Source organism: Thalia democratica, chromosome 2 (assembly GCF_965202585.1).
Source record: "Thalia democratica chromosome 2, ktThaDemo2.hap1.1, whole genome shotgun sequence".
Classification (NCBI taxonomy): domain Eukaryota; kingdom Metazoa; phylum Chordata; class Thaliacea; order Salpida; family Salpidae; genus Thalia; species Thalia democratica.
Genome location: NC_139166.1, coordinates 5,173,085 through 5,285,679, shown reverse-complemented (window position 1 = coordinate 5,285,679; position 112,595 = coordinate 5,173,085). Strand labels below are relative to the sequence as shown.

The window sequence follows — 112,595 nt, the reverse complement described above, 5'->3', positions numbered from 1 at the left end:
TTTGAAAGTTTTAATTTAAACAAAACACGTGAAAAATAAAAAGCGTTTCAGATTTATTTTTGTGTTTTTTCCAATTTTATATACATTTAGAATATTTATTCTGACGCAAAATCGAAATGACCTTTAGGCTATAATTTTGCGTAAAAAATGAAAAGTTTAAACTTCCACAAGTAAATGATGCAGACCTTTTCGTTATAAAACATTTTATCTAATAAAGCAAATCAATCTTATGAAAAGTTTTTAATTTTTAAATTGTTTAGCAAAAAATTAATAAAAGTTTTAAAATTTGTTGACCATTATTCTTTAAAAAACTCGTATTATAAAGTTTTTTTGATGTATGGCAAAACTTATTTTTTATATTTGTTTGTTCTGATAACTTATTTTAATAAAAAATGATTAATGAGAAATACTTAAAAAGCTTAACTTCTAAAAACATATCAATCATCATAATACTTTATAGTTTTTTATTGTGTTTTTAATAACGGAATTTATTTTGATTATTTTTTTCATCTAATTTATTGTAATTTATGTTTAGCCATTTTTTTTAATTTAGTTTTAAACGTTATTTTGTTTGTTTTGTCGAGACGTCTTGTTATATTTTCTGTTTTTAAATTTTTCTTTTTAATATCTAAAATTTCTACTAAAAAAGTTTATACAAAGAAAAGTATCTGTTTTCAACATTAAAACTAACCAAAAGTCTATTTTAACTTCAAATCTTTGTACAATACAAAAAAAACCTTTGAAATTTTTACAACGCTATTTAAATTTCGGTCTGCGTTTTATTTTCATCACCCAAAATTTAATTTATCAATTTATTGCAAAATAGTTTTCAATCTATGTGTTTAACTTGACATTTTTATTCAGTAGTAAATTTAAGCTTAAGTTATTTTTAAATAATGTTTGATTGAAAAGCAAATTTTTATTTTGTATTTAATTTGTTAATCTAAGACAATTAATTAAATAATTTATTTTTCAAAATAGTTTTTAGTTTAACTACGTTCTATTTATATAACTACGAAACAGTTAATTGCGAAATTCTCCTGCAAAAAAATTCAAAAGGCCATTAGTATTTTGATTTGATAGAAACTTAAAAAAACATTTATTTTAAGAACTATAAGATTGAAAATTAACACATTAAAATAAATCTACCAAACGGTGTTCTAATTTTCAAGGAAATGTATTTCTTGGTAATTTTTTTAACTTTTGTTATTTTGGTGAAGAATTAAATTTCGAAATTTAAAACTTCACCGATATTTATAAACTGCAGTTTTTTGATTTAGTAAATAAAATATTTGTAAAGTTAAAGTCTAGACCAAAATAAAATGTTACAATACAAATGTGGTTTAAAACGTAAACTTTATAAACAATATTTAATTTCGAGATAATATTTTGTTATGAATTATCCAGGAATTGCGTTATATATAATTTTATTAACCACAATAGTGAAAAAAACTTGACTTAATAGTCTGTACATTTATTTTTGACAACCTAACATATTAGTTTAGTCTAACAAAAAAGTTTTACAAAAGTATCTAACTAGAATAAGTAAGAATTATTCTAAACACATTTGAATAGATAAATACAAGAACGAAAAATTGCTTGAAAAAAGCTTTTCACTCAATTTAAATTATGTTTAAAGCTATGCTATAGTTTTGTTGCAGTTTGAATAAAAACTTTTTATACAAGTAATTATTCCTCGTATTGTAAACTTTTTATAAAAGCTTTATTTCAAATACTTACTTGAATTATTGTGGTTTTGTAAAACAAATAAATTAAATTACTTTTTATACTAATTTGATTGTGTGATTTATTAACTTGTAAAACGTTACGTGTTTACGTATACAACACACTTTTTCTTTACAATATAGTATTTTTAAAGTATTTTTTGAAAACGTAGATTTTGTTTATGTTTTTATTTAAAACGAGAAGTTAATTTTATTGAAATTATATAAACTAAAATGCACTAAAAGTTCGTCTAATAAATAAAACTGTGATGGTGAAGTTTAGAATACAATAAAGTCAATTAAAATATCTTTTTTTACTCGTACAATTATGTTTCAAAATTTTGTACACCAAATGAATGCAAATCCAAAGACAAAAACATCTAGATTATTATTGAGTTAAAATATTTGTATTTAAAGACTTTACAAACTAGTTTAAATAAACAGAAAAAATTCTACATATAGCTTTGACATTTAAAAGTTCTTTTTCAAACTTGAACTTCTTAAATATTTTTTTTAATTAAAAAATGTAAAGTAATTTTGATCTGTAAAAGTTTTATTGTCAATAAATGAGTGTAAAGTATTCATACATTAACAGTTTTTAGTACATTATACAGTAATTTTAATTGTATTCTATGTTGACTCAAATTAAATGCTACATGAAAAATCTACTCAATTCTAAAGTATTTTGAACAAATTAAAATTAATAGTTTTTTGAAACATTAAACTTTATATGTAGTTATTTTTTAAATAAATTTCACAGACAAAACTTTTACAATATTTGAAATTGTTATTTTAATGCTTTAAACATTTTTCTCCAAAAAATATTGAGATTAAAAAATGCACGTTTTTTAAAACACGTAGGTCTAAAGCTTTACTACTAAATAAAAAATTAAACTGAAGATGTTCTACAAATTTTTATTAGAAAATAATGATCAAACAATTTTGGAGTCAGGTTTTAAATAAGTTAGTAAATTTCATTATGTTCAAGCATCACAATTCTAAATATTGTATAAAATAATTTTAAATCAACCCTTAGAATTACTTAAAAATTTGAATAAAGTGATCCAATTAAAATACATTTTGAAATATATGTTTTAATATATATACAATGTCAATAATAACGTTTAAGCACAGTTTAAGATAAAGGTTTGTTTGTATCTTAACTTGCTTTGATTCTTTAAGTTTTATTAATGAAAATCATAATTTTGTGGTTTTGTAGCTCCGAGGAAACACAATCTAACCACAGTGTGTTTTTAGTTTTAGTGAGCAAAAATCCCGTGTTATGCAAAATAAACAAACTTTGAACAAGGTAATATAATACTAGATAGTTTTAAATCAGACTACTAATATTTGTATCGCAATAAGCTATTATATTTGTAAAGCTAGATATTGTAGAGCATGTTTTAGGTAAATCTTTCTTAAGTCATATTACGAAAAGTTGTATTAATTTTCTTTTTACCTTTTTAAACAAGAACTCTAGAAAATACACTTTTTACATATTAATTTGTATGTTCAATTTTTATATTTTTCAGTAAGTAGTAGTGATTATTTTTTAAGGCTTACAACAGACTTTTGAATTTGAATATATTTTACAATATTAAGGTTAGTTTTCTACAACGATGTGGTCCACTATAAAACTTTCCTACAGTTTATGAAAAAAGATATAAATAATTGTCACTAATGTTTTGCGTCAGAATTTTTTCCAGTTTGTTGGCTTGCAAAAGTCTTTGTAATCCGTGCAATTTCGTAAAAATAAATAAGCAAAAAAAATCTATCTATAAAAACTTTTAATTAAGAAATCATTGAATACTAACTATTGCGTACTGAAAATCTTAATAAAAGCATACTTAATGCTAGTTGTCACGATAAAACTTAAACTTGTTTGCTTTTATGATGAAAATAAAATAAGTATTGGACTAAATGTTTTTATTCGTCGGTAATTAAGTGGGAACGGGTCAAAATTTCACAAAACTGCACGAGAGGACTAAATTGCGCGAGAGCGAAATTTCACGAAGACAAAACTGCACGAGTAAAAAAAAAAATAAAAGAAAGCTAAAAAAAATTCATAAAAAAACAAAAACAAAGAAAAGTTCCTGACCGAGGGTAAGGATTAGGGCTAACAGTGATAATAAAAAAAAAACATATATAATAAAAATTATTATAATAAAAATAATTAATTAAAAAAGAAAAAAAAGCTACCGACCGAGGGTAAAGATAAGGTGTATCAGAGATAGTAAAAAATAAATAAATAAATAAAAAATAAGTTACCGACTGAGAGTAAGGGCTAGGGGTAACAGTGATATTAAAAGAAAATTAAATTAAAAAAAAAACTAAAAAATAAAATAAAAAATACAACTCGTGCAAAAATGTCTCCGTGCAAAATTTTCTGCTCTAAAAAATTGTCTTCGTGCAAGTGTGATCCTTCGTGCAATTTTATCCCCTTGTGCAAAAGTGTCTTCGTGCAAAAGTATGTTCGTGCAGTTTCGTCCCTCGTGTAAATTTGATAGCTTTTCAATTAAAATAGCTGCTTGCTTTAATTTTTAAATTAAGTTATATATATAGTTCAAACTTATTAAATAGTTCTAGTACAGACAAACAATAATCATAATTAAGTTCCTACTTTAGTTTGGGTAAATACTTTCTATATATGTAATTTATTTCATATTACCATATTCTGACCAGTTTAAATTGAAAATTTTATTTTATCAAAAACTTAAGCGTCACATTTAATTTGTTTTTTAAGTTAGTAATAAAGCTATAAAACAACTTTTTTTTGATTGTGAAATAATTTTTTTTTGTGTTTTAAATATTTTTTCACTCGGATAATAATTATTCAAAACTCTAAATCTAATAAACAGAACATTTTTTAAACAGGTTGGTTTAGAGACTACTCAAAATTTTAAAGTTGGTTTAAATTTTTGTTTACGTTTATGTGGTCAAAAATGACTGTTTAATTAAATTAATGGTTGGTTTATATCATAGTTTTAATAACTTATTCATAACTAATAGTGCTTTTTGTTATCATAACTTTATTAAACCAAACGGTTTTAAGTAATTAAATACTGTACTAACATAACATCGTTAAAAGTATTTCTGACTTTAGAAACTATAATAAAAAGTGTTATTTAAATAAACTAGTACTATAATAAAGGTTTAGTTAAAGCTTATAATTGTTTATTATTTTAAGTTTAACAATTATTTAAAGTTTCATTTAAGCTTTTTTTTTATCTTAGTTTTTATTGTTCAGAATTGGCTAAAGCTAAAATTCAAATTTAGTTTTGTTAGATATTAAAAATCAACAGTACTTTATTACGCTAAATTAGTAAAGTCTGCGATATTTCATGTAAAAGTTTTGTCAAACTTATTCATAACAACTTTTTTTTTAGATTGAGAAATTTTAGAAAATGGTAAAAACGATTTCAAAATTAACTAATGCAATTATTAATAACTTCTTAAAACATTAATAATGATTTGAAAAAGAAAAAAAAGATTTTACAAAAATATAAACTTAAAGTGAAATTTTTCTTAAAACTCAAATATAAAACTTACACATTAGTTTTAATCAACTGAAAATCAACGCATTTCAAAAAGCTAGATAATATCTCAGTGACGTCATTACAAAAACCACAAACGCTAACTTCAAACTGTCTAATATATTTTTGCAGAGATTTAGCAACTTAGGGGTCACAGTCCTTTGAACTTTTTATTTTTTATAGCGCTTGCAAATAGCGTTTACATTCAAAATTATTTAAACTGTATAAACATTTTTGTATGGCACATAGTTTAGGCTGCAGTTTTACATAATTTGCGAGATAATTGTCTTACAAAAAAAAACTTTTGAGAGCTACCCTTTGTGAAAAAAGTGTGCTTTAATTATGGTCATTGAATAAATTTTTTTATAAACCAAAAATTTGATAAAACAAGCAAAAACAGAGCCGTAGTAAAAAGCAAGTTAAAATCTAAATGTATGTGATTCAAATATTAGCATGGTGACTTATTTAAAATTTTAGCTGTTTGTAAACCAAATTGAAAAAATTCTCAAAAAACAAATACCATTCTAAACTCAAATTTTGACTTTTAAATGATAAAGTTCATGATTACATATTAAGTTTTAAATAAATTAAGTTAAATATCTAATAAAATCTAAAAAAAAGAAGTTTGATTAGAACAAAAACCAGTTAATTTTTTGAATGAATTGTTTTTATATTTATATTAATAACACAAATAAACACTACACTTTAAAGTATTAGTATTACATACCTAACTAAAAGTTTTTTCTATAAAAATCATTTTAAGTTTTTAGTATGTAGAAATATTTATTTACCTTTATCTTTATTATACTAAAAAAACAAGCAAGTTTTCATGTTTTTCTTTACATAAAGATTTAATAAAGAGTACAATTATAGTACTTACAAAACTTAAAAAGGCTAATTTCAAATTATTTTATACACATTTGGAGCATTTTATTAACATTTAGCTTTAAAGTTTTTTATTTTTGCTGCTTATGTTGTCTTAATTAAACTACATAGATGCGTAAGTCGCATATACTTTTATATTTTAATTTTGTCCGTGAAAACTGTTTGAAATAAAACATACGTCAGCGGCTTTAAAATATAAATTTAAATAAAAAAACAGAATTAATAAACAATCTTGCGGAACAAACTTGCTATAAAGAAGTATCTTTCAGCCGCATTTTACTTGAAAATAAAAACTATTAATAATTTCTGTAATGGTAAAAAATAACGAAATGAGAACTGGTGTTAACTTACTGTTAGGCTTCACATTTGTAAATATTTGTTTAGTTTGCAGCCTTTGACTGTTTTTTTAAGTACACTTTTGGTTTATTTTAAAATATAAAGGTCTAAGCTTGACTTCAAGTTTTAGTTTTGGATGAGCTTGAATAGCAAAAAAAATCAGTTGTAACAGGATATCAAGTTGCACTTAGTTACTGTTTAGATTTGATGGAAGGTCTTAAGCTTAAATAAATGTTCATTCAAGCGGTTAAGAGAAAGCTCGCAAGTTCAAGTTTTATACTGATGCAAGTTTAATACAATTAAGAAAAGGAGAAAATAAAATGCAGACAAGAAGTTACTGATGTAATGTTGCAAAAAGTTAAGAACAATGCTATATAAACCAGCCAGAGAAAGTAGTAGGAGATTTTAGCCACAGCCTGCTGCAGTAAACATGTTATTCATGTAAATAGACATTTATATTGCTTTCTTGTGCTATTTAAATTGTTTTATTAGTAATGTTACTTTTTAGAAGTATTTCTTATTTACATTTTAAGTAGTTAAATCTTATTTTGCTTTGTACATTTTTAAAGTATATTCCTGTTAATTGATTTGTTTGTAAAATTTTGACCACATTTAAAGTAGTTTCTAGAGTATGGTCTTTTATATATATTTTCAAGTGTTCGCAATTGTTCTTAAATACAACATGATCATTCATTGTCATGCCTAGTATTGTATAGAGTAGCCCCAATTATTATAAGTATCATTTTTTAGTATAGGTTAAGTTCATGATTTAAAATACCTACACCCATAGGTTACAATAGAAAAATATTTGACCAAATAAAATTTATCAATCAAAAAAAATAACTAGTAATATTAAAAAAATTAATTATTAAAAAATAATAATAATAGTTAAATTCAAAAAATTGTTGACAAAGGGTAAGGGTTAAGGGTACTAGTGATAGTAAAAAAATGAAAATGAATTAAAGTTGATAAAAATTATTAAATTTTTTCAATCTGTGAATAATTGTCTTCGTGCAAAATTGTCCCTTCGTTCGAAGTTGACGCCGTGCAATCTCAGCGCATAAATTTCCTTTCATGTAAAAGTTACCCTACGTGCTAATAAGACTTCTTACACGAAAGGACACTTGTGCACGAAGGGTCTTAAAATACAAAATATGTTATTTTTTGGACTTATTCTATTATTGTCATGTCGAACTTAACTTGTAATTAAATTTATAATGTTCTAACGTTGTTCAAATTTCAACTATGCCGGCTAACGTAACTTGAATTTTTTTTTAATTACCTTTTTGCTTAAATATAAAAAACTTAAGCTGGGTATTTTTTGATTTAAGTAGCCTATAGAATATATTTAGAACCAAGTAATCAAAAAATTAGCCTGACACATTTTTATAAAAAAAAAACGTTTTTTTTTCACTCAATAAATGTGTTTTACTGAAAAGTATTTTTAAGATTTTGCGCAAAAAATATTTGATCCTTAGTTCCAATGTTTTCAAACTTTAGTTTAATTTTAAACAATCAAATGACATTAATATTTTTTTTAGTTATAATGATATAAAACATATTTTTTAGTCTATAGTTTTGTAATAAATTGAATAATTAGTTATAGTTTCGGCCCTATTATGTTTATAATTGATTATCAAAAGTAATCTTATATTTATACAAAAAAACAGCGACGAATGAAATTGAAACCAATACTAAAAGTTAAAGCTGTTTTGTTGGCTATCTTTTAGTGACGTCATACTTATGAAACCACAAAAGTAAACATCAATTTGTTTAACATATTCAGAAGCGCTTTTTAAAAGCAGAGTAAGCATTTAAGTGTTTCCAAGTTTTCTTAATTTTAAAGCGCTAGGAACAAGCGTTCAAAAACTTATTATAAAACACCATAAAAAGAAACTTTTTAATGGTAAATTTTTTTCTTAACTTTAAAGCGCTTGCAAAACGCGTACAAAAAAAACATTGTTTGTGTGGTGTATTGTTTTTTTTTTTTTTTAATTTTCAATAATGATTTTGGTTGCTTTTGTAAGTTCCCAAAAATACGTAATATTTTAGCTTTTTTTTTAAGTAAACAGTAACAAGTTTTCGTTCTTTATAGCGAACTTGCTATAAATGATGCTGTCATTATAACTGAAAAGCTTTATCATAGCTTCACTTAAAATTTTATCATTTTATTATTTGTTTAAACGTTAAGTTCTGTTATTCAAACAGTTAATTTTTTTTTATTAACCAGTAAATTGATATACTTGATTTATTTAACACGTTTAAAAATTTTCAAGTAAATTCTTACATGTTATTTAAATTAATAAAAGTAATATAATAGAATAAACGTGTGATTATAAAAATTTATATCTAAAACCTGAATTAAAAAATTAACAAAATATTTATTCTTTATAAGGATTTTGATTGTAGAAAATTTTGAAAGAGAATAACAAATTTTTAAAGACTTTTTTATCAAAACTAAAGAAGAGCTAGAAGTTAAAAAGATCATTTAGTTCACTTTTACTTAAAAAACTGCAGATTAATCAACTTTGTTTTGAAAATAAAAACCTTTAAAAACATAACCAATAAAGTCATCAGAGTTTTACTAACAAAATATTTAAACTAGCTGTATTGTAAAAATGTATGGTTTATTTCAGTTTTAGTTTTAAAAATGTTTGTTTCGCTGTTTTTTAAGGATTTAGGTTTAGCTTAAGACTATTATTAAAATTTAGCTAAAAGTAATTCAAATATATGTTTATAAAAAAAAATTATAAACATATAATATTTTTAATGACAATCAAGGCTTAAAGTTTGAAAGTGAACAACAAAATTTACAACAAATAGATATAAGGTTTTAATTATTTGATAAAGTGAAAAAAAACTGTCAGTTAATACAGACTAACCAACTACAACAGTAGGTTTTAGCGGTTCTTTAATGTTAGATACACTACTTGTCACAGTTATTATACAAACTTAATCCTATTTTCAAAGTAGAGAGTCACAAACTAAGTTTGTTTGAGTATAGCTGTTTTAAATATCCTGCCTGTAGTACTTTTTACAAGAATGTATTCTAAGTATTTATTTATACTGACAAAAATTACATTGTTCTCCAACGGTTTTGTTTTAAAACTAGAAAAATTGTGAATAGAAAAGTTGTTTGTTGCATCATAAGTATTTGTTTATGTGGAAAGTTATCGAAGTAAAGTGTAAGCGTAAATGATCTTAAAAATAAAAATTTAAGTAAGGGTTCTTTCTAAATTTTTAATTTGAGTTATTGTTTTGATAATTTAATAAAAAAATATATACATAATTTATTGTAAAACGTACATTTTTATAAAACATACATATTTTATAAAACCAGCTAAAATTAATGTTAACAGGCAATTAGTAAGAAACTTGATGGTCTATAGATCTTTTTCCTCTCCAGTTAATTAACCGTAGTTGTGAGTGTTCTTTTTACTTTTTATATTTTTCAGCACTTAACTACATACATGATAATAAGACGCAAAACTATCACACAATAATCTATTACAGCTAAGCTCAAAAACAATTTGTAACTGCTCAACCTCATTACTAACATGTATCTCCTTTAATTAAAAAAGTAGTGAGTTTGAGCTGAATTGCCATCATAGTAAATACAAGCAATTTTTACAGCTGAATAGTAACTAAAATAACTTCAATTTATAAAGTCAATAAAACTTAATTAATTTTAAAAGATGACCGAAAGGTCTTTTTGTATACCCAGGTCCTTGAACCAAAGAAATTTAGAGTTTTTTTTTTCTTTTTGTTTAACAAACTATGATAGATATATATTTGCGATTCTTAGTTTAACAAAAGTAGTTCTAAACTTGTTAAAAAAAGGAGATAAATATACAAGATTAATTGTTCAAGATCTTTATTTGCAAAACTAAGTTCCACCCTTTAAGAGCTCTTTACTTATAATTTAATTCTTATACAAATAGAAATGACTCATTAAAATACTATTACTTAATAAACTACTACTATTACTAAGTACTGTCTAAGTTTTTAAAAAATTTGTGATTAAATATAATTATATCTGTAATCAAAAGTTTTCTTTGCACTAGTTTACTAAAAAGCTATTAAGTAAAACCCATAGTCTTATTAACCTAATTAATGTTAAGTAAATTCAGGTTTTTTAATGAATTTTAAAAATAGATTTTATACAAGTTTAATAAAGAAAACAAACTTATTTAAACTTAAGATTAGTGAAATGTATTTAAATTTTGCAAACTACTTAATTTTCATTTTTCATGCGAAGTCTTAAAAGTATAAAGCTAAGACAGCTAATAAAATAAATAAAATAAACTTAATTCTTTTTTTACAACATTAGTTAAATTTGTTTACGGTTTAGTATTTAGCTACAGAACAGAACAGATTATAAATTAAATTTATTCTAATTTTAAGTATATACATCAAGTTAAGTTGTTTTAAAGTTTTTCAAGCTTTTAATGTTGCTTTTAGTTTTTTTTCTAAATATGTCCAAAATGTTTTTTTTGTAAGTAATGCTTCAAATATTATACCAAGAAGATCTTAATTATAACAAAATGTATAACAGTTAAAAATTTATAAACTCTCACCAAATTACAGTTTTGATGATTCTAAGTTAAAATTGAAACAGGCCGCTAGTTTAAACATAACAATTTATTTTTTGACGTGATGTTTAAAAAAAAATTGTTTCATTTAAATTTATTCCGTGAAAACTATGAAATGTTATTTGAGGTTTTAAAAAATTTAGTATTGTAGTTTATTTTTCTAAATTAACTTAAGTTTTAAATTCAAAGTTTACTACTTTGATTAGTTTAAACAAATATGTATAAAACTAATATATCTAACAGTAGTATTCTTACCAGTATAAACTCATCAGCCAGATGATTTGTTATTGAAATACTTTTTTTTTTAATTTCTAATAAAAAACAAAAAATAACATCAGTCTAGAACAGCGGTTTTTGAACTTTTTTCATGTTTTACCCCTTTTTTAAAGGTTATTACCAAAATTACCTTCAAGAAACAAAATAGTGTTTAATTATAAGTAAAAATTAGATTTTTTGAACTATGAGCTTATAGGAATCGTAAAATTGTAAAAGATTATTTAACTTGAAAAAATACAGTTAATATTAACGTATAAACTAGAAAGTTGGTTAATAAAAATCAATTTACATTCTTGTAATAAAGAAAATTTACCTCCTTAAATAAGAGAATTTACCCCTAACTAAATTCACCTAAGGTTAAGAATCTTTAGATTCTAGAACAACATTTCACTCACTTCAGTCTATAGTTTTAATTTAAAATTACAAGTTCTAGTTTTACTTGCTTAACTTATGAGTTTTTCTTAAATAAAATAACTTAAATATCTTGTTATGCAAAATTCTTTATTCACTTTTGTCTTTACTAAACTTTATCCAAAATAAAAAACTTTAGATTTTGTTTGTACATAAACTATTAGTAGGTATTAACGTTTTTTGTAACTTCAAATATTTTTAATGATTAAAGTTACAAGTTTATTTTTGATTAAAATGAAGATAAACAAATTATTTTCTAACTGTTATTTTCAAACTCAGCTTTTTTTTGTAAACAATACTATTAATTTTTAAATCTAAAAACGTTTTCAGGACATAAAACAACAAACAAAAGATTTATAACAGTGACGAAAAATATACAGACTATTAGCTTTAAACAATACTTAAATAAAATAAAATTTAAAGTTCATCTAAAATGCAATTTATTTTTGAATAGCATAACTCGAACTTTTTAATGCAGAAGGATTTTTTACTTGTAATTAAATTTAAACGAAAACATGCGTATCTTATATTTTTCATCTAACTAAACAAAGCTTTGTAAAAGTACATACAATTTTAGTTTAAACCAAAAAAGCTTTATTTAAAAAGAACTTAAGACTTGATTTTCCAGAATGGTAATGTTGCTTTACAAACATCAGTTAAATTTTTACTTGTGTGTGTTGCATTTTAACTTATTAATATTTGAAAATTATAGACACCCGAAAAAGTTTGAAAAATAGTTAAATCAAAAAATTATTTTGAAACCCAAGTGATATAGAAAATTGTAATTAAAGTATACTATTTACAGAAAAAGGTTAGCTAAAAATATTGGTTATAAAGAATAAAATCATTAGTACCTGAAGTTATGATGAAAATATATATGACTAAAAGTAGATATAATTTATAGAACAGTCGTTTCTTCGGTTGTTAAATATTTAGTAATTTTAACATACCTAGCAAAGAAATTATGTACATATTCAATTTGTTAATATTTTATATACTGTTTTTTACTTAACCAATAACCATATTAACACTTTTCTAACAAAGTCTTACGGGGAAAGCTAATATTATAAAACTTAAGTTGTCGAAAAAGTAAGGTACCATTTAAAAAAATACGAATATTTTTCACTTTAATTTAAGCTTATACTTACAGTGGGCAACGTACGGCCCGCGACGTATTTTTAGCTTAAAAACAGTTGGTGAAAATTAAATAGATTTAAAATAAAAGAGCTACAATTATGATTTTAAGTACGCAGTAGTAGTTCTTCAACGTTTATATTATTACAATAATTCTTTTGAAAAGTTTTACTTTTATTAAATATTTTCAAAGTCAAACCTGCAAAAACGTTATTTTGCAGTTTCTGGCCACGAAGGTCTTTTTCTTGTAAAAATTGCCCGCTAAGTCCTAACATTTGCATTACTTTTTGTACTTATGTTCATTTTAATTAAACTGATTGCCAACTTGTTACGTTTACATTCAGCAATTTGTCACTATTAATAGTAAGTAAAGATCCATACTTTTTTTGGTTAACAAAAAAAATGTTTTTTGATAAGTTTGTAGCAAACTTACTCCATCGTATAAAGACTTTAAACAATTAAAAAACCAACAAAAATAATTGATTCTGACCGTTTTTAAAAGTTAATAAAGCAATTTAAAGGTTTATTTTAAGGATTTAGAAACTTATGAATTTTATATATTCCATATAATTTTTGTTAAGATGGAAACTTATTATTTGTCATCTTAGTGATTTCTGTTTGTTATTGATAATTATGTTTTTCTACACAAGAGTTTTTCAAACTGGTATTAATAGTCAATTACAAAATAACTTTGCTATTTTATGCCAGTTGAATTTTGACTTCTTTCTTTTTAAAATACACATTAACGATTTTTGAAAAAATATTGACAGCGGAATAACTTTTATTGTTTAAAATCTCAATAATATTCTTCTCAAACTTAACTTAAAGTTTTAGAATATTAAATACTTATTTGCCCAGGTCAAGACCTTTAACTTTGAATGTAATAATCAATTATTATATATAAAACTTTGTAAAAATGAATGTATGTAAAAGTATATAAACATTTATAGAACTATATAAGTTAAAAACTTAAATACAAATAAAACAAAATATTGTGAAATGTTTTATTATTTACAAGCTCAGTGAAATTTGCTCATAAAAATCAGATTTATAAATTATCAATAAAAACTTATTGATTTTATTTAATGTGTAAAATTTACTTTAAAAGACATTTGTATAAAAAACTAAGCATTTAAAAAAGGCTACACTTAATATTTTTGCTTGAAACTTTTAAATGCATTTAACAAATTGTTACTAATTCATCTTACTGGATGGATATTCAAAAATAAAAAGTACATCGCCAATAATAAAATATAATTGTAGACATCAAAATAAAATAAAGTTACCGCGTTTTTAAAATTAAACGAGAAATAAATCAACATGTAAAAAGAGATTTAAATTTATATTTCTAAAAACAAAAAAAATATTCAAATTTAATTTTAAAAACGGCCGTTTAATCTAAAACACGTTAAAAATCTAAAGTTATTCAAAAACATCAAAAATTATCAAAAGCCGTTTTTCACATTAAACCGACAAAATTAGACAATTAATTTAAGTTTATCAAAACAATATTTGTAATAAAAAGTGTCTAAATGCAAAAAGTAAAACCTTTTTAATTGAAACCTACAAAGTCATTTTTCAACCGTAAAACTTCGTCCGAATGTCGAACACGAACCCACCTTGGCTCGACCGAAGCCCCTTCGTCACACTTTCAACATTATGACGTCATCAATTGTGGCGTCACCACTATGACGTAACAATCAGTTCATCCACTTTCTGCAGTTTGTCGCTTCACACATGCAAGGTATCTTGTTGGCATCTTCCTCGAAATCAAACTTGTAATCGTAGTTCAACTGGAAAATTAATTATTATTAAATATTTAAAAAAATTATATTTTGCAATTAGCTTAAATAGTTGTATTCTACCAAAAGCTTTTTTTTTGAAGTATAGGTCAAAATCAGTTTGCAAATGAAGAAAGAATTTTTTGGTAAAACTTTGATAATTTTAACAATTGAAACATTATATATTTTTTAAATAACATAAAAAAAAAACAAGAAAACAATCAACCCACTTCTTCGCCTTTTAGAATCTGTCTGCAGGAAATAATCATAATTTTCTTAACATCTTCGAAATCAACTACTTCGGCCACACAATTCGGATTACAAGAATGGTTTATGTATCTGAAAAAATTTAAGGTATAAAGTAAATTGAACTTGTTATGAGTTTCATGTTTATAGTTTATACATGTGAAAAAATTAGTGATCAAAAATTAAATACTTTTTAAGATGAAAATTGCATAAAAAGTTTAAAAATCTGCAAAATATTTACAAATTTTGTAAAACAAATTATTATTTTTCAATTATAGTATATAAATTTTTTAAAAAACAACAAACAAATCAAATCTTACCTGGCGGGACCACCGGCCATGGTGGCGTCAACGATGAGATCGTTATCCAAGCGGAACATGTACACCCCCCTGTTTCCCTTGTCGTACATCTTCTCTCGCTTCTCCGCCACCTCAGACCTGATCACCTCTCCGATGTACTCCATCACCATCACCCCGGACTCGATGTCACGCGCCGCGAACAATCCCAACCCCTGTGAGGAATTGTTTGCTTGTTGCTAATTTATCTTGGTTTTATTATGTTCTCTGAATTTAATCCCAACCCCTGTTGGAGAGCGAATTTGCTTTATTTAAATATTTTGTGATGAAAAAGTTAGAATTTTACTTATCTTGGTTTTTTGTCATGTTCTTCAAACTTTATCCTTAAGAAAATAATTGGAAATTGTTTAATTTTTGTTTATATATTGGATGGAGAAATTTAAGTTGTTAGTTATTGTTTATTTAGCTGTTAGGATTTTTTAAATCCTAAAAAAATACATTTTATGCTATTTTAATGTTCATTTATCATCAAAATCATTTGTTCACATTGTTTATAGATCTAATTTTAACAGTTTTATTATATTTGAATAAATAAAAAATATAATTTTTTTTGCTCTAGTTTCATTTTCTGAACTCTATGCCTTTTTAAGCTGTTAAATTAATAAACATGTTATTAAATTTAACTAATAATACCAGACCTGAATTCTGGATCTGGCGAGTACCACTGTGGATTTCCATTCCTGCTTCATTTTTTTGTACTGACTGAACTTGCATTGGAAGAAATGTTTGTGATATTGCGCTCCGCTCTGCTGGCTACTCCATTCACACGCCTCGCTTATCAGGTTCGAAATCAGAGTGCGTTGCCTGAATAATAATTTACAGATAAATACAAATAATGAGTGTTTATATCATCTTTATACAAAAGAATACACAGATAAGTATATATATGAGTATTTATACCATTATACAATATAAAAACCCTTGCTTATCAGATTTGATATTAATGTGCGCTACCTATTTAAATTAATAATTATACATACATAGTTAAATTAATTTAATCATACATACATTGAGTATTCATAGTATTATATCAAATCAAATGCCTCGCTTATCAGATTTTATACTACAATTCTTTGCCTGTTAAAATTAATAGTTATTTAAATTATATATATAAGTATTTTTTATTAAAGAGTCAATAAATTAAACGTATTTTGAAATTTAAGTACCAAGCATTTGTTACAATATCATTATTAAAATATGTAAACTTATAAAGATTAAACTACACTCCTCGCTTATAAGGTTTGATATAAGTCTTCTTTGTCTAAAAAAATGAATAATTATAAAACTACAGTGTTTGAAAACAATTCTTATAGAAAATCATGAAACTAGACAAGATCTATACAAGTATATATAAATCAGTAACATTTACTTAATTTAAACAATCGTATTTCAAACTTACATTGTGAGTATAAATAACACATTACATGTCGAATAAACAAATTAACATTTCAACGTTTGTTAACATTGCATAAGTTTGTACAATAACATAAATAGAATCAGTGGGCAATTATAAATTGTTAAATTAAGCTGCGTTGTCTGTTGACATACAAACAAATTATTCTAAATTACATGAAACGTAACTGTATACAACATATAAACATGCATGTACAACCTATGATGAAATTAGTAGTTTTAAAATTAGTAACTACTAAAAAAAGATATAAAATTATTATTAATACAATTCTACCAGATTAATTATTATAACTTGATGATATTAACACAAAAGTAAGTTTTAGTTGTTTGTGCAAAGTAATATTTCTTTCAATTAAAGTTTTGCCTTACACATTGATAATAACTTATTAATCTAGAATAAAAATATACAAATTGTAGTTAGAATTTAAGGTTGCAGTTGTTTTTTAGTAAATAAATTAAATATAAGATATTTATTCGGAAAAAATGAATACTTAACATAACACATAAGTTAACATGATATACACTTATACTCAACACTGTGAATAAGACTTGGCAATTTTTAATATAACTTGATGAATACCAATTGATTTAAATTTGCTACTACTTATAGTATTAAAATAAAACAACCCTCTAAAACTTAACAATACCACAATAGTTTACTTTTAATATAAATATTATAACTCAAGCTTGACAAGGGAATTAACTGAACATTAAAAGGTTTGAAAACATAGTTTTTAATCAAATTAGATGGAAATTATTTACAATTAAAACCTTTTTTTTTGTAACGTTTAAGATAAACAATTAAAATAAGTTAATTTTTTACTGTAGTTACTCTTGTAAAGTCTGAAAAACCTATAAAAACAGCACTACAAATAAAATTAAATTTATAATAAGTATTGCAAATAAGGTAACACTTTTAATTAGAACTTATGAACTATGTTAAAGTAGCTTATTTTGAGCTCAAAATTTATTTATAGTTGTTTGGTAGCAAAATGTTAAAGATTGTTTATTATTACTATTAGTTATACATAGTTATTCTCTTATAAATATGAGTATACCATATGAATTTCATATTATGTTCATAAGCGCTACTATGGTGGATTTTAATGAAATTTTATTTGTAATAATTTTGTTATATAACGCTCAGATTTATACATAAGATCCTTAGATCCGTTATAAGTTGCATATAAAATCTTAATTTTTTTAAACAAATTTACACTTGATTATTGTAAATCTAAACGAAGGTAAACTTAATTTGTATTTGATTTGTTTGTTACCCTTAAAAAAATAAGAATGTTTAGAAATTTCGTACCTAACTCACAAATGCAAAGATAACTTGAAAATAATAACTTAAGTTAGTACTTGTTATCTGACGAAAATAAAGGAAACAATTCTTATACAATCCCTACAAAATTACAACCTTTGTATAATTTTATGACATATGCTATTGTTTTCGTAGTTAAGTACAATAAATTGAAACCTACAAAATACTTTACAAGACTAAAAAGATTCCTGATTACTGATTAAAAACTTCCTAAAAACATAAACTTACCCTCAAAACCTAACTAAAATTAAACAAATTTTTTTTTATGTATTTACATATGTATATACCTAACCTCAAACATAAGTGCAATTATTATTTGATAGCAACTAAAAAAACTTAAAATCAACTAATAAGAAACAATTCAAATGTTTAACTTTATTGTTCTTTATAATAATAGTTTTTAAATAAACTAACTGTAATTAAATACCAACTTATCTTAAAAAAATATCTAAACCACTACAATCTATATCAATTTTATCAACATAATAATAAATAACAAAGAAATAACTTAAGAATAATACAATCTTAAACACCCGATTCTATAAAAAGACAGCTAAATACTAATCTCAAATAAATCAAACCTTGTATTTTTCTCACTGAACTGACTGACTGGCTGTACTGATTCATTGTGAAGGTAATTAAAATAAATAAATATATCTAGTTCTACAAATAAAACCACTTAATAAACCAAACCTTGTATTTTTCTCACTGAACTGACTGACGGGCTGTACTGACTCGTTGTGGAGGTAAGCCATCAAGTTAAACTTTTTCGTGTTCTTTCTCGCCTCCTCTATCAAGTACTCCTCCTCATCCGAGGAGAGATCTTCGTCCAACTGATGGGTGATCTTCAACTTGTTGGTGGTCGGGTGCGGTCGCAAGTAGAACTTGCACAACCCGTAGTAATTTCTATCAATATATAATACTGATGTTTCTACAACATGACACTGAACGCAGTAATTTCTACGTTGTAAAAAAATTCTAAACTTCAAATTTAATAAGCTAATTTCTGCAGGGTTGCCAAATGCTTTTGGTAAACTTTCCCCAGGTTTTTAAAAGTACACACTTTTGGGTCTTATATTATTCTAAAGTTAAGTTAAACGTAAGAAACTGTGTTAAAAAGTATGAAAACAGTAAAAAAATACTGTAAATTTTCTTTAAATGTGTATTCTAATTTAAAATTACTTTGATGATGACAAAATTTTTAACTATATGATAGATTTTTTTGTCAAATCGAAATTTTACTACTTGACATTTTAAAACTGTTAAAAATTCCAGGTTTGTTAGAGATTTATGTTCAAAATTCCAGCTTTTTCCAGGTTTTTTGGCAACCCTGTTTCTGTCAAAAAACGAAAGTGCATAGATCTGACTTCATATACTCTAAATAACAAACTTGCTGTTTCTATTTTGTAGGGCTGTCTAATAATCTATGTAGTACTGATGATAACTAACTGATTTATATTAATGTAAAATGAAAATTTTATTTAAATAACAAAATTAACTACTACTGCTTGCTCTATTCTACTAATAATATTTTTATAACAAAGTAAAAAATACTGGTGTTTTAATACTAAACATAACAATGAGCACAGTAAGTGCTATGCGTTACATATATAACATGTATACTGTTTTAATATTTTTACTCAAAATAAAAATGATTGAATAAAAACTAATGCTTCTATTAATAAACATAGCTGAACTAAACATAAAACTTTTTTTTTTCAAATACTGTGTTAAACAAAATATGTTTTTTAAGTATTATTTTAAAAAGCTTCATAAAATAACTGTAACTGACTTTTTTTTTCAAAAATTACATAGCAGCACAAATTTAACAAACATTTCTAAAAATATAAACGAACTAGTCACTATAACCTGTCAAAATCAAGAAAGAAAATATAAGAACAAAAAGTAAACTGAAAAATAAAACTAGCAACAAAAACTGTAATAAAAAAACTAAAATTGCAATCAAAATTTACAAGATGCACTAATTTATGTTAAGACATCGTTTTGTAATTTTGTTTTTATAATTTTTTAAATATTAACTTTCTTTAATAGTTATTGTATTTTTAAAAGTTTTTCTGTGCCCTAATAATTTTAACTTTTAATCTTACACTTAAATATTTCAAAATAAATATATTGTTTAGCATAACTTTTTTCTAAGTGAAGTTTTTAATTTAAATTTTTTTATAGAAAACTATAAACATTTAAGTTCTTGTCAGCTATCATTACTTGTTATTAGATATTAAAAATATAAATTATTTACAATAACAAAGTTTAAATTGCCTGTACAGCAAAATAAACTCATTATTAAACGTTATTTTTCAAATTTCTTATGCATCTAAGTTCTAAAAATTTAACTATTAGACTAAAACTATTTAGCCATTTACTTTACATGACCAAAAAATATTATAATTAATTTAAATTTAACTGAAAATACATGCTTTTAAAACCAAAAGTATTATTTTGTTTATTATTTGAAATAAAAAGTTAGTGCAAAATGTAAATAACAATAACAATCAGAAAAACATCTTTTCAAGGTTTATTAAAAACTTTAAAATAAAATATTAAACGAAAAAAATCAAAACAAATGCTTTGCTAAAATTAATACTGACATTAAATTTATGTATAAAAATTTAACTAAATCTATAGTAAAAAAGTAAAGCTTAAAAAACGCTAAATTCAGATTAAAGTTTTATACTTCATTAAACGTATAAAAATTTTTGAAATAATATAAAAACGAACAAAAAATATTATCGTGCAAATGAAATCAAATGCCTATGTGACCAGACAATGAGTTAAAATTAATTTAAACTTGTTCTATTTATTCACTATTTTTAACAAACGTAAGAAAAACTTATGATCAAGTATCATGCAAACAAAAATTATCATAAAATCAAAAATAAGCAAGCGATAACAAATGATCTAATTGATATAACTTTTTCCAACTTCAGCAAATAAAATATGAAATTTAAAACTAATTTTTAAAAAATTCTTTTTATATAACAAGCACTACACTAAACTTAAGATACTCCAAACGCTTATAAAAATTAATTAAAACAACAATTTTACATGACAACAAAAATACATTCACTGCAATGTTTCAGCAGTTTTTTGGTGTCCTAATACCCATATCTAACACAACCAAGGACAATATATGGTGTATTAAAACGCTAGTAAAGCACATACAATCACACGCATGTTATTCTTACTTTTTTCTGTTTTTGATGTACTGTTCGGCCCTGGCGCAACCGCTGGGGTTAATTGCGAGGGGAAGTTCTAGTATGGGGGATCTACCGAACTTCAGTTTGTAGTTCGTGCACAGCTCGATGTTGGGAAGCTGAAATAAATGTTTTAATGTTAGGTGTAAGTTTTTGATGTATCTTTTATTTGTATCTTTCATTTACATTAACAATAATTTAGGTTGTCAAAACAAATGAATGCAAAGTCATTATTCTTTTGAGAGGCTTTTAAACAGTGTAAGTTTAAAAATAAAAGCAGAGTAAACTATTTTATATCATAGAGAAAAAATGCAGTTTTAGATTAAGTCATGAACTAGTGTTTTTATAAAAAACTAAAAACTCTACATAAATGTCAACTAAAAGCTTTTTTTTTAACTACATCTGTATATTTTTTTAAAAATATTAAATTGGTCTTAATAAAACAAACTAACAGATTCGAGAATTCTGCAAACGACTGGCGAGTGAAGGCCGAAAATCATTTCACCGGTGATGAACTGAGGAAATAATTTCAACATGTCCATTTGGCACCTCTGTTCAGCCAACTTCTCAAGCATCAGTTTCCACTCAGTATTTATATCGGTGAACTGGCGAACGCACTGTATAAAGTAAATAAATATTTTAAATTTTGTTTTTCAAAGAAGTTTTGAAAAAAGACAAGTTAAACAAAATATTATGATTGTTTAATTATCTTTATAATTTTTTTTGTTACAAATCTCACTAAATTAAAACACATTGATGTGGTAAAATCTAACAAAACTATCATATACGAGTAAATTTTTTTCATAAAACAAACCTCATCTTTTTCTTTCTCGCCCTCCTGGGTTCGGCCCCTGCTTGCAACCGGTTTGTATTTAGTTACGAACAAGGGAAAACCACCCTGATTTTGGTGGGAAATCTCACATTCGTACCTGCATCTGCGTTTCGGGTTCTGAAAAGAGAAATATTATTCTTGATATACACTTGATATATACAAAATTAAATTATTAATTTTAACATAAATATTAAAAGTAAACATTTACTGATTTGTTTTTTTCTATTCTGCATATTTTGTAAATAAATGAGTTCATAGGCATATTACGTAGAATTGTTTGCTAAAGCTACCCACAAGTGTAATTAATTTTCTTTTGAAAAAGATATAATAATATTTAAAACACTAGACTATTTAGAAACTTCTTATTAGTACTGTAGAAGCTTTAAAACTAGATTAAATAGTGTGTTTAAAATTTTAAAAAACAACAAACATTAAGTGCCCAGTAAATTCTGGTCGCTTTGTACCCGATGGGCATTATAGCGGTGGATGTGTGGAAATTTTCCATCTTTTTCGTGGAAAGTTGACCGATTTCGGTGAAAATCAACGAACCTACTCTTAACACGTACTTGTGGTCACCTGTTAATAAAAAAGTATTATTTAAAGTTTATATTTATTAGGATACTTTTGAAAATTTAGTCTATAAAAAAGCTTTTATCAGACACAAGTATACGATTTTTAAGTAATTTAAAATTTCAGCAAGTATAAGCTTTTCTTTGAAATTAAATATCTTTGTTATTATTAAAAGTTATTTAGGACCTTTTAAGATTACTTATTTTTGTAAAATACAAAACTTTGTAAACTTATAAAAACTTCCACCTTTAGAACATTTTCTCTAATTTATGATTATTAAAAAGAAAAAAACTTCCAAATAAATACTGTATATCTATAAAAGTACATTTCTAAAAATAAAAAAGTTTCACCTTTAGCGAATTTTCCCTGCTGCATTATTGTTGATATCTGCCGGGTTTCCTTCCTCTGAATGTAGACTTTTCTGAAAACGGCCAGATTCGTCAGTATTTCGCAGGTTTGGCCGCTATTCGGCGCTGTTTGCGGGATTGGGGTGACGTGCTGGGGACACAATATCGTCTTGTTCTGTTTTAAAAGAGGGGAGTACAATAAAAAATAATTTACACAAAAATAAGTAAACAGAACTACATATACTCAAACATACATTAAATAAACACAGAAACCAATAGTAAATAAGTTGAACCAGAAGTAAAGAAAAATAAAAAGTTTAAAGTTATTAGTTAGGAATCAATAGCTTGTTATTTTACATACCACCCTTGTAAATAACACTCATGTAAACTTCATTTAAATAAAAAACTAACAATAAAGAACTGGCATCCTGCTTTCAGTGCGCAACCGCAGTGGTACACGTTGGGGCACCTGTTTCTATGGCAACGCACAGTGGCGCCCACTAGCTGGCAGTAAGAACAAACTTGCTGCTTGCCGTGCTCCATTGCTTCTTCCACTTTCAGCAGTGCTCCACACTGAGAGAAAAAATAAATGATAAAGTTAAGTAGAAAGGCTGTATCAGGAATTTTATAAGTGTTTCAAATTTCAGGACTTATGCATTTTTGAGAAAAAAAAAACATTTTTTTTATTCAAGGATATTTTTTAACTGTTCTTGTTATGCTAACAAAAGTAATAACCAATTTGTTCTTAGTAGTAACCAATTTGAGATCATGTGTATCAATCAAACACTTTTTCAGCTTGAATTTTATTTATAAAAAATACTAATAAGACTTTATCTATAAAAAGTTTTAATAAAATTTTGAAATTAATAATCGTGGCGAAGATGTTTATGTTATTAAGCTAAAACTAAAAACGAACCTGTATTTCGTAGACTTCGTGGGACCACAACGCGCAGTTGAGATGAACCCATTTATCGACGTCAAGGTTGAGTAACCTTCCGACCCCATTAGTTTCACCGTCACCTACCTGGTTGCAACTCACACAAACCCGTTTGTCCACTATGTGGGGTGGTAGCTGTGATAGTAAAGAGAATATAATTTTGTAGCCGGAATAACTAACTAATAGATCGTTTGGATGTTTAGAGGCTTGGATGTTTATGTTTTTTAGAGTCTAGCAAGTATATAAAGTTTTTAAATAGAATATACAGTAAGTTATTTTAATGTTTATTATATTGAAGCCAGTATATTCTGTTAATGTATATACATTTCTTTGTAATAATACTATCAAGAATTTAAATATCATACAAATTAACTGATAAACAACATACCTTGAGTGTAGAGGAGTATTTAGATAGAAGGTAGTCGGCGTCAACAGTTTTATTTATACTCTTATTGCTGTTGAAAGTATTGAGGGTCCATCTCTTCCATTTTGTTCCTTTGTAACGTTTGCAAGGCTGCGCTTTACCGTCCTCACCTATGAATGTGTGTATTTGTGTTATTTAAATTTATATTTATATGTTATATATATAAAGTATGACGCGTAACAAGTAGTTCTTAAGCTTTAAATAAATACTATTATGGCAGAAACAATAGTTAAAATGCTTGTATGACTCAACTTTTTTTTTTGATTATTACTCAATTTTCTTAAAAATCTAATTGCATAAACATTTATATTTATTCACAAATAATTAATCCATCTCAACATGTTTTAATTGAGACGGAATGCTCATTGTTATTAAATACTGTATTTTGATAATATGTAAACTATGCATAATAATTAACCATTATTACCACCAAGTTGGTTGTTGGAGTGACTCCACTTTCTCCTACCTCTTCCCCTTCTCTCTTTAACTGATGACGTCATATCGTCTGATATGGAGGGTGTTGATAACGCTGTGTGTAATAAAATAAGTTAATACATGTATAAGTGTAACAAACTAAGTTATGAGAAAAAATTTTGTACTAACAAGAGATGTAAGTTTGAAAAACAATTTAAGTTTTAGTTACTCTTTTATATTTATGTTGTTTATAGTTAGTGTATTAATTTATTAATTTCAGGGTGTTATCTTGGTAAAACTGTAACTAGATGAGCTAAATTGGTAAAAATTCTAAAAAATGGTCTAAAAAAGAAAAGGTAGGTTTTGAAATTAGAGGAGGTAGAATAAGGTGATTTTTTTTTTCAAAATTTTGATTAGTTATCTACTCAGTTTATTTTATTTATATAAAATTAAAAAATATTCATCATTTAAACAAACCGGCGACATTTTTACTTCTGTCATCATCAGCTTGCTGCTGAAGTTCCGACAACTCAATTTTCTTGTCCTTGGCGCTGGTGACAAATTTCCTGCTGTGGCGATTGTGCTGTTTGATTGTCATGTAGTCGTCCAAGTGACACTTCTTGCAGCAGTAAATTATGTCGTCATAATCGCACTGCCTTTCCTGTGATTTGATTCGGTTAATTTTGGCGGGAAAAAATATTAAAGTGAAAAATAATCGAAACAATTAGAGGGAAATTTCTAGTTTAAAAAATTAATTTGTATCAAAAGTCGCACTGTAAACAACTAAGTTTGTAAGACTGCTTAAAAAAGTTTAATAACTATTCTACATATATTTTATGTAAAGTACACTAAGTTTAACTTATGAACAAAGTAGTTGAAAAATTTAATTAAATGTTTATTAATAAACTGTTGAAACTGCTACTATATAAATTAGCTTGCATAAAGAATTTACAAAAAAAAAAAGTGAATAAATTTAATTTCATTAACAAAAAACAACAGTTTTTTGTTGTTTAGTAAATTAGGTGTAAAATATGTTTTAAATTCACTACTACTAACAGTAAAAAGAGGTTTTCTGACACCGTTACCCTTGAAATACAAACCACAATGGTGACATGTTCTTTTTGTTATTGAATTGTGGATTGTACACGGCTCCTCTTTCATTACTGCCTCGTTCTATAATAAAAAAAATTAATAAAATCTTTTATTATAATTATATTTAAAATACACGATTTTAATTAGACACTTATGAAAAGCTATTTCAAAGAGTTACTGTAAAAACTACAGCCATGTTTTTTTATTTTTACACAAAATAATAATACATTTATCTTACCTGGAAAAGACCAGGATTTTTGCTGGGATCTATTTTCATGTTCTTCTGCTGAAAATAAAGTTTATTTTTAATAATTAAAACTTATATACTGTAAAATAACAACAAATAACGATTCAGATAATTGAACACAGCTCACACAACTCCTTAACTTAAATTTTTATAAAAAACTTTAAGAAACTTCAAACAGTTTATATAAACAACTGTGAATTTACAGCAAGATTTTTTGTTAAAAACAGTTAAAATTAGAATATAAACAAGTACTTTATAAATAATTACAACTACTAAAAAAATTAACCTTAAGAGCAAGAGCTTTTTTGTCGTCTTCTTTTTCGTGTTTGTACATCGGAATGGGAATATTTATCATTTTTGAAAGTTGTGATATCGTTTTACGGAGGTTCTGTTAAAAATAAAACTCTAATTTGTGAAAAAATTAACTAAAAACATAATTTTAAAGAAAAATGGCAAGATAGAATTAAGATACTTAAGAAATAATCTTTAATTTTGTTGTTTTAACTCAAATGCTTGAAAATTTATTTTAATATAATAGTTCAATTTAAACATTTAAATCAGTATAAAAACAAACTTTGGTGTTCATGTCTTTTAGTGTTAATGTTATCGTGAAATCATCTACATCGTGAACTGGATTACCTGATAGTTATACAACTTATAAAAAAATATACTTAAAAATGAGTAAAACCACCGATAAAATAAACAAAACTAAATGTTTATAAACAAGAGTTACTTAAAATAAGTAATAAAGTTGTCAATTAACTTTTATTGACTTAAAATTAAGACTGAGAAAGACCAAAAATTGCACACAATGATATACTTTAAGTAATGTTGCATCTTTGGGAACAGTAAAAACATGATTTAAGTATAAACAAACCGAATATAGGGGATCTGGTGGATCTAGAATTGGTGTTTGCGTTTGGTTCTTGTTTGATTGAACCATAAGGAAAATGAGAAGGTGCCATTGGATCCACTATCGTTGAAGACATAAATAATCTGGAAATAAATATTTGTTTAAACAAAATAAATTTTAATTGATTCTATATGCCATTGGATCAACTATTGTTTAAAACACAAATAATTCTAAGGAAAGTATTTATTTTAAATACAAATAGTTTATTCTGATTTATGCTAAAAACTATGAAAAAACAATTCAAGGTTTTCAAGTTATAAGCTATATTGTACTACTTACCAGTCTAATTCTAATGAATTTAAATTTTAGTTGGTTTGTCAATAAAAAAACTTCTAAAAACTCGTTAAAAGTATTATTGTGGGTAAAACTTAGTTAAACAACTTTACAATATTATTTCTTCTTCACCTGTCACAGATACTGATATCTTCCTGGGTCCTGCTCTTGCCCCCCTGAACATTGAAACTTTCTTCTTCTTCGGGCTCCGGGGAGGAACATCTCCCGGCAACCAGGTCTGCTTCCGTCATCTCCGTGGATACGGGCGACGGTTGCTTGGCAACGGAAGGTTCCTTGGCAACCGATGATGATGTTACCACGGGTGATGCAGGTTTTGTTGTGGGGACAGCCACGGTTGTTGTTGGCGGTTGTTGTGGTTTAGGAGGTTTTTGTTGGGGCAACTTTGACGAAGATGCTTGCCTGTAATAGATAATAGAATTTTAATATATATAAGTAGTTTTCAGCTCAAAATTTGTATTAAAGTTTGTTACAGGTACATTTTAAACTTGAAAAGTTTTAAAAACTATTAAAATACAACTTTATAAACATCAACCAATTAACTCGTATGCTTTTAAAACACATTAAAGCAAACTTGTCAAGATCCAGCATTTCAACGTGGGGAGGGGTGGGGAAGGAATCGGGAACTTTTACTTGCTTGTTAGCAGAAGAAGTGGTAATAACAGAAGAGGATGAAGTAGTTTGAATTTTAGAAGCAGTTGCCGAAGTTGTACACGTTGTAGTGTTGCTTGTTCCTTTTAGTAAATAAATTATTTATTTAATTTAATTGAAACTTAAATACTCAATGTTAAAATTACAATTTTAAAAGGTTTTATGCTGTTTCTTTAACATATTTCCTAAAGTTTTAGTTATGTTAGAAGCAGTTACCGAAGTTGTACACGTTGTTGTGTTGCTTGTTCCTTTAAAAAAGTGTGGCTATACTTGTTTTGTATTGTAATTTGTAGGTTATAACATTGAAATCATAAAGTAGTGTTGCTAATATATCTCAGCAATATTATTATTCAATATGAAAACAATAAAAAAAACTTTTAAAACATGTCGTAATTTCTTTTTTTGCATTGTCTTAGGAATATAAATCTAGTGACTTATTAATTATTTATACTTAATACAAAATTTAACGTAAATTTATTTCAAATGATGCTAATTCATTTTACCTTGTTGCTGTGTTGTTGTTTTTTGTTCCTCTTTTTCAATTTTTTCTTGTTTTGGGGAGGGAGGTAGAACGTAAGGGGGCGTAGGTGGCCTCAAAAATTTCTGAGGGTTCTGAAAATATTAACAGCATAAATATGTACTACGGGATTTTTTTTACACATTTCATACTTTGTAAATAAAGTATTTGATAAAAATTTAGTTAAACCTGTTAGGTTTTAAACTTAAGGCTTATAATATTGTTCAACACCCAAAGAGAAAAATTTGTGGTCTATACTCCTTTACAGCAGAACTACTTTAAGTTTACTAAAATGATTTACACAAACTTTACAAAAGAAGAGGTCGTAGTAGTCGGGAAGGTGTCCGAAGAAAGCGGATCCGATTTCACCTTCCAAATAAGAAGTGGGTCTCGTGACTCCAAGGTGCTTTGGTGGGCACATATTGTAACAAGTACGAACAATAGGCTCCACTAGTTTCAGCTAAAATAAACACTAAATTAATTATACAAACATAATTAACATATTGTAACAAGTTCGAACAATTGGCTCAACATATCAACTAAAATAAAATATTCAATTTTTTTAACATACTATAACATGTCCTCAAACAGATTCAGCTAACTTCAACTAAAACAATATGTATGATAAATAACTAATAAAGTGCTTTAAATAAAAAAATAATTATTAGAACCTGTTAAAATTAGTCCGATCAGCTTTAGCTTAATTTAAGTTAGCATAAAGACTCTAAAATTACTAACAGGTTTTCTTTCAAGTTTTGACATAGCGATGCCCAGCAAACTCTCTTTAGCCTGACTCAACTGGATGGCTGGTGTTCCGAGCATGTTGAACTGCTCTTGCTGATCCATCTTCTGTTTCTTCTTCTTACCAGACTTTTTCGTGTCTTTGGAGCTCTTGTAACTCCGTTTCTTCTTATCAACCTGTTTTATTGTTTTTGTTTTGTTATTGATGTTAGTGAAATTGTTGTAATTCTAACAAACTTTTACGTTAAAGAGAAGTTAGTTAAATATTTATTAGTTGATTGTATTACTTTTTTTAACTTAATTTCAAATTTCAGCTATCAAAACATTTGGAAACAGACGTAAAGTATGTAAAAACATTTTTTCATATAATAATTCATTATTTTAAATTTTTGTCCCCTTAAAAACTTAGTTAATAAATAGTACATTACCAGACTATATTATATACATTTTGAAAGATTTGTCTATTAAACATATTTAACTTTTTAACGTCTTCAAACTTAGTTTAAAGTTAAATAAGCCAAAGCAATATTCTATAAGTGTTAGCTATTCATTAACATATTACATTTTGTTAATTAAACTACAATAAGTAAAATTTTAAAACTGAGATGAATAAATTAACGAGAATTATAAACATACAGCTTTATTTTCTAAAAGTTAGTATAAGTCTACAAGTGTAAGTTGCATATGCATTATTTCAGCACAATGAATTCTAAGATTAATTATGTGTTTAATAAAGTACACCACCAAATTCTTAGTCTTATTTCATGCCAAGTTCATTACGATGTACAAAGTAATAAAAAATAATGTGCATAAGCGTTAAAAAAATAAATTGAGATGAAGACAGCAATTTTGCGAAAGTCATAAACAAACTTCAAAACGTTATAGGAACTCCTAAAATGTTTTGCCAGTTAATAAACAAATATTTATAGAAAGAAATACAGAAAAAATGTTTCGAAGCACAATTGTTAATTGTAGTGAGCTAATTTATTGTAATTAGTGTTTCAAATAATCTAAACAAAATTATATACAATGAATTCGTTAAACAAAGATAAACAATAATAAAAAAAAATTATAACTTTTTGAAAACATAAAGCTGTGAAACTTGGTAAAAAAGTCCTATCTCAGTTTGCACAGTTTCTGATATTATCAAAGTATATCATACAATTAAATAAACAATTAATAACAGACAAACAAGCATATAAAGCTACTAGCACCCATATATATGAACTATGTGACAACCAAGCAAATTATTACGAAATATATTCATGAGAGTGTCACATGTTTTTCATGACAAATTAAATGAATATTTATCATCGTGTTAGTTTTTGCAAGCATCTACTACATTGTGGGGTGCAAATTTACATTTTCTCAACACTTACAACAGCGCCTCCGAGTGGCGAACCCTGAATGTGTCTCAACAACTCCTGGTTTTGGGGATTCCCTTGCTGCATGCTGCCTAGCAACTGCTGCTGGGTGACCACCTGGTTACCCGTTTCCATGGCAACCTGCTGCTGATTGGTTGGCAGGGGTTTGCTAGCGACAACTTGCGGTTGAAGTTGGACCTGCTGTATTTGCACTACTTGTTGTTGCGGTTGGGGGGCTTTTTGTTGGACCTGAACCTGCACAATCTGTTGCTGGGCAACCTGGGGTTGTTGTGGTTGCTGGTTGTTAGGCTGTTGGACCTGGACTTGCTGCAAATGCGAGTGGAGGTTGTTGCTAGGTAATACTTTTCAAACGGGGTTTTTGTGGGGTATAAGCCCCCCTTATTTAAAAAAAAAACGGATTCTATTAAGCTAAAAAAATACTAAAATTGCAGTTAATAAACCTTATGCAGTAACCTTTTAAACAGCAAACGCAAAAAAAAAACTCAACAAAATAAAACCACAAAAACATCAAAAAAGCAGTAAGTTCAAATAAAACCCTCGTACAAACCCTCTGCTGCTGTTGGTGGAAGTTGTTGTGGTACATGAACACTTGCTGCTGCTTGTGCTGGTAGTGGTTGAAGTAGGAGGGCAGTTGGGTTTTGTTCGATCGGATGTAGTCGTGGTTCTGACGCCGGATGGAGTCGATCGCGCTGTCGTATGTCGGGAACGACTGGTTTGTCTGAAATTTATTATTTTATTAAAACCAAAAGTTTACTAGTGTTGTATAATATTTAGTAAACCTATAATACATTTTATAAAAATTTTAGTAGTTTTGTATGTCTAGTTTGTCTGAAAAAAAACATAAAAATTTACATTGGACACTAAAAAATATTCATTTTGTAAATGGTTAGTTTGTCTATGGTTACTTATTATATCAGTTGCAAAATGTTGGAACGGTATTTAAGAAAAGGACTGTAAGCAAATCGTTTGCGACGGAGAGTAAAGAAAATTAATTGACACATGTCTTAGATAAACAGATGAAGTAATTGATAATTTGAAAGCTCGCACTATAAAGTATTTTATACCTGTTCTAAATATCTAAAATTATACTTAAATTTAACGTTAGACAACTCCTTTTTTAACTTTAAAATAATTACTACATATTCTTAAACATGAATTAAAAACCAGGTTTTTTCTTTAATAAAAATTTCATTATAACAAACTTCTGTACAAACTGCAAGTCGACATATACTTTTTATTTACTAACAAGTAACAAGGTTACACTAACAACACTATCACAACATAAAATATGTGTTTACATACCATTATTGTATTTGTACAAAATAAAATTTATTGTTTGGTTAACAAAAAAACAGCACGTTTTAACCTTGAAATAGTTTAATAAATTAATTACAAAATAAAAATCATTTAGTTTTCAATAAATCATTAGTACGAGTATACAGTTAAAGCCATCATCTTACAAACTAAATTATAGTTACAAAGTTTAAAATAAGAATAGTTAAGTTCACTTTAATAAACTTGAAATAAATATGTTTTAGCTTAATAAAAAAACCTGAAAGATATTAAATACGACTATATTGTAGCTACACTAACAATCTTTATTTTTCAAAAAGTTATGTTGTTACAAAAATATTTTCAATAAATAACCTATAAGTACATAAGGTCAATGTAGTTTATTATCACAAAACAATAAAATATCATATTTCAACAAAACCCACACAAATAACAAAAACACGTTTCAATACAAAAGTAATGAGAATTGACGAACTGCGTATAATATGTCAGCGTGGCAGTATACTTGTAAGAAAATCACTTTCGCTTCATGAGTTGAAACTTCATCAATTTACCGCGCATTTTCGTTTTCGCGCGAAAACAATGTGACCTTTTGTCGAGTTGTGATTATTTTAATTACTTTTTACAAAAAAAAATATTGAAGCTTTGTATTAGGTGATTTCGCTACTAAGCTGTATAGTTTTTGTCTAAAATGGTCAAAATGATTGATACAAAAGTGTATTTTTGGTTTTTATGAAAACGTGCCCTTTTATCAATGTTTTTGTTACAATATTTAACTTAATTATTATTCCTAGCCATTTGTAGTTCAGTTTTTAAAAACAAAAACTTTAGCTCCTACGCTAGTTGTCGTAATATATGCAGAAAAAGATTATTACCTTTACAAAACTAAAAACGTTAACTTACTGTTTTAATTTTGCAGTTGAATGGAATTACAGTAAAAAAACTTATCAATAAAAGTTTATAAACTTTCAGCAATATTATTCATCCTGTATGTTTTCTATCAAATTAAAACCAAGTACTTAAGCTATATAACAAAATGAAGCTTTAAAAATATAAAAATATAAGTGTAAAAGTCACAAGTATTTATTTATATTATACTTATTATACTTAGCTACAGTATATACTTTGTGATTAGTAAAATTTAATTATTTTGACATTGTTATATTTAATTAGATTTTTTTATCTGCTTTTTTAATACTAAACGATACAATGTAATAAACTATTAACAATTTATAGGGTTATCTAACCAAACAGAATATTTTTAAATATTTAACATACTCATAAATACTGAAAATACTAGATATAATCGAATACGGAATGTTGATAGGTTGGACAGTATAAATAAAAGCTTGATTTAATAATTTAAACCTGCATTTGCAACTTATAAATACCTTGATATCGCCAGACATAAGTGAAAACTGAGTGCTATTATACTGAATATAATAAAATTATATATTAAAAATAATGCGTACCTGCATTTGGCCGGATATGAGAGGTGAGGGGTTGTTATTATCGGGGTCGGTGTTAACCAGTAATTCGTGTTCATTTTCGTTCAGCAATATCGGGACGTGTTGTTGGGCCAACAGCGAATTATTTTGCTGAAACACCGGTTCTGCGATATATATTACTTTGAATATATCTGCTAAACGTAGGTACAAAATTTACATGGTTAACTCTGAACTGTATTTGAGTTATTAGTTACCTAACTAAATTATTAGTACTAAAGTAAGTTTTATTTTACATTTCTATTAAGTTTTTAAAAATTAAAGTATACATGCTTTTTAAAGTAAAACATTTTAGGTAAACTATAACTAGACATAGACTAACTTTATATATTATACTTGTTATAAATTCATTATCAAACAGAAAGTGTGTATTTTCCATTGTATTAAAACAATCATTTTTTGGACTACAGTCATTCAACCAAATACCAACCCATTTTAGGCGTTCTAATGACGTTCGGAGCAACAACATTTCTGTTTTGTATGACATTCTGCTGAACTCTCTGCCCCTGGTACAACTGCTGCTGCTGCTGTTGTTGATTGTTGAACCTCTGAAACTGTTGTTTTTGTTGGTACTTCTGCTGGTACACTTGTTGTTGTTGTTGAGGTTGCCTCCCGTACAAGTCGTTTTGATCCACTCTTTCGATCTTGATGTTGGGCATTCCGACCACTGTTTTGATCTTGTTCTTTTCCTGTGAAAATAATATAGTTTGTTTTAAAAAAGGTCAATATCAGTCAGACTATGGGTTACCTAGAAAAAGTGATTAGGCTTTGCCTTACGTTGATAAAAAGAATATAGCAATAAACATGAAACATATTTTCAATTCAGGTGGGTCACAAACAACTGAGATTTTTTATGTAGCATACTTTATGCTGAGATTAAATGTATATGTAAACTCAAAGATATGTTATTTACTCTATAAAAAACATATAAATTAAAAAAGTTATAGACTTAACTACAGCAAACAGATTACAAAAGAAAAACCTACAAAAACTTAGATTATTTTTCTTTATGTAAATAAACAAAACGAACAGCGAAGTTATCTTTTTCTTGTTGTTGCCTCTGTTGCAGCAAAATCATTTGCTGAAGTTTTTGTTCTTGCATCATTTGCTGATTGTGAATCATTTTCTGTTGTTCTAATTGTTGCTGGTTCTGAATATTCTTCTGCATAATTCCACCATCTATCACTTGTTTGCCGCTGTTTTTATATATGAATAATTACAATAAATTATATCCCAATATCAAACATATACTATTTAAACGAAAAAGTGATCAATATAAAATACAACAGCAATGACATAAAAATTTAATAATTTTTGACTCGGATAATAAAAATAATACTTTTTTATTGATAGATTTTTTTTATTCTAAACAAATCAAACAACCGTTTGGGAGCAGTAGTAAGTCAAATAAATGAAATTTCATAATGAACATACACAAACAATAAAAAACAAAATTATTGTAAATTTAAAGAACTTTTTGGTTAAAACTTGTTTATATACACAATGTTTAAATAATACTATTGTAAAAAACAAACTTATTATTAGAAGTTTGAACAACTTGTTGGTTAGGAGGTTGTTGCATTACAATGTGGCCTGCAAAAAAAAGAGATAAGAGTTTGTAAATTTGTAACTATCCTTATACTTAAGTAACACAGCATCGTAACTAAAATAACTGATCATTTATTTATCAATACTTAATTAAATATAACTATTACTCATTATAGCTTCACATATAGTAACTAGTTTAAAGATAAAACATTAAGTTTTATAAATATTTCAACATAGAACTTTTAGTCTATACAATTATTCTATGACTTAACTTGAGATTAAAAAGTCTAATTTTTAATATTGTAGTTAAACAGTGTTTTTTATTTACAATTTGAAGTCATACCAGGCATGCTAGCTTGTTGGGTCGAATTAACACCCTCAGTATTGTTGGTTGGCATGGCAACAGACGTTGCTTGGTCACCGGATACACCTACCACTGGCGTGCTAGTGTTGCCAACCTGTTTGTTTGTTACTTTTAATAAATCTTCTTGAAAAAATAAGTTAAATTAATGTGAACAAAAAATTTGTAAATTAACATTGATCTGTGCTACAAGCTTACGATAACTTTTCCAAATTTTATTTATGAATATACTATATTTTAAAAGAGTTTTAAGTTTTGAAAAAATAATTAATCAAAATTTTCAATAGAAACTAAAATATAGTATGATAGTAAATTGAAATTACTATTGAAACTCTATAGATAAAACTAACTTTAGTGCAGAGAATTCTGTGATTTTGAAGCCATTCTTTGTAGGGCTTGTCTCCGCTGAAGCCTGTAAAAAATATTGAGTTTATTAAAATATGACTAATATTAAAAATTTTATTAAATCATTATTTGAAATACGTAAAATTTGTAGTCAATATATCTAGTAACTATAAGTTTGTTTTTTTATAAAGTAGTATGTTGCTTAGGATGCAAGCGTAGTTTTTTAAAAATATCATATAACTAATTTGTTTGTATAACACTTTGTCAAGGAGTCTTGCAAAATATAACTCCGTGTATAATGATTTTTGATAAATTTAACTTTTATACAAACAACAATAACTACCTGTTTTATTGTTATCATTGTTGACAACAGGAGTTGTATTGAATTGATTTTGTTGAAAATTATATTATAGAAATTTTATACAAAATAATAAATACCTGTTTTATTATTATCATTGTTTACTACAGGAGTTGTATTGAATTGATTTTGTTGAACAACTGGAACTGATTTATCGCCATCCCCAGTTATTGCCTGTTTATTTAAATTAAAAGTCAAATAAAAAAACATACTAAACGTTTTATTCTAAAAGAAACTTTAAGAAGTACTCTGCTTATTGCAATTTATAGTTTAAAACCATCATCATACATTTGTATAGCCGTTTTTCAACTATAAACTATTTAAGTAAGATAAATACTGACTTCGAAACCAGCCTATTACAAATCATAATTTACTTTGATATTTTTTAAATTAACTTCTGTACCGGTTTCACTAGCAAACACAACATTCAATATGAACAAGTTAGGCAACATCATTGAAGCTTTTTAGTGATTTAAATACCAGATTTTTCAGTCTGGCCTATATCTTTACTTCACAACTAATTGTCTCAATCTTAAAATTGTGTTGTTTAATATGCATCAAGTTAATAAAAACGTTTATAAGTTTTTTTAAAGGTATTTTTGAGTGCTTTAAATTTGAATTCTAAAACTGCTGTGAAAACGGTTAGTATTTAAATAATAACCTTGGGAATTGATGTTTGCATGGTTTATAATAACAAACTATATAAAAAGTTACTGATTTACTATGTTTAATTTTATTACCAATCAAGATTTACTTGTTGGTATTTTAATTTCCTTTCAGAGCTTGGTTTACTAACAAACATATCAAAAAAAAAAAAACAAGTTAAACAAAGTTATTGAACTGTTAAGACGATTTTACTGCCAGCATTATCAGTCTGGTTCGAAAATAGTATCTTTCTAAAATACATTGAAAAGTAATTTAATGTAATTACTTTGTTTAATATGCATCAAACTTGAACAAAGTGTTTGTGGGTTTTTGTTAATGTAAATTTTCAGAGTGTAATCTAATTTTCAATTTTTAAAACTGCTCTAACGATTGTACGTGTTCCGAAAACAAGCTAGTTTTAATAGTAAAAGCAATTATAATAAATACAACAATAAACAATTTCATAACATCTCGAGAAAGCATAGTATTATCCATTTAATAAACTTATTAAAACATTTTGTAACGTTATAAACGAGTTTTAAGTGAGTATTGTTGGTTATACTTAAATAAATGAAAATAGTTCAGTTATATTCTTAAGAACACATAAATAGAACAACATTTTTCAAATAATCATAACACCAATGGTTATTGTGTATAAAACACATTTTTTGTTACTTTTTCACAATATTTAAATGTAATAAATTTTAACACAAAATTTCTACAAGTTTATAAAACTAGTTCAATGATTTTTTTACCAACATTATCAGTCTGGTATAATTTAGAAAGTAGCCATTTCTGACTATGACGACTTTTAACTAAAGATTTAATATCTTTCAAATATAAACCTAGAGTTTGTGAGTTTTACAAACAAAAAATATTTAAGCTAAATAGAGAATTAACTCAAATTTTCAGATTTCAACAACATTTTTTATAATCTTTGTAGAAGTTTATGGAAAATAAAATTAAATGGTGAGTAATTTAATGTCAACTTACATAAATAAAAGAATATTTAAATATATACTTTGTAGAAATACGATTCATAACTATGCTTAAAATAGCCGTGTAAAAAAATAAAAACTTTACAGCTGACAAATACTATGATAGTTATACAAAATTTAAAACAAGATAATTCAAAATTTGGACTACCATGCACCCACTATAATAAACATTTTAGAATTTAAACAGTATTTCATCATTTAGAAACTGTTAAATCTACAAAGTTTTAATAAACCAACACAATATTAGCAAAGTTGTAATTAATGTATTTTATTTTTGTTACCAGCATTCACAGTCTGGTTTTAAATTTGTTTCATACTTGGTGTAAAAACAAGGATTCTAACTATTGGTGTAACTATCAAATTTATTAACATCAAATGTGAATCAAGCGTTTGTTGGTTTTGTAGATTACTAGATGTAAACTTTTCGAAAAAAGTTTGAATTTTTAGAGCTTATGTATGTGAGTTTGTATTTTACCAAAAATAATTATACGTAAAATTTGACAGTCTGGTTAAAATTGTTCAAAATGGTAACTAGAACGAGGGCTGGGTTTTGTGAATTACTTGAAGCTTTTTACTTACTTGCATTAACTTCTACTTAAACAAAATGAATCAGAGATTACTTAGAATAAATAGTTTTATAAAACCCACTAAAACATAACATTGCAATAAACAAATCAAGTAAACTACAGTTTTCTAACTTACAATATATTTTATTATCTTGACTTATACAAATAAAGTAGCAATGGCTTAAAAAATAATCAAACATTTAGTTAAGTTTTATAAATGCAAGACTTAAATATTTGTATATAAATTTAAATCATAAGTGATTAAAACCGTTAGTAGTTTCAAAATACATTTAGTGGTTGTAAGACTAATAATACAATACAGTGAAATTAAATTTGTTTTTACCTGAATAATAACGATGAGAAGCTTAAAGATATAATGATGGTTAAAAAACACAATTAAAAATTAAAAATCTAAAGATTTTCATTTCATCCCTATTTATTTATTATTTTATAAAACAACTCAATAAATATTTAAAATATATAACAAACTTATATACATCATATTATTAATACCTGATTAATACTGGTGAGAATTTAAAAAACAGAAATGTATAAATAAAAAAATATAACAAATAAAAACTTTTTAATTACCTGATTAATACCGGTGAGAAGTTTAAAAATACAAATATATAATCAAAACTAATATAAAAAAATAAAATTATTCATACCTGGTTAATGCCGGTGAGAAGTTTAACTTTGACCTGATGCAACGGGTCCTGCTGGGAATCCTGAGACTTGTCCTGAGAATCGTTCTGTATCTTGTAGTTTCTGTTCGCACTTGCTTTCTTCTTACCGCCTGATCCAGCGCTGTGGGCTTGCACTAATCCCTGGTTCAATTTCTCTTGCCTGAAAAGCATATACATAATCAAAAAATACTGTATGGTTTAATATATATATATATATATATATATATATATATATAAAATAAGGTTAATGTTTAAACGTAAACACTTTCAACTGAGCCCACTTGAAGGGCTTTTAAATAATTTATTCAAATGGCGATTTTAAAAATTCTGGAACATATGTTTCACAAAGCTTTAATTTTTCATAAAGCTTTGATCATCAGCCAGTTAAATTCAAAATACAAAGCACTGTACTAAACAAAGATACAAAAGTTATGCAAAAAAACATAAAACAGTATGACGTAATATTGTACATTACAAATATTCAGTACAAAAAAAGAAGGTAGATCGATTTTTGTACTGAATATTTGTAATGTACAATATTACGTCATACTGTTTTTTGTTTTTTTGCATAACTTTTGTATCTTTGTTTAGTACAGTGCTTTGTATTTTGAATTTAACTGGCTGATGATCAAAGCTTTATGAAAAATTAAAGCTTTGTGAAACATATGTTCCAGAATTTTTAAAATCGCCATTTGAATAAATTATAACTATAACTAATTATAACTAATTATTTGAATAACTGAACTAAAGTTGAAAATTTATTGTTCAAATTATCTTGCACTAACTATAGGTGTTTAAAGTAGTTTTATTTCGGTTGTTTTATGTTACTTGTAAAAATATACTGATGCTGTAATGTTAAATGTTTTTATACAAGCAGTTGAAGCATCAATATCACAAACGTTGTCTCACAATTTATTTATCACCTTAAGAATACAAGTGTTGTGAATCCAGTAATTACAAACTGGTTTAAATTTGATCAGTAGGGAAATCATATGTAAAAATAAAAATTTTGGTTTATATATATACAAAGGTGAAACTAACATTTGTGGGTTTTTTAGTGTGAAGTTAGAATTTCTTGTTGTAAACAACAATAATTTATTACTTAATAACAATCGAATTGTACTAAATGAAACGTTGTCTCATTAGTTTTTTATCACTGTAACAATATAAGTTTTGAGTACCCAGTATTTGCAAACTGGTTTAAATTATGTACAATAGCAAGTATATACTATTTAATAATAGCTTTAGTTTGTATAGACAAAAGTAAAACTAACATTTTTGGGTTTTTCAGTATAAAGTTAAAACTTCTTGTTGTAGACAACAATAATTTATTACTTATTAACAATCGAACTAAAGTTTAGTAATTAGTTTAGTTGAATTCAAGGGCTAATTGTTCTTATTTTTTCAAGTCCTATTTTAATTCACTTCATTTCATCTTCTACGTGTCATTACCAGTATTTACATACTGGTTTAAAATTAGAATGTAGGTCTTTTAAAGTATCTCACGATCAGCTTAGTTTTATATATACTAAATAAAAACTAGCATTTGTGGGTTTTAACCATCTGATTTTTATTTGAGTTTTATGTAAATTATTCCTAGCTAATCTTAATTTACAAGTTCAAACCTAACAATTTTATATTCAGCCTGCAATGCTTCAAAACGTATTTAGATAATGTCAAACAAACAATTATTTTCCTAAGCAACTTTAACAAATTATTAATTTAATTATTAGCATTTATTAAAATTGTTATGTTCGTTACCAGCATTTACACTCTGGTTTAAAATTAAGAAAGATAAAGGATAAAATCGTCGATCAGCTTAACTTTTTACATACTAAAACTCAGTTATCATTTGTGGCTATTAATCTACTTTAGTAAAAGAAATTTCAGCAAATCTTATTTACCAAATGCAAATCTAAAATTTTTGTATTAGTTTTTTAATAATTCTCAATGTATTCACGAATCTTTTAATAAAACAATAATTTTTTTAAACACAGCAAAAAACTATTCATTTAATTTAATTTACTCCACCAACCTAGCTCTTTCCTGCTCTCTTTTTTCCTGATCCAAAAGTTCTTGCAACAGAAGAGGTTGCTCCTTAACCAGCAAAGATCTCTGCTGCACGACCGGTGCTTTCTGCTGTGGCGTTGTGTGACGCAACAATGCTGAAAATAAAAAGTATGACGTAATATAACAAATAAGATCATTGCTACTATAAAGTTTTTTATTTTTCTTAATTTAAAAAATCCACCGACCATATTAACCCTAAACAGAATTGCTGCATCTTTAAGTAAGTTAAAATTTTTAATTTTGAAGAACAAAACTTTCAATTTGATAATTAAAAATTAAAATATCGAACCAGGGCTGTTAGGAATTGTAGGGGTTTTGTTGAGAGCCACCCTGATTTGGGGTTGAACTTGTTGCGGGTTCTGGGGTCTCATGGCAACCTGTTGCTGCTGCGTTGTCATGACGACCTGCTGTTGTGCGGCAACCTGCGCGTTGAAGGGGAACGAAGTGATCTGATTGGCTTGTTCTGTAACTTCTATTTTTGGGGATTTGTCGTCACTAGTAGTCGCTGTTGTGGTGGTGGGAGTTACTTTCTCTTGATTGTTTTGTTGTTGGTTTTTGTTGCTCGTAACTACCACTGGTCCGCTTACTGTGAAAGGATATTTAATTAACATAAATGTATATATACTTCTATTTTCTTCTGTTATTGCATTAAAAAACTGCCAAAAAAACACAGAAATACAGATACACCTAATTTTGGTTGTTACAAACATTTTCAAGATGGGTTTTTCAAACTTAAATAATTAACAAGCTGTAAATATTCATTTTAGTAACTAATAGTTTTTTATAATTTGTACCAGCCTAACAAAAGTTCGAAGTATTAATATAATCTTGCTTTTATATAAACTTAATTTTTTTATACACCAACCCAATACAGAAGCGTTCGAAGTGTAAATTTAATCTTTTTTTATATAAACTTAATTTTTTATACACAAACCTAGCACAGAAGCGTTTGAAGTGTTGTTTTTATCTTGCTGCTCGTCAACTTTGTCGACATTAGGTTCCAATTTGATGAACTTTTCCTGAATCTGGGCGATGTTGGGCGACGGCGAGGCCACGGTGACCTTGCTGAATATCGGAGTGCCCCCGGATAAAACCGCCGGGCCCTGGGACGACAACACTTGCTTGTTGGGAGTCTGTTGTCATGGTTATTTAGTTGGTAGGAAAAAATATTTTACATTAAGCTTTTTTTGATACTAAAGTTGGAATTCTAATTATAGTTAAATTTTATCTACTCTAATTCTTACTTAATTACAATATAAAAGTAAAGTTATTATTAATCTAAGGCAGTAATTCATAATCATATGAATTATAAGCATTTCAACAATCAATTAAAAAGCGAAATTCAAAATTATTTATCATTATTTTTAAAATCAATTAAAATATTAATGATTTAAAGTTGTGTTCAAATTTTTATCAATGTTCTGTTGTTTAATTGTTGCATTTTATTGCATGAGATTGACAATTTGTCTCTGAGAAGTCTTAGAAACTTACATTAACTTAGACATTTTCAAAGTATGAAAAGTTTTGGTATTCATAATATAATGATTTAATACACAAAAAAAAACAGACACAGTTCACACCTTTACTACAACAACTAATTTTCAGAAAGCTAATTGAAATTAAGAAAAGAGTAAAAAAAATCAAACTTTAAACCAAACACTGACTACCAGTATTTAAAACTAAGTATAATTAAATTTGAAATTGATATGAAAACATTACAATGATAAACTACTTGAAAATGATGTTGCTGTCTGTTGTTGTTGTTGAACAAATTTCTTCTCATGTCGTCTTTTGACGAGTGTCTTAACTCGATAAATCTACCATGTGTCTATTCAACATGCAACTAATTATACAATAAGCACAACACAAAATTTAAGATAATATTGTGAAAAACTTATTTGAAAACAGTTTATTGACGATTTGAATTATTTACTATAAGTGATTTTTTTAAGCTATTGGCTAGATTTTTTCTGAAGTGATTTATGGAGTTTACAAAATTATCATACTTGAGTAATTATTTTAAATAAAAAGCTGTAAATTAAATTAAACCTAATCATAAACATTTTCTACTAAAACATATTAAAATTACAAAGCTAGGTTTGTAACTAAGCTTAAATTTGTTGTTATAAATATAAACAAAATTACTAATACTCAGATGAAATGATTACAATTAAACCAGCTTGTTTCAAAGCTTTTATTTTTGGTGCATCAAATATCGCATTTGAATTTTCACAAAAGCAAAGCTGACATCAATTGTATATTTCTGATTTATTTTTACCTGTTCTTGTTTTACTGATGGAAAAGATTGTTGCTTGCTTGTAACTATATTCTGTTGCACACCTGTGTTAAATTGATAAGCATATAAGGCATCTTATCAAGTAAAAATGTCAACAAACCAAAGAACATTCATTCTAAAAACTTGTTGATAATTTAGTTGGGGTGAAAACTAATTATTTTCAAAAACTAAATTACCTTTGACTTAATTGTTGCTGAGCACTAAATTCTTAAATGATACTTTTTAATAAAACTATCAAACTATTAATACAATTTTTTAGTCAATTTATATTGCTATACGTGTATCAAACTTAACCAAGCTAAAAAATTTAATTTTTTTTTTCATACCTTGTTGCTGCTGCTGGTTATTTTGAAGCCTGGGTCGCATCTGAAACTTCTGCTGGAACTGACCCTGAACCTGCTGGTTGACAACCTGTTGTTGTGGTTGGACCATCTGCTGGTTTTGCGGGTATGAAGGGGGCGGCGGTCTCGTCGGGGTGCGGACCACTTGCTGGGTTGTCATGACGTTCGGTTGGGGCCTGGTTGCCACGTTGGAAACCCAGACTTGCTGTCCGTCCGGTCTGGATAAAAATATAGTTTATTTTATTAAAATCAAATATTTATAAGCTAATATTTGTCATGTTGAAAACATTGTATAAACTTGTTTTAAAATTATAAAGTATGAAACTTAGCTAAAAAGTTTTACAATACGTATGTTAGCTTTATAAGTGTCTACAATTAATAATAAAAACAAACATATTGTTAAATAACAATAAGTTAATAACAATTATAAAAATAACAATAATTATAATAACAATAAAAATAAAAACAAAACCTTTTAACCATCATTTGTCGGTTGTTTGGTGTAAGTACAGGAGATGGTGAACTGTGAGCTGAATAATCTGAAAAAAAAAAAATTAACAATATCACATAAAAAGTTACATTTATACTAAACATTCAACAAAAAACATCTATGAGTATTTTACCACAACCATAGTCTAATTTATTATTAATAAATAATATTTATTGTTTACAAAATAACCAGCTTAGACTTGTTAAAATATACTTAATACAACAGTAAACACATCTTAGTTTGAATTATATATATCAACATTTTAAAAAATTAATAATAAAATAATTTAATTTTCTAACCAGCAACATGTTGAGGAGTGGTCGGGTGCCTCATAAAATCCTGCTGTTGAGGGTTCATTCCGCTGGAGGGCGACATGACGCTGGTTGCCATGGGAGACTTGATGCTGCCGTGGGGGGACCACTGCTGGTCGGCGTGGAACCTCTGAACCGGTTGCTGGAGAGGGGATTTTTGTTGGGGCGAAATTTGGTGGAACTGATCGGCGGGCTGCATCATTACTTGCGGGCGAACTGTTTCGGTGCGGGGGAAATACTTTAGTAATTATTTAGTTTGATTTTAACGGTTTTATATTTGAATTTACATAACTTTTAGTATAAAAAAATTACTTGTTACATAACTAACAATTTAGTAACGGGGCTAAGATGAACAATGTGGGCGAACTGTTTTGGTGTGGGGGATTTTTATTTACGTGGTTTGCACAGTTTTAAAGATATAAGTAAAAAAAATAAATATCGCTGATTTAAAATAGGACTGATTATTCTTTTAAGTAGCAAAAGAGTTAGTGAGTAAAAACTTTAACTTCTGATTATATAACAATAACTGAAAAGAGCTTATTTGTGTAAGGTATCATTGAAAGCTACCTTTAAGTGATTGTGCTTCTTAAGTGTAGTTTTAAGTTATCAAAGTAGCAAACTTTCAGTTTAATTATTAACTATCAGTATAAAATAACTTTTAAGCCCAAAATCATCTTAAATTAAGGTTAGTAAAGCTGATATTCTTTATTTTTTAATGAGAACTTAAACTACGACTGTTTCTTAAAATTGTTTTTTCAAACTTAACTGTTGAACTTGTATGTTGATATTAAAGCGTAGGAATTGAAACTTATTTTAATGATACATTTACTAATATTTTTATGAAACCAACATTTTATACTTTAAAGCATATCCTACAATTTCAACATTATAAAAATCAATAAACCGTTCATAGCCATATGGGTTGGACCGGAAGTCATTCTGGGGCGAAATTTGGTGAAATGCTGAATTTGCTGGACACTAGGGCTTATTTGGTGGACATTTGGGCTCATTTGGTGCATATTTGGGCTCATTTGGTGGACATTGGGACTAATTTGGTGTCTTTTTATCATTCCCTGTTGCATCATAGCTGATTGTACGTCGTTTCTGTAAAAATTATAATCAAATTTTAACTATGTGGTCACTTTTCAGTAATGGCAGCTTAATTTTGCAAAGCTTTTTACTGAAGTGTGTTAAAGAAAAAAATTAGTTTGATTATGATCAAACTCTTTCAAGTTAAGCTGGGGAAAATTTGAAAACTAGATTATGAAAAACACAAGTATGAGAAAAAATTAGTTCAAAACAAAGTTAAGGTAATCCCATAATTTTAGCTAAAATTTTTTATCAAAGTATTACAAGTGTGATTAGATAAATAATAATAAAACAAAAACTTTATATTACCTGGCGGGTAGGTTTGGTTTGACGAAGGTGTTGTAGTTTTGCTGGTCGATTTGCATTTGCTGATTGTTGGAATTCATTTTGTTCATTCTCGCTGTGTTGTCACCTGCGGCCCTCTGTATGAATTAAAGTATAAATTAAATATTTATTTTAATAAGCTTTTATAGTATAAAATATATTTTTTTTTTATATTGAAAGTGTATCAAAAAATAATTAATATGTATTGAATTAAAGTAAAAATTTAATATTTATTTTATAAAGTTACATTAATAAAAATAAGGTTTGGTGTAGAACTAGTTAAAATACATCAAACAAGTAAATTATATTTCTAGGAACTTCAAACTAAAACTGTAATGTAGGAAAAAAGTGTTAGTCATAGATATAATTCTAAAAGCAAAAAGATGAAAATAAATACTGTACTTTATTAACAGCTAATTGATGCAGTTAAAGTTCGAAACGCTAAACTTGCTTACAACTAATAAATAACATTCGGTAGTAATTTAATTTGAGACCACGTGTTACGTGGTGCAAAATAGGAGGTGAAGTAATGAAATGGTAGTTATGGGATAATCATCAGGTACAAATACTGCAAATGTAACTAAGCGTTTGTGGGAGTTAAAGTTGTTCGCAAACAACTCAGGGCATATTATTCTTCTTCTAGATAATTATACGCAATACTATTTAAAAATATTCATTTTACTATATAACGTTATACCACAATGTAGTGGTTAAAAACTAATTATTTATGTGAAGATTTTGAACTTACAATTGCTCAAGGATCTCAGCTTATTAATACTTTAAATTGTAACCTAACGTTTGCGGTTTATTATTTGTTGGCAAACTAACGAGTTCACAATTATTTTTATTTTTCATAATTGAAACACTTAATACAAATTAATGAGTTGAACAAACTTCAATAAGAGATTAGTCAAGGTATGCAATAAAACTGTTAAATGTATGAAATCTTAATTGCTTGATTTAAAATTCTGTAGTTGGTGTGTCAAGAATTAATTTTAAAAATAAACAAACTTATTAACTGATTGAATTTTAATATAAGCCGACTATAAGTTAAATTATACAACGCCGTATTAATCAAAGTAATTTAATTTAAACTATAAGCACTATCAATAAACATTTATACAATTTATTAATACTTTCTATAATTTAGTTGGTTTTATAATATTATAAGCTACGTCAACTCAGAAAGCAAATAGTAAAAACTTAGTAAATTGATTTTAAAATGTTTAACCTTATTTATAATATATGGAATTTCAATAAGTTAAAATTTTTCAAGGATTGTATTCACAATACAATGTGCATATTACATAACTAGTTGAAGTAAAAAACTACTAAAATAAAAGCAATTTAATAAATATTTCCAGAGATACTATACTACAGCTTCTTGACTAAAAAAATATAATAATTTAATTAACGCAAATAATTCTTAAAGACTTATTTTGATCAACAAAAACCATTTTTCAATAATTTAAGTAAAACATTTTGTCACAATTTAATAATTACAATCTGTTAATCATGACGAAATATATAAAACTTTACTTGAATTTCAAGTTATGCGTTAAGAATTATATTGCTAAGGGGTCTTACTAGTATAAAGTTATTTATTTTTAAAGATAACAAGATTAAGTTTTACCTTTGAGATAGTTCTGCAACTTTTAACTAAAACTTTTTATTTTTAGTTGTATCAATTATCTATAACTTTTCAGGGAAAACAACTTGAGCATAATATTTAAACTTTTTTCATGTTGATTGTATAATTTTACAAGATAACACTTCCAATTATTTTTTCCAGTGAATAACTTTCAAGTGAGATTTCAAACTTTTAGTGTTGATTAATTTTATTTGTGCTTTAATATAGATATGCCACTATTTAATGGCTTCAAATAACTGTTTTCATATTTTGTAGATGTTGTAATTATAAAAATTGCAGTCATTTATATCAAAAAATGTAAAACAGTGTTTGTGGGAATTTGAATCGTTTGCAAACTAGTAAACTCAGAGTTTAATTTTGTATGTAAGAAACCATTGAGTTTATTTTTTGTTTAAATTAAAGAAATTATAAATTCAAATTATTATTTTTGAAATAAAGAATAGATAGAAAAAATATTTATTTAAACATAAAGTAAAAACCAAATATATATTTTTTTCAATTCATTAATATTTTAATTATTGTGATTAAAAATAACTAACGAGATAAGAAGTTCTTTCTTGTTCGGGCAGTAAACTCCACAACTTGAATATTTTCTTGTATCTTGTTTGTCTGTCAGATATTTCTTTCTTGATGTTCGGATGTTTTAAATTTGAAAACAATATGTACGGAACCGTTGCCATGTTTTCTGTTAATTATTTCATAACTTTAATATTATTTTTTAAATTTCTATAACATCAACTAATTTGTAACAGTTGTATTTATTTTAGTTAAAATCAACAATGAAATTGATTATAATAAAAATAATTAATAAAAAGAACTAGTCTTATATCATGTAACATTTTTTCAGATTTTATTTAACTTGTTTAAATTAAATTATAAATAATTAATTACAGTATCATAAAAATCAACTTAACTTTTTTACTTATACATTGACTTACTAATGTAGTCAAAATTATTTTTTAAATATCAGCTTAAAAGAAAACCAAATGCAAAATTAAAATCAAATATGATTTTTGTTTCTCGTGACCTTCCATTTTGGTACTAGTACGTTATGCTTTCGAGTTTATCAAATGCTTTCTAATATATTAGAAAATGGACACACTACTTTTTTGTGGCTTCAAATTTGTATTAGTCTTTATACTTTTCAAAAGAGTACAACCATTTTGGCTTCATATATACTTGATTGTAACTTAATGTTTGTGGAAAAATGAATCGTTTGAAAACTAGTCAATTCAAAAGGTTATGTGTTTTTATCTTACAATTGTACTAGCTGGTTGTAATACAATTATTTTAATGTAAATTGTACATTAGTAGAACTTACACTAGTTGTACTATACTTATAATGTGCAAATGTATTTATAGATGAACAAGTTAGCATAATACTAAATAAATAAAAACAGATAGTATAGTAGGTTAACTTTTATACAAACCACTAATTACTTTAATCAAAAAATTTATTTAAAACGTAATTTTTCAACCTAATTTTTCTTCCTGTTCGAGCCTGGCGCAAATTTTATCATCGAAGCAGATATCGTCACCTTTGCTGACTGAAGGCCAAAAATTTTGCTGTTGTTGCAAACTTTGTTGAATGTTTTGTTGTTGTTGGATGTTTTGATGTTGTTGTAGCAGCTGCAAGTTTGCCGTTGTGGCGGGCAAGGTGTTTTGACTGCAGAAAAAAAACTAATAAACTTAAATTATTGTTAACGCAATAATATAATTTTGAAGCAACTTATTAGTTTAACGTGTAAATAGCAAACCATTCTTTTTTTGTTAAGATAGACAACAACAACAATAGCTAAAGCTTTATAAAATCAAATTATTATTTTACTTAAGCTTACTTGTAAAATGTTTCTTTTCTAACTCTGTTACCTTAAGCTAAACAAAATAAAGTTGTATAATGTTAGTTCAAAAATATATACTAACGTTGGTTGCTGCTGAACAACAATGGGCTTGGCCTGCTGCTGAATTTGCTGCTGAACGAAGAACTGCTGCTGATGCATTTGCTGTTGTGGCACCTGAGGACTCTGCTGTAATTGAGGATTCTGCTGCATCTGCTGAGGAGTTTGCTGCATTTGCTGAGGAGTTTGCTGCATTTGCTGTGGAGTTTGCTGCATTTGCTGCGGAGTCTGCTGCAATTGCTGCGGAGTCTGCGGCATTTGCTGTGGAGTTTGCGGCAATTGTTGCGGAGTTTGCGGCATTTGTTGCGGAGTCTGCGGCATTTGCTGTGGAGTTTGCGGCAATTGCTGCGGAGTTTGCGGCATTTGTTGCTGGTTGTTGTTGTCGATCTTGTCATCTTGTGCCGAAGTTGACGGCTTGTCCTGACCAGAAGTCGAAGGTTCTTCCGATAAAAGATGGAGGTGTTTGTCGTCCAAACCAGCCAAATCGGTCAGCATTTGTGCCTCGGCTGAATTTACAACTTTTTTGTTTAAAATGTCTCAAGATGTTTTTAACAGTAGCTTGATTTATTGATAATAATAAAAAATACTTTGTATTGTTAAAGTCAGGATTTATGAAATGAATAAATTTTCAATTTAATTTTATTTTGACTAATTATTCTTTCAATTTTCAGGAAACTGTTTAGTAAAACTGTTTAATAAATTCCGTTTCAAAAACTTAAGTTTTTTTTAACCGTAAACAATACTATTATATTTTACTAAATACGAACCTTCACCAGAAAGAACATCCAACCCAGGAAAATTGATGTCAACTCCATCAACGAGATTTTCAAACCCTTTGGTCAGCACATCTGCATAAATATCTTGCACTAACAAGCGTACAAAAATATCAGGTTATTATGGGTGATGATAAACGATTATTAAAAATGTTAGTACATGCTTGTATTTTAAGTATACAAGCATGCAAAGTTTAATGGTCAAGTTTAAAGTTTGAAATCATGAATTAATTTAATTATAATTTTAAATTTGACTTATTTTTCATGATGTAGTTAGCAATAAATTGAGTTTACACTTTTAAGGTTTCAAAAAATTTTAAAATCTTACCAAGTAGTGCTTAGTCCTTTTTAATATTTTAAACAAATCGTTTAACTAAAAACCTTTTTAAGTTAAACTTGTACAAACTTATGTGATCAAACAAAATTAACACATGCATATTTATATTATATGAATGTATGAAAATAATAAACACACCATCTTTGTTGTCTTTGAAAGCGTCATGAAAAAGATCATTGATATCCTCATCTTTCAAACCGAACCCGGGAACTGAAAGAACTTTCAAAAGATCCAACTCGTCATTTGCTATCTCTTGCTCCTAAGAATTTTCATTAATAATTAATTAATTTTGTATATATTTTGAACGGTTTGGCAGAAAGTGCTAGTATATCTATAAGACAAATTTTATTATTACTGCCCGATATCAAGTGCATGATGCTTTTAAACTGCAAACTTTAATGCTTTAAATATAATCATGAATATTGCTTTTAAAACTTGATACTTTTAATAAAGTTGATTAAACCAGCAACTAGTATTTTCATATAACTTTTTTTTACTTCACATATTATTTATTGTTCAAATAATACCTGATTACTATCAATATTTTGGTTGTTTTCCTTGTTACTTTTAACTTGTTCGTTGTAAAGATCTTTCAAATGATCTGTCAGCTCAATACATGAATCTTCGTTCGATAGTTTTTCATCGTGTTCTTCACAACTGGTTGAAAAAATAATTTAATAAATTTCAAGTTAAGATAGTAAATTCGTAATAAAATTGATTTGTTAGCTATTTTTGTTCTTTAAAATTTTTAACACAATTATAATTTATCGCAAGTATTACCAATGAAAGTTTAATTATAAAAAATAAATATTCTCTCTAGCTGTAATTACATTTAAAATGTTTAACCAGAAGGTACTTTTAAATACACTCTTCAGCTATAAACTTTTTAAATTTTATAACTAAACCATTACTAACATCAACCCTTCAAAAGCGGGAACTCTGAGATTTTCTTCAAAAAATTCGCTTTTTATTTTGTTCCTTTTTGAACTTTCCAGCAAGTCGGGTCCGAAAAATCCCTCCTACATAAACAATAAATACTTAATTTTAGTTAATTCAATTACTACTTAAATCAGTCCTTTAAAAACGCGAGTGCAGTTTTTTAATTGAACGAAGTTACAATTGAACAAAAGTAAAATAAAAAATACATTTTTGTAATTTAAATAAAGGTTATTCATTATCTGAGTAATTTTTTATTCATTATCAGCAAGTAATTTTTTTTCAGTTGCAAGTAATATTACCGCAAATAAAGTAAAACTATTCAAAAACTGTAATAACAGTGGAAATAAAAACAACCCTGAATGTACAAAACGTATATTTAAGTAAACTACAAGTAGTTGTGTTAGAATAAATAATATATAAACTAATTTCAACAAACCTGAATATAGGAAGGGTAGAGTTCGGTCAGCCTAACCCTTCGTTTTCTTTTGGGTTTCAAGTTGTTAGCAACCGGTTGCTGGGTGATCGTGGTTGCCAGTAGCGACTGCTTTCCCTCCCCGACAACCGGGAATATTTTCATCTTCAGCGGTGGTCGAGATTCGCTTTCACCTGAAATATTGAGAAGATTTTTTTTTAATAAATCAATTGATTAACATTATATAGTAATAGTTAAAAAAAATTGTTATATTTCTGCTTTAACTACTACATTATTATTATTTTGTACCTTTTTAGGTTGTAAAAAGGGCAAAAAAAAGGTTCTTTTTACAAAAAAAGATAAATTGTATAACACTGAGTATTCAAATTTAAATAACGAGTTTTAAACTTTATAGAATCTAAAAACTGTGCTAGCTTTTGATAGCTGAAGTTAAATGAAAACAAAAAGAAACATAATGTTTTATCAAGACATATTAAAACTGTTTAACATTGGTACCTTCTTTATTTTCGTTGTTATCAGTAGCATCATGAGCGATTGTAATTCCTCCCTCAGTTTCTAATTTCAACGAGTTTGAATCTTCTGTAATTTTTAAATTTATTAAAAACGTTGTTCCTGATACAGAATTAATGACTATAGCTATTGTTTAAACTATATATATATATTGCAAGTCTGTTATTAATTTAACAGAGGTAATGCAATATTAAGTTTCAAAATAGTAAAAAAACTTTAACTTAACTATTCAACATTTAACAACATATAGCCAATTCAAAAACATTATTCAAAAATTAAGGAAAAAAAGTAATTATTGAAATAAAAAAATACATAAATATATAACAAATCAAACCAACCATCATTGCCATCTTGATCGTTCAACCTAGTAGGAGTCGAAATGTTGAATTTTTTATTTATTCTCGGAGTGTATGAAGATACACTTCCTCCGTTACCCCTTCCCCCGCGAGCTCTGACTACAAATCCTCCGATACCTAGAAAAAATAATAATTTATATTAAATTAACAAGAAAATATGCGTAGAAGGTGAATTAGTATTAAAATATAACTAAACTTATTTGGATACAGCATGTTTGCTGTAGTTATTTCATTGTGTTTTGTAGTTAAAAACACGAAAAATTATATGTATAAGGTATGTTTTCGTATGATTAACACTATTAAAAAACTCAAATACATCTTATTGTGTTTGAAATAAACAGTAAAGTATATATGTTAGGTTAAGCAGTATCAAAAAGATACAAAATCTTCCAACACGTAGAACAGAGTGACCTTTGTAAAAAATTGTTAGGTCTAACTTTTATTTGTATGTTACGAAATTTCTTACAAACTTAATATAGAAACAACAATTTTAATTGCAACCAGCCGCTTTACATACATCTTTTAACAACTACTGAAAATTCTAACCAGGTCTGTAAGGTTTTCTTTTCTTTTTAGCAACTTTAACATCCTCATCAATAACAGACGGACTTCTGCTACCAGATTGTAAATCATCCAAACTGTTTGATGTTTTCATTTCTAATCCCGCTATACTTGGACTCGGTACTGGAAGGTCCTATATGAGAAGAGAATGTTTTTTTTATATTAAGTTTTTTTAACATCTAATTAACTGCATAACATAATGTTCTATGTGTGAAGAAATATCAAAAATAAAACTAATTTAATATCTTGAATATATATTTATTAAACTAGTTGCTAAAGATGAATTTTAAAAGATAAAAAAGCAGTAAAGGTTGAAAGAATTTGACAACAGTATAGCTCTTCATAACATACAAAAGAACTAATTTTCCTAAATAATTTTGATAGTTTATTTATTAAATCAATTTGACAAACCTTAACAAGACCAGTCAAAAGTGGACTGTCTTTAGACAAAATGGCTAATTTTTCGTCCATGTTTACAGAAGAGTCCAGTTGATTTTGAAGGGCCGCTTTCTGTGCTTTCGTTAGTGGACGTCTGTTGAAAGGTATTCAAGTTTTTAAAAACATTTGTGTACAAAATTTCTGTTTTTGAACTTCAAAATACAATATGTTATTCTTCAACATTAGAATTTCTTAATGTTCTAATTTAAAATATTTAAATAGCAGAGCTATAAAACCATGTAAAAAGTATACAAACTTTCTCTGCCCGGGAGTTTTAGTTTTCTTGGGCAAGGCCATCTTGGTATGCATCAAAGTTTGGATGTATTGAAGACCAGTGTTTGTCATTGAAAATCCGTCTTTGGTGTACTCCTATTGTGAAAATACATAGTTAATTTAAAAAACAAATATCATATATGAAAAAACACCAACTATATTTGCAATTATTATGTTTTGACACTTTGTTTAAAAAAATATTGAGCCTAAGTATCACTAAATCTTGATAAAATAAAATTACATACCTTAACAGTTTAAACAGTTTATTTCTCTTACTTTCTCAGCAATAAAATTTTATACAATTTTTTATCCAACGATATATCTTCTCGATATATCAAAATTATCTATAGTTCAATTATATTTTCAAATTCTAGTTGTTTATTTGTTTTTTTTAATTTTTTCGATAAAAATCAACCACATACCTTAACGGATTCGGGTTCAACCTTGGGTTTATCTTCGACCTGATTGTGGGTCACAGCGACCTTGACGTCGATGCTGCTGTTGAGGTGGGGCGGCAGCTGGTCCTTGGGGCGGCACAGCATGCACGCGTAGCCCCTCTCGAGCGCCTTGTCCACTTCCGCTTCGTGGGTCAGGTGGTCGCATAACGCGTGTAACCATCTGGAAAGTGAAAAAATTGAGCTTAATTGTTTAGTTACCATCTAGAATAAAATGAGTTTTTGAAAAAAGATAAATTTAAGGTTTCGTTTTTCAAAAAGTTGTTGTATATTCTAATTTCAACTTTAAATTTTATCAAACTTCATAATGCGTGTAACCATCTAGAAATAAATTTAAGTATTTTAATAAAAGTATATTAAAATACTTCATGATAAGAAAATGCTTATCCTCTTTAAGTACATCAGATTTACAAAGGGAAAAGTTTAGGTTGTTTTGATTTAATGTTTGAAAAAACAAATTACAACAAAATTTAATTAAACTTAAATAGAAGGTCCGGCAAATAACTACCTTAATTATCAAGGCAAAATCATCTGGTTAAGAATAATTTAAACATGATTCATAGATTTAATTCTAATTTATCTCGATAAGCATGGGTAACAGTGTAATATGATAACTCAATTTTAATTTTATTACTTTAACAGTTATAGCAGCATTTTAGCAGAATTCAAATTTTTTCAACGCATAACACCATCAATTGCATTTTCTACCTAAAACTTTACAAAACAAAACACTGACTTTTCACAACTCGAGCACTGTATGATGAGTTCGTCTTCCCTGTAAGGTCGCAAGCAGAACCCGCAGTTCTTCTTGGAGTAACATTTACCACACGAAGTGTAATTATCCATCCAATCTCGAGAAGTACGAGTTCCGCAAGTGTGGCAGTGAACGCATTTGTTACATTTCCAACCTCCCTATTATTATGTTTATATATTATATTTGTATATGTATTATATATATTATATATATATATTATAAATATTTATATAATAAAGTATTTATAATCATAATTTTACTTATCACTAAAAAGCTTTCTGTTTATCATAGAATCAATGGTTAATTAATTTAATTAATAATACCAATAAAAGAAAACTGAAAAACATAATTTGCTCTATATTTTATAAACTTGCATATATTTAAATAAAGTTACTGTTTCAGAAACTATTAAAAAACTTTTTAATAAATGAAACTTTTCAAGATTTTTTAATCAATTATAACTCATCAATCAAAAAATAAACAAAAACAAATAAAATTACCTTGGGAACTTGTTTCAGTGGTGGATTCAGGCAGTAAATATGATAGGAAATATCGCAATCATCACAAAGTAATAAAGATACTTCATCACCGTTACTACCACATGCTTCGCATACCTTTAAAAACTATAATGAAAAAACAAGAAAAACTGTTCAAAACAAATAAACTTTAAAATTAAATTTCAAAAATTGTCTTTTGTTATATTATGTAAAATGTCATTAAGTCATTATACTATGCTTTAATGACAACTTAAAAATAATTAAACTTGTTTTAATAGATTTTTTCATGTACCTTACAAACTATTCAAATAAGAATACATAATTTAAAATTGTAAAAAAAACTAACAGTGCAATCAAGGCATCTCCAACCGGTCTTCAAAATGTGCTTAGAAATGGTCAGGTTTGCGCAGTAGGGGTGGTAACACTGTCCGCACTGGAAACACGGCACAAGACGACCCTCTTCGCCCTTTCCGAAACTTCCACATACAACGCACATGTCCTGATGATAAATAAAAAATCAATATTATAATATATATTAATCTTTCCAAAACTTCCGCATACCACGCACATGTCCTGAAGAGAAAAAATAATATTTACCAAAAACATTCAAAACATACAACACGCATGTCCTGATGAGAAAAAATTATTTTTTAATTAAATTTTTTTTTAATTTTTCCGAAACTTCCGCATACCACGCACATGTCCTGAAGAAAAAAGTTATTTTTATTTGAAAATTTCTTAATTTTTATTTGAAAAATTCTTAATTTTCCAAAACTTCCGCATACCACACACATGTCCTGATGAGAAAAAGTTATTTATTTAAACTTTTTTTTTTCTAAAACTACCGCATACAACACACATGTCCTAATAAATATCATACAATTACAAAAAGATTTAAAACATACAACACACATGTCCTGAATAGAAAAAGTTAAGTTTTACTTGAAAAATTTCTTAATTTTTCAAAAACTTCCACATACCACACACATATCCTATTAAAAAGTCACATTTACAAAATATTCAAAAAATACAACACATACGTCCTGGTAATAAATATTTATAACTAAAAAAAATAATTTTACTCTTCCTCTTCCGAACATATCACATGTCTAGAGAACTTTAAAGTTAGTTTTTATTAAACAACGTTTTAAAGGAGATTGTTGTAACATTAAAGCTGAAATTTGACACCTCTTCAAGATGTCTATAAATATCTAAATGCAAAATAAACCCTTTATTTAGTCTTTTCATCAAAAATAACTGTAGAATGAACTAAAACTAACTTGTTCGATAACGAATTCATCGTTTTTACTACACAAAACAACTGTGTTATGTTGAGTTTGAGGTCCATATTCTTCTTCATCTATGCCTTGCTCAAATGGAACTGCTTCGTATCCTCCTAAAATATAAATAATTTTATAAAACATAAAACAGTAGAAATAAATTTTTCTATTTATGTTGTGCAATTACTTAGGTGCTTAAATAGAACAATTTTGTTTATTATCATAATATGGAATTAGATATTGTCATTAAATGAAAATACAAGATTTTAATTCTACTAAACTTAAATAACAAACAAATGACAACATTTAATTTTTGTTTTGAATTAAACTGTTATAGAAAGTATCTAAAGAAATAACCTATAAATAAAAGTATTTTATTAGAACAAATACGACCAGAATTAACTGCTTTAAGTGAAAATTTATATAGTGAATTAGTAAAAAGATTTTTAAACAACTAGTTTATCAAAACACAATAACAAACCCTAAAACCGCAAAAACAGAAACTTATAAGAGAACAAAGTGAATAATAATAAAAGTTGACCTGATAGCATGACTAATGGTAAAGAACTAAGTTTCGCCTATTTAGAATATAATAAACAAACAAAAAAAAAGCAAATGCAAGAAAAATCAATAAAACGAAGATTTGAAAACCACATAAACCAGTATTACTACTTCAAAACTAAAGTATTTAAAATAAAATTTACAAAAAAATTAACTAAATTAAATTCTCAAAGCATTGAATTTATGAATGGAATTTCCAAGAAGGCAAATAAAAAACCACAAAATTTTACAACTGATTACTTTAAACGGTACCTTTCAAAATGAAAAATTCTCAAAATAAAAAGAAACAATAAAAGAAAACAAATAAAAACGAAGAATATTTGAAAATAATTCCAAGAAAAACACTTAACTTGACCGCAACTTTTTAAACATTTCTTGTAATTTCACTTATATTGTCTTCATAAATGTTTACTATCAAAAAGTAATGACTTATAAAAGATTTAACTACAAAAAATAACAAATTTTCTCAAATGATAACAACAAAAAACAGAAATAAACACAATATAAAAACTAATAACATTCAACAAAAACTCACAAAAATAAAAAACTTTTCAAAAAAACAAAAACGAAACTACCAACATTCAAGCGTGTAGTAAATGGAAAGCAAACAACTGAAACTTATTATTTTCGAACCTTTAATTTTGCTGTTCTTGTGGCGCCTTCTACCGGATAAACTTGACGAGAAATTCGAAGCCATTCTGCCACGTTTCGATCCTCCACGTTTTCTAAATTAAAATGTTTATAAAATATTTTTTACTTAAACATTTATTTTGAATATATAAATAACATGAATTGAAATGTTTATTGAAATATTAAATGTTGCTAAAACATAATACCAACAACGAAATAACTATTGTTAGTTTTTATTATGCTTTTGCTGTAAACAATAATATGGTAAAGTTTATTTTAAAACTAACTTAAAACTTGATTTCAATATTTATTTATACATGATAGTTAGTTTAAATGGTGCAACTTTGATTCTGAAGCTTTGAAACTATACACATAATACAGTCAAACAAAAATATATGTACTTATAAATATTTTATTTTAAACTTGGTATTTTCAACATAAGCATCGCCATCAAATCCACACTCGTTAAAAACATTATAGTTAACTTTTTCTTTTTTACAGTTTATTCGTTCGGATCTTCTACTTTCTGATATGCTACAAACAAGAAGTACAAAAACATATTTATAACTTAGTTATAAGATTATAGATATACTTCTAACTAGAAACATTTTTAGTGAAGTTTTAATTTGAATGATACTATTAATAAAATCTTTTTTCTTATTTATTTATTGCCAACTCATAAATACTAATTTCCTTCAACATAATAATGTCTTAATATTTTTTTTGAAACTGTTTATAAAAACATTACTACAAATAGTATCAATTTATAAACTATAACAACTAAATGTGAGAAAAAAATTATACTTTTCTATGATGTCATCAACAAACATTTTCCTTTAAGACTTAATTATAATGATCTTAAATTTTTAATGATTTTCAACAAAAAACCCAAAATTATCCCTTTCCCCCCTTACAATACTTGTTGTATATTTCTTCAACTAAATAAAGAGAAAACATTAACAAACTATATAGTAATAAATTTTACAAACCCTTTAACCCCCCTTCCCTTTGTTTATTCTTTAACATTTTTATCAATAGCTGAAACAAAATTGACAAAAGTTAATCCATCAAAAGTATTGTTGATAAACTCACTGTCTAAAGTATAAACAACTTATACAATTGTTACTTAAATAATAAATAAATTTTTAATAAAATTTTCCAAGCTCACCCTTTTCCTCCCCTCCCCCTTCTGCCTCTCCCCCCTCCGAAATTCCTCTTCCTTCCCCTCACACCCCCTGAACTGCTCCCCCTGGTGGACTGGTTGTAGAAGTAGGAGGGCTTGCCTCTCCTCACCCCACTTTCGTTGGAGGGGTTTTCCCTTTTGAAGGGTTCTTCTTGCTGCAGGGGCGTCGTCAGCGTGGAGTTGGGAGTCGAAGTTCCGGATGATACCAGGGGTGCTGTGTGAAATTCAATTTGTTTATTTTTTTTGTTTTAATATCAACTCTTACAAGTTTGTCTTTGGTAATCATTTATATGTTTGAAATTTGTGTTTTCTAATCTACTCTTGAAAACATTTATCTCGAAAGAATGAAAAGTTAAAGCTTAAGTCTAAACTGACAGTCTATAAATAGAAGTTTAACCAAGTGTTAAATAAAGTTCGGGTGTATCACTAACAAAATCTAGTCCAGTTTGAATTATTACTAGTTATTTCGAGTATATGTTGGAGAAAATCAATTAAATATTTTATTCAAAGACAAACTTTGGTCAACTCTGGTGAGATTTATTGAGCATTTAGCGTCTGCAACTTGTTCAGGTTTTATTGAATTTGTCGAAGAATTTGAAATTTCACCAGCGAATACACTCTCCTGTTAAAATAAATAAATGTTTTCTAAAATTTTATATTTTAAATTCTCTAATATTTTAGATAGTAACTATATCTACCTACTGAAAAAATACCTGAGACAATGACATGGTATTTGTTAAAATAATAGTTATTTACAAAGTTTCCAAATGGAACTAGAAAGATCTAGCAATACTTTTATGTTCAACTGCAACAATAAGCCAAAGAATCTTTTTTTGATTTAAGATTCTTTTTCAACAATACTTTAAAAAAACTTGAAATCATATTATTAAAAAACAACTGACCTGATCAGAAATGTCTGTGTTGCTGTCAACGGAAGGTTTTCTGCTCCTGTTGTGTGGAGAAGTCACTACTGTCTTTTCGCTGCTGACACTTTCTGTTGCAATTTTGTCATCGCTGACAGAATCAGCAGTTATTTTGTCACTGATGACACTTTCTGCGGTTATTTTGTCGCTAGCAATAGATTCTACGTCCATTTTGACTTCAACGTCTTCGTCTACTTCGGATGGTGTTATCAACACTACCGGCTGTAAAAATAAAATAAAATATTGGTAAACTGCAAATTTACATTTAATAAGACAAAAAAAAAGGTATAAGGAACATTTGACAAAACTACAGGCTGTAAATGTTGATTAAATATTTTAGTATTCAAATAGCTAGTAAGTTTTAAACTATCTAGTTGGTATGAAAAAATATATATATGTATATAAATTTCTGATGGTGTTATCAATACTTCTGGCTGTAAATGTTGATTAAATACTTTAGTATTCAAATAGCTAGTAAGTTTTAAACTATCTAGTTGGTATGAAACAATATGTGTATATATATAAATTTCTAATGGTGTTATCAATAGTTCTGGCTGTAAAAGTTGATGTTTATATTATTATCAAACTGTAGGTTTAAATTTTTATATTTGATGACAAAAATAGGATATAAGATGCATTTAATTAAATATATCTTTTTATCTTAAACAAATGGTCCTATTAATTTTTGTAAGGAAATACAATTTTGCTTTTAGTATTTTTAATTTATAAGTATAGCAGAGTTGAAACTCTTTAAATCAAAAAATATTCCCTGAGTTATCAGAAATTTCCCTAAGTTTCTCTGAGTTTTATTTCAAATTCTTAAAATTTTATTATTTATTATAAAATTACAATGTTAATTCTAAGAATATTGAAGAACTAGCCGCAAGTCTAAAAAATTTCTAAATAAGCACTTAAAAGTATATAAAACTAACTTTTTTTAACAAAATATTAAAACTGGATTAACTAAATCTCATTCTAGATTTAAACAACATTTTCCCTGAGACTTTTTTACATCTTAAAATTTCCCTGAAAACTTTAGAAAAAACCAAAACTGCCCTGAGTTTTCTTGAGTAAAAAAAAAGAATCAAAATTCCCTGAGTTTCCCTGAGTGTATAACCCTAGTATAGACTCATAAAAAACACTAAAATACAAAAAATTTTGCTGACGGTGGTTAAAACTAATTTTATCATACAATTTTGTCATTGCTATATTTATAATATTTAATATAGTTGAAAAACAGGTTTAATAAGCTAGAAAAATATTTATTGCTTTTTACTTCTGTAATAAAACAACTGATGCAACAAATAGTTATTTAAAAATTTTAAAATAATTTTTACCCTAGGCTAATGATAAGAAAAATAATAGGCTTTTACAAAATATCTTATTTTTTTAACATAACATCCTTATTAACATGTTTTAACTAGTACTTAGCCCTCAGGCTATAGTTATAAAAAAATAAATAGCTTTAATAAAACACTATCATATTTCTAATACTTTTGTTAATAACTTGATTATCTTAGTTCTAAGTCCATAGGCTATAAAAATATTAAAAAATTATAATAAATAAGAACACATACAACACATTTTTTTAGTAACTTGAAATCTTAACATCTTAATTATTTACTAACTTGACCCCTAGGCTTTAATGTTAAAAATGTATTTAGCTTTCTAACATTACTTTTCATCAATTAGCTTATTAAACTTTTATAAAGTAATTCTATTTAATATCAACCTCTTTCTTGACGACTTCGTCATCCTGTTTCACTTCTTGGTTCTCATTGGTCAGTATCTCGTCACCGGGAGGCGTTATTTCCACAATTTTCCCGCCATCATCTGATTGGTTGTTGCAGTTGACAACTTGGGTTGTGGCGATTGTGGATGGCAACACTACTTCGTTTGTTTGAATCTGAAAAACATAATTATCTTAGGCATAATGAACACAGGAACAGTATTTCAAGCTTGTACTTAATTTAGAAAATTTATGTTTACTTTTAACATATGCAACTTATCAGTGTTAATTTCATTTCATTTTATTTGAGAGTTTGTTTGAATCTAGTTGAAAATAATTATTGCGTTGGAGCTGGTTTAGTTTGATGAGAGTATTTATAAAGATAGTGTGTTAAAAAAGTTAATTTATGAATACTTAACATCTTATTTTTAGATATACATATAAACTTATCTTTTTTTTAATGCATTCTATTATACTAACCGGTTGCAGACACTGATCTGTGATTGGCTGAATCTTCATCAAAGTTTTCTTCAATGATTCTTCACAAACCTGTACAACACAAAAGTTTAAACATTATTAAAATTTTATTTTAATCTTCTGATCGATTTTCATTTTAATAGTAAAATCTGTTATGATAATTATTTTTGATTTACAAAATAGAATCGAGTAATTTTTTTCTTAATTTTGACTTAAAAAAACTATTTTAAATATTTTACTTCCTGTGTAAAAAAAAAACATAAAATATTGATAATATATTTTATTAATATATTTTTATGAATATATAAAAATCTTTTAAAGCAAAAACAAACATGACAAGACCATCCATTGTGAGGTATATCGTCCAGTTCAGGTTTGAGACAGTAAGTATGATACCCTTTGTCGCAAATATCACAAACTAGCATCTTATAATCGTCCCCAGCAAGTCTAAATATTAAATAGTTTGTCTCTTATACTAAATACGTTTTATTTTTATTATTTTACATAGTAAGTATGATACCCTTTGTCGCAAATATCACAAATAAGCATCTTATAATCATCTCCGGCAAGCCTAAAATGTTTGATAATTGGCTAAACTCAAAAACATTTTGAATAATTTAGTAAGTATATAACTTAATTACTTCTACTTAATTTGTAATTTATTAAAAACTATTAATAATTTTATGTAATTACCATAATTTTAAAAATTGAAAGATAAATTTAAGCAATAATAATTATTAATTAATTTCACAACAAAATATTAATGCTTATTTGGTATTTTCAAAGCCACAAGTATACAAATGTTTTATATTTAAACTTATATTAATTGAAATTTATAGCAGTAATAAATCTTGTAATTTTATCTTTCAATTTTTTACATTTGTATACTTGTAAAGATTAGTTAATTTTAATACTAAAGTAAGTATATAGTTTTATAATTAAAATTTTAATTTGTTCTTTTAGAAAAATATTATTAGATCATTTAAAAAGTGTTGGAATAACAGCATTTGAATAAAAAATAAACCATAAATAATCAATAAAACAACCAAATTTTGTTATTTCAATTTTAATTTTTAATTCTAGAAACAAAATATAATTTATTGAAAAGCTTTTGAAATACATTAATCAAAGTCATTCTTTATTAGGGGGGTGTTTATATCGGAGCAGTATTAGAAAACAAACAATTACTGAATAATTAAATTATAGTTTAGCATTTACTCACTCAAAACTAAAATAGTATAAAGAAAAAATGTGATCTAAAAAAATAGCTGATATTTGTATATTCTAAAATATTTATTTATAAAAATAAAGCACAGTTTTGTTTACACTAGATTAATATTCATAAGATTGATATTTTGATTTGCAGATTAATTTTTTATACTGTTTAATCGAAAGTACAGTTTCTAAACAGATGACAACCTTTAAATATAATAAAAAAAAATGTGATTTTTGACAACATCCTACCAAAACAAATTTTATCTTTTCAAACAAAATGCAAGTGAAATGATTCATAAATATGTTCTCCTTTCTCACAACTCAAACTTTGTAGGTTGAAGTTTATCAAGTATAAAAAATAAAATGCTGCTAAAATTTTAAACCATTTAGTTGTAAAAAGTAAATATAAACTTTTGCAAACTTACAGCTAACCATTTAAATGTTTAAATATAAGTGGACTGTTAGAAAATTGTTATTTTAAATTGATAAACTGATTAGTTTTCTTGATTTAAAAATAAATTACTTCACTAAACTTTAGAATTAATTATATAAGTATAAATTTGAATGTCTTATTAAAAAACTAATACATTAGGATAAAAAAAATATACGAATGTTACTATTTTTATTAAGTTTTTCTTGCTTAATATTCAATCGCTTGTGAGAAAACTTGATTGCTAAAAATTTTTACCAACAAAATAAGCAGCTTATTTATTATGTAAACTATTCAACTGACTTCAAAAGAAACTTAAATAAATCACATTTTAAACAAATTAATTTCAGGTTGACCTTAAAGCCGCAAGTTTGATTAGAAGACAAAATAACCAATTAATCAAATTAGAACCACTCATTCGACCAGTAGTTTAAACTTTTTTATACGTAACAAATTGTTTTAAACGTAAAATTTGAAACTTGCCGTAAATACTACAGTAAGTAATTCGTCAAATTATATTAATTAAAATAAGACAAATCTGTTGTAAACAAAACATATTTACGTAAAATGTTTTAATTAAATATTTTTTTAATATTAGACTAAAATTTATATTATATTTAAATATTTCAATTTAATCTTAGTCAAAACTCTTAAATTAATTAATGGGAAATTAAATTAATACTAGATTGTTCACTATTTCACTAAAAAATTAAATAAACCTGTTTTGTAAGTCAAGCAGAAGAAAATATAAAAATATAAAAGCAAATGAGATACAAAAAAAAAGTAATCTTTTATCTTCATTTTTATCAAAATCCGCCCCTTAAAATTGTATCTACTAAAACAACCAATTTATTATCAACTTATGCAGGTTTTTATGTAAATAAAACATTAAATTCAAATTATTTACAGTATTTATATCAAAAACAATACTCTTAAAACTTAAAATTATTTTCATTAAAGTTTACAGGGTAAATCATTCTACCTTAACATTTTTATATTAAAATTCATATTGCTATTATAAGCTTTTAATAAAACTTTGAATAATAACTAATAACTTTTAGCAGTTAAAATAGATCATATAATAAAATTGTTTAAATGTCCCTAAAATATTAGAATAAGAAATAAACAATATAAGTGTGTCTCTAACTAATGTGTAAAAGATACGAATTTAAACATATCAAAGCAAAGTTTTTATTTTGAAAGTAAATCTATTCGACTGATTTTGTGAACAAGATATTTCTGATTAATTTTAATTTAATCCCAAGTGATAAACATTAGTCTAGTAAATAAAAAATATTAATATTTTTACCATCAACTTTTGCCCAAATGTTTTATGTTCAACAAAGTGTTGACATAGTAAACGTATCTCTTGTACAAAACATAAATTCGAAATAAATTTAAACTACTATGCAACTTCAATTCTTCATAAAGTTTATATTCGTATCAATTTACATAATATTATTAACCGTATAATTTTAACCTTTATAAGTTTGTATTTAACTCAAACTATTTTTTAAATATAACAAACTTATAACTAACACCAAAAATCTACAAAACATTTAATTTCTTAAATAAAATTCAAAATATTTTGCTTTAAATACCTAAAGTTTTTTTTTAAACAACCAAGTTATTTTCAAAATACTCAAAACAAGTTTTAAACAACCAAAATAACAACAACTTCATTATTTAATATTTCAATGACTTCGAAAAACTCAATGTTTACTCATTAAACATATTACATATCTTAATATTGTAACTTTAATTTTATTGCTATATAATTAAAACTTTATCAACGAACTAATTAAAATGAAATAAACAGAATTACAACATTTAAAACAGACAACTATTTAACTTATCAGCTTTATTTTTAATCTAATGTAAAACAAAATATATTTTTTTATATTTGTTTGAAAGCTTTGTTTCAAACTTAATCCTTTTATTCGTGGTTTACCAAACAGGGATTAATTAATTTCTAAACATCAAAAGCTAACAAAATTAATTTTACCAGCAAAAACCCAGTGTAGACCAAACATTTCTTATGGTGTACTTCATTATAATCCTTACGATTTTATTATTTCAATATAAATCTCGCTAAGCAGATTACGATTTGACGAATATCAATATCTATAGCGGTTTTGAGTGTAAATCAACTAGAAGTTTACATCTAAACCGCGGTTACCGTATAGTTTAGGTATTTGTGAGATAAATGTGATAAATAATTCATTTAAATTTACTAGGTTTGAACTGAATTTAATTGCACATTTTGAAGTAATTTAAAAGTTTCACATTTAGAAATGTTAACTATTTTAGTGGACTGTTAGAAAATTTTATAGATAAGCTAATTAATTTTGATGTTATGAAAATAAATTACTCCACTAAACTGTAGGAATAATTATATACGCACAAGTTTGAATACCTTTATTAAAAAACCAAGTTAAAATGCAAACTAATATTTTAGGGTAAGAAAAGTATAATACTCTAAACTATTTTAAATAACTTTTTCTTGCTTAATATACAACCGTTCATGAGCAAATTTTAATGCTAAAAATAATTAGTTCAACCAAAACAAATTACATCACTAAAGAAGATTCCATTTATTTAAATTTAAGCTTATTAATTAAAATGCTAAAACTTGAAAAATAAATGCAATTTTTTTATGGTTTGCAAACTAGTTATTTAACAATTTAAAAGTAAATATTATTAATTATTTTATAATATTACGTACAGAATAATCTAGTTCAAGAAACTTAAACTTTTTTTTTGATTTTTTACAATAAACTTTTACAAAATAAAATAAACATTCTTAAACCAATAAGCCCTTTTGTCAAGCAACTTATAGTTTTCCGCAACATATTTAAACTAATTTATTTTTATGTTGATAGAACCGCATTATCAAATTACACTTGATCTGCATAAAAACCGCGATAACACCGAATAAAAGTTTATGAGAAAATTTTGTCAATATTTATTTAAACGTACTGGCTACAGATCATAATTTAATAACCAAAAATACATAAGGGCTAATATGATAGCATAATAAACTTTTGAATTTTTTTAGAAAAAGCACAATTTAAAGTAAATGTTAATAATAAACAAGAAAAACTTAAAATGTTACATAACAAGTATTAATACATATTTTGTTCATAACATACGGTTATTTAAAAAAGTTAAAAATAATTATATGACTATTTCAGTAATAGCATTACTTAAAACTTTACTACATACATTTCAGTACTAATATCCAATTTCAGTGTAAATTAGTTTAAAAATAGTAAAATAACAAAATAAAAAATATATTTAAAACTTATACAAATATTAATTAAATATTTTTAAAAGTGAGACAAATACCCACTTTATGAAAAAATTGTTAATTATAAATATTTTACCTTAAGTTTTATTAGTAATTGTAAGTTAGACACAAACTTATTTCAATTTATTACGTTTGTAAATAATATTTTATGGTTTTTATACTTCATACATGAATTTATAAACTTGAAACTATAAAAAAATTATAGCCACAAGCTTTTTTGAATTTATCACTTAAATCTGACAAATTTTGACAAAAGGATATACTAAATATTTATTGAAGTAATAAGAATTTAATTTTGATTAATTAGTATGGAAATATCTTTTTTGGTCTACTGCTATTGAACGGATTTAACAATTATATATGTATTCTTATTAAGCAGCATATAAAAAGGGAAAGTTGTTAAAAATTGTATGGTATTTTATAAAGTACAAAGATGATTAATAAGTAATAGAATTAAGTTCACTCAAGATATATAAGACTGAATATAAAAATTATAAACAATAACTTAATTAATTATTTTTGTGTACTGCACTACTAGAACAGTTGTAAATATTTGAATCGAAACTATTTTCAGAAGACATGAGTTTATTCTGATTGTAGTGTAACAAAACTAAAATAAATTAAACACTATCTTATCATTAAATGAATTTTCTTAAAAAACTGAAGACCTTTTTTAATCATTTTTGCATTTTTAGTGTTTGTTATTTTTTACAAGACACTTATCTTAGTTGATAAATGAAAGTACACCAAAAACGTTATAAGTTTTAATTGCATTTTTATTTTTACATTTCGTGTTATAGTTTGGGAGTTACAATAATTAAGCGAACACTTCTTTATTGAAAGTAAAATTATTTTATGATTGGAAATTTATCAAGTGCTTTTTGAAGTTTGTAAAATTTTACGAAACACTTAAAACTTAACGATCATAAGTGAGATGTTGAAAACTATTTTATTAACTTAAGACTTTGAGATTGTGAAACTAACTTTTATGGATTTTATTATTCTGAGATTACAAATATACTTAAACCAATACTTTTACTACAAAACAAATTATTTTTTTTTTTTGTCCTAAGATAAAAAGTTATGAGTATAAACAAACAGAAATTACTTAATTATTATTCTTCATAGTAAAACTTTTAAACTAAATAAAAGCTTCATAAACTTGTATACAAAGTTATATGATTAGTACAGAATTGATTTAGTTTTATAATTAAAAGGAAAAAAGTTACCAAACGAATGATAAAGTTTTTCTATGTTCAGTTATTTAAATTAACTATTAAACTTGATTTTTTTTTAATAATTGACAAACGAAACAACATTATTAAAAATGATAAAACAAAAAGAACAATAATGCATGCGAAACACGTTTTAATACTTTTGTGGTGAAACTTATTTCTTGCTGTGTCGTAAATATGTAATTCCTTTCAACATATTTCAGTGTAAATACGAAATTATTTTGTAATTTCATCAAATTATTTTCGAAAGACGAAATTTAGCGCTTAATAAATTATTTTGCACACCAGACATATACATACTTTCTCTTAACTCACTTAATATTAGTAAAATTTAAAAATTACCAAAATTTTATTAATGTTCTACATCAAAATACTTAATCATGGATGCAATTTAAAAAATTTATTTCAATTTACAAACAAACCATAATAATTATTTTTTGTATTTTGAAATTTACCCAAGATTTAATTTTTAAATAAAACTATTAAATTATATTTCTCAAACATTTTTGACGGGCCTACGAAATTTTATTTTTGCTTCAAAATTTATTTTTATTTCAAACATTTATTTAGAACAACATTTAGTAGAACTGAGCTTATTTGTTTAATAACAACTATTTCCGTTCAACGCCATAAAATTTATTAATAAATTTAATTCAAGCGTACTTAAACGATTTTCAACTTATAAATATCTAGCATTTATACCCGTAATAATTGTAAAAATCAATCACTATTTTGAAAATATTTTTTTACATTTATTAAGTTTTATTTCAAATTTAAAACAGCTTTTCAAAAAATACAAATAGCTGGAACATATGAAAATTTAAAACAATTCATATATGTTTAATAAAGTTGACGCTATTTAAAGCAATTGATTTTAATTTATTGACAACAGACCTATCTGACATATTTACAAATTAATTTAAAACGCGTGTATAAATAGAAACCCAAGTTTTTTTTGTACTTTCAAGGCTGAAAAGTGTTTGCAAATGACTTTTACTAGAATTTTAAAAATGATAACATTAATATTTGGCATTAAAAATTTATATAACTTTTCTGGTGGTAAATTTGATACACATATATATTAAGAAGTAAAATAACTAAAATTCTTAAAGTAAATTATATTCATCGTAAAACAGTTTTTGTTAAAGTTGTTAATAAGAGAAGTTTTGAAAATCACTTTTAAACACTATAAACGAATAAAAGTAAATAATATTCATAGTAAAGGTGGTTAATATTTATCGTAAAATATTTCTTATAGTTAGTAACTTATTTAAAATTTATTTTGCTAGAAACTACAGTTTTCCAAAATAGCTTCAAATAACCAAACAAATACCAAACAAAGAAAGGTAAACAATATTCATAGTAAAGGTAAATAGTACTTTTTGTAAACTATTACTTTCATAGTTCATTATTAAAAAAATATTGTTTAGATAAAAACTACAGTTTTTAATAACAAAAATTAAAATACTAAGCCAGCTATAACTGATTAATTTGCAAAACTCAAATGATAATTAATAAACACACCTTTCAAAAATAACTCGGTAGGTGAATTTTTTTTCAATAAGTAACTAATAAACCAAAAACTTTTGATCATTTTGTAAAAATGTGTACAATTCCCTAATTGAAAGTGTGTTGGAATTTTGAGGTATTTTGTAAGAATTTCGATCAAGACATTTCCAATTAAACGCTAATGACCGTCCCAAAAGACTAAATAAAATTCTTGCATTATTTCTGTATTAGGGAATATTTCAAAAGCTCCTAATGTAAGGCGTTTATTGGTTTAAGCCATGTAATATTATGTTAGTAACTTCTATTTAAACTTATCAAAAAAACTTTTTTTTTAAACGATTGAGTCTTTGATTAACATATGCAATAATAAAACTTTGACACTTTTAATATTAAAATTTGAATTCTTAAAGTGTTGTACAATTATTTATTTGAGTTTTTAATTAAACTTTCTATGAAATAAATAAATTAAAGTAACTGTTTACATGTTTGGCACTGAAAGTTCTGAAACTTTTATATTAAAATTTACAGGCTTTTTCAGGTGAAATTTTAAACTATTTTTAATGAAACTTGAAAATGTTGTTCAGTAAATATCAATTGTATAAGTTAAGTAAAAAACTTCGTATTGTTATAGTTTTAAGTTTTAACTTTTCAAATATTTAAGTTTTTACACTAGAAATTTTTGTTAAAGTTATTTTTAAAATAACTTTAAATACAATTTCAACAAAACAAATTTCAATGTTTGTAAACTTATAACAGTCACGTAAAACTCAAAACTTTAATCCTTATAATCTGTAAATTTTCAAACAATACTCCTTAATCTCAGTATCAGACAAAATTTTCTTCCTTAATTCAGTTATCATGCTCGAAGATACATGATGTAACTTATTAAACATACAGTTAAACTTTTTATTTTTAATTGTTACTAGTTTACAACACAAAGTTAGATTATTTGTTTACTTGAAACAAAAACTTTAAATGTATTTTAAAACAACATACTAAACAATATAATATCTTGTTACATTAGTTTTCGTTACAATCAACTATGATATATTTTCATGTTTATACAATTGACAGTTTAATCTAATTAATTATATTGATCAACACAAATCAAATCTACTGACTAATTTGAGCTCATATAACCTAGATTAGCCGTAAATAAATATACACTTTTGACTTTTATACTTATCTCACGACTTTATCAAATTTATTTTGTAAAATTATAACATGAAACATTAAAGCTTGTTTAAAAGGGATATTGTTGTTTGCAAAAAAGTATGCATATTTACTTTTTTATAACTAATAGTATACTAAAATTAAATAACATACTGGTAATTATGTAGTGAAATTCTCTGTTTTACTTTCAAATCATTGACTACTATATTACAAACTAATTCTTTCTGTTTCAAACCTATTGTTATTACCTTTTGAGCTGTACAATGTTTATAATTTTTGTTAATATAGTAATAAAATATACTAGCATGTAAGATCTTTTTTTAACAAACTTTTAAAATAAAATAAATAAAAAACAACCAAAACATAAGGCTTTTATTCAATATTTGTTTTACATTAATTCTAATTTCACTTATTTACTCATTTCTATCAATATACCAAACAAAATACACCTAATTAATGATTACTACTTGTTTTATATTGATTTTATAACAATTCTCTTATTTATTTATTACACCAAACAAAACATACTGGCATTCCTGGCATATTTTGCAGTCAGGACACTGCCATCCGGCCCTGACGACTGGCGACAAATTGACACCGGGTTCCAAGCAGTCCGCGTGGTAATGGTACCCGCAAGTCAGGCAGAACAGAAAATTTTGCATCTTGCCTGTTGTGAAAAAAATTGTATAAATAAAGAAATTTTTGTGAGTTTTTTTTTGTTTAATTAATTATTTAATTATTTGTTTGAATTAAATGGTACCCGCATGTAAGGTGGAATAAAAAGTTTTGCATCTTGCGTGAAATGTTGAATTAGTCATGCATATTATTTAGTTATTGGTAGTTTCTACCCAGAAGTAGGGTAAGACAAATTTCCACCTTGCCCGTATAAATTAGTTATATGTTTATATGTTTATTTTCTTTTTCTCTTTTTGTGTGTCCTTTTTAAATGGCTTAGGTTTTGCACAATATACAATATAATAATAATAATAATAATACTTATCTTTATAAAAATAAGAATTTACATTTTGTTCTTATATAATGATACTCACACATCGGGCGGAATAAAAAAGTTTTCTTTTCTGATGGAAATCACTCTATTTTATAATATATTTTTATTCAATAGTTTATCTTGGGTTGAAAACACAATAAAAATTTGTGATTTATTTATTTATATTTAAAAAATTATTATATTATTTATTAATTATATATTCATATTTATAAAAATTTGTGCAAATTTAAAAGTTCAAGTTATGTATTTGGTAATAAATTTAACTTATTTTTGTTTTCTATCTTTTAATTGCATTTTTATTTATTGATTATTTCTCAAACACTTTAATGTATACTTTTTGTTGTAAACGTTAAAATATCAAGTGATTACATACCATTATTCTTTATTTAAAAATTAAGATGTAAACGAACTCAGATAATAGATCTAACAGAAAACAAATTGTTTTTAGTTCTCAAACTAGCTTGTATAACAATATTAAGAATTAAATTACTCATAAACAAGAATATTCTGTACCAATAAATTAATAATGACAAGTCAATATTCTTGTTTATGGCTACTTAAGCCTAATTTGTCTTAATATTTGAGAATATTGATTAAAATAATTTAAAACGTTAAAGAAATAATTTACTATAATTTTTAAGTATATTTTATTGTTTTTAAGAGATACATCAATTTAATTAATAAAAATATATTTAAGAGACTAATATTTCTATTTTAGCAGTATTTTTTAAACAAATTAATACTGACAATCTTATTTACTTATCTTATGACTTTATGACTACTATACTCTAATCAATTTTAATATTTGTCAAGGTTTTGAAGGGTACCTTACTATATTAAATTTAAATAAATAGAAACAGCTTATACTGAAATAAAAAATCAGATGTTTTTTAATGTTTTTAAAATCATACTAATCATTTTAATAATTTTAAATAAATATATTTTTCAAAAACATAACTGTTGTTTTTTATAAAGTTAATGCTTACAGAAAAAAATTACTTTTGTTTTTAATAGTTTTGTTTACTAAAAGCTTTGTTTATACTTTGGGCACTTATAATTCTAATTTTTACTGCTATCAAAACTTATAGCTTTTAATAGGTGTTCATTACAAACTGCACTTTACTAGTACAATTATGCGGTAGCAAAATTCATTTTACCACTCAAATGATATGATTATATCTAAAGCTGTTTTGTTTTATTTTTGCTTTTCATTTTGTTTTAGAAAAATTACATATAAAACACTAAACCCTTTCGACATAGTACAGATTTTAATTAAAGTATGTACATGTATGTATGTGTACAAAGTCATAAATAATTTTATAATAAACCTTTCTTATTGCATATGAAGCACTCAAACCTCTCAAAACTGTGTAACTGATATATAAATATATATATATATAACTGTTCAAAATAGAGATTTGGTCGTTTGCTAAGAAAAGATCCTAGTGAAAAAAGTTCATTGGAATATAAATAAAAACAAGTTATACAGTAATCTTACGTTACAGTAATTATTTTAAACAGAACCCAGTTGAAGTGTGTTGATTCGTTAACACACAGAAACATATGTTGATATTACAATAAATGAAGATTACTGTATATTTTGTTTTTATTTATATATATATATATATATATATATATATACTTATTCATTTATTTTACTGATATGAAAACGAACCTTTCTTATTGCAGATGAAACAATCAAACCTCTCAAAAAAGTATAGTTAATATATTTATTTATTTTACTAATATGAAAACGAACCTTTCTTATTATAGTATAAACCATTTCTACTAACATATACTAATCAACTATAAAACATACAGTTGATTGTAATAAAAATATACAAATGTGTAGAAAGTTATAAATAGTTTTTTAATAAACCTTTCTTATGAAACACTCTGAAAAAAGTGTAATTGATATATATATTTGTTTTTATTTATTTATTATACTAATATAAAAACAAACCTTATATAGAAAGTTATAAATAGTTTTATGATAAACCTTTCTTATTTCAGATGAAGCACTCAAACCTCTCAAAAACGTATAATTTATATATATATTTATTTATTTATTTATTTATTTTACTAATATGAAAACAAACCTTTCTTAATATAGTATAAACCATCTTTACTAACATATACTAATCAACTATAAAACATACAGTTGATTATAATAAAAATATATAAATGTGTAGAAAGTTTTATTATAAACCTTTCTTATGAAACTCTCTCAAAAAAGTATAATTGATATATATTTATTTTTTTATTATTCTATTTTACTATGAAATGGTATGAAAACGAACCTTTCTTATTGCAGATGAAACACTCAAACCTCTCAAATAAGTATGATATATTTATTTATTTTACTAATATGAAAACCTTTCTTATTGCAGATGAAACACTCAAACCTCTCAAAAAAGTGTAATAGATATATATATATATTTATTTATTTATTTATTATACTGATATGAAACGAACCTTTCTTATTGCAGATGAAACACTCGACCCTCTCAACATTCGGGTGGTCGATCGCCATCCTCAAGTGGTCCGGACAGAAGGTCTCGATGGACTTGATGTCCTGTAAATTGACATTGGAGTATATTTGAGACTACATGAAAGTGTTGGTATACAATGAGCCACTATACGTTAGTTTTATGCAAAAAAAAAACAGTTGTTTTAATATATACTAAACCAGGGGTCGGCAGGTCAAAAAGGAACGTTTTTTTATGTGCTTTAAAAAACATATTTAAGGACAATTAATTTTTTTGAACAAAAAATACTTAGGCGATAGAATATCCTTTAAATATAGCACTAAAATTTTATTTTTGTGTTTTCGAAAATATTAGTATATAAAACTAGTTAAATAAAAATTTTAATGTGGCCCGCGGGCCGCAGTTTTCCGACCCCTGTACTAAACCAACCACATAAATTTGTTAGACGAAAAAAAAATTGTTTAAAAATCATAAACTTCTTATACAATTAACATTTTTTAAAGCTACTGCTTAAATTGCAAAAAAAAAGTTGATACTGAATGCACATTTTAACAAGCAGATGCGTAGAAATACGATAATTTAGTCAATAACATCAGTAAGTAATAAAAAGTACAGAATTTAAAATGTTAAGCAAAAATTTTATATATCTACAAAGAAGTGAAAACTACTCCGACTTTTTGAGCATTAATTTCATGCTAACAAGAACTCAAGTAAAATGATGTTAATAAAATGTATGCAATGAATGTTGATTTTTAAAAATACGTTTCTACCACTGGTTTGGAAAAATATACAAATATATTAGCAAAAACATGAGGATTTGCTATTGACAATAGTATGTAAATAAAATTCATAAAAAGTATATTTTTATGTGATGAACTGTAACGTGTACTATTAGCATAATTTTAATCTAATCTACATCTAAAATTCAGACTGAAGAGCACATTAAGCAACAAAATAACATTTATTAACAAATCCATTTGTATAAACCACCAAAATAGTATGTAAACTAAACACTTATTAAAATTTCAGCCTTTAGAATCAGTTATAAAAAATTCTATAGAAGTTGAAGACTATTAAAAATGAAATAACTAAATGATATTGTCAAAAGCTACTTTGAAAAATCCAGAAACTTTATTACTAAACATTTTACTAATATTAATCAAAATACAAATATACATCTTATTAATCACCAAAAAGAGATAAAACTAGATTAATATAAAAAACCAAGGGAAACGAAACTTTGTTCTTGACTTTTGTAAAAACTTTAATTTTGAGACAATGATAAATTATACATAAGGTAAAATAAAATCTATTAAACAGCCCGCCTACAATATTATATAGATTTGTTTAAAAAAAATTCAGATAATAAAACTAGTCTTTTTTTGATAATATCAACAACTAGAAAACATGTTCAACAACTACTACCGAAAAAGCAAAATATCAACCTATAATATTAGTAGTTTTTTTCTAATATGCAAGTAATATTTTCTACAAGTAAAAACAATCCTGATAACTTCCAATTTTAATATTACTGAAAAAATTTACAAACCTGATAACAGCCAATGCCGGCAGCGCAGGGGTAGTGAAAAAATTTTCCACATTTCGCGCTGCACTTAATCGTGGCTCCGTACTTCTTGCAGTAGTGGCATTTCTGACTCATGCCTTGCATCACAGCCTGGAAAATAGTGGGAGTTTAAAACTATATACAACTTTGCTAGCTAGTGTTAATGACTTGCAAGAGAGTTTATGGGATACAATTTACTGTTTTATGGGCTTGTTTTAGAGGCTTTTGATTTGTTTAAAACTAATTGGTTTGTTTTTTTTTTGTTTCCTTTCTTAAATTGTTATATATGTTGAGAGTTACAACATCTTCTATATTTTATATTGAGCTAAGTTTACTAAATACTTAACAGACATTTCATTGATATAAAATTCTGTTTAATAACTGTGTAATACATCTAAATCAAAGTTCACTGGAATTTAAAAACCTAACCATACTGAAAGGAACAAACATTCTAAGAAACTGTGTATATTACTTTAATTATAAGAAACTTTATCAACGCAGAGTAGCTTATATTTTAAGTTACTTTAAATTATTATACCTAATAAAACAAACTTTATCAACGCAGAGCAGCTCATATTTTTCATTCTGAGTTACTCCTTCTGACCAAGCTGCACAGCAGTGATGGGCCCAAACTTGACCTGCAATACCAAATAATACTTCAAAATTTCAAATAATTAAATATCATGTAATCTGAAGAGAATTATGTTTAGTCACAAATGTTCTATTGTCATACAAGCTGAGTTAAACTGTATACAATATTATAATGAATATTTGAAAGTAAGCATATAAATTCGTTCTGGATATCTATAACCTATTATTTATTAAATCTTTAGAACTAGTTAAAGTTTAAAACCTTTACCTTGAGCAACAATGAAATTATATTTATATATATTATGTTTTCAACAAACCGTTGTCTAAAAACACGTTTTTAGGATCAGGTATTTGTTTGGAACCGACGCAACTGAGCTCAATCGGCACATCGTAACAAGGCTCATCTGTATCTGATTGGTCCAAACTGTGTAAAATTTAAATTTTTATAATATATGTACCAACAAAACAACTTATACAACCAGTGTGAGGTATAAATTTTAACTTTAATTTTTTATTTCTTACATAAGTAATTAAAACTGTGAGGTAATATAGTAGAATAGAAAATAACGACTTTAAACAGTTTAATCTTTTAAAAATTTAAAAAAATTTTTTCTACCAAACATTCCATTTGTAAATCTTATCAAAACAACAAACTTTAACTTGTTTTCCCTGCTTTTAGACCGGGAATTCCTCTGATCTGACGCCTTCTTGGCAGGCTTGTTTTTGGAAGGGTTGAATCCGGGGGTCGGTTCGTACTTTTGGAAGTCTCCTTGGCCTAACAAACTGGACTCTGGACAGTAGCAAAACGCGCATATCTTACCAAGCCTGAAACAAATATCAAAATTTTCATTACAACATCCAAAATAATACTATCTGTTGTTCGGGCTACTTCTGAGTAGACAATGTAGAAAATCAGTAATAATTTTTATTAATTGTTAATAGAAACATTTTACTTATAATTTAAAAGTTTAGTTCACATAGAATAAAAAAATTTAAATTACATAACCTTGTGAATAATTTATACAGATATATATAACTAATCGACTCTTTTTTTATTATGTATGGAAAACTTTTTAAGAATAATTAAAGGTTCAAATATCAACAGTGTTTTTTTATTGTTGCCCAGAAACACTTAATGGTAATATTAAAATTCCAAAGTTGATAATGATATTAAAAATAAAACTGTTCTTATAACTCGACTATGTTTTTTACAGCTATTTTTATCAAAAAAACTATTTTAGCTGTAAGTAAATGAGTTTGGCACTTGAAATAGCCATTTTGTTTGTTGATCAAGACGTATCAAGGGTAATTAAACACAGAAGTTTAGTTTTGTTTACATACAATCAATTTTCTCAGCTACCCATTGGTTGTACTGATTACAAGTAGTTTTAATTATAACTAAAATTTAAACCTAAAATATAAATTTAAAAAATATAGAAAAAAATTTATTCAGAAACAAATAAATATAACAATAGAATCAATATTAAAACAAACTTTGGGTATTTAAGTTCATCTTCAGTTAGTTTGTGTTTGCTGTTTTTAACAGTGTGCGGTTTAATTTCAGCTATTATGTTGTTGTTTGCCACTTTGGTTGGCTTGTCTGCCACAACATGACTTTTAAACTTGCTTGGAAGTCTACTGTTTAAAATATTTTAAATTTAAAAATTTTTAACTAGTTATCACTGAATATTGCTAACTCACAATCAGCTGTTTGAAACGAATTTACTTTTATAATAAATACACTTTACTTTTTCTATGTTTAATTAAAGACAGGAATTGAATGATTGTATTTCATATTTCCTATTTATTCACTTTTATAATGTGTCTATGAACTGTAAAGAAGACTACTAAAAATATGTTTTTTAAACTTTGTTTCTTACTAAACAGCATAATAATTTATTTGTTAATTATAGCAAACTTATATTTTAAATTAGCATCAAAAAACTTTGTACTAGGAGTAATATTAGAACTTAAAAGTTTTATTTGCTACATATAAAAACTATTAAGTTTAAATAAAGTAATAACTATCTTTTGTAGTGATTTAACAATTTATATAAAAACTGTGTTACAAATTTCTAAAAGAAACTAGTTAGACTTAACTGTATTATTCCAATAAAGATTAAAAATACATTTAAAAGTTTTTATAAAACTACTCTTAATCTGGATAAAAGAAACAATTTGTAATTTAATTAGTTTCAATATTTATTTTTTAACATCAACTATTTATTAATTTCATATGTATAGATTTACTTATAACATTTAGACAGCTTCAATAAAAACATTAACTTTTATTTGGTTTTAATGACTTTTTATTTAATTTTAGTCTTTTTTTTGCAGGATTTTTTGGTAATTTTTATTAGTTTTATTATTATGTAAATAATGGAACATAAAACCAGGCTAAACTATTTTTTTTATTTTTTTGTAAGACTCTTGACTTAACATTTTTATTTCTAAAAACTGATTTTTGCAAAAGCTTTTGGTTATAATTCTTTGAAATAAAATATAAAAAGGTTGTTATTTATTGTGATTATTATTTTATTTTGCTGGTTTGAAATGACAACCAGTAATTTTTGAATTGAGCAAAATTAATGATTGAAAATATTTATAAAGTTTTAATATACATATTTACTACTACATAAATTTGCTTTTTTTCAACTGTTAGTAGATTTGTGACATAGTTTTCTCTTAGCTAATGCAACATGGAAATTTAAGAAAAAAATATTATAACAAACCTTTTTTTTTAACAATAGCTTTACTAACTTTAATTTATAAAAACAGGTTCAACAAAAACAGGAATTAAATTATTATGTTCTATTTTCTAAATACTTTAGGGTTTATTTGAAAATATAAATTTATTTTAAAATTTAACTTATATATATAATCTTAATTATCAACTAACAGTATTAGTATAGTTACTTTCTTGATATTTTAAATATTTTTAGCATATCTCTTTATAAAATAATATAATTACTTGGTTTTAATTTTCTAAAAATTTTTACTATTTTTTTATATTTCTAGCCTCTATAAATTTATAAAAAAAATAATCAATTTTTCCAAACCTCTTTCTTTTTTCCCTCAGAACTCTTCCAGGATTGTCTGGAGAATTTATCATTCCTGTGGCACTACTAACAGACATAAATGAACCATTTATCCAATTATAACTAAAAATCCTAATTCCTGAAAAAACAAAATAATTATTTACTAACAGACATAAATAAACCAATTATCTAATTATAACTAAAATATCCTAAATCCTGAAAAAACATGATAAATATTTACTAACAGACATAAATGAACCATTTATCTAATTATAACTAAAAAATCCTAATTCCTGAAAAAACAAAATAATTATTTACTAACAGGCATAAATAAACCATTTATCTAATTATAACTAAAAATCCTAATTCCTGAAAAAAAACAGATTAAAAATTTACTAACAGACATAAATAAACCATTTATTTCATTTTTTTTAACTAAAAAATCCTAATTTCTGAAAAAACACAAAAAATATTTACTAACAGGCATAAATAGACCATTTGTTTTTTTTAATTTTAGCTAAATTATTCTAATTTCTTAAAAAATATGATAAATATGTACTAACAGACATAAATATACAATTATTTAACGGCATAGGGGGGTTGAACACCTTTTTCGGAATTTTATCTTGTTTTATATAGTTTTTACTAAGTTACAAGATGTTTTTTACAGATTTAAAAAATTCAAAATAATTTTTGAGATATAGCCAGACAAAGTTAGAGGCAACAATAGGATCCTTATGGGAGGCACAAACTAATACCACAAAAATAGGCATCTTCACAAAAATATATTTTCTCCTACGTTTTTTGAGATAACTATCTCGAACTTTCAGGAAATGTTCCTTGATATATTTAATAAATTCTGTCTGATTTTTTTTTTAAACTAGTTTTCTATTGTTTTTAAATTTTGTTTTTAACCATTTATTTTATTATTTTTAGCTGAAAGTTCTAAACCCTGAAAAAATATGATAAGTACTTACTAAAAGTAAACCATTTAATTAATTATTTTAAACTACAAACACCTAATTCCTGAAAAAAAACTTGCTAACAAACATAAACAAACAACTTATCCAATTATTTAAAAATAAAAAATCTTAATTCCTAGAAAATATGAAAAATATTTACTAACAGACAAGTATAAACCTTATTAGATTATTAGCTAAAAAGTCCTAATTCTTAAAAGAATACTAAAAATATTTACTAACAGACATAAATAAACCATTTATTTTTATAAACTAAAGTTAAACATTTGCAAACATACATAAAAATTTTATAATTACTGTAGTTCTATAACAGTCGGATTTAATATCAAGTATTTTTACCTATTATTAATTATTATCCGTAGAAATTATTTTATTTTAATGAAAACATGTATACACCTACTTTATTATATGCTTCTATTCTTACATTACAGTAATATTTTTTTTACAAAACCTAGTTGAAGTGTGTTGATTCGTTAACACACAGAAACATATGTTGGTGCAATAAAGGAAGGTTACTATACAATTTTTTAATTTTAATTTTATTATTACAAATTTAAAACTTCAATCCCTCAAAAATCAATAATAAGATGCTTACATACATATCATACATAAGACATTAAGGGCATAGTGGAGAAATAACTTTTTTCAGAATTCAGTCTTATTTTGTTTAGTTATAACTAAACTACAAGTTGCTTTTTACAGATTTTTACAAGTTTTTTGAAACTTCAAAATAATTTTTCAGATATAGCTGGTCAAAGTCAGAGACTACTATGGGTTCCTTATGGGAGGCAATATTTTAAACTGAAAATATATAAAAATGTTATTAAAATTATTACTGGAAAAAAATAATTACTGAGATATTTTGATATAGGTACTGACTGTTTAAGTGTTCTACTATATAATTTTAAAAGAGAAATTATATTATCAATAACATGTTATGTAGTTAAAAGATTTTTTTAATTTAGCTAGAGTTCAAAAAAGGTTAAGCAAATAAAAATTAAAAATTATTGGTTATTATTGGAATCTATATTGTTAAAGGTGTGACCATTGTTGAAAAATTAAAAATAATTAAAATTATATTAAATTAATATTAAAAACTTTAACTCAAAATAAATTATAATTTTAACTAAAAAGTAAACTTGCATTGGAAGTTTGGAAACTTTAATTGGAAATTTATTTCAAAAATATTGTCGATTTTATAAAATTACTAGTTTACTTTAATAATAATTTTAGTAAAAATATTATTAGATTATATTAAAAGTTGAGTGAAATTTTGCAAAAACCAACAAATAATATTTCTTCAACTACTTGAAATAGCAATTTAAGCTGTTTATTAACTACTTACAAAAAATATTATTATGATAAAATTATTTAAAGAATGTTCTATTTTTAGGTAGAAAAGAAATAATTTTAATTTTAAAATTCTAAAAAACAGTGGCTTTATATTAGAACATCTGATTAAACATAAATTACTTTTTAATATAATATATTTAAAAAATTATAGAAAAATAAAACTTTATGACTAAAAAAACTGTGTGATTTGTTTATATAAAGAGTAATGTTTTTCAAATCTTGTAGCAGATTATTTTAAATATTGCAAGGATAACTTCCTTAAAGTTTGAGGTATTGTTTTAAAAAACACAGGGGGTAAATTTTTAGTGATTCTTATTCATTTACTGTTTTAGCTTTCTCCTCCCATAAAGAACATGTTGTACCTTTTAACTTTAAGCAGTTAGAATCTCAAAAATTTGTTTTAATATTAAGTATATGTTAAAATAAACTTATAATATAGTTTAAATCCTTACAAATTTAAATCAAGTCGTAAAATATGTCATATAAAATTTTCAACATGGAAAATGTTCCTTAACAAATGTTGTACAAGTTATGGCAATGATTTAATAGTAAACTCACTATATACTTCTGTTAAATATAAATGTGCAAAAAAATAAATCACACTTTTTTATAGTTGTAAATTGTTAATTTTTTAATAATGATAACATTATTAAAATATTAAATTAATTTAATTAGTTAAGTTAATTATATCAATTTGGTAACTATGGCAACAACAAAACAGTTGAGATAAATTTTATTTTTAATTTTTTTAAATACTAATGTATACTATGTTCAATTATTGATAATATATTTATCATTATAAAAATGTAAACACGTTTATAAACAAAGTTTAATATAATATAAATACAATTTTTTATATTTTAAGCTGTGCCTTAACACACTTGTTAACAATAAATAAATAAAAACAAAGTAAATGTATAAATAACAAAAGAAAAATACAACTTTCAATGTATTTTCTATAAAATCTTTTTGTTTTAGTAATTTTAAAATTTCAAATTTTACAATTTAATTACTTCTTATTAAACTTTTAAATTATCTTTTTACTACTTATATTATTAAAATATGTTATTAACTTAAAAATGTCAATGTGCTTAAGAAGTACTAAATGGCTAAAAATTACTACAATAAAGTATTTTTAACCATTTAAATTTATACAGTTTTATTTTTTTAATTATAATATTAATTTTTAAAAACAATAAAAAGCTTAGATTTGATAAAAGTTTCATAATTAAGAAGATGCCTAGAAAATTATTAACTATGACTAATATTTATTTAAATAATTTTTTGCAATATAATGTGGTTTCATTAAATTCTAATTTATTAAAATAGTAATTCAAAAAAAAAGCTTTTTTAAAACCTCTAAAGTTATGCTAGATTCTTTTAAAACAAAAATTTTATTTAAACTTTACTCTATAAATAAAACAAAAACTATTTTATTTCTGAGTTTATTGCTACAATCTTTTACAGTCCCCTTATCTGATACCTTATTATCAAAATACTAAACTTAAAATCTCAACTTAAAACTAAACAATTTGCTATTTGGTCTGTATGCCTTGAAAATATTAAGTGGTGTCACAAACAAAAATATACTTTCTAAATAAAAAATTTAAATTGAAAAAAATAATTATTATCCAAATATTCCAAAATACTTAAAATAAAATATCAAGTACACTAACTGACTTAATTTCTATTATTTATTTGACATGTACTTTAACTGATTAACAAAATGAGAGTTTCTCAACTTAAACTCATGCAAATGCTGCTTCAAAAATACCTGTGGTGGATTTAATAAGCATTGAAAATGTTGCTTGTTAAGTGTTATGTTACACATTTAAAATATCAAGTCACATATTTGAATACTACTTCTAAAACAAATACTTCCTAATAGTTTAAACACCTACAAAGCGATTACATTATCAAAATGTTTGCAACTTTTAAAATCTTATTTTTTACTTAAAACAGCCATAAGTTAAGAACATAAAATACTTAAAAGTGGTCAGTATTATGAAAATATTTTATACCCAAAGGTTCAATAAAACCAATTATATAATTTTTGCTTTTATTTTTTATAAGTCTAACACATATTAAACAATAAAATATTTTGTTACATACTTTATTAAAATACACCACAAAAATTTTATATTTTAGAATACCACTAATAATATTTATAACAATAATATTGATATTTTAATGAAAAAAAACTGGTTTAAATTGTATTTTAATGCTTTAGTTAAGTTATTTCAAAACTACAACAACTAAACTAGTAAAAAATAATTAAAATAATTTATTAGTCAAGTCAATTGAATTTTTTCTACAAATACAATTTTTAAGTCATGTTTTTAGTATAATCATGTGGCTGTCTACCATATGTACAAAGTTTAAACTTATGATGAATATTTACTTTGAGTTACAATAGAAAAAACTTAGATTTTTTAATAAACTTAACTTTTCCAAAAAATAAAAATGCTTGAAAATCAATTATATCAACATTGATTTATTAACTATCTATGTCTTAGTTTTTTTTTAATATTAACTTCAAAAATTCTAAAAATGATTTTTTATTTTCATTGTTAAAATGTGTGCACTTTTGTTGTTCACAAAAAGTATACACTTCCTAATGGAAGACAGTTAGAATGCAGCTGGTAATAGGGACTTTTTTGTAAAATATATTGAACATTAGATTAGGTTATGAAAATATCTAAAACATTTTTTTTAAATTTTAAATTGTTCCATTTTGTTATTATGACATCATAACACATTATATCCTGATATATATACTGCTGCACAATAAACATGTAGTTTTGAAAATTTGTGTATGTTTATACACTAGAGTTTCCCAAAGTGGGCCAAGTGGCCCATGACAGATACTCAGGGGGCCTTGAGGCCATAATTTGAAACTTACACTAGATATTCCTGAGTTGCAGATGAAGAGCAAAAAAAAAAGTTCTTTAATGTTTTTTATCAGAGTTTATGAGCAATCTTGTTGAAGGGGGCCATGGCTTTTTCAATTTCTTTAAAGGGGGCCACTTGCAAAAAAGTTTGGGAAACCCTGATATTGACCGTTATTTACACTTCTTTTTAGTTTAAGTCAAACATTTTTTGTCTGTGTTAAAACTATGTGGACTTTTTTGATATTATGTCATAATTAATGAATGGATTACTTGAAATTTGAAGATATAAGATAGTGGGTAATTGCCTAGGATGATGTTGCACCAATATCAAGCTGAAATTATTTCGTATTTGATTTGTTTTTTAATCATAAGTTTAGGCTAAAAAACAACGTTTTTTTTTTATTTAATTGGCTTAAGCTAAAAAGGTACTTTATTTTAAACAAGCTATATAATTACTTAGTAAGAATAAAATTTATATATTATAATCTAAAATACTTAGTTGATTTTATTTTACAATATTGTAATCAACATAAATTATTGTATAATTTGCTTTATTTTGTAGAGTAATAGTAATGAAATTTTCAAGTTGTACTAGTTTATTATCTATAAGTTTAATTATACTTATGTATTTTTGTAAAATATATATTTTTAGTCTTATTTTATACTGTAAAATATAAAATACAATATAACTTCAGCTTGATATTGGTGCAACATCATTCTAGGTAATTACTATATAGTGGTTTTCAATTGAAATTACAAATTTTCATAACCATTAAGTGAGAACTTTTCCAAAATAAAGTTCAAATTTTGAACCAGAACTGTTCTCTGAAAAGTAGTGTAAACTTTTTACTGATTTCATAATAAAGTTTTTGTTGTGAGATCATTAAAACAGAATTGATTAAATTCAAAGAGAAATGCTCCTGTGAATAAATGTAAACTATAATATGCTACAAACTTTTATACTTATAATCCTATAAGCTTTTACTATTTATTTTTATTTCTGATAACAAGTATATCAATAAAATTACAATAGACCATACATATTATGACATAAAACACTGCTTAGTTAACGTACATTTATTATTGATTGATTTTATTATTTTTTTGAAAACAGATTAGAATATTCAGAAAACTTTTTAACTTTCATAAAGTTTACTTATGAAAAGGATACAGGAAGAAATTAAGGTTTTTTTATTACTAAAAAAAAGACAAACATACATTTTAATTTAACAAGATCAGTGAAAGCAACAGTATTAACTGCTAAGATGAAGAATTAATTTACTTTTTTTATTAATATAATACATAAATACTTATTTTTTTTAAAGTTCAATACTTATAATCAATGATTATAGTTTAGAAATGAAACCCACACAAAAATATTTTGTTAGATTGCTTGTTTAAAATATTTTTGAAGGAATATATTTTACCTTCAAGTATGTTTATGTCTTTTATAATACAACTTAAACATATTTTTATTGTCAAGTACAACAACATTTATAGAATGATTAAAGTTTTGAATCTTATTCAATTTAGATTTTTTGGAAAGTATAACTCTTGCAGATCATGTGAATGTAATTAATTGTAGGACTTTCTATTTCTATAATTTTTGAAATGATTTTAAAAACCTTATTTATTTTTTGTTTGGATTTTTATCATGAAATTTTACAAACTAATGAAAACATAGATTTGAGGGAAACATAGAAAAAGACAAAATGGTAGCTATAGTACAGAAGCAAAACATAAACAGCAACATATATACAACTTTTAAATTTATGTTATGTAGGTTTTTATCTTTTGTATAAGTTGCTTGCCAAAATTATTAGTAGTTTTACATTTAATATTCAAAATATGTTTATTATCTCATAAATATTGTTTAATTGATGAAAATCTGTAAGGAAATAACGATGATTCATTGTGATTTTTTATTGTTGAATGCTGTCTACTAGCATAAAAGTTGAACAATTCTTCGTAAGCTATACATGTGTGTTTCTTGTAAGGGAACAAAAAAAAACATACATTTTAGATAAAACATTTATAAATAAACACATGTTAAAGTTAAGAATTTTACAAAATACTTTAGGTGTAAAAAATTAGGGCTGCTTTTATAAGACAACCCACTAATTTTATACTAGCATTAAATTTCAATCTAATAGATTATTACCTGAAATATTTCTAATTCGTTTAATATCAAATCAGATTTTTTCTCATTGAATATTTTGATCCGACTTATTTTTGTTATTTTCAAATACAAATTATTTCCGTACAAGCAAATAACCATCTGAACAATTTCCCATCCAAGTTTTTTCCAACCTAATCATTTCCCTTTACAGTTTTTGTCATTAAAACAGTTGTATATTACAAAATCGGAAATTTTAATCGTATGTAAAATTTATATATTATAACAATTTTTTTTTTTACTTACATCATGTTAACTTATTTGTTTAAATGAGTGCTACACCAAATTCTAAAACTATCTTATATTTAATATTAACTGTAACATTTTAAGTACTAAGTTATAATAGCTATTGATAACAACTTAATAATTAAATGTTTACAAAGAATCAGAAAGAGCTACTAAAATTTAAGCGTTAACTGATTGTGACTACTTTAAAAAGCTAGTTTTTAACAGTCTACAGGCTAAAAAAGTTTTATGAGTTTTTCCATAAATTTGATAAAATTTGTTTTGATGCAGCACGTTTAATATTGTCCCCATATTTTCTTACAAAAAAAAATATAAACTAGTTTTTTATATAAAAAATAAGCATGTTATAAAGTAAATTTATGACGCATTTCAACTTAAGTATGAATTTTTTGTACAAGTTTATAGTACGATTAAAAAAACGTCTTAGATACCTTATGGGTGTTTCAACATTAACTCGAAAAGTTACGTATCAAAATACGTAACTTGAATTTTTTTCAATACAACGTTAATTGTAGCTTTAATTTTTTAATTAACGTCATAATTTTTTAATCTTTTGTAATTTTGTTTAATATTTAAACCAAAATTTTTCTTTTATAATATTTTTGTTGATCGTACAATATATTTTTTAATAAATCTTAAACACCAATTACTTTTTCTATTGTGTTAAAGATGCGTTAAAGATCTTTATAAGTTATTAATTGTCAAAATTCCTCAAAAGATTCACTACTTTTAAAATAAAGTTTTTTCAGAATGATAAAACTATTAAATTTTTAAGAAAGTGTAACAAATCAACAGATAGGTTGTTTAACAATTATCAATATTCTTTAAATATTTCTATCAATTTTTTATAACATTTTCCCATTTTTGTAAACCAGTGTTAAAACCATAAAAATTAACATTAATTGAGTATTTTGATTTTTTTACTGCTTTTAATTGAAAACTAGTTTATCTAAAACACTTTGTTATATTTTTATTTGCATTTATAAACAACTAGCAAAAAAAAATGTAAAACTTCTTAAAAACCTATTTAATTGAGTCGTTTTAATTTCAATTTTAATCAATTTTTCTTTAGTCAGTAACAGTAAAACCAAAATACATCCAAAAAATCTATTTGCAGAACTAAAATTCTATAATTAAAAAAAAAAAACTAAATCCCATTAGTCATTTGGTTATTAATTAAGTTATTTTTTATTTGATAAAAGTTTTTCTAGTCAGTTATAGTAAATACAAAATACAGTCACCTCAAGTGAATCTACGTACATTGTTTTCATAGTAAAATGCGTTACTACTGGTAACTGGCTGTTTTCTTTAAATGTATCTGATAAATAAAATTTTTCGGACTTTCTCAGTTTTTTTCGTTCGCAAAAATATTTTTTATTCAAGTTGTCCGTGTATGTAAAAAGTTTTTAAATTAAATTGCTAACGTGTATATAGATATTTTTTCTTCTTTGTTCTTTGTCACCTACGATTAACGTTTAATGTCTGATATGAGAGAAAGATCTTTTCTAGTACCATTTCAAGTTTAATCTTAGGTGGCAAGGGACAAAAAATAAATAAAGAGATATATTGAGTTAAATACTGAACAAATTAAAGTTGTACCTACTTGTTTTAAAGATATAAAATGCCTAAAATTTAAAGAACAAATCCACAATGTTCAACAAGTTACATTAAAAACAACTAAATGAGAATGCGAAAATCCCAGTTTTTTTGAAAATCTATCTTATCTTATATTAGCATTTGTAATTTATACAAAAAGTTAAATATACTCCTAACTCAATACATACAGTAAATTTTAATATTAAAAAGGTTTCAAACTTTTAATTTTTTGATAATTCTAGTTTGCATAACCAATTAAGTGCGTGGATTCGCGAGAGGTGAATTTACCTCTAAAAACTTGTTTGCTGAACTAAAGAGAACTTAATTACAAAATAAATTAAACATTTTTGATCATTTTGATTAACTAATTAAGTTATTTTGTTTTCATAATTCAAGAAAACTTTTTTTAGCTAGTAACAGTAAAAAAAATTACCTTAAGAACATATGTTTAAAAATCACGATAAGTTAAAATTTAGATACTACTTATAGAAACTAAAAGGTTTTATATTAGTAGTCAAAATGTTTATTAATTTATACAAGCAAAGCTATAATTTTAAATATATGAATTTTCAGTAGTAAATAAAATAAGGCTTACTATTAATTTGAATTTATAATGTAATCTACTTTAAATTAACAACAAAAAAATAGTTTGAATAATTATTCTTGTTTTTTTCCAACACTGCAAGTTTATACAAGATAAATTGAAGTAGTTTCTTAAAGTGTTTGGTGTTTAAGTTACGACTAAACCTTTAAAATTTAAAATCCTTTTAAATTTTTTTGTTTTCTTAGTTTTTAAAACCAAAGTTTATGAACTTTACAGTTGTGTATCTAATCAACAATACCAGGTTTAAATATAAATTAAAAATAAATTATTTCCTATAATTATGGCTTATGACTTAAAACTTGTTTAATTTGATCTTATTAAAAAAGTTTTTTAGATGTAAATTGTAACATTCGAAAAAGTAGCATAATATTTATATATCTTCAGTGTGCAAGTTGCTAAATTACTTACATTATAGCAAAGACTTTTATAAAAAAAAAGTAAAGTTTTAAATCTCTAACAGGCATTTTGATCCTTACTTATCTTGAAAATGAATTCTTAAGTATTTTATTAAATCAAATACACAAAAACATAATAAAACTTGATTTATTTAGATATACATTCCTACTGAAACTGGGAATTGCATTATTCCTACAAATTACCGTAAGTTAAATGAGTATTTTTTTACATCGATTATAAGTTTTTGAGCATTAATATCTAACCGTTTTAGTGTAAATCTTAAACTGTTTTTTAAAAATTGAGTTTTTTCTGAAAACATTTTACTACTTTCATACTTATATCCTTAATTTTCAAAGTTTCTTTTAAAGCTTATTGATACCTTATTAGGATACAACTATATAAAAAAAATCGTATCGTATAGTTTTAATTTAGTTGTTTTCAAGTATTCGCATTGTCTAGCAACTAAAAATACTGTTTTTGTATAATTAGAGAATTATGTAATTTTTGTTATTGGTTTTTGTCACTATTTCAAAATTTTAATTAAAAGTGTCTCTGATAAGTTATTAAAAGCTTTAATTTTGAGTGCAAGTTTAACCTTATCATTCAGCAAAACATTAGAAAACAACAAACAAGTTTAGTTACTTTTTAAATTGCTACAAATAAGACAAAAGTTCTACGACTATTTTGCAATTTCAAAGTAATAAGTACTGTTTTAATATTTCAACAAATCTTTTAAATGAATATGAAAGTTTATACAGGAGTAAATAGTTAGGTAAACAGTGTTTTATTCCTATACAAAAGGTCATTGGTATAAACATTTTCTTGTATATGAAAAAAAAGATTGATAAACAAACATAAACATTTCAGTTATCATGACTTTAGTAAAGTAGTAAATAAAAAATTACTTCAAACCTTCAAAAAAAAAAAACATGTTAATATATTTTTTCCTTCCCAACTGTTTTAAATTTTCCCTGAGTTAAAATGCAACTTATGACAAATGTTCTTTTTATAAGAAAGAAAAATGTGAACGCTCACAACTATGGTCAATGGATTGGTGTAGAGAAAGATTTTTCGGTCATCGAGCCTCAAACCATATATTTTGTAAATAACTTTGATGAATTTTTATTAGAATTTAAATAAAATTTAAATTTAAAAGCATCATAAATGTACTTTGTTTTTTTTACTTATTTTCAATAAAGAAGTTGACTCTAAAAGAAAAAAAAAATGCACTCTTTTTTAAACCCATTACTGCCAATATTAACTAAGAAAACCATAGTCTACCATGGGCACCACACCATCTCCTCCCAGAGATTTTGGTTTATATGATCATGTACGTTCAAATTTTCTTATTGCCCTCTCTACAAGAGCAACCCTGAAAATACAATTGATAGGTCAAAAATAAAACATAAAGGGAGAAAACATCAGATTTTCTCTTTTCTTTACAGTAATAAAGGTTTTAAGAAGGTCAAGCAATTTTATTGTCATAACCTGTAATTCTACCTGCCCCTTTAAAATGATATTAAACTAACAAAAAATAAACAAACTATCTATTTTAACAAAAAGAACCCTTGGTAACAACTTTTGACAAACACCCACAGGGTAAAGATTTCAACACTAAAAACCACATAGAGTGGGGATATCATGAACCATTCAAGTATTTGCGGCTCTGCATCAAAAATACATCAAGGATCAGTGTGGTCACTGTCACCGGCCGTTTCAAATTAAAAATTAATCAATGTCGAACGCACCTATTAAGCTTTATTAAAACATTAAAAAAACTCAAAAAATATGTGAACAACTAATAATAATGAAAATCATTTAAAAGTTATTATAAAATTTATTACTTAATAAATAAAAAGTAAAAATTAAAAAGTGTTATAAAAGTTTGATAGTAATACCTTGTCATTAAATTCAACAACAAAAAGAAATTAAATTTGTTTTAGCATTTTAAATTTGAATAAGAAAAACAAATTAATTAAAGTAAGAAAAACTCTCTTTTTTTATTAAAACAAAAAATAAATTCAACTATCTTAAAGTCTAACATAGTAACAAAAATTAAATATTTATAATAAAATTTTATTTATAAATTTAATCTATTTTAACAAATTTTCAACAGTCACCTATTAATTAACCAGACAACTGCAAAAATAAAAAGACCCAGCATAAATTATTGTACATCAGGCACGTATGCATTTGTGCAAAAAAACTCGCTTTTGTTTTAATTCTTCAGACTTTTACCTTTTTTAGCTTCTAGTATTAGAGTAACAGTCAGCAGCACCACTCAAAGCAGATATAAAATATTGGATGTGCGGATAAAACAAACTATTAAATAACATCTTAAGTGTAATTGTGTCCAAATAGTGTTTCAATTTTGACAAAAAATAACAACTCCTAGACAATTTTAATTTAGGGAACTCAAATGTTTCTTCCTATTTAGCTTATGTCATACAAAACCACACCTAAGCATTTTGTACTATCACTCTGCTCAATAAGAATGCTATAAATCTTGACGGTGTATTATCAAAATCCACCTGCGTGTAAATTCCATCCGATCAAAATCCACCCAATTTTTTTATATTTTCTTTGTTTATTAATTCATTTGGTATATATTTTATATTATGTTTATTTATCTTAATATAGTTTTCACTATCATGGTTACCCCTAATCCCTGTAGGTTAGTAAGGAAGCGGTTTTCGAATTTGACTCAGTGGGATTTTGATCGCGGGTGGATTTTGAACGTGTCCCAATCTTGTCCGAACAAACTTAAAAAAAACAATTGGAATGGGGTTTAAGTTTTTGAGTGAGACCATAAGAAAAAATGTTTTTTTTTTAATATTTTTACTCCAACTAATGTTTCAGCCAGAAAATACTGTTATTTTTTTTAAATATTCTTACTTTGCTATGTTTTAAGTTTTTTTTTTTTCCAAGCTGTTGCTTTTTTTATTAAATTTGCACGATTGTAAGTTAAGACCCTCAATTTTCCAACAATCACGGAGGTAAAAAAAAAACTTTTATGTTTTACACTTAATATGACTATTTTAAATGGTGCAGGCTTTTTTTCTAAACTGTTTTTATGTAAGACATGACCCATGCACGTTTTACTAAAATTATAATTATTGGAAATCATAATTATTGGAAGCTCTAAATAAAGTTTAATGGGTGTATACTGTATAGAGTTATTACAAAAATTAGGTAAAATTATGATAAGTTTGTTAGTAATTTGTATTTTATTGCATCTAAAAATACTAAAAAACAATTGAAAAAAAATTACAAAAATAGTCTTCGGTCATCTTCCATTCTCTTTACCGTCAAATCTTCGTTGAACTTCAGAAGATCGAACGACTGAGCAGTAAAATTTCTTTTACATATTGGACACTGTTTATTGTTACTAGCCAAAATATTATCGGCGCAATTACAACACAACGGATGTCCACAGGATGGAACTACGATGTGAAGGTCTTCATCAAGGAGGATCTCTTTGTAGTTGTGGAGGCAAACAGAACATGTTTTGTCTTCGAAAAACTTCACAACTTTATTGTCCTCGTCAACTTCTGTCAACTTCTGCTTCATCTCACTTTGAGAAACTTCGTTTTCTGTTCGAGTTGTGGCACAAGCATAAAATTTGTTCTTTTTACAAGAAAAATGGAGTTTAAGATGTTCGCGAAGCACACCTATCTCCAAATAAATATTTTGCGTGCCCGTTGTTCTTATTGTGCGCAACTCTTCAAAACCTTTAATTATTATTTCTCTGTAATGTTCAGAATTGGAGTTTTGAAAAAATTCATTTGATAGTTGTGTAGCTGCTTGCTCTTCTCTTCCACCTGTTACGAGTGTACTAAACGTCCTTTTGATATTATCAATGGTCACCCAGATTTTCAACGATAATCCATAAAACCGACCGTTTACAACTCGTCTGGATAATAATATTTTTTCGATTGCAGCTATCATGTTTTGTATATAGCTGAAAAATATACACAGTTTTTTTAAAATAAACATAACTAATATCAAAACCTCAAACAGATTATAAACAAGTGTACTTGTGTTTTCAACAATTATTATATCAGGCAAAACTGATTCTGAAATCATATATTTACAAAATTAACATTACATAATATACCACAAATGAGCTTTTACATTTTTATTTGATGATTACGTTTACGTGAAAATAGTGAAAATAATTCCCTGTCAAAAAAAAAAAAATAAATCATTAACTTTAACTCAATATCAGTGCTGTTGCTGTATCTAAACAAAGATTTCCTAAACTTTTTTATCAAATGGCCCCCTTTAAAAAACAATTAAGCTATGACCTTTTTCAACAAAATTACTCAAAAAACCATCATTAAAAGCAACCATTATATTTTTTTTCATCCATAAAATCCAGAATATCTAGTGTAAGTTTCAAATTATGACCTCATGGACCCCTGTGGCTCCCTAACTGCGCCTTTGACCTCAGTTACAATTAATTTTATTAAATGTTTAACAAAGCTTATATATAAATTAATTTCTTACATTTTCCTGATTTAAAAAAGAGCCACATTGTAGCGCAACTTAAAAGCTTTTAATAAAACTATTTATTTTAGACTGTTTTACAAGAAACATAAATTTAGTTAAGTTAGAACTAGATAGATTCGAAAGAACCAGGATATTAAAGTTTACTAGAATTTGCCATATTTGCCAAAATTTCCATAATCAGCTTAGTTTTGCCATATTTTACCAAATTTGCTAAACATTGATTTGATAATACTTATTGATATCAGTTAACATATTTATAACTTTCACATTCATAGTTTTTTCCTTGACAATATTGTTTAAATTCAACAATTGTATTAGGGGATTTTAATAGAATTTTGGTTGAGTTTCAAAAGTTGAGTTAATTCTAATAAGTTTGTCTGAAAAATTATTTTCAGCTGTTACTCTCAGCTGTTTTAGATACAACAGATACTATTTTACTCTTTTTGTGAATGCAAATTTAAATATAGATTCTTTAGGAAGCTACTCATAACTAATTAGTATCAATAGGTAATAACAAAAAACATTAACTTGTATTGAATAAAAAAACTGTAGTTATTTTTTTAAAGTTTGTTAAGACGGGGAAAAATAGAAAGAAATACAAATTAATAAATTATTAAACCAATATTGTAATATTGAAACAATATGTCATATATGAACAATTAAACAATATTGTAAAGTAGTAGTAATGTATAGTAACATAAAATACTTTTGCTTAATTTTATTAGAACGACTTATTTATAAATCTGAACTTTATACTTGATTTATAACTTTTTTCTACTTGATTTCATAAGTATTGTCCTGGACAAGACGTTAAAAAGTATATGTGGTGTGCGACTCGATAACTGAAAATTTCTTCGTGCACCAGGTCCCAGGGCAAAATATTTTGAGCGCTTTTTTTTGTTATTAAATAAATTATAATAAAAGATATCTGACATCAGTTCAACATCCAAATTTCTTACTCTTAGCTCTCTTTGTTACAGCTGATTTTATTAAATGACACACAAAGCAAGGAAAAATATACGTTCATTCCAGAATTTTACCGAATAAACAAAGCCATGTTGTAGCTCAACCTAAAAGTGTTTAATAAAACTAAAAATTAAAATTATATTACTATGGAAAATAATTAGTTTAGTTAGGTTTACATAAGTTTTTAATACTGAGTAATTATTACTGAACATATCACTTGTAAAGTAACCTAATTTAAAAACTAAAACTGTCATGAGTCACCCTGAATTTAAAAAATCTGTTGCAAAATGCTTAAAAGTATCTAAAACTTTTATCAAACACCTTTGCTAAACAAAGTTCAAACTTTTTAGGTTATAAAATATCAAACTGTTTAATATGAAACAACTAAATTTCATTCAAGATCTAAAAACCGGGCTGAAATTAAAAAAAATCTACCCCGAGTCTTTTTTTAAAAACTAAACTCGATTAAGTCATCTTATTTATAAAAAAATCTAACTACCCTGAATTATCAAGATTTAAGAAAACTTCAAATTATCTTGAGTATCATGAGTTCGTGGCAACCCTAATTAGTTTTTGTTGCTGTCAGCTCTACCAGCTACAAATTATTGTACAGTAATGACATAAACGTTATATATGCTGTTTATAATGTTAACGCAATATTAAAAATAAAAATCTATCTAGTGTTTAGTATGTGATTTTCAAAAACTTAGAAAAGGAAATTTTATTGTTGAATTATGAAACTGTTAATTGAAATTTGTTACTTTAAATCATATGAAACTACAGGAGTAAAAAGCTAGCCTGGGTGACTACAGACTATACTAAGTTTATCCAGGCAGTATTGAAATGACTTTTTAATTTATAAAAACATTGAAAACTAGAATAAATATTTGCTAACTAGCAAAAATGTTGCCTTAAATACCTAAAGTATATAAAAAGTATCATAATGACTTAACAAAAATATAAAATGAAAAGAGATTTTATAATAAAAAAAGTGTAGCTAAAAATTTAAAAAGATATCTAAACGATCCTAATTTATATAAAAAAACTAGTCTGAGTAAAGCTGAACTTTTGTAAAATATAAATTAGTGTTACTTGGCCTGAGAGATCTTATTTTGCGTAAATTTTAAGTATATTTTATAACAAAAAACACTTTGATTACAAAATTGAAAACTCTACAATAACTGAAAACTTTAAATTTATTTGTAGGAAAATTTATCTTCTACTTAGGCAAGTCATCCGCATCAGATGCTTCTTCACAATTCATGGAAGGCAAATTCTCCGAAGAGGTTCCGAATATCCTACTGAGTTTTCATTCCGATCTCTTGTCAAGCTTTTGAGAATTTTAGGAGTTAAAGTTCCCCTACCAGGCCGCATTTTTTGACAAGGACAATGATTTGTTCAAGTGCTCGGGCGTCATCGTAAGTAGATGGTTGGTTCTGTCGCACAAAGGGTGCTTCGATTTGAAAGGGAGTGTTCTTGCGGGAGAAGTGGACCAAACAACTTTAACTAACATTTACCGCCAGCAGCGTGATTGTAGTGAAGTATATCAGGATCGGGCATTACAGCTGTGCAGGGTTGACGATTTTTTCGTATTTAACAATTTTGTAAAACAAATCGATTTGCCGCCGGAATGCGATGAAGAATTGAATCCGGTCGAATGCCAGTTTGCCAGCTGGGACTTCAACACTGATACCGAAAAATATTACAAATACCTGACGTGGAAGAAGGCAAATCTCAGAAGATACGATCAAAACAGTAGATACTTGGACGTCGATGAGGTCAACTTGTTTCGTGTCCAACCACACGACTGGACGAGCGCGGGAGTGGGGCTGGTGTGCGGCGAAGGCGGCGCAGGCGGCGCAGGCGGCGCGGACGGCGCGGGTGGAGGCAGGTATTTGTTTGGGATGAGCGCAGACCTTACACGAAGAGCGGAGTTCGTCAACATCAAAATATACGCTGATTGGATTGAATCCCAACTGTAGTGATACAGACTAACATATTAACAAAGACTATTAACGATAAAACTATATCAAGATTTTGAGTTAAAAATAAAAATGAAATTCAAGTAATAAACTATAATATTAGCTAAACTTGTTGCAGTTTTCTTTTTTACTCGTCACACATAATTTGTTTGACTCAGATAGTTTATTAGTTTAATGTAATTGAAATAAAACGTAACATACAGCTTAAACAGTTTTCGGTAGGACTTTTTATGTGTGGTTTTATCTCAGGTGTCGGCAAACTGCGGCCCGCGAGCCAAATACAGCTCTCGAAGCCAAAATTTGTGGCCCGCGAGGTAATTTTTAACTTAAATCATAGTTTTTTAAAACAATAAAAATGAAAAATGTTGTAATAAAAACTTTAAGTTAGACTCTTATTTCAATTAAAACCCTTACTAGTGCTTTATTATTGATTATCTTATCATGTTTTTGCTTAAAAATAGTATTTTATATAGACTACGACAACTATTTTAAAATAACTGCGGCCTGCGAGCACAAAAGGTTGTTTTTGAATTGGGTACTTTTAGTTGCAGCAATTTTTCAAAAAAAAGTCTCCAATATTTTGTTGACGTCATATTTTATTTTGAGTAGTTTTATTTTAAAAGTTATAGAGAAAATTTACAAAAATACATCGCGCTGAAAAGTAAATTGAACAATGTGGTTTCATTAAAATTTGTACTGCTAGTTTTTGGAGCTTTATTTTTGTTTACACAAGAATAAGCGTATCTGCCTATAAAATCTACACTTTCTATGTGGTTTTTAATTGTAAAGTAATTCAACCACTTGCATTGGAATATAATGAAAACTAGTTTTCAATGTTTTACAAAGTTTTAATAAAATGCAATAACAACTATAAAGTGGGTTGATTTTAACTTAATTTAATTTTATTTGAGTCGAGGGTACTTTTATAAACTTATTTACTAAGTTAAAATTACAGAAGAATACTAATTAAATTGTAATTACAAACTGTTTTGAAATTACATACTTTGAACTTATCTAACATGATACAATAAGACTTCAACTATATTATGATTTTCTGACATACACGACTAGTTAATATAATGATTAAATGCATATATGTGTACAACAGGGGCGTCGCATTTGGTGTTGCACTGCCGCAATCGCGCCATCCTAAAATAGAGAAGGGACAAGTCGAGCAGGGGCACCTCAAGTAGGGACAACTCAAGTAGGGACAACTCAAGTAGGGACAACTCAAGTAGTGGCAAATCGATCACCGGCAACTAGGATTTTAATTTTTATGTTACTATATTGATATACTATAAGTAAATTCTGACATTTAAGCTGTTTATCATATTTATTTTGTTAATACTTAAAACACGCCACAAGAGTTCTAACTTTTTTTTTTACTAAGTGTTTTACTTACTTCTATTTGAAAATTTAAGTTAAAACTATAAAGCTATCCAATTATTACTATTAATCTTTTTTATTGTATTAACTATAAATCGAATTAAAACTTATTTTAATTGAATATAAAATTATATATCTTCTTTAATTTTACTCAAAAAACAAATTATCATTCTTACTTCTTTTCCAAGAGTTTTACAAATAAAAAGGTGTTTAGTAGTTTAGCTGTATTATCTTCTAGACAAATATTAAATGTATAGAATGTATTAATACATACATTTAGTGTCATTGCACTGCATGCAAAGTGGGCAACTCCAATCTACATATTTGGTGCTTACACTTACATTATTAAAAAACGATCGTGAACTTAGCTTGAGAGCGTTTTTTTGGAATTTTATAAAAATGTCCAAACTTAAGACCCAATTATGTCCTTATCTTAATAAATAATTAAAACCTGTTGTTTTATTTTAAAATACGGTCCTTTGTCTTTAATTTAAAAAAAATCCATTGAATTGGGGTTTGACTTTTTGAATAGGGTCCTTTTAAATTTTTTGCGTTTTTTTCTAGTTTTTTGTTTATACAACCTTTTCTTAAAAAATAGTTATTTTTTTAGAAATTGTTTTTTTAACATACTTATTAAATTGATTTTAATGATGTTATAAACTTTTAATTAAAATTGTTTTTCAAAATTTTTTTGTTTACCATAAGCCTGAGTAAAATTTTCAGAAAAATTAAAATTTTGCGCGATTTTCATTTTTCAAATATACGACGTTTTATGCAAAAATAAAATATTTTTTTAGTAATTTTTAGTTTTAACAGACTTGTATAATTATGTTTTATCATGTTGTGATATTTTTTCCCAGTTTATTATTGCTTTTAAAATATATGACCCATATAAGTTTTACCTAAACTCTAAGCACTTGAGCAAGAAATCCCTCAAATAGCGTTGCGAAGAATTTAGGATCTTTTTTAATTAAAGACAAAGGACCGTTCTTTAGAAAAAAAAGTTTTTAATTATCTATCAAGATAAGGACATCATTGGGTCCTAAGTTTATACATTTTCATAAAATTCCTAAAAAACGTTTTCAAGCTAAGTTCACGCTCGTTATCAAAAAAAAATACAAAGTCAATGCTAAAATGTATGTACTTTCCTCTTATTTTTACAATTGCATTTTTTTCTTAACCATCCATTAAATAATCAAGATAAACAGATTACAACCATTTAATACTTTACTAAGTTTTTGTTTTAAAACACAATGCGAGTACCCTCTTTAAACTTATTTTGTAACTAAATTGATTATTTATTCCTTATTTTAGTTTACCAATACACATGCATGATTTTAATCATTATATTAGTTAGTAAACTATGTTTTAATAAAAAAATCATAATGTAGAAGAAGTCTTATTGTACCAAGTTAGATAAGTTCGTAATATGCAGTTTTAAATATGTAAATATTAGTAATTACCAGAGGTGTAGTGTCAGGAGGGACACTGGCGCATGCGTACCACCCAAAAAAATAAAATAAGTAGAAAAAAAGTGCAATATCTTTATCCTTTTTTGTTTATTTTTTCTGCTTTATTGGCATTTTTCAACTATGTTTATCTAGTATTCGAAAAGTTAATCCAAATTTTAAATACCGATTAATGACAAGTCAGGAAAGTTACCCAATATACTGATTCGGTGCGTAAGCACAAGTTTAGACCTATGTTGATGAAAAAATCCATAAGGAAAAATTTTATAACTTCATTAACTTCATAAGAATTTAGACTCAAAAACAACGCAACTAAGTAAGCACCGCAGTAGTATAACCTTAAGACAGATTTTTCTACAAAAAGTTTACAAAAATACGTCACGCTTAAATGAAAATTAAACAGTCTTACAAGTATTTTATGCTACAATAAATGTTAAGACTACTGGTAGTTTTCTGATCTTTATTTTTGTAAACATACAAGAAAAAGCGTGTCGGCCTATGAGAAATAAACTTTGTTTGTGACTTTTTTTAAACAAATACAATCAGATGAATTAAATTTAAATTGTATACTTTTAACTATTTTATAAAGTTGTAATAAATTGTAATAACAGTTATAAAGTTTGTCTATTTTAACTTCTGTGTAACTTTATTATAATTATGTGCAATAAGGTGTTATGATCACTGTTGTATATTATATTAAAGAGATTAGTATTTTTTTCTAAATAAACAGATACTTTCGTTTTATTGAAAGTTTTCGTTTTCAAAGATGAAAAGTTTACTGTAAGTGGTAAAAAAAATTTTTAATTAGTAAGTTTACATTTGTGCAACTATAAGTAATTCTAATAATATTTTTTTTTATTGTTTAATTTTGTAATATATAAGTATTTTTTACAACAGTTACTTCGAACTTTTTTTTACTTAATGAATTTATTTCTATTAAATAACTTATTAATAGATATTTTTATAGCTAATTACAAAAGTTTTAATTTTGGGGATTTTTTGAAAAAAAGTATGCTCACCCTCCGACAAAAATACCACGCTACGCCATTGGTAATTATAATTTTTTTAGAATTCTTCTGTAATTGTAACTTAGTTAATAAGTTTATAAAAAAACCTTTGACTCAAGTAAAATTACAATTAAATTGAAATCGACCAACTTTATAGTTGTTATTGCATTTTATTAAAACTTTGTAAATCATTGAAAACACTTAAATGTTTTAAAAGCGGGTTTAAATGTAGCTTTCTTTTTTAAAATTTCGCTTTTCATTAGATATATCAATTAAAACACATTTTATTTGAAAATTCTTTTGTTTAATTATTTTAAAAGTTTTTTTAACTTAACCACATAAAGAATAATACTTGTATCTGGTATAATAATTAAAGAACTTTTATGTATTTAAACACTTTTATGTAATTATGTTAGATACAAAACAGCAGTTGTATCAGTAACATTTAATTTATTGCAATAAAGCTTATATAACTAAACTTATCTACAATGGTAAAAATCAAGTAAAGAAACAAGTTTAGGTTCAATACACTTTATTTAAAGGACTATTGATTTTAAGTATAACTAGACTAGGAAATGTAATTAAAAGCAATCATCATTTTGTAAACGATTACAAAAACAGTCTTTGTTCATCAGCTTTTATCGTCAAATCTTCGTTGAACTTCATGAGAACGAACGACTCAGCAGTAAAAATTCCTCTACAAATTGGACATTCTTTTTTGTTACTACCCAGAATGTTATCAGCACACTTACAACATAACGGATGTCCACAGGATGGAACTACAATATGAAGGTCTTCATTAAGTATCTCTTTGTAGTTACTGAGACAAACAGAACATTTGTTGTCTTCAAAAAACTTCATGATTTCACTGTCCTTGTCAACTTTTCTTAACCTTTGCTTCAATTCACACTGAGATACTTCGTTTTCTTGTAGATCTGTATTAGAACCATCATCGTTGTTCATTTTACATGAGGAATGTGGTTTAAATTTTACTTGTAGCACAGGAATATCCATTTGGCTGAATGTTGTACCACTCAAGCGCAAATCTTGAAAACCTTGAATTATGTTTTCTTTATAATACTCTGTATCGTAATTGTTTACTAAAACATTCGATAAGGTTGTCACAGCTTCATCTTCGGTTAAACCTGAAATTCTTCTGCAAAGATAATTGTCGGTGTGGTTGTTCGTTGTGATTACCAGTTTTAAAGCATGATAATAATTGTTTGCAAACTGACTTGACCTTTCAAGTCTTATTTTTTTAATTGAAGTTGACATATTTATTTATATAGCTGACAAAAATAATTAATTATATTAAAACAACAATACTCCCATTTTAACTTTTAAATATTAAGAGTAGTTGTATGTACGCTTTTGAAATTAGTGAACTAAACAAGATTCAAGAGTTAAAAGATTCTAAATTCATATTTTTTTATTCATAATTACACAATATTTAACTTTTGTTTTTTAATAATATATGATGGGTAATCTGGATTTTCATACTCAGAAAAAAATGACTAAAAATACTAACACGTTAAGTAAACAACGCATTATACAAAACCAACATCGACTTAAGTACTAGTAAGTTTTCTTAAAAACAATCTATAAAGTCTAAAATAACTAGGATTTTTATGTGGGTTTTAAATTTAGATAAAGTGTGATAATATAGTTTAACGGCTAATGTAAAACATCACTAGCTCCTATCATTTTTAGTAATTTTTCTTATTTGTTTTTATCTCGAAGCCTATAATGAATTCTTACTCAATAATCTCAGTAGTATTAACAAATAGATCTTAAAGGAATATTTAAGTCATTTAGTTTATCAGTTAATATTGGTAGAAATTAATATTTAACGAAACTTGGAACATTAAACAGAACAAACTATAAGTTTAAAATAAGTTTGTACTAAAAATGTATTAATTAACTTATGCATGTTATGTATGAATACATATTTATATATACTAACTTATAGCTGTTACTTTAATAAATAAATAATAAGATATAAACAATATTTGGAAACTTCACAATGAACAACTGTTTAATATTTTGACATTATTAGTAGATGTTTTGTTTTTTTTTTTTAATTTAAAACAAACTCTAAATTGGAACAAACATCTAAAACACCTAGTTATCTAACGTTAGTAAATATAAATTTTGTAAAAAAGTTTTAAATTTAGTTGTTTAGTTTTAAATACTTTAATATAACTTATAAAAATTTAAGCCTCGTGATAAAAATCTACTGAATTAGTAAAAGCATTTTAAAAAATATATAAATACATTTAAAGTGTAATTCTAAGACATTGCACTATGTCAATGTCGTAGTTGAGAATTAAAATGACATAGTAACTAATCATTTAGCACTTTATAATTCAAACTTTTTTAAGTAAAATGTTAACTGCACTTCATCTCTAATGAATCTGTTATTTGAAGTACAATAACAACATATAGTAAAGAATAAAGCATAATTTATTTTTGTTATTACTAGCTTTACAGCTAAAAAATTTATGTAACTTAGTTGAACGCTATCTATAAAAATTAGCTTTTAGTAGTTATAAATCTGTATGACTAAATTTTTTTTAAATCACAAAGAAATTTTAAAATTAAACTAATTTAAGCTATTAATTATTTCTTAGTAGGGAATAGTAAAACTTTTGAACTTAGATGTTTTTGGGGCATTTTATACCTTGTATTTTGATACTTCTTTACAAAATCTTAGTGAAAATTACAAGCTTTATTTTTAAATAAAAGAAAATACTTTCATGAAAAACTAAGGTTTTTTTTACTCATTTTTCTGAAACCTCGCAGGTTTAGAAGTACCAGCCTTAAAACCCTGCTAAGCATGATAGGGACGTGAAAAAAGATAATTAATATAACTAAGCTCATATATATTTATTACATATAGTTTGCTTCTTTTGTTTGTTCGGGTGAACATGTTGACTCTATAAAAATTTTAATTAGTTATATTTTACAATGAAACAAAAACCAAAACACACTAAATGCAAAGCTTTCGTCCTTTATTTAGAACATACAAATTTACTGAATAATCTGTATTTTAGCACGAAAATGTTCTTAATAAAGGACGAAAGCTTTGCAATTAGTGTTTTTAGGTTTTTGTTTCATTAGACAGCTATTTTAAGCCTATTTTATAGCTTTTTTGTATTTGAAAATTTTAGTATAGCTTAGTTTTTTGGACCCCAGAATACGGTTTATCTGTTTTCTTATATTTTACAATGTTTCTTTAATTTTAATTTCGTTTTATCTTGATAATTTTTTTATAAAAAATTTTAACCCTAACTAAAACTTTTTATAAAACAAAACGCAACATATAAAATTTCACAAGTTATATCAGGGTTGTTACTTTTTAAGGCACAAAACAACTAGACTGAGTTTAAAAAAAGCGTTGAATGTTTTCACCATATGCTTTTTGTACTTTTGCTGTTAAGATCAGTGAAAGTAGACTACAAAAGTACATCTATCAATTAATTTTGTATTGGTTTCGTATAACTAAGTTTAGCTATTTATCTGTTGTTAAAAGTATTACCAATAACACTATATAACTTACAATTGAGTTAGTTACATAAAAAAAGTACATATGAACTTTGAGTTTTAAGTTATAAACGAAGTTAGTACTAATTAACAAAATACTAATGGTTACCTAGAAATGTGATCTGAATTTTTAGATTATAAATAAAAAATATTTTGTAGAAGAATTTGAATTAATATTAGAAACAGGGTGGCCATTTTTTTTGAAAATACTAATAAAACCTTGAAATAAAAGTAAAGATAAAAAAAAATTAAACTTGAGATAAATATCATAATGAATTTGAAGAAAATGAGTAATATAAAGTTTTTTTCTTTTTTAAATATTGTAATTTCAATTGAAAAAAGAATTTAAATACAAAAATAATAATTTAGACAGTTTAGACTCTAAATTTTAGAGGTATAAAAGTATAAGCCTATATAGAGAAGCAATATAGTATCATTTTAGATATTTTAAATTTTTAAAACCATATGTTAAACTCAAGTTTAACAATAAACAAAAAATGGTATTCTAAGAAAACTATAAGGAAAAATATAAATTCTGAAAGATATTACTCTTAAAACAAATGGCAATAGCTTACATACAAAGTGGAAAAAAAATCTACATGATACTAAAAAATATATAACTAACTGTATATTTTCTTCTTACAATAATAGTTAATAAATATTTATTAACACCTGTAACAGATTGTTTCTTGAGCTTAATATTTAAACCTACAAGCTATATTGTATAGTTTAGCTAAAGTCTATTATTAGGATTTTTTATTAGTATTTCAAAGGAATTTTTACCAATATTTTGTATTAGCTATCATATATATATATATGGCAAAAAGTCAAAATTGCATTAGAACAAAATTCCACAAGTGCACAAAATTGCACAAAGATACTTATGCATGAAGACAAATTAGCACGAGGGCAAAAAATTGCACGAAGACAATTTTTGCACCACGGGTCAATTTTGCACGGAGGGTCATATTTTGTGTAAAAGAAAAAAAAAACACAAATAAAACAATTAAAAAAAAATAAAATAAATTGATACTAAAACAAATTGAAAAAAAAGTTACAGCCCGAGCATAAGGGTTAGGGGTAAAAAATATAGTAAAATAACACTAAAAAGAACTAAAAATATTGTTATTAGAAAAAAAACAATGAATAATTAATAACAGTAATAAAAAAAAAAGCTACCGACCGAGGGTAATGGTTAGAATAACAGTGATAGAAAAAAAACTAAAAAATAAATAAAATTAATGTAAAATTTAAATAAAAAAAAAAAAAATTAAGCCCAATGCAAAAATATTTGTTTGCAAAATTGGTTTCTTTTGCAAAATTTTTTTCAGGCATATTCGGCCATTCGTGCAATTTTATCTTCTTATGCAAAAGTGTCATTGTGCACTTTTTGCCCTCGTGCAATTTTCTACGCTCGTGCAAATTTGACTGCTACACCATTTATATATGTAAGTAGTATTTACTAGCTATGGTATATTAGTTATTTTCTGCTCTTTTTATACACAACTTAATCTATTTATAATAATGCATCTGTATACTTTTAGATACAACATAAAATAAAAATTTTTTAACAAACGAATATATAAATCAACATAAATTAATTATACACTATTTTTAAACTAAAAAGTAAACCTTACTTGAATAATGTTTATTGTTATTTAAAACAAATTCAATTTTGTTATCTAAATACTGTTAGCCAACAGTTTTATGAAAATATCTTAATGAAAGATTTGGATTTATGCTTTATTACAACTGTATTTTAAACTGCTTTATAATTAAGTCTTTTACTCTACTAATTTATCAATATGTTAAACTGTTTATCTATGTCATTTATTAATTGATTTATCCATTAATATATTTATTTATTAATATATTGAGCTATTGAATCTATTAAGCAATAAATCTAAAGCTTTTTTATTTAAAATTTACTAGATAATTACATGTTATTATAGTACAAAATAATAACTATCTTTTTTAAGTCAATTTAAGACCATTAAAAATTTAAATAAATATGTATTGTTTTGAACTATCCTATCTTTAATCTTCTTACATCTTTTTAAAATTATAATTTTTGTAAATAACACGTAATAAAAATTAAATTTCCTAGTTAGGAGTTTAAAATAAGTTCAAAAGAATTTGATTTTTATAAAAATTATGATTAACAGGTGTGCCTTTCTTGAAACCAAAAACAAGCATGAGCAAGGTTGCCATTTTTTGAGTCAAAATAAAACAAACTATCTCAAATTACTTTAAACTTCCTGAGTCATTCTGAGTTTTAATCCTTTAGAGAGAAATAAAATACATATTTTCTTAATTTACAAAAAACATAATCATATTTGAAACAAAGTTGGCTATAAAATATCTAAATAAAAATCTTTTTAAGGTAAATTAAAAAAACTTGACTTTACCTGAAAATAAAGCACTTGATATTTATTTGTACTAATATTCTTAATTTAATCCTACCTTTTTTAACTACTATATCAAGAACATTAGAATTTATTTGAGATAGCTTTTTATAAATTAAACAAGACAGTTTAATTTACTATAAAAAAGACTACTATAACAAAAAAAACACACTGTATCTAAATTAATTTACTTTAAAATTTCTTAGAATACATAAAACTTAGTTATAATTTAAATTTATGTGGAAAATGTTTAAAAATTTGATTAATTTAAACTATAGATTAATTGAATAAGCTTTAATGCACAACTATTATGTTTACATCATACAAAATGCAATTTAAATACAACACAGTTTTACAGATAAGTTTAATTTCAATTTTGAACAAGATCTCAATACCAATTTCATATAACTTTTTTACAAGTCACTCTCTTTTTTATATTTTTAATGCAACTACATTATTACTTTCACGCTTCATTGGTTGTATTTTGTAAAGCTCAACATTCAAAATTAAATAATAGAGTTGCATATCAAAGATTTATGTCCTATACAAAACTTTAAAAGTATGCTGAGTTTTAAAATAAGTTTGAATTAGTAACTATAAAACCTTAGGTCACCATTAGTTAGTAAACAATAACTTTTGGATATACTTTTAAAAGTAATTAGTTTTAAACAATTTATTACACAATGTTAAATTTGTATAAATAACATATAAAAAAGGGGTTCAATCGGCCATTGACATTTTAAAGTCTTTTATCTTAATGGAAAATGAAAATAAGTGCTAAACCTAAATAAAAATACTTGATTTTTTGTTTCAAAGTTGGTTGTATTACTTTTTTGCTTCAAGTATTTTGATTATTAATATTGTATTTTGTGTAATCAAACAAAATTAAATAAAACATTTTTGTAAAATTAAAATAAATTTGTAAAATTGTGTAATCAAAAGTAATTTTATTTTATAGCAAAATTTATTATATTTTAATACCTTATTTTACTTAACAAAAATTAAAGTTTATTTTATTATTATTAAAATTAAAAAAAATTAAAAATCTAAAGTGTTATATTCCATTATGACTTAAATACAATTATTGTTTTTAATATCACTATGATAATGTCAAGGTAGCGTAGTTGAAATGATAATGTATAATTAGTTTTTGTAGACTATAAGAACGGAACCAGAAAAAAAAAAAAATAGAAATCAGAAAAAATAAACAGTACATAATTTGTTTTCTATGAATGTTTTTTAATATAATATAATTTTGTTTACTACAGTTTTTTGTTAAGTAATAAATTAAACTAAAAGTCTATAAGTACTTAAACTATGAACATTTTCAATAACAAACTTGGTAAAAATGAAAACTTTTTTGAATTTTAGACAATTAAATAAATTAAATATGAAGGTTAGGATAAATAAGTAAAATATTAAAATATTGTACATATGTTGACCACTAGGTTTACATTTTAATGTAAAACAAAGAGAGTTTCAAAACCATTATTAGGGCATCTATACTATAGAGCCAAACATATAAATATCATTTAAAGATTTATTAAGTTTATTACTTATTTTAAATGTAGAACCAATAATATTTTTTAAGTGACACTTCAGCTATTTTAAATTTAATTAATTTTAACAAACTAAATGATACTTAAATTTCAATTAAAACATTAATTAATTATTAAACAATACAATTTAAGGACACTTTTTATAGTAGTTATTTTGAAGTTTCAGTAATATAAATAATATCTAAAACCATTTTCTCTATATATAATTATATCTAATATTAAAGCTTTAATAATTTAAAGTGTAAACTGAGCAAATGTTTATAAAATAAACATTTGAGAAATTTAAAACTAAAAAGAAAAAATTGGTTATCGTTAAAAATTAACTATCAATTTATTAGACACATAGTTTTATTTTACATTTTTATAATCAAATGGTTTAACATAATAGCAGACAGTAATTTTCTAAAGTGTGTGATTAAAAGTTATTTGAGAAAGTATGTTATAAATAAAAAAAACATTGTGCTAACTCACTGTGAAAAATCTAGACACCCTCTGGTTCAGGTATGGTAAAATTTGAAAATCATTAGTTACAGCTGTTTTATCACTTCAGTAACTAGGAAGCTAAAGTAACAAACTATATCTAATTTTCTTCTCATATTTTACAATTTATCAAGTTTGATAAGTTAATTTACATTACTTTTAATGTAATGATTTTACCATCAAGTTAAATAATAAAAATTTTTTTTTTACAATGTACTTTATTGTATTTAAGCCTTTTTTGTAAAGTTTAAACAATTTTTTATATAATTTTTACATATTGACTTCATTTTTTATTTTTAACAAAAATTAGGTTCTTTTTTCAGTGATTTTTTAGCTTAAAGCTTTGAAAAAGAATAAAATAACTTTTACAGTGTAAGATATCTTTCTTCTGTAACTTTACTTTTTATCTAAACTTATTACTTATAAACTAAATTTTTTTGCATCAACATATTAAAAAAAATAAATACATGAGTTCTTTAAACTACAAAAAACTTAAATCTTTTGACATGCTTGTTAATAAAAAAAAAACAACATTATTAGAGAAATACTTGAATATCTTATTTATAATATTTTTTGTGAAGTTTACCAAGAGAGTTTTGTTTTGTGCATGCTTTGTCCACAAATGAAAATTGTGGAGTAGTAAGTTTAATTTTTTGATGAAATAACTACAAAGTGTAAATTTGTGGTTTTAATATAAATCAAAGGTTTTAATAATGAAATTTAAAATATTTTTGTATTAATCATTCTATATCTTCAGAATAAAAAAACAATTTTAATATAAAAAACTAGCTGTTATAACTATTTTGTGAAAGTTATTTTTCTTTTAGATTAAAATATCCTACTGCCGGGCTTTTTATTAGTATTTGTTTTTGTTTTATTCAAAAGCGGCGCTTTTTACCATGTCTGCTCTGGTTGAAATCATTTTTGACATGAACACAATTATAAGCTACACATTTTTCTAAAAACATATTTAGATGCTTATATACGAATACTTAGTTATAGTTTAACCATACACTTTACATTATTACTTTTTATAATTAACGGTCTAGTGTATTTAATTACTGATTATAAGCGTTAACAATTATTTTAAATTAATGAAGAGATTAAAGAACAGATGTAATTATAAAAATAACTATTGATTAAAAGAAAAAGTTCAAAAATATGCTAATTTATGACATCAAATTTTGCTATATATCAAAACCGAGAAAAATAGTAGATCAAAAACTTAGAAAGTAAAAATAAATAAGTAAGTATAAACTGCAAAGGCTAAAATTCGCGCGAAGCAGTTTGGTCGAAGTGTTAAGACGCCGGCTGTTAAGCACGATGAATCGACATGTGTGGGTTCAGATCCTGCTAGTTCCATTTCAGCTAGATGTTTTAAATGATGTTTCTGTTATAAGGAAGAGATAGTAATGATTACTAAGATATAAACGTACACCCACTAAATTCCTTTGAAGTAAACATCAACATCATGACTGGTTCATCGTTTTTTAAATTAAATGTCATATATTTTTTATCTTATGGTTTTATTTATCATATTTACTTGCCATAAATGTTAATTATTTTCATAAAATTGCAATAATTTTAAAAAACTTTACCATATTTACCATGTTTTTCTTAATTTTGCTAATTGTTGCTATAATTGCAATATATTTATCTTTTTTGCCCTAGTTGCCTATTTTTAACATACTTTTCATATTTTGCAATATTTTCCATAATTTATAATACACTTGCCCATAAATGCCATATTTTTCTTAAGTTTGCTTTTATCGCTATCATTTGCAATATTTGCTTTAGTTACCATATATTGCAAACTTTTTTTTATTTGCCATAGTTTGCCGACATATTTGCCATATATGCCAAAAAAAATTACTGTTTATTGTTACAAAAAATTAAATTTTTAAAATCTAAAAATAGAGTTTTTGTTCCTGATAATATAGTTAAAATTTAATATTTGTACATTTGAAGTTTTTGTCTCTTACATGATAGTTCAAAATTACTAACTATAATAGAAGATTCATGTTTATGTTACATTATGGCTTCATTAAAGTTATACAGTTCTATTAAAATTTTTTTTTATAAACCATGATCGTGTCTAAACTCTTCTAGAGGAGTAGCGCTTTTTGCGTTTTATTAGTAACTAAGTATTTATAAAATATACTATTTAGTATAAGTTTTTATTAGTATTGTTACATAACGTTTTACTATATAACTTTTAAGTTTATCAGGTACATAACAATGTTTAAAACTTAAACTATCTGAAATTGATAGTGAAAAATAGTGCATAATCTTTTTGAAATATCCAATGTATTGATATTAAGTAAAACAATTAAAATTTAACGCAAGTCCTGTTTGTATTGACAAAATGAATTTTCTATTCCTAGTATTTTGAAGCTAACATCCCCAACGAAGCCTTTCATACATAAGGAACTAAAAACGATGTACTAATCAATATAAGGAATTAGTTAATCCTAATAATAGAAATATTTATTCAATAACATGTAAATAAATTACTAAATAAAACAGTTCCAGTTAAACTACTTTCGCAGAAATTCACACTTAAATGAAAAACAAACTATTTTTATAAAAACAAACTAGTAACAGACGTGAACAATTGTTTTAGTACTCAAGCAAAAATAAGTCAAAAGTTTTTTGAACATTGTAAAATAAATAAAACATGCGAGTTATTTAATGATATCTAAAAAAAGCCTTTATAAAAAATTTAGAATTAGTTTTTACACCTCTATTGATGGGCAGATATTGAACTAAAGTTTTTTTTTTTCAAATGCGATTGCAAACTAAAATTTATTTATATGCAGTATGATAATATTTATATAAAAAATTTTTATAAAACTACGTCAATTAATAAAAAAGAATTATTTGATAGCAAATACTTAACAAATATAAAAAAACTTTTAAACAAAAGTGTCGCATAGGCAATAGGAAACCCAAGATATAAATACGCCACAAATATAAAAATAAAGCAGTAAAATGGTTCGGTTAAAAAAAA

At 25.4% G+C, this 112,595-nt stretch overlaps 1 protein-coding gene across 1 annotated transcript; it reads right to left on the bottom strand.

Moving 5' to 3' along the window:
* Positions 1-13,986: 13,986 nt before the first annotated feature.
* On the bottom strand, positions 13,987-80,169 carry LOC145849572 (uncharacterized). Its single transcript, XM_082954531.1, has 77 exons — positions 80,056-80,169; positions 78,491-78,634; positions 77,651-77,821; positions 77,314-77,420; positions 76,958-77,043; positions 76,391-76,516; positions 74,828-74,927; positions 71,872-72,010; positions 62,804-62,918; positions 62,475-62,543; positions 61,998-62,171; positions 60,245-60,487; positions 59,859-59,964; positions 59,328-59,556; positions 58,163-58,254; positions 56,969-57,084; positions 56,035-56,187; positions 55,692-55,805; positions 55,174-55,349; positions 54,405-54,600; positions 53,966-54,078; positions 53,683-53,803; positions 53,257-53,404; positions 52,693-52,827; positions 52,340-52,423; positions 51,848-52,017; positions 51,388-51,491; positions 51,000-51,129; positions 50,611-50,731; positions 50,130-50,210; positions 49,388-49,868; positions 48,943-49,130; positions 48,004-48,149; positions 45,799-45,911; positions 45,305-45,504; positions 44,389-44,616; positions 44,072-44,138; positions 43,585-43,817; positions 43,241-43,302; positions 42,695-42,790; positions 41,897-42,095; positions 41,252-41,548; positions 40,928-41,057; positions 38,875-39,052; positions 36,078-36,171; positions 35,645-35,706; positions 35,277-35,391; positions 34,921-34,978; positions 34,416-34,581; positions 33,816-34,074; positions 33,353-33,492; positions 31,135-31,305; positions 30,582-30,893; positions 29,200-29,379; positions 28,769-28,921; positions 28,448-28,556; positions 27,868-28,027; positions 27,408-27,695; positions 26,967-27,085; positions 26,664-26,728; positions 26,376-26,477; positions 26,081-26,128; positions 25,807-25,923; positions 25,228-25,411; positions 24,755-24,865; positions 24,301-24,446; positions 23,892-24,047; positions 23,387-23,548; positions 22,979-23,150; positions 22,489-22,634; positions 22,041-22,175; positions 21,679-21,843; positions 21,218-21,345; positions 15,913-16,078; positions 15,239-15,429; positions 14,903-15,011; positions 13,987-14,684 (listed from the first exon to the last, which is right to left on the bottom strand). Exons 1-77 carry the CDS (start codon positions 80,130-80,132, stop codon positions 14,592-14,594), a joined length of 11,340 nt encoding a protein of 3,779 aa, XP_082810657.1. The 5' UTR covers positions 80,133-80,169; the 3' UTR covers positions 13,987-14,591.
* Between the last annotated feature and the right edge of the window lie 32,426 nt (positions 80,170-112,595).

Bases quoted from the DNA above. Each gene is read 5' to 3' on its own strand.
- LOC145849572 (XM_082954531.1), bottom strand. From the start codon at position 80,132: ATGTCTGTTAGTAGTGCCACAGGAATGATAAATTCTCCAGACAATCCT. The intron at 45,912-48,003 runs GTTAGTTATTTT...TAATTCATACAG, and splicing joins AAGAAAGAACTTCTTATCTC to AGGGCCGCAGGTGACAACAC. The intron at 28,028-28,447 runs GTAAAATGAATT...ATTTACTAAAAG, and splicing joins AACAACAACACAGCAACAAG to GAACAAGCAACACTACAACG.